This window comes from Tetrao urogallus (assembly GCF_951394365.1).
Source record: "Tetrao urogallus genome assembly, chromosome: 18".
Classification (NCBI taxonomy): domain Eukaryota; kingdom Metazoa; phylum Chordata; class Aves; order Galliformes; family Phasianidae; genus Tetrao; species Tetrao urogallus.
In genome coordinates this window covers 10,569,345-10,713,523 of record NC_136831.1, presented here as the reverse complement: position 1 = coordinate 10,713,523, position 144,179 = coordinate 10,569,345, and the positions used below count along the sequence as shown (strand labels likewise).

The 144,179-nt window shown below is 41.8% G+C and overlaps 3 protein-coding genes across 3 annotated transcripts; 2 read left to right on the top strand and 1 right to left on the bottom strand.

Annotated features, from left to right (window-relative positions):
* Positions 1–70,793: 70,793 nt before the first annotated feature.
* Positions 70,794–79,720, top strand: DHRS7C (dehydrogenase/reductase 7C; the record flags this gene model as incomplete). Its single annotated transcript, XM_079544110.1, has 6 exons — positions 70,794–70,947; positions 73,547–73,659; positions 75,513–75,723; positions 77,688–77,780; positions 78,885–79,040; positions 79,512–79,720. 6 exons carry the CDS (start codon positions 70,794–70,796, stop codon positions 79,718–79,720), a joined length of 936 nt encoding a protein of 311 aa, XP_079400236.1.
* Positions 79,721–85,410: 5,690 nt separating this feature from the next.
* Positions 85,411–102,439, bottom strand: LOC306953465 (germ cell-specific gene 1-like protein; the record flags this gene model as incomplete). The annotated part of the gene is made up of 5 exons (XM_079544373.1): positions 85,411–85,666; positions 90,767–90,878; positions 96,514–96,666; positions 100,195–100,242; positions 102,094–102,439. The coding sequence occupies 5 exons, from the start codon at positions 102,437–102,439 to the stop codon at positions 85,411–85,413; spliced, it is 915 nt and encodes a 304-aa protein (XP_079400499.1).
* Positions 102,440–107,039: 4,600 nt separating this feature from the next.
* GLP2R (glucagon like peptide 2 receptor) lies at positions 107,040–137,537 on the top strand (the record flags this gene model as incomplete). The annotated part of the gene is made up of 13 exons (XM_079544437.1): positions 107,040–107,144; positions 111,551–111,644; positions 115,377–115,481; positions 118,756–118,877; positions 120,699–120,805; positions 121,021–121,177; positions 122,714–122,873; positions 125,670–125,730; positions 128,409–128,478; positions 130,529–130,617; positions 131,672–131,810; positions 134,976–135,017; positions 137,199–137,537. The coding sequence occupies 13 exons, from the start codon at positions 107,040–107,042 to the stop codon at positions 137,535–137,537; spliced, it is 1,590 nt and encodes a 529-aa protein (XP_079400563.1).
* Between the last annotated feature and the right edge of the window lie 6,642 nt (positions 137,538–144,179).

Below are 144,179 nucleotides of genomic sequence, written 5' to 3'. Positions count from 1 at the left end.
TGAAGTGAGCACACACATGCACACACAGCTCCAGAAATCAGATTTCCTGCACCATGAACGGACCCCTTTCAATGGTCATTGTTTTCTCAGAACTTGCAACTTTCCACGCTGCAACAAAACATCATCCTTCAACCCAGCAGAGATCTGGGTTGCTTCCTTTATTTTTTGAAAGTGACAGTTGTTATGAGATAAGCAGAGGCCAAGGGGGGAAATTGGGCATAGTGCAGTCCCAGACGCACATGCAGACTGGGAGAACTCCTTGAGAGCAACCCTACTGAGAAGGACTTAGGGGTCCTGGTAGATGGAAAAGAAAACCTGAGCCAGCAATTCGTACTTAAGGCCTGGAAGGCCAACAGTATCTTGGGCTGCATCAAAAGTGAGATGGCCAGCAGTGCAAGGAAGGTGATTGTTCCCCCCATTTTGTCCTTGTGTGGTCCCATCTGGAGTATTGTCTTCAGGCCTGAGACCCTCCACAAAGAGCAGATGTAGAGCTTCTGAAATGGGTCCAGAGGAGGGCCATGAAGGCAATCAGAGGGATGGAGCACCACTCCTACAAAGAAAGGCTGAGGGAGCTTGGCTTGTTCAACCCGGAGAAGAAAAGGTTGAGGGCAGACTTCGTTGTGGCCTTCCAATACTTACATGGAGCTTATTAGCAGGAGTGGAAGTCAAATTTCACATGGATGAAGAGTGATAGAGCAATGGGGAACCGTTTTAAACTAAAAGAAGGGAGGTTCATATTAGATGTCAGGGAACTATTTCATGGAGAGAGTGGTGAGCTGCTGGAACAGGCTGCCCAGAAAAGTTGTAATTCGTATCACTTTTTTGGTTGTACATTGTATGGGAACTGCTGAATCACGGCCTGAACCTCTGGTTGATCATCTGAGGCGAGTAATGAGCCAGCCACGGGAACACAGGTGAAGGCAATTCAGCTGTGCTGCCGGAAGGGATGGAGCCTGGCTCCACCTCTCCGAGGCCCATTTAAGAGCTGACTGCCAGTGGATCTTTCTCTTCTGGAGATCCATTCCACTGGAGTTTCATAAGCAAGCCCAGTATGTCGGTAAGACTTCTGTCTTTTCTGCTTTGGTGTAATAACTGCGTAGCCAAGCCCTTTGGTACATTTCATAGCTATAGCATCTGTACTTTCATTGATTGTACATATGTACATCAGTGAAAAATTATTGTCAGAGGTGAAGCACCGGAAGAGTAATATTTCATCAAAAATTGCTGATGAACACCTTGAGAACTCACTAGGAGTGGCAACCGCTGCTATTGAACAAACCTGATGTATCAATTTCACAAAAGCAAGGTCTAAGATCCCACTAGTTTTTGTTGCTCCCTGTTTTTCATGTTTTTACAAAAATATGTAAAACATGCATTTTATTATAGATTTATATGCAGCCCATGACAATTCCCGTTACTCTGTGCAGCCCAGCTAAGCCAAAATGTTGGACAACCATGCTCTAGGTTAATAAAGGACAATGAGAAAACCCTTATCTTAGAATGAACAAATAGTGTTGTAAAGTATGGAAACTGTATATGTTTTTTTTTTCTTTCTTTTCTTTTTTTTCTTTTTACATATACTGTAAAAAAGCAGTTTACAGTGTGTATCTAATTACTGGCCAAAGGGAATAGAATCTTGTATGTACCACGTGAGAACTCATCTAAAACGTGAAAAGAACTTCCCAGAGGATAAACTAGTGAAAAAAAATTATAATAATTATCTTTTGCAAAGGGAAAAAAGCATGAAAAGTCTCTGTCCTACATATCGTAAATGTGCTGCCCACCTGTGTCCCAGTTTTTGCACATAAGGTAACCTCTAGCTTTAACTTTGAATCCTGTGTATTCTGAACTACAGTCAAAGTCTCAACCAGTTGTAGAGCAAACGAAAGTAATGACAGAGCCTTTATTTGAGAAATAGGTGCCCTAGGAAAAGATATCCAAGAGGAATTAACTCACCCCTCCTGGTAACAGTTTAGAGAAAAGGATGAGCGGAGGAATGTGACCCTATCTCGTTTGTACCATCGGGCTGCAGCAGAGAATGGCAGGGGGAATGGGGACCTGTGCAGACTCAGATGGGACGTGAAATATCATGGAGACAGAGGGGTGGCTCTCAACCCCCCGTGCTCACTCCAGACACTCATGTACTCGTGAAGCTCACCCACTGGTTCAGGCTGAGACCTTGAAATTCCACTACAACACTTAAATATGAAAACACTGGCAGTGTTCTTGAACAGAAAAATTAGTAAGATTTCTTTATTGAATTTCAGTACAGGATCTGTTCTTCTAGTTCAAAGGCATGATCCTTTGTCATTTGCTTGTGGCAGAACAGAACTCCTGGGAGAACCATCTCAATAGCAAGAAGCAGATCAGATGAGGGAGAATCAATGACAGGCACCACTGGTCCTGCAAATTCCATTTTGTTAAGAGAAAGGAAAATTGGCTGTGGCAAAACAAAAACAACAAATTTTTTAAGGAAAAGAGAATTTGTGAAAATACAGATACCGATCTCTTTGATTGGAACTGGATGTCAGCATACTGTAAACAATTGTGAGACAAGTCATGCTGATTATCTCAAAATGTAAAGGGAGGTTGAATGAATATAGAATTCTCCTCCATTGCTCAGTTCTAACAGGAAGTTAGAAGGGCTTTGAAAATAAGGTGTGATTAAAGCCTACTTCCTGTCTCAGAATCCATACCAGTGCACCAGAAATGTCAGCACCATTTCAATAATTGTAGAATTACTTCCTCTTCACATAATTAGAGCATAACTATCTGTGCATAAATGATTCTGTGACCTGAGCTAGTTTTGAATCTAGCACTTCTCCACGGCTACAACAGTGTGTGCTGTTTTTTATATAGTTTTGAATTAAATTGAAACTCCTAAGTTGCAAGTCCATTTTTCTTGCTACTTTTTGTAGACTGATGTTTCTGAAAGAGTTGGCATATATTCAGCTATCAGAAATGGAAGTAAATGTCAAAGGAAGCTAGTAGTACTGACGACTGCAAGACTGAAATGTTCACCACTGCATGGAAGTTCCCTGACAGCAACAGAAAACCAAGCCTTATGAATATGCAGTTCCTGTGCCACTCTTAAATGATGGTGGTATTTGAAAAGTTCTAGCCTGACTTTAAGATGTTACGGGTTTCATTAGGATAATTTACAATGTAGGTGCCAAAAATTGTCTCCACATTAAGCTACCTCTTAATCTGTTTTCCACAAATTTTTTTTCTTTGCTGTAGGCATCACAGGTGAGACTGAATTGGGAAGTAAAAGGGCTGCTACTTTGGATCCTCAACCAACTCCTGGGGAGAAAAATACAGGACAACATCTGCAGGTTCCTTCTGCATCTGCCTGGGACACTGGCAGCAGTGCTGAAGACACTCAGACAGCAGTTAAAATTCAAAACATGAAAGTACGAATGAAGTCTTTACAAAAGTTTTTGTCACTAAATTCAGAGAATTATTCTCAAACCTCTATGACAAGAATATTTTCACTTTGTGATGAATAAAACATGCAGCAATCACTGACCCCTTTCACTGTGCCTCAGGTCTTTTCTAACACTGTAAGTGAGGCACAGATCTTATATTTCTCAGGAAGAGAAAGGAGTTACAGCTGTATCCAAACCTAGAAAAGGCTTTGGCTAGTAAAATTCCTCCTACCATATATGTGTGGATTAATAGATTTCAGAGAGAGATTTTAAAGAAAAACAGTATATTTTATGGAATGGTACTACTTCAAGAGTATATCAGTCACTTTAGTCAGCTGTAGTGTCACACCATAGGTAAAAACAAAGACCCATCTGCAGAGCAAAATCGAGATTAAGTGAAAAAGTTTATTGGATTGTTTTAATACTGAAATTCCATTTAGCTTTTAGTTGTTTATAAAATACTTCAGTTAATCATGTTTGAAATATGATATTTCTACAGAAGGATGCAGAAGTGAATAAGCTTGAAACGTCACTGAGGGAGATGACAAAATGTCGGGACGACCTCAAAGAAGCAAATGAATCCTTAAGAAAACAGGCAAGAGGAATTATTTCGTACAATCAGTTACTGTGTCAGTCTGAGTTAACACTGCTAATTATCTGAACAGCATGTTTGCAAAAATTGATGATTTGGTTTCTCCAATACAGGGATGGTGTGATTGCGTATAAATACTCTCACCCTCTCTGTTTCTGAATTCTTTAGGCATTTTTGGAGTGTGTTCTTTTTTGTCACTTCTTTATGAAAAGAGTAGCGCAGTTGTTTATTAAATCACTTTGCTGCTCAGCAACTCTGATTTCAGAGTGTTGTTTACAGAAAAAAAAAAAAAAAAAGTGTTTTCCATTCACTGATATTTTAGTATTTTTCAATTCTTTCAGTTAAATGATGAGATTGTAGAGAAGAAGTAATTGAATGAACAAAAAAAGGACAAAAGAAGTTTGTCTCAGCTATCTGGAAGTAAGGTTTTTTTTTCTTATTTTGCATGCTTCCTTTGTAGGCAACAAGTAAAATAGAATTCACAGTTCTTTTTTGTTGTAGTGGAAACATCAGTTTATAATGGCAGAGATGTATAAGGATACCTGTGAAGTGGCACAACAGATGACACCTTTCATGCAGGAAGAAGTGAGGGCAGCATCAAAAGGGGATAAGGTAAGAATTGGGCAAGGTGAAAAAATCACTCACAAAAGCCATTCAGCAGTGGAACCTTCTCCATACAGCTGTTGAAATAAGAAAACGTAGCTGCTACTTTTTTTCATTCTAATAGTTAATTAGTTACTGTGGGCCGCACTCAGTGTGGGTGGAACGTGGGCTAAGGTGTTGTGAGCTGGGCTGGGATTGTGTGGAGGTTTGCAACAGTTACAGAAAGAATAGAGGAGGGCAGATATTAAATGGAAAGAATAAAGCTTGTTGCTAAAATTGTCCTTGGAATTTTATATTGTGTATCTACTTTTTATTTGTTTCCTGTGTTTTCCTCTCACCTTCTCTCTCATCTGTCAAAATTAGTCTCTGCTTATACTCCTCCTTTGTGGTTATCCATGCTGCTGTCTAGTTTGCTTACAAGAGAAGATCTCTACTAACTAAACAAGTTCACAGGAGAGCTCCCTGCTGCCCTTGGCACAAAGACAGGTCCATGCAGGTTGTAGCATGGTCACCCGCACCAGTGGGAGCTGTCTGCAGACTCCTTTTTAACAAGGAGCTGCCTGTATTTCTCCAATAGCCAGTGGGGGCTTCTCAATCCCTGGATACAAGGCCCAGCAGAGCAGGCACGGCCTGTTCCACATTACTGTTTCTGCAGAGATAATGTCTTCTATGGGCTCTCGGTAACTTCTGTCCTGAGCTTTGTCTCACTAACCATTAAATGATGTAGGTTTTGTCAGAACTAATGTGCTCTGGCGTGCATGTCTGTCTGCTACTGTTTTGGTTTAGAAGATCATCAAGGTGAAAGCTGAAATAATTGATGATGTGAATATATTACAGCTACCACCGAACTCTGAAGTTTATGGGCTCCTGACTGTCCTTATGGATTGGATCTTAGATGAGCTCCTTAGCAAACTCAAGAAACGAGAAGAAAGAGAGGACGGCCAGAAACCTCAGTGTAGCGTAAGAACCTACATCCAGGAAAGTGTTTGAAGGTAAAGGGACTTGAGTTTGCTCTGGTTCATGTGTTTTCAGATTCACGTATATACTGACTGATTTTATTGTGAGAGTAGAAAAGGTCAGCCTGTTTTGTATAGACCTGGGATAGAGCAATGAAAGCAGAATGACAGTTACTAAGTCAGTATTAATCCCAGCAGTCAGATGGAATGGCTGCATTGTCGCTTATAAAACAGAGCCGTCGTTTTGAAGGAGAAGTGTCGTGTTCAGTCTCAACTTGCAAGTTTCAGCCTGTCTTTTATTACCTGTGGTTTATGCCAGCTGGTGATTTATCTTGTATGTTGTGTGTAACACTGTATAGAATTCATGTTTTCCTACAGAGATTCTCACACCTAATTAAAAATGTTTTAATGTCTACGTTGGATGTCAAAGTTTCAGATAATGACTCATAACAGATGATGCTATGCACTACTGAAAGCCCTTCCTTCCATCTCTCTGGGGATAACAAGGCTTGGAAACCAATGTGGTATTCAGGAGTTCTTTATTGCTTTCCTTCATTCTGTGCAGAGTTTGTAGGTACTGGCATTGGCCTTGATAGTTGAGTTCACACACCGTACCTCTGCTTTGCATGCAAACCTGAGTAAAACTTAAAATCTAAGTAAGGAGGTAATTCTTTTATCTCTAGAGGACCTGACCAGTGAGTGTTTGCACATGCAATCTGACAAACTTCAGGAGTAATTTGAGATCTTGGTTTGGTTTGTTTGGGTTTGGTTTTTGGAGTCTTGTTTTCACTTGTAGACTGCTCACATGCTAAGCTGATATTCTGCATGTAACTTCGCTTTGGGTGTTTTTACAGCTTCTGCCTGTGGCTGCGGAGCAGCTCCAGTGCATGCCGTTTGTGAATCCTAAACAGCACATGCCCCTGATGAGACTGATACACTGGTTTGTAAGGCAGCTAGACAATGATACTAAGGTAAATTCTCTGCAGATATTCAGGCATTTTGTATTTTAAGTACACATAGAAAGTGGACATTTTCAAGGTGTATGTATAATAGAAACCTGGCTGTCTTTGCTAAACATCAATTTGTAACAGAGAAATGGAAAAGTATGGCAAAAAAAACTTCTCATAAATAGAACTTTCTGAGATCATTTTATTGATTTTTGCGCAGTTGTCATGGTTCTATGTTTTTCTGTTTTTGTTTTTTATTTTTGGGTTTCAGTATTCCACATCAAAACATCATGTAGTGTACGGGGCATTAAAGTGTCACTGCCCCAATTCCAAGTACCTATCCCTGTACATTACAGCAGTCACGGGATCTGGCCCTTCCGGGTGGGGGGGGGGGGGCGCTCTCTTGCTGCCTTGCAGTGGGTGCTGGAGGGTGCTTTCCTAGCTGTTCCAAGCTTTTCAGGTTTGAATCGGTCCCGGGAACTCTCTCTCTCTCATCTTGTCTGATTTATTAATCTCAATTTCAATTAAATTGTATATATTGTGTTATCTTGTATTCCGATATTATAGTAAAATAAGTTTTCCTCCATAGATTGTTGCTGCTGCTCTTTTCCTCCCTTCCTTCCTTCCCATTTTTTGTTGGACTGGGGTGGGGGGGAGGAGGGCAGAGGCCTGTCGCCCCTGTCACGGACATAGATTGATCTGATCAACTCCGTGACAACAGTCTATGAAAACATATTTTTACGTACATATGCAATCGCTGTTGCAGTAGTGTCTAAGCATCTCAGGAAATACATTTTTATAAATGTGCTTAGCAGAGTTGGCAGTTAGGAAAGGAAACACATTTTTGTTCACTTCATGTGTGAGATTAGCTGAAATTGATGGCAAAGTGTGGCAGAGCAGCATGGGAACTTTGGCTTTGTCCTCTGCTTAATGTCCCACTGAATTCATTGTTTTTCTTGACAAGGAGAAGCTATTTTAAATGATCACAGTGTAAAGCTTGACTCTGAAGTAATATTTCTGCACAGTTTGTGATGAAAATTTGAATTACTGTACCTTCCCTGAACGGCGTTCTGAACATTCATGTTTAGATCTGCAAACGCTTTTGCAGCTCGTGACTTCAGACATCTGCACAGGGCAGCATAGGTAGCACTGATTGAAATGGGGTTTCCTCTGCAAGCAGGGGCAGCTCAAATAAAGTCAGCATATCACGGGCCCTCTTTCCCTAGTCTCTTTGTGCAGTTAGTGTTGATAAGGCCCTGTGCTGATGGCATTCAGTTGCTTTTGTAATGCAAGCAGTATCTTCTGTGCAGATTTTGTTGTGACACACAATCGAACAATTTGGTATTTCACACGTAATCCGTAGGGGAACAGAGTAGATGGGAGCTTCATGTACTTTCATGTTTACATTCAACATGCACACTGTTTGATTCAGGACCCAACAGTGGCAGAAATGATTATGAGACTTGCTGAAGATATTTTCACAGGCATAAGGAATAATGGAGATGTGCACAGTTCTTCCAGCCGCTGTGCAAAGAGTGAATCAAAATCAGCACTCTTCTTTACAAGACCCTTGATGCCTATGAGGTTTCTGTCAACTATGGTTGTGCTTACAATAGAGACACCAGGTAAGCTCTGGGTTTTACTGAATCTTTTCATTATGATTCTATGATTCTGTGATTTTTTTGATCCCTTTTAGTTTTTCCTTTTAGTTTCTCTCATCTGTATTTTTTTTCCAGGCGTGTACCTGGACAAAGTCCAGCAGTTCCATGATACCATAGTGTCCGTGATGCTTTCCTAGTGAAGGGAGTTTCACTTGCATGATACTTCCTTGTACAGCCAAATGCACTGAAACAAATACGAACCTTGCTATTATTCATTTCATGTTGTAATTTCTGTGGCCATTGTAATACAATTTATTTTAATCAGAGAGATGGCCAAAGTGATAAAGGAGAACAGAGATGATGGTAATTGTTTCAAGCAGGTGCTACAGCAGTAGCCAAGATCATTAGTGCGTATAATGGTACAGCACTTCCTCTTATGTCAAGTGAAAAAAGTAGCACATTTCAACTGGTTCTAGAATATCACTGTGCTCTTTAAGCTGGTAGATTTTTCACCTTCCCTTGAAAGGCTGGTCAGCTGCAGTGCCAAGCATTTCTTTTCTGGTATAGTTAGCTATAATGTTCTACTTCTGCCGTTATAGATCCATGGACAGATAGATCACATAGATGTGTGGTGTTCATGGGTACGTCTGAGAAAACCAGGGGTGGAATAGCACATTGGGCTTCAACATATATCCTGCTTCCCTCGAGATGTTGGTCTCAGCAGATGACACTGTAATTAAACTTTTGCCACTGGATAAACTTTTTTCCTTTGTACTTTACCAGGTGATCAGTGCTATTCCAAGATACTGAGAAAGATTTCACATCAGGAGATTAAGAAGATTTGATTGTTTCCCTTGACCTAATATCTTTGCATCGTTTAGTGCACTGCAGAACGAATGGACGGCTGCATGAAATACATGCAGCAAAAATTAAACTACAGCTTTGGATGGAAAGGAATGGCAGTAGCTGCTGTCCTGAAAGTCATGGCTCTTATTCAGATGAATGACCCTTTACTCCCTCAACAGAGGCTTCCCAGATGTTGAAGCCGACATGGTCTGAAACTATCCAGTTTCCAACTTCTTTTCACTCTTAAGGAAGATACTGGAAAGGTTTTGTGTTTTCTTTGGTGTGCAAGTTGTAGCTGGCCTTTTTGTCCACTCCCAACTGTTCTTTAAGGAAGAAGATGAGGCAGAGGATGTCTTTAAGGTTAGAAACATTCATCATCATTTCAGCCATTTGACTTTTTTTTGGCGGTATATATTTATTTAAGTAATTCTGAGGATAAATATTCACATATTGCTTATCAGAACTGTGACTGTAGAAATTGTATTGCTTGTTTTCTACTCTCTTTCAGCAAACTACCTGGAGCAGGCATTCTGCTGTGATACTGAGATCGGTTTTATAGCAGACCCCCACTTGTCTCAGATCAGGTCCGTGTCTGTACCAACAGAGGTACCTCAGAACTGGCTGCTGCTCACACATATTTCTAAAAAGCAAAAGCTTTCACGAACGATACAGAAACCTACCACAGCTCAAGGAGACGCTGCAGAACCACCTCTATGAGAGACCTCTGTGGGCTCATCTGCTGAACCCATCAGGAAACATCTCAGCCAGCTGCAAATGGCATTCCCCAGGCCTGCTGCACTGTGCCAAAGGCTGCACAGTCTTTACCAATTCTGATTTCAGATTTACCTTAAACTTGGATTCTGCTTTTTGGGACATGTCTGGTTTTGTGTTCCTTCAGCTCAGAGGGGTTACCCTGACATCTGCAAGACCCATTGTTTTGGGATTTGCTGCCGTTCCCAGGGAGTCATGCAGCATCGCAGCAGCTAAGCTCCAGTCCCTTCCCCAGTCTCAGTGGGATCAGTCCCTGTGCTGACAGAACTAACTCCACTGTGGTGCAGAAAGTGCCACTCCTTTATTCCTCGCAACATGTACCAGGTGACATGACAAGCAAGCGCACCCTCTCAGAGTTCAGGATCTACATTTGAACAGTTCTGACATGCATATGCTGTTCGTTGGCATACAAATCCATTCTTTTTCAAGGACTCAGATACGTGCTAATGTGCCTTTGGATGCCCAGTGCTACCTGGGGTGGTCGACTGCCCACCTATTATTTCCCATTTCCCACTATCAGCTTTACTATGGGACTTCTGACCCACTGCCATCCACTTTCCCCATTTGGAAGATTCCCATTGATGTTTAGGACACAGTGAGCCACTTTTCAACAACAGTGCATGTGGAGCCCGAGGGAAATGTCCTTGCACCGCTTGAGGCAAAAGATATATTATTCTATTATGTCCCCAGCACAAAATTATTGAGGAAAACAAGATATTCGCCCACTCAAGCTGAAATGTAAAGGTTTCAGAACTATCACTCGTGGATTCCTTTTGCTAAACTAGTATACAGGTTCTTAAACTAATGTACTAATCCTATTGGTAAACAAACCAACTTATATCAGCAGAGAGTGGAACAATTCAGATGTTTGCTCTGTGATCTCTTTTGTCTAAAGCTTCTTCTATGGAGGTTGTGGCATTATGAGCAGTAATACATTACCCTCTGGTTAGATCTAACATACCACGTGCACTCTGCTAAGTCTTGAGTAACAGCACATCAAGCAGTAACTGCTGTTGCAATGCCACTTTCAGTACTTGCGGCTCTTGTGAGTTTAACTCTTCAGAAGCATGTCTCGTCTAATTTGACAACATGTGGACTTGCTACGTAGTGTTTTCAAAGACCTTTTGATGTTTTGCCCAGACCATATCTAGAGCAAATATGTTCTCTCATATCATAGAGATTCTCTGTCCAGCGGTCATCTCTGAACTGAACTAACACTCAATTTGGGCAGAGTTTTTACAGATTACTGTACCACACTGCAACTCTGCACGTTGCTCTAAGGTTAAATACGAATAGAATTTTCCACTTGACCATCTCCAAAGCAGTCCAAATTGTTCAGAATAAAAACTGATTCACATATTGATACAGTCTACAGAATTTTCAGAGAGCAGTGTGTATAGGATAGCCCACAATATAAACTACAAGAGGGGCAACCCCAGCACATACACGCCTCTTATCAAAGCTTAGACGCTTTCCATCAACCATGTGTCAAATGGAACTCATGGACTGGTGTAACAATTAATGACTCCATGACACTACATCACGTTGCAAAGGGCTTGATGATGGGTTTCTTCTGTGACCACATTTAATGGATAGTAGATAGGTCCCTAGGTTCATTTCCCAGTCTGTTAGGCAGTTGGATATACCATGGAGGAGTCACACGCAAATCATCATCAGGTTGATAAAGGGAGTGAACGAAGGGGTCAAAAGGAATGGTACCACAGTGCAGGGAGTGCTGGTGAGCCAGGATGACCTGCAAAACCTGTTTGTGTTGACCCAAGTGTGAAGTTTAACAAATCTGAGAACTGATATCACCACCTACAACCACCCAAACAAAATACTATTAAGAAGCACACTCTGGGAAGCAATCAACGACAAAGCCAGCTGCCAAGGGTTAATGCTTGGCATGTGAATTCTGATGAAATAAGATGGGAGTCTGGGTTGGTTGGTTTTTTTGTTTGGTTGTTTAGTTGTTTTTTTCCTTTGTGTGTGATTTCATAAGTTTGTTTTTTAAATAATCCTCACTTTCTTTAAAAAATAATTTAAGAATTACCTCAAGCTTCAACTTTGTCAGGCATGGCACTATTGAACTTCCGACTCCAGATAAGCTTATTTTAGCATTTTTATTTCACAACTCCAAGAACAGCACAATTCTAGTCTAAGAATTATTCCTTTTGCACTACTGTTGGGGAAAAAAAAAAAAAAAAAAAAAAAAAAAAAAAGAAGAAGAAAGAAAATCTTTTTAAGTTTAATAAAAGCTTTAAAACCCAATGAGATGAGAAAAGCAATGCAAACTGTAGCAACACAGTAACACCAGGGTGCAGATTATCTTCAAACATCAAGATTTCATGGGCTCATTTCTTGTTGACAGTACAATGCTCGTACATTTCTTAAAATCTAACCAACCAGCTTTCCCTCAATCCTGCAAAAATGCATGCACAGATTGATCTACAGCCTCATTTCATCTAATGGATATTCTAAGGAAAACCAGGCCTTTATTTTTATCCAGTTGCATGTCAGGGGGATCAGAACACCTGCCTATGGTAAAATACCACACAACATGCAGCGATAATGCCCAGCCTGTCTGCCACAGAGACTCCTGCAACCTTCTTCCCTGGTGGTCAATTTGCAAATACTCTGGACTGTTTGTTGCTGTAAAGAAACTGCAACAAAACCAGTGCATCCTGAAACCATCAGATCTATTGGGAACCTGCTGAGCTGGGACTTCTCCAGGAAAGGTGGTGGCCAGGAAACACCAGCATCTGAGCAGCTATTTCATTTGGCCCGTGCTCCCTGCATCCACACGTGCAAAAGAGGGCTCTCCAGCACGGAGCAGCAGGGAGTAGAAAGGAAGTTGAGTTGGTCAAATTTCTTGAAATGATACCGTAGAATAAATACGTATCAAACTTCTAAATCTTGTTTTACTGACAAACTTTATTATCACTAGGCTGTCACGTGAAGAAAAACACCTTAGATTAGCTTTCAAGTACTCACTGGCATTAAAGTTGTTCCTCTTCATGTAAATCCTTTGAAGGTCCTGAGGCAAACACAGGAGCAAAAACATATAAATAAGAGAACCAAAGCAGCTCATGGAGTGGCACTGCAGACTGCTGCTCAGGCCAGCTCCCGTACACCCTTCCCATGCAGCGCAGTGAGGCTTCTCACAAGGAAATCAGCCTTCCAAAATGCACAGGAAATCAACAGAACAGAAAGGTCAGCCACAAAATTCAGCAGTTGCTGGAAGCAGAGTTGTCTTATTTTTCACAATTGCTTGAAATGACATACATTGCTCTTCACACATGTCCAGTGATGGTGACTTACGAGGAATACAGGAGCATCAGCAATCACACCCAGCCCATGGTGTTGAGTGGAACAGTCAAGGGCAAAGCAGAGGCTGGGGCAGTGTGACAGCTCATCCTTGAGGGGACTGAGGACTTCCCTCACAATTTTCCACAAGTTAACTGCACAAAAAGGAGCAAACAAGTGAAGGAAGCCAAGCAGTATTTTATTGACTCCCACAAGACAGATATGGATTGCATACAACCCTGGAAAACTTCTTACTTTTTAAAATCCTGGAATTATAAACGAGAGAACTCATTCCTCATAAATAACCTGGCACCATTCCTTCATCAAAAGATTGTGACATGGAACAGATTTCCTTTACAGTTTCATTAAAATTATTCATTTGAACAGCTTAAAAAACTATGTCTATAATAATACTTAAATATATTGCTCATATTTGTGACTTAGTAAAAAAAATAGTTTGAGCTAATACTTTCCTAGTGTTCAAAAAAATCCAAAGAGAGATCAACGTCTCATTAATTCAGAAAGATGGGTAAAAGTTATTTGTTTGAAATTATAAACAGATCTCATTTATCAACAGACTGAGTCCCTTAAAAATGTGTGTCTCACTTATTAATGCTAATGATCCCACAAAAATGCACACAGAGCAACCAGCTTTCCCTCAATCCTGCAAAATATACGCACAGATTTATTTACAGCCATAAAGGCATTTCTGCAACATTCACAAGATGGGACTGATCTCAATAGTAAATGCCCAAGCATTTGCAAATTCTGACCAAAAATCATTTGATTACTTTTAGCTTTAGAATAAGTCAGCCTGAACCTCAGTGAGATGACAATGGCAAAGGCCCAGACTGCATTCAGAAACTGTTGCCCTCCTGCTTCGTGGGGCTGGCAGAGGCCATGAGAGCACTCCCGGTTGTAATACAGAAACAGACAGTACAGCTTAAGTTGCCAACAAAGCTGAATCAACACAGCCTGTCTACTACAGCGCACATTTGTTCCACTGGCACCTGGAAAACTTGGTAGCCTCTGGAAGCATCAGTCTTTTCTGAAGGGATCCGTGGATTTGCTTGCCTTCCTGCAGTGCTTGCTATTATCCGTACTACCATCAAAAGCACACCAATTGCATTTCCATGCACCACTGCCAAGACACTAATCCAGAGGCTGAAACTAACACAGTAGTGATTTATCAGGCCTGACCTTTTTTGAAGTTGAAAACGGGTTCCTACTTGGGAAATAACAAAGCAGCATGTCTCCTTGACGTTCATGATAGGCCAGAAGTGCTTTCTACAAAGTCTCCAGTGGTCCAAGTAGTCGGTAACCCCCCAAGAGATGCTTGGTCTGAGGTATGGTAACTTCGGTGACAGCTTCAGAAGGCAAAGGCTTTAGCCACAGGGCTGGCTGAAGAATTCCTCTGCTCCACTTCACTTCCCCCACAAATGTGCCAACACAACCCAAAGCTGCATCTCTGACCCCGTGCAGGTCTCAAAACAACCCCTGACTTCAAAGTATGGACCAGCCCATAGATCTGATGTCCTGGGCAGCGCAGGCAAGAAGTGGGGATGTAGAGCTGAGGGACAGGGCCCCTCAGCTTAGACACACTTGGCTTGGGTTTTGTGTCAGAAACTTCTGTGTCAAGGAACATCTCCTTCACTGTTTGCAAAAGAATGATGATCACCAAGGGGCTTTCTAAAAAGCAAGCATGACACTTGAAAAGGTATGAGCCACAGGATGGGTTTGGACATAGACTTTGGGAGCAGATAACTGGTTTCAGACATTCTCTAATCCACACCTAAATATCATATACTAAAAAGAGTTTTTAATAGTGCCTTTAGTACACCAGCTAATCAAACAAATCTCAAAATATTTTCTTTCTATTTTACATTTTTACATAAAGCTGAAGTGTTTACACCTTTATGAAGAAGACCTAACTAACTGTCAAAGCAAATTAAACCACATTTAAGAGCAACTTACCCAATTAGTTTCATGAAGACCATCACACATGTAAAGCCAAAAGGTAATGAAATCTTGAAAAGGACACAACAACTTGAATGAAAGCAGAAGAGAAGTTTTAACAACCTTTTTGTCCATACAAGAGCTTTTCATTTCTTTAAGAAGAGAACAATTAATGTTCACTGAATGACTTTTTTTTGGCCATTCAAGCTTAGTGACCTCAAAATGAGCAAATTTTCCTAAGTTGTCATGTTGTAATTATTATTGTAACTCTAATGAGTTCAAAGGATATACAAATCACCTACATCTAAACAGAGTTCTGCACATTATAGACTAAACTGCTTAACTTACAAATAATCATTTTGTTGTTTCCAGTTTACAATGGTTTAAAAAAAAAAAGACTTCACAATGTGTGTAAATGGGAGGTAAATGTATTTTTAAAACCAGAATAGAAAGCTGCATGTTAAAAATGGGATCATAGACTAATAAATACATACATCAAAGACATGAATTTCTCAGCAGCTGGTTTTAAAGAGCAAGGAAGTGGGGAAAACTACTTGTCCAGACTTCATTCTGTGGTCTAGCTACATGCTAGCAACATCTAGCATTTATGATGATGTAAACGATGCTAGCAACATCTGCAATTCAAAAACAACTTAAAAGAGGAGAAGAATCATCTTTGTTGCCTATTTTCCTCTTACAAAATTAAGCTACTTCATACAAGTGTGGTGTAAAATCTAAATAAATATTTATTTCTTCGTGCACTTGATGACATCAAATTAAAAAAGCAATTATTTTAACCCAGAAAAAATGAGTCATTGTATACTGTAAGGACAGACAGCCTTACTGCAGATTTTCTACAGTAAAAGTATTTCTAGAAATACACCAGAAATTACTTTCTCATAACAAAATACACAATTATGTGTCAGATTATCATTGAGTTTCAATACTTAGGCAAAACCAAAACAGTTACTACCAAGTTTTGAAAAAGAAAAAACAGTAAAAAGATGTTTTAACAGGTATGGAGATGCCAGAAAGCAATGCTGGACACCAGGATTTCCAAAGCGACTCCCCTTCCAAACTGACGTGCAGACTGTGAATTAGACTGTGAGTGAAAACTGATCCTGTTCTATGGGTTTCTCCACCCATGCTCCAAGTCCTGCCTTCAGGAATGCTTTAAATAAACACTCTTTGGCAGTTTGATACTCAGTGGCTCCTTGCTTGGTTTCATGGTACAGGTTAGGCTTGAAGACCTTCAAGTGCAAGCTGGACGAAAGCTGTGCAGATGAAAGAGACAAGAAAAGAAGAGAGCAAATGATTTATTCAGACTAACATTTGCAAAGCAACTGAGTTATGAAAATAGCAATTAGAAAAGGTAATGAACTACTCAACCAAATGTACAGGCAAAGGCAACAAGCCAAAAGCACAATATAAATTCCAGCCATTCTAGCTCTGTATTCAGTTTCACTGCAACTATCCACACTTCCCCTCTTGCAAGCCATGCCCTCCTGTAGAACCAAACCACATACAGAGACAAGCAATCTTTGGACTTCACTTTTCAGCAGTGCTGTGGTAGCTCCACTACACTTAGCATGCCTTTAGCTTCTTCTGGATTACCTCTGTCCTTTGGCAGAGAAAATCTAGACACTGAAAAGCAGCTCGTGTATACTATTTGGCTCTTTTCTTTCTAAGGACAGAGTGAAATTTCTATGGGCTGGGTTTCAGCGCAACTGGGATTATATTTCCAAAGAAATTAAAATGAGAAGGCAAAAAGAAAGGAGGTAAGAGCTTTTGCTTACTGAGCTATAACCAAAGATTATCAGACCCTCGCATGCATTTTGTACCAGGCGTTATACAACTGAATAACCTAAATGAATGTGTTATTTTCCATTACGGTGCGGACTGGTAGCTAATGTCAGGCTCAGCTTAAGAGAGGTGCAAAAAATAGCTTCTGAATACAGAAAGATACACATGGAAATGCCATAAAGAATAAATTGGAAGTGAAAAATGTTCCATGCTGGAATATATACCTTTGCATGAACATGCATCCAGCGGCTGTACAAAGCATGCTTACAGAGGCGAGATGCATGCCCCATTTCATCTTTGCCAGCTGTAGCATTAATAACTTCAAGACCACTGTCTCCCACTGTCCAATTTACACTGAAATTTGGTGCTTTCCCTGGTTGGCGTGCTTCTGCATTGCTAATACCTGAAAGAAGAGAAAATTAATGACAACAATAAACACTAACTGCTGATCATTCTTCTTACTAGGCTACTGAAATCACGCCACAAGCAATTCTTCCTTATGGGGACATTCTCCTGCAGATTTTTCACCAAATCATGGAAATACTGCCATGTATATTTAATTCTCATCGTGATTAAAAATCCCCTCATGCTCTGTCATTCCTAGCTCAGCAGGTAAGCATCGGGGGGAGAAACAAGAAACCAGCTTTCTCAGTGGAGGATTTACGTAGAAGACTGTAGTAGAGCTCCATGTGGACAGTGATATGTGGACACCTTGCCATGTTAGCCTGGCTTTGGCTGGGATAGAGTTAATTTTCTTCAGAGCATCTGGCACTGTGATATGTTTGGAACACAGGATGAAAATGACATTGATAATACACCAACGTTTTTAGTTGCCGAGCATTGCTGCGCCAAATCAAGGACAGTTCTGCTTCTGACACTGTTCTGCTAGTGAGGAGGCCAGGAGGCACAAGGAACAAAACAGGACAAAACCAGGAGCTGATCTAAGCTGGCCAAAGGGATATTCCATACCAAGGGTGCCATGCTCAGCAATAAAAGCTGCAGAAGCTGGCCACAGGAGCTGCCTTCACTCTGTGTCCAGCAGGGCATTGGTCAGCTGCTGGTGAGCAGCCTTCCTCGCCTTTTTTTTTTTTTTTTTTTTTTTCTTTTTAATTTCAACTTATTATTTCTTTCACATTAAACTGTCCTTTTCTCAGCCCAGGAATTCTCCCACGTTTATCTTTCTCAATTCTCTTTTCCACCCTACTGAGGGGGAGTGAGCGGGCCGCCAGGTGGTACTTAGCAGCTTGCTGGGTTAAATGACAACACGCAAATCAGGAATATCTGGTCTGGTTTACAGGGCAAACCAATTCATGAGTTATTGACCTGCAAATAACTATGAAGAAGAAATGCTGCTGGAGTACTGCACAGGGTAATCGTTGCCCTCAAAGCCCACTCACTAGCAACACTAGCAGAGTTCCGGACAGTGCAGATCCAGCAAAGCTTCCCTAGCTGTAACTGTCCCATCAATTCCCTTTCACTCTGCTGCTCTAAGAGTTCAAGTAGCTAAATGTATGGTTCCCTATGTCTGCACTTTAAAACCAGTGCAGAATGATGAACCCTCATCATGTCTCAGCACAAACAATTAGAGTTCAGCTAACAGGTTGTAACTGCAATCTTATTTAAAGCAGTCAATCCTATTTAGAAGTGTTTTTTCACTTTCCCTCGTAAAAAAATGGAGTTAGATCAGAGCAGTAGTTTGAGATGACAGAATGTCTTGCAAACTAACGCATGAAGGCATCCACATTTCAGTAGCTGTAGAGTATGTTTCATTAGAGTTACCATTATTTCTACATAAATACGACTGCCTTCAAAGGTAGTGCAGTGCTGCTTCCATAAATGTTTTACATGTTCAAATGCAAGCCTTAGTGCCTGAAAGACAAGCTGGGAACCAGTAACACTTCAGTTTTACTCCCTCCTTATAGCTGTGAGAAGAGGAATGACCTTCAGAGGGGGGTCTGACCTCACTCTGGTTCTCATCAGCAGAGGATGTCTCACCTGAGAGCACTTGCTTCCTACCAACTGCACAGGGGCATGGTGCAACTAGCACACACATAGCCAGAGGTGCTTGGGCATCCAAGTTAGACAAAGTAAGCCCCAGGCTCAGTTTCCTATGCAGAAAGTCAAAACCAGCAGACACTTGACTCTTTTCTCACAAACCCAGCTGTGCTTCAGCTGCCTCTCCACTTCACATGCTCATTACTGCTGAAGATGCCCAGAAACAGCAACTGAAGGACTCCAATATCACAGCCCATTTTCTGCATGTCTCAGGAATGCTCTCAACACGTCCCCAGTGCTCTCAGGCAGCAGCCAGGGCCACCAGCACAGCGAGTGGTTTAAGTTTCACTTAAGTTTAAGCACTGTGGAATGGCTGTGCAGCACGGTAGCCTCACACACATTACAGGGGTGGTGAAACTTCATATGTCTCAATTTCTCATGAGGAGGGGAGGAGAAAAGGATGGGAGACAGGGGTGTTTTTTTCTTTTTCTGATAAATAAGAATCCCATTTTTACTTTAATATAACTCTTTGAAAGTTTATTTTGTATCTAGTCTGAGTCTCTGCTAGGACTTACATCTAAAATAATCTAGTAAATTTGTATGAATTCAACATTAGCATTGCGGCAAGATGTGTTTCTTGATGGTATTTGAAATACAACCTAACAAAGTTAAGTCAGCCTAAAGCAGATAAGCACAGGACTCGTTTATTGGCCCTTAAAGCACTTAAAGGTCTTAAAGCACTTCTGGGTCCCGCACCCACTTGTAGGATGCAAAGGTATGTGAGAGCTGTGAGGTCCTAGATGCAAAATTACAAAGCAAAATTCAGATAACCAGTTCCTCACTTACTAAATGAACATTTTGAAATATTGAATTTTCTGATGCTGACGTGTTGTTATGCTTGGCTTATTTCGACCTTGTCGCTGTCAGTCACCGACAGACAGTATGCCAAGGAAATAATAAACAGTCCCACCATTCCACATTTGCTTAAAATAGGAGTTGAAAAAATGGAATTGGAATGACAGTTTCCTTTATTTTTATTTTCCAGTTTCTTTCAGGTGAGATTGTCACAACTTCTGCTGTTCATTATGAATGGTTGCCAAAAAATCCATGCATTGAGTCGCATGAAAACTGGAGTGGATCATGCACAACTGCTTCTGTGCCACTAAAGACCAAACACTGCAGAGCAAACAAACCCTACCACTCCACGAGTCACATAATAGAAGGTCTACACATAAAAGAACTATTAATTGAGAGCAGAAACAAAAAGAATCTAAACTCTGACTCTCCATATGCATGTAAATTCAGGCTTGTTTTATGAAGCTGATGTGAAACAGTCACTTGCTTAAGGCAGCACATACTGGAGAACTTATCAAACCCACTGAGGCAAGAGTAGGCATGGCTACCACATGAGAAATGAGTCCATCACATTTTTAATTTAATTTAAAAATATCTGTGCTGTTACTTTTTCTTGTTTCACGTGCCACTGAACAGTATCAGTCAGTATCGCAAAAAAGGCCTTTTTCTCCTTTTCTTATTACTGTGAAAAAGCAATATTTCCATTTAAAAAACAAAATTCTGCCCTACATTTTCCTTTAGTGAGTGATTCCCTCCCCAGACCAACACGTCCAGAGTGTGAGCAATTCTTTCAGCAAACACTGGAGACAATTTACATTTCTCTACTGCCTTGCTCATGCAGTGGAGGCTGTATAGAAGCGATTTGCAAATAAAGATGGCATTGAATATAACATCCAGAGTGCAGTGTATTTCAGCAGCAGTTACATAACTGCATTTCTTAGGTCATTTTGATGTCATAACAAACAAAAATGACTCTGAATTTCAAGTACACTTAAATGACACCTTGGTAAGCAGCACTTATCTGCATGAACCATGGAAAAATGCCAAAGGAGTCTCTGCAGGCAGATCACAGGCAGCATGAACAGGAAACTAAGGTTGCAAAAGCAAAGCATCTGACAGTCATTTAGGTAGATCATATCTTCTCTCTCAAGAGCTAGACATGAACGCAACACAATTAACTGAGACTAGTAATGGGGGGGAAAGATAGGATAGAAAGTAGAGTGTTTCATTCTCCTTTGAAAAGTGTTACAACTACAATATTTTAGAGAACATCACTCTGAACTTCTTGGATATTCTTATAACCAGGTCTAATAAGCAAAATCAAAGGCCACCACTTCTTTGGGCCAGCGTGTACATACTAGCAAAGCCTGACAGAGCTCGCAGCAAGTTTCATCCAAAGGAGGTAAGGGGCTAAAAATACCAAAGTGGAAGACATGATAAGTGCCAGGAAACTCCAAAAATCACCAAAGAGTCTGCTGAAGGATTTTTTTCTTTTTTTTTGTAAAAAGCAAACGAGCTAATTCAATAAAATTAAAAAGCAAACATAGTAGTCATTCAGAGAGCTGCTGAAGCATGAATATTTAAAATCTTCAGAAATTCCTTCCATGGTTGTCAACATCTTATTGAATACAAAATATGAATTGAGTTTTTGCATCTAGACTGTCTGCAAAAGAGCATAGGTACATTCACAGATTGGAGCTTCTCTTCAAGGCAGATGAAATTAACTAAAGATAAATAACTGGTAATACATATGAGGAATTTCCTGCACTCTCAGCTGGAAAACTGCTGCTCTGATATGTATGCTTCCAATTAACTTGATGGGGAAAGGATGTATAACTAGAAAATCTCCTATGAAGAAAGAAAGAACATTTGATGGAAAGATTATTTTTACCAGTAGAGTAGGTAACTTCATCTTAACGCAACTGTCCCTGCAGACACAAAAGTCATCTTGTAAGAGATTAAAAAACAGCTCTTAGAATGTTTTCTCAGCTAAATATTTCCATTTAAATATTTCGGGAGACAGTGAGGAAAGACAGAATGCCATAACTGAACAGCTATTTCTTTTTTAGTTGACTACATTATTAAAAACAAGTAATGATCCCACAATGGCGCAAATAAGGGAGAGAATGAAATTTGGGAGAGCTACTCCTGCTGTGCTTATTTCCATGTAAGAGTACACTGTGAAATAAGTGAGTCAAACAGTAGATGTGTAGCTACACCTAGGCCCCAGTTGAATCCAACATCACAGATCAGAAAACTAGCTTTCAAGACTAATCCAGCACAAGAAAATCCATCAGACTAATTATTGTGAGTGTCTCCTCTCAAGCAAGGCTCCTGTGCATTTTGAGATATGCATTTTCATGAAACTCAATAGCTGAGAACACTTCTGAATTCTCTCTACTGCCCAGTGAGTTCTGGCTGAGCTGTTTAAACAGATGATGCTGTGTCATGACAGACAGTCATCTAACACTATTTCAGAACAAAAGATTTGTACAAAGCCAAGGTGCCCTGCTCCAAATTTGCTGTCTTGAAGAATTTCTTAAAATTCCCAGACATCAGATATCAGCAACACTCCACACATCAGCTATTAGGTCAATATAACAATAGAATATTTGGAACTGTGCACGTTGTCTCTATTACTTACTTGCTACTATAAGGATATACATGTCACTTAAAATTATAGTACGTTTTGGTCCAGGGAATCCTTACGAAATAAATTAAATACATAACAAGCTCCCTATGTTCATTTTTAAAATGTCATGTTTAAAATGTTCATGTTTAAAATGTCAAACTTCAAACATGCTTTAAAATACTGGTCGTTTTTTTTTTTAACTTTTTTTCCTAGAAAATAAACAGACGTGACAAAAGCCTGGCTCTACAGAACAACGCAATACACACAAGACAGGAAGTATAACAGATCTCAGTTTTAAAGCTTTCACAACATTAGTGTAATTAGCTTTTTTTTTTAGATTTTAAGACACTTTAGAACTTCACTTTTAACTTACTTAAATTATTATTTTATTAAATAAGTTCAAATACTCTCAGCCCCACTAGAGTCTAGAATCTGTGTGATGCTAAAGAATAATGCTTGAAGTTTCAACAGCAGCTGCTGGTTACTTGCCAGGGTTAGCTGTTTGGCTGTTCTGCTGTCTGTCAGCTAATACTTAAAAAGATATAAAAATATTTCTCCAGGACATTCCAGCAGGCTCTAAATGCAGCATTTGTGCATTAACTATGAAGTGAAAATAAAAATATTGTGACAGCTAGGTCATGCAAACAAGTTGGGTGTCGTGCTAACTAAAACTAATTCTGCAACCAACAGAGATGGATAACAAAATAAAATACAATCAGCGACATCTGAGATTGTCTCTTCATCCACTTTCAGTTGGGTATTAGCCTAAAGATTGTGAGCCAAATATTTTCATTGATAAATGACGTAGCTATTCAATAAATACCTGCAATTGTAAGAGAAGTGAAAATGAGAGCTAATGCACTATCCATACATGACAAGAGGTTTCATTAAGCCAGGGCCTTCATCTTGCCTCACCTGTTGCTAGGGTACACTCCAGATGGCAATTAGGTGAAAGTGCCTTCAGTTCATACCCTGGCTTTTTTGGCATCTTTTAACTCACCATGGGTTCTTGCTATGGTATCTCTGTCTGTGTAGCCCTGCTAGGTTTACACTGTATCTTCTGCTTTGTAACCAGAAACCAATTTACTCACAAGACCTATTTCCAACGTTTTGAAAAACTGCAAAATCACAACGGTACTGGAACAGACTTAGTTACCGGTACGGCTCTCTCCATTAGATACTTGCCACTAAGTAAAGGTCTGTTGAGTGTATAAAGAGGTGGTAGATCTTCTATCTCTGTTATCCTCTGGTATACGGCTCTGGATAGATGATTCCCATGATATAAACTCTCCAAGAGGATGCTAGAGAAGTAAATTGGTTCCACAGAGAGGCTAAGGAAGGCTCCTTGAATACCCAATACGTTTCACCTAAGAGGGAGGGAAAAACAAAACAAAACAAAACACTTTCTCTTTAATGGAACAAGTAACATCTGCCAGACATAACATCACAATGGATTTTCAGACTTGCACAGAATCACAGAATGGCTTGGGTTGAAAGGGACCCCAAGGGCCGTCTAGTTCCATTCCTCTGCCACAGGCACAACAGCCACAAATCTGGTGCTAGACCAGATTGCCAGGGCCCCATTCAACCTGGCCTTGAACACCTCCAGGGACGAAGCATCCACAGCCTCTCTGGGCTGTGTTCCAGCAGCTGTTCCAGCACCTCAGCTCTCTCTCTCCACAGAACTTCCCTCCGACATCCAATTTAAACCTTCCCTCCTTGAGCTTAGAACCATTCCCCCTTGTCCCATCACTGTCCACCCTTGTGAAAAGTTGACTCACCTCCTGTTTAAATACTGGAAGACAGCAATCAGGTCTGCCCACAGCCTTCTCTTCTCCAGGCTGAACAAGCCCAGCTCCCCCTGCCTGTCTTCATAGGGGAGGTGCTCCAGCTCTCTAACCATCTTCGTGCCCTCCTCTGGACCCTCTTTAACAGCTCCAATTTCTCCTGTACTGAGGGCCCTAGACCTGGATGCAGTTCTCCACATGTGGCTTCACGAGGGCACAGCAGAGACAATCACCTCCCTGTCCCTGCTGGCCACCCCTCCTCTGATGAAGCCCAGGATACCATCAGCCCTCTGAGCTGCAAGAGCACGCTGCTGGCTCATGTTCAGTTTTTCATTCACCAGGACCCCCAGGTCCTTCCCCATAGGGCTTCCAACCCTTCCTCTCTTGAACAGAACATGGCCACGGTAACATGGCTACGATACCTGACAGAATTGCAGAGATCAGCTCAGACAAATCCTGAGTGAGGCAACCAAGGTCTACTGTCAGCATCCTCTTCAGGAGCAAATTCCATTACCGTGTTTCCCTGCTAACATGCCTGGTGATTCATTTTGCAGCTGCAGCCTAATGCAAGAGATGAATCGGATCATTCAATCAGAGGAAGCCAAACTGTAGCATCAACATTAAGAAAAACTTCTCCAAAAGAGTGACTGGGCACTGGAACAGGCTTTCCAGGGAGCTGGAGTCACCATCCCCAGAGATATTCAAGAAATGTCTAGAGGTGGTACCCAGGGACATGGTTTAGTGGGCTACATTGGTGGTAGGTGGACAGTTGGACTAGATGATCTTAGAGATCTTTTCCAACCTCAGTGATCCTGTGATTCTACCATCCTCAGTCAAGCAGTAGCCGGTGCCTCCAAGATACCTGGCAGTGGACAAACCATTCATCCCGCAGGGCAGGGATTGTGTCTGCAAGACCTCAGAACCTCATCGCTGTAAGGGAAAGTTCAATCTTTAAATCCTAACCAAACTGTCCGTATCCTGCTGCCAAAGAGGATATTTGTACTTGGCTGCAGTGCTCATGGGCAGATGAAAGCAGTCTCCACGCACACGTACTCTTGGCCTACTTCAGCTGTTCCACAGATTCCAAGCAAAAATCCCTATCTGCATAATTGTGATCCACATTGGACCAAGTCTAGCACGCATAGGAGCAAAATATTGAAGAGCTTTTTGTGTCTGTGTTAATTTGATCAGGTTTTAGCTCCCAGTCTATCGTATGAAACACTTTAAAACTTCAGTGTCCTGTAGAGTACTTCCACTGCACTCTCTTCTGAGGTATACTTGCCAACAATTTGGCACTATTAGAATTGTTTAACTGAGCACAACAGCAACACTCAGACAACTGGATACACCAGCAGAAGGCAAGTTTGTTTTGGTGTTTAATAAAAAAAAATAAATACAGCATAACAGAAGTTCATCTGCTCATATAGACTGGTTGTCCTTAACAAAATGTACATCCTAAACTTTCTCACAAGGTGATCCTAAGAAAAGAGGACTGTTAACAGTGTACCTTGTACCTCGTCCTGGGAGGGCAGGGCTACACACCATCATCAGTTCAGCTGGTAACTGCATAATACAACTGTTTCGTTACTTGGAAAAATGGAACTGCACATTTTGGCTTGCAAAATGTTGAAAAAAAGAGTAGAACAAAAATTGTACCCTAGTGAAACAATTTATTTGCATATCTTTACTGAGGATGAAATTGGAAGAAGTGTGCGTTAGCTTATTCACCCGTCATTAAAAAAGTTTGCCCTGATGTATGAATAAAAATACTGTACTAAAAAAAATAAGGTACATGCATTACATTGAATAAAGACCTATTTTTTGTGATGGTGAAAATGCAAAAAACAGGCAAACATAAGATTAAATGCATCAAGAGAAAACTATTGTTTCCTAGAGACCCTTCTGTGGATCTTGCCATGACTAGAATTTCCTAAGCACAGATGTACCACAGAGGTACCACAGAGGTACCACAGAGGTACCACAGAGGTACCAACTGCAGTAGTGTCCTGACATTGGCAGTGTTATCTGCAAGAAGCATAGGGAAGCATATGGACTGCTAGCACAGGCAAATAATATGGAAGAAACATCTGGAAAAGATTCAAGAGTAAGCATTGCAAATTAGGCTCCTACAGTTGCATCTGAAGTTATCGGACATACAGTTTAAGCCCCTTTTGGTTAGGCATATCAGGTTTTATTTTTCTTGAACGTACTTGAGTGATGGATAGACATTTTTTAAAGGCCAGAGTACATCTCTGGCTGCCTCAATCAAACTTTTGCCAGATCCTTTGCCTGGCTTCCATGTTCAGTATTTCTAGAGCACGTGTTCTGTTGCTTCCTCCCACCTCCCACACCCAGCCATCTTGGCTGGCACAGAAAATGACAGCTAAAGCTTGAATCTTTCAAAGTCTTAGGACTAAAACGAGAAGAGGAGTTTGGACACTCAGACAGCTCACGCAAGGCGAACTACACAAACCTGCACTATAGTAACTGCAGTAACTGAGGCCTGTGCCTCTGGTTTTGCTGGAATGAGCTTTATCACTTCTACCACTTCGCTGTGTGCCTACTGCACGCAGAGCAACTGGCTTGCTGCAAGTACAAGGCTTGCAGAAAACATTCCAATGTCCAAAGCCTTAAGCTCTTAAAATATACCGGCTGCGGTTGGATGACGGCTGAGTTCATAACATTCGCTTTAAATTTCAGCTGTTTCAGTGAAATAACATGCAGTTATCTAGAGAAATACATCATTCCTTTAGAAACTGGCAGTGACTCAAATAAACGCAAAACTTAAAACAAGTTCTATACATTGCAACAGTGGCAGAAAGGAAGGAACACACAGAGACTTTCTTGTTCCTATTTAGGCTGTGCCTCTTTCTGGCTAACAAGAATTTCTCACTCCCATTAGTACATACACTAAAACCTCCTCTACAGACAGACACGTCCTGAGAACAAGCCACACCAACACGATGCTTCCATTTTCAAAAAGCCACAGGCCTACTGAAACCTGACATGCTAAAACTGATCCGTGCCAGTTCACAAGCAGGATTTGTCAGAACATCTGTCAACAAAAGCTGTCAATTCAGTACTACATTTTACTGAGAACACAATTTCTTTTGAAGTGAACGGGCTAAATTCTGTATGGGTTCACTCTAAACCATGAGGTGCAGAGCACAGAGTGCAAGATTTATTACAAAAAATGCTAATAAATTCAGGTTTTTTACCTTTGCTACCAAGCAGTGAAACACTTAAAAATACATTTTTTCCTTCACACTAGTATATCAGTAGCATGAGAAAAAGGTTGAGTAACTGAAGCTGCATAAATCAAGTTTGCAAACTCAAATCTTCAGTGCTCATGCTGAATTTCTAACACAGAAAGGAACCTTTCCACTGCAATGCCACACTGCAGCACCACACTGCAGCAGACTGCATGCAGATCCTGGCCATGGAACAGTGCTCAGGTATGGCAGTTTGATGGCTTGAGAAAGGGATAATGGAAGAAAATTCTCCACCACTAATTCAGTAATTTAAATCTCTTCTGCAGCAGTCATAGGCAAAAGTACAAAACTTCCACATAAAATGACTTAATCCTGGGTCCAAATCTAACTGGGCAGACCAGAGTGAACCAGACCCAGGCAATACCTTTTGTCAACATCAAAATAGAAAAACAGCACCACATTTGCAATTAAAAAAAAAAAAAAAGCAACAAAGCACAAGATTAAGCAGCAAATGGCTGCTGCTGCATTATGTCAGTGGAAATACTGACATGTCTACAGGCTCACAGATAAGAGTTTCATGGAAGAGGAGAGCCTCAGCAGGCAAAGAGACATCCCCCCATGTAAAACGTTTTGCAGGAAAAGATTGCCTATCTGAGCATAAAAGATAAGCCCTCTGTGGCATATCCTGACGATATTCACTCCTATGATATTCTGAATGTTCTGATTTTAAGTTACCATAAGAAATCAAGAGATCTTCTTCCACCAGCTTTATAACATTTCAAGCTATATGGACATTCTAAATACCAGCTTTTATGCTGACACAAAGCACAAGCCACAAGACTTAGTTCCAGGCTGTCAACACTTACACAGAGCTGTCTCTATTTGAGTTGACTGTCTCAACCTTGTTACAGTCAGTGGTGATTGATTCAGTATCCAAGTAAGGCCATTTTTATTTGCCTGAGCAGCTCTCCATCAATGAGATGGCTGGCAAGTGCAAGGGAAGCTAGGGCACCTTGTGCAGACAGGGACACCCACAGTCGAGCAGCATAAGATACCCCTGCACCGTTTCTCTGCAGTTCTAGAAATGATGCACAACACAAGGCAAGGAAACCTGACGTGGTGCCAGTAAGCTCAAAGGATTGTTTACGTGTCCTAAACTGACTCTGCACTTCTGAGCAGCCTTTTGTGACACAGAAGTTCCTTCAGACAGTCACCGAGCACTTTGTTGCTCTACCAACAATTCCGAACCCACAGCACCTCACAGCCCCTTCAAGAGCCCCCAGCTACTGTCCTGAGCCCTCCAGGTCTCCCTGCTGCCCCTTAAAAACCTCAGGATGCCAGCAGCACCTCGTGCCTTAGGATGCCCGTTGGATTTCACAATGATGCACTCATCTCCTGCATCGTGATCACTGGCAAAAATATCCAACGGCGCTGACCCGAGCCGGGGGCTCAGTAGTGACAAACCTGCTGCACTGCAGCGTGTGCCCAGTGCCTCCGGTCCCGCTGCCGGGCACCGCCGGGCACAGCCCGGCTCCGACCTCTCCGCGCCTCCCTGCACGGACCGATGGCCGCGCCCCGGATCCCCCCGAGCCTCCTCGTCTGCAGGCTGAGCCGCCCCAGCTCTCCCGGAATCCCACCCCAAGCATTTCCCGCGCGGTGCCGAAGAGGGGAGGGGATGCGGGGGAGGAACGGGGCCGACGGTCGCAGTGCTACGACACGGCCGTTTGCGCCGCCACGTCCTTACCCTGCGGTGGGCACGGGGACGGAGTGGCTTACCGGAGCTGCAGAAACGACCGCGGGCAGAAACGCCGAAAAACGAACGACGAACGGCGACTCTGGAGGACGGCTCGGTGCCGACGAGGGACGGACGGGCCCCCGCGCCGCCTTCCCCTGAGCGCCCGGCGTCCCCAAGGCACGGGGCAGCGGGGACGCGCGGCGGCGGAGCACCACTTTCCCCGCACGAAGCCCCACGGCTCCGCCGGCGCCATCGCCGGGGCCCCGAGGCTGCGGCCGCCATTGGCGGAGATCCCGCGCTCGGCCCCGCCTCCTCCGCGCCGTTATTGGTCGGCCCGCGGAACGGGGCGGGGCGGCGCCCGTGGGGTCCTTTAGTTCCGATGTCGCGCCGTCGTTGCGTCATCACCGCGCGCATCCCCGTTGGCCCCGGCCCGGCTGCCCGCGGCGATCTCTGTCGCCGCGCGCCCGCTCCGCTTCCGGGGTCCGGGGCGGCCGGGCCCCGGCCGGGGCTACGGGAGGAGGAGGACGGGGACGCGAGGGACCGCGGCGAGGCCGAGCCCGTGCCCGTGCCCGTGCCCGTGCCCGTGCCCGTGCCCGTGCCCGTGCCGCCCCGCTCGGTGCGGACCTTCCTGGAGAGCGGCGAGCACGGGCCGCATCCGTGCCGCCAGGAAAGCGCCGAGCGGGGGTGCGCGGCGGTGTTCAGGGCGGGATGAAGCGCGTTTCTTTGTGCCTCCACCGCTGTTTCTGGAGCGACAAATGACTTCGGGTTCGGCTGCTGATGATTTGAGCAAAGCAAGAACCAAAGGCGCACGCCTGACTGCCAGGCTCCAACACGCCTTGATCCATGGGATCAGCGCCCGTCCTTCGAAGCTGCCCGGCTCAGCCAGGAGCTGCTCCTGGTCACCAGGCAGGTCACAGAACCACAGAACCGAAGGGGTTGGAAGGGACCTCCAGAGGTCATAGAGTCCAACCCCCTGCCAAAGCAGTTCCTACTCCAGGTCACGCAAGTTGATGTCCAGGCAGGTCTTGAACATCTCCAGAGAAGGAGACTTCACAACCCCTCTGGGCAGCCTGTTCCAGTGCTCCGTCACCTCACCTAAAGAAGTTCTTGTGCCCATTTGTGCAGAACTTCCTATGCTGCAGTTCCTGGCCGTTTCCCCTTGTCCTGTCTCCACACGCTGCAGAAAAATCTGGCCTCTCCTCTCTGCCCCCCACACCTTAGATATTATAGACCTGGATCAGGTCCCCTCTCAGTGATCTTTTCTCAAGGCTAAACAGATCCAGTGCACTCAGCCTTTCTTCATAGGAGAGATGCTCCAGGCCCCTCACCATCTTTGTGGCCCTCCGCTGGACTCTTTCCAAGAGATCCCTGTCTGTTTTGTACTGGGGAGCCCAGAACTGGACGCAGTACTCCAGATGAGGCCTTACCAGGGCAGAGCAGAGGGGGAGGATCACCTCTCTTGACCTGCTGGCCATGCTCTCTTTAATGCACCCCAGAATGCCTTTGGCCTTTTTGGCCATAAGGGCACACTGCTGGCTCATGGCCGACCCGTCGTCCACCAGGACGCCCAGGTCCCTCTCCGCAGAGCTCCTCTCCAGCAGCTCATCCCCAGCCTGTACCAGTGCATGCAATTATTCCTCCCTAGTAATCACAGTCAGCCACCGCTTCTCACAGCCCGGCAGCTCCCTGCATTCCCTATCATGCGCAGCCTCTGGGAAAATCAAACAGTACAGTGGACTGTGAAAAGCTACACCGAGAGCAATGGGTGCTGAGACATTCAAATGTTGGGACCCACGTGTAGGAAAAGCCGCCTGGGCAGTCAATACTCGGGGATCTGCCCACCGTGCTGGTCCTGCCCAATCAAACCTCCCGCACACTGCAGAAGTAAAATGAAAAAGTGGCACCCAATGACATTCACTGACCGTTGCCGAACATTTCTGGAGACCAAACAGTGGATGTGAGCACAGTGGGGCCATGAGTGTTGCGTTTCATCAGTGGTGACAGAGACAGTGGGTCATCCTCCAGTGCAGATTGTTACGAGCTGGTGAAAATGTAAAGCTGATATCAGTGGCTGTGTCAAGAAACAGCGTTTGGTAGCTGAGAATTTGCTATATCAAACATTGTTATTGGTCTCTCTGTATCTGTTGTAGTTTCCACAGGAATAAGTAGGAGGCCTTACTTCCTCCAAACAGGAACCTTCCTAAACAGAAAAAGTCCTCTGAACATCTGTAAGTCTCTTCGTCACTTCCTTTTCCAACTTGTTTTCCTGTGATTATTGTTCTAGAAAAGCTTCCTGCCAGTTGACATCCTGAACGCCATGACCTGTATCAGCAGGAAAGACAGGATAGGGTCTTGCATCTCACTTGGCGCCTGCTGTGTTGCATGCTCTGGAAAACTTTCCAGTTTGTACACTGGACCTATCAATTCTGTTTGTTAGCATCCCAACGCCAGGAGATACAGAACCTTAGAATCAGAATCATGGAATCATAGAATGGCCAGGGTTGGAAGGGACCTCAAAGATCATCGAGTTCCAGTCCCCCCTGCTGTGGGCGGGGTTGCCAACTGCTAGATCAAGAGCTAGACCAGGCTGCCCAGGGCCCCATCTCACCTGGCCTCGAACACCTCTGGGGATGGGGCATCCACAGCCTCTCTGGGCAGCCTGTTCCAGCACCTCCTCACCCTCTCAGTGAAAAATTTCTCTCTGATATCTAAACTAAATGTCCACTCTTTTTGTTTAAAACTGTTCCCCTTTGCTCTGTTGCTCTCTCCCGATGTTAAAAGCTGACTTCCCTCCTGCTTATAAGTTTCCTTTAATTACTGGAAGGCCACATCAGGTGATCCCAGAGTATTCTCCAGTCTGAACAAGCCCAGCTCTTCAGTCTGTCTTCACAGGAGAGGTGCTCCAGCCTTCTTTGCCATCTTTGCAGCCCTCCTCTGCACTCGCTCCAACAGCTCCACGTTTTTTCGGTGCTGGGGGTCCCAGACCTGGACATAGTACTCCAGATGGGGCCTCACAAGGGCAGAGAAGAGAGGAACAGTCATTTCCCTCTCCCTGATGGACACCCCTCTTTTGATGCAACCCGGAAGGGGCTGCAAGCTCTCACTGCTGGCTCAGGTGAAGTTTTTCATCTGGCAGGATGCCTAAATCCTTCTCAGCAGGGCTGCTCTCAATGAATTCTTCTCCCAGTCTGTACATATATCTGGGATTGCCCCAACCCAGGTGCAACACCCTACACTTGACCTTACTGAATCTCATTAGGTTCACATGCTCCCTCCCAGATGAAGATTTTGAACAGTTTTGTGAAGAAATGCAAGAACCTTGAAAGCAACAAGAGTTCTTTCAGGTTGGAGTTAGGAAAAACTTCTCCAGAAGAGTGGTTGGGCACTGGGACAGACTGCCCAGGGAGGGACTGGAGTCAGATTCCCTGGAGGTGTTCAGGAAACGTTTAAGTGTGGTATTGAGAGACAAGTTATGAGGAACATGTTTCTTTAGAATTGTTTCAGAATGGCATTTCACTTAATTATGAGCTAGGCAAGAGGGTGTAGAATGAACAAAGGCAAAACAGAGGCTACAGGGAGGGATGTTTGGGGGGGTGAGCCGAGAAATGCGGCCTTCTCTCGCACCAGGCACTCATGCTCGCGTATTGGTTCAGACTGTGACTTAGGAATTGCACTACAAACTGCAAGTCACAGTAACTCAGCAACTGGGGTGGGTAATATGATAGTAACTTCTTGGAACTGAAAGGTGAGATGGGCCCCAGAGGTGAAAGTAAGAAGGCAAAAAGGCTTCACAGTGACTGAGAATAAGGGGAGTGAAGGGGAATAGTTAGAGATAGTTTATAGAAGCAGGAATGTAGAGCTTGTTAGAAAATAAGGGATGGCAGACACTGTGTCTGGGACAGTGAGGGGAATGATGGCCATAAAGATAAGGGCTTGAGAACAGCCCAAGGACATTTGGCAGGGAGGTGATCAGATGTCCACAGGGCAAGAAGAAACAGGTTCTGGGGGGATGCCCCCCCGAAAGGCCAGGAGTTTACAGCAAAAAGGGTTAGAAGCCTTCGCGAGGAAAACAACAAATCTTCATCCCATGACCCACTATGCATGCGCAAGAGGGGAGGGTCTGCATGCTAACGAACTCTTGGGGGTGTAATGAATATGTATCCGAATTCCGGGAAAACTATTGATTATGTACTAGTTTTGCCAATATCTGTAGCACGATTTTTCTAGATGGGGTGCAAGTTAGGCGGACCTATCCCCCTTGCAGCAGGTGTCTGCACAGCACTGAATAAACCGTACCGGCTTTGTAGTCTTACTTGGCTTACAGAGTTTGATTCGCCTCCTCTTCTTGCATATGTATAACTTGTCTCTAAAAATATCCTTAAACTGTCACTTTGTGGTGTGCAAACTAGGAGGGGCTACCCCCTTTGCACCCAGCGTGTGTGTGCAGCGCTGTAATAAAAATATATACCTGCTCCATAACTACTTTGTGGTTATAGGTTGAATTCCGCAAGGTTTAGTGCATGGACGGTTGGACTGGGTAATCTTGGAGGTCTTTTCCAACCTTGGTGATTGTATGATTCTGTGAGTTTTGATGCTAAGGATTTTACCTCTCTATTTCTAAGCAAAAGCACAAAACTCTGCTGTGTTCTTTATTGCAAGGTGACAGTTCTTCAGAGGACATTCCACCAGACTGCCCCTCTGCTGCTGTCTGTAGCATGGCAGCACAATGTGGAGCCCCAAAGCCCCTCATACCTTGAGTCTGCTTGCTCTGGTTCCGTCCCTGCCGGTCCAAAGCAGCTGCTCTCAATGAGTGAATGTTCAGTGCTCAGCTGCTCAGCGCAGCTCCTCCACAAGTCACGTTTCCATGCCTCTGGCCTTCTCCTTCTTGCTTCTAAAATGTTCCCAGTAACCCCACCTTGTTCTTGGAACAATGCTCAGGACAGCAGGGCTCAGAAGAGGCACATCTTGCAGCTCTGAACCAGGACCCTTGGCTGTGACGCAGCCTTTCCCACACACAGCTCTCTGGCTGAGCTGGGGATCTTCTGAGGACTGGAGAGGTGACACCCCTGTGAAGCGGGGGCTCCTGGCAGCCCCATCCTACCCCTCCTGGTGCCACGTTGACCGCTGGGTATGACCAGTTTGGGAGGAGCACACCCATGCCCTGTTACAGATGGCCAGATGAGTGCCTGACAAGGGAGAGAAGCAATATTTTAGGGAGTCAGGGAGCAGACTTTGGCTTGTCTTTTGCTTCTTAAATGAGGAATTGCAGTTGTTTCCCTTGGGGCCTCTGTTTCAGGGAGTAAGAGTGTCCCTGTAAGGCTGATGGATCTTGTTCAGTGCACCAATGACTGGAATGGAGCAAAGGACCATTTTCTGCAAGACCTTTCTTGTGTTTTCTTCCATCTCTTTCCATGTGGTCCAACAACCAATGGGTTTCTGTACAAGAAGAGAAACTCTTCTAAAAAAATAGGGCAGTTCTTCTCCCAGATGCATACCCTGGGGATGGTTTAATGTCACAACGCTGAGGGGAGGCAGCCATTTCTCTGCCTCTCTTTATCCCTTCCCTACAAATTGCCCAGCTGTAGTGTTTTGCTCCTAACCTATGCCAGCACCTCTGAAAAAGCCCTTGTCTTCCCACCAGGGATCTAAAGGAGCAGCGAATTGGAAGGAAAAAGTCCCTCTCTGTCCCAGGCCCAGCCTCACAATTAGCTGCACTTTTCACATGCTGCAAAATCGTGGGCTTTGATATGCTCTGTGTGTCACCAGAAGAGAGCGCAACATTGGAAAATGAGGAACTCGAGGTCCCAGGGCTCCAAGGAATGTAGCCACCCCATCTGTCAGAGCCAAGGGGTCTTGGAAGAGCCACCATTGTCCCTCTGCTTCTCTTGAAGGAGATGGCACTGTCTCACTCCTATTATCAGAGTGGGAGGAAGTCCTAATCTATGTATACCTGACAGTGAGATTAATACACAAAGCATAGATGTTAGCCCTTCCAGTTTATTACAAGTGCCGGTCATTTGGAGAAATAGGGAAGGGAAGATGGGCAATAGAAAAGATAGTTCAGATGTTGATCTTCAAATATTGATCTGGGATGGGTCATCAAAAGTTTTTGATTCGGTTGATGGCAACAGCGACTGCACAAACTGATTTATAAGTCCAAAAGAGGTCGAGTCAGCTCTCTTTGGAGTGACAGCTCAAATCCAAAAAAGGTCAAGTCAGCTGTCTTTGGAGTGGCAGCTTCTGGCTTTAGAATCTCAGCAGAAACTCCTTTGTTCCCATCTTCTGGGCCTTTCCAGCAGATAAGATGGAGTAGGGAGGTGCCTACCTGCACGATGGTGTCCTTTTTCATGAGATACAATGGTGTCCTTCCTCACTTCTCCCATGCCAAGCTGGAGTTTCTGGTCACAGGCCAGATATTCTGCCACTCCTGAGCACTCTTCTGGCTTCTTCTCAAATAGCTCTGAAGACATGCTTTCAAATATAAAATTGTTCACAAAGTGATATTGATTGCCACACGGACACACTCACTTCTCATCTCCTGTATAAGTCAGAGTCTTATTGCAAGAAGTGCCTCAGAAAGCAAACAAAGAAAGGTTCAGACAGGCACCCAGGAATGGCACAGACAGGAATTGCACACGTGTTTGTCAGTCTCAGGTGGAGCTCTGCTTCTCTGAGGTACCTCATGCCCTGGTCAGCGTGGGCAGGACTGGACAGGACATCCCCCGCCTGGGGAGCTGCACTTTGATTTTTGGTGGCAGACTCTGCATAGATCCAGTTCGCTTGTGTATCAGCGGCACCGCAGCAGGGGCACTGTAGGTGCGCTCCTCGAGCAGGCTGGTCTCATAGCTCAAAGACCACAGGGCTGCCACAGACGACTGTCGCAGGGCTGGGGCTCCACAGTGGGTTCCAATCTTTGCCTGTGCCTTTTCTGGCACTCCCCCTGTAGTGGGAGCTTTCACCAGGCCGTGTTCTTCTTTGCCACTTGGAGGTCGCATTGCCTGCACTAGACCCATCTCTGATGCTTTGCTTTTGGTAGAGCATTTTCCCTTCTTCTTATGAGGCTCCTTTTTGTCAGAAGATGTCCCCAGGACCACTGGCAGCTGACTGAAAGGACACAGTGGCACTGAGGGCAGGCTGGCCTTCGAGCTCCATGAAGACCATGGGGCTGGTTTTGCTGCCTTTACTCGGCCCAGGTCTGGTGCTTGGCCTTGGGTTCCACGTTAGTTTGGCTGGATGCTTTTCAGGCAGAAGACAGACCAGAACACCAGTGCCCTCTTAGAGATGGCCTGCTGAATGCCTGAAGAGGCTGGGAGAGAGAACCAGCATTTCCAGGGAGCTCGGCAGCAGATGTCTCTTCTCTGTTTTCCTTCTAGAGAACTTTCAGTTTCTCTAAGAACAAGAGACATTTCAAAGGAAATGTGATACCCTGAAAATCAGTTTGGACATGGGACTAGTTTTTAGTCACAGTATGGTTTAGAAGGAAAAAATGCAAACTTGTCTATTAAATGCTAAATTGCAGTTATGTTGCTGAGCTACAGATGGCAGCAGTGGGGTGCTCTGACAAACTGGCACCTGGCATGGAAGTGTGTGTGGAGCAAAGGAGTGGAACTGAGCTCCTTCGTGCAGAAAAAATGGCATTCATTGATCTTCACTGATGTTTACGGAGATGAAACAGTAAATGTCAGCTTTGGCATCACATAGCAGTAGCATGGAGTATACTGTGAAGAGCTGCAACCTTGTAATAAAGAACAGATAGCAAAGATTTTTGTGCTTTTGGTTAGAAATACAGAGGCAAAATTCTTGGCATCGAAACACATAGAATCATAGAATCACCACGGTTGGAAAAGACCTCCAAGATCATCTGATCCAACCATCCATCTATCACCAATATTCACCACTAAACCATGTCCCTCAGAACGACTTCTAAGCTTTTCTTGAAAACCTCCAGAGATGCTGACTCCAGTACCTGCCTGGGCAGCCCATTCAAGCGCTTGACCTCTCTCTCAGAGAAGTTTTTCCTAACATTCCACCTGAAACACCTCTCGTTTCCTACAAGGTTCTTTAATTTCTTCACAAAGGTGTTCAAAATCTTCATCTGTTTCTTCCCTCTCATTTCTTTCTACTGCATAGAAAATCTCTTTTGCTACTTGTCTCAGCAGTGCGTGCTCCCCAGCCATCTTGCCTCGGCTTTAGAATAAGGCCTTTGGTTTTGGACATTCTCCCTCTCATTTATTTGGTTTATTAGCTTCAATCTCAGTTAACTTGCATTTCTGTTATTGCAAATAGTAAATTAACTTTCCTCCTTAGATCGCTGCTGCTGCTTTTTCTTCCTTATTATTCCTTTCCCTCTCTGCTCCCTCCCTGCCCCCCTTTTCAAACTGGTGGGCCTGTGGGTCTGCTGTCCCCTAGCATGGACACAGATGGATCCAGAGATAACTCTGTGACAAAGCTTCATGGAAACCTCGTTGCTGCCTTCCAGTACTTGAAGGGAGCTCACAAGCAAGAGGGGGACTGACTTTTTACATGGGCAGACAGTGATAGGGCTTGAAACTAAAAGAGGGGTAATTAGGTAAGATGGTAGGGAGAAGCAGGCAGCTCAGCACCACACAGCCATTCACCTACTCTCCACAGTGAGATGGGGGACAGAATCCAAATTAAATGTGTAAAACCCATGGGCTGAGATAAAGAGAGTTCAATATGAGAGAAAAGACAGATAATTAATACTAAGAAAAACAGCAGTAATCATGCTAAAAGAATAAGAATGATGGAAGAATATATGGAATAGGAGATGCACAGTGCCATTGCTCACCATCTGCTGACTGTTGCCCAGCCAGTTCATGAGCCCTGTTCTATTGTTCAGCCTGGTGCCATATGGTATGGAATGTCACTTTGGCCAGTCTGGGTCGGCTGACCTAGTTCTGTGCCCTCCCAGCTCCTTGTGCATCCCCAACTCCTCACTTGCAAGGCGGCCTGAAAAGCTGAAAACTCCTTGGCTGAGTGGAAGAACTGCCCAGCAACAGCCAAGGCATCAGCGTGTTATCAACATTATTCTCATACAGAATCCAAGGGACAATACCATGCCTGCTCATAGGAAGAAAATTAGCTCTATCCTCAGCAAAACCAGGACACCCTGATATTTGCCCCAAAGGGATGCAGCACAGCTTCCAGCAGTTAATGCTGTTAATTACTTTTCTTAAGCAGGGAAGTCCTTCCTCTCGGTGAGGAGCTGCAGAGGCACGTGCTGGTCCATCTCTGCTGCAGTTTTGGGGCAGTTCTTTCTTTCATCTCTTCTACCTTCATGCTACCCTGCAAGCGCTTGAGTCCTTACAGGCCACAGTCCCTGATCGCTGCAGTCAGAAAGCTCTCCTCATGCCTGATATCAACATTTCCTTTCTGAAGACACTGGCAAGAAACAGCCAGGGGTAGCTGTTCTGTGCTGTCTCAGCTCCATGATGCATCTGGTGTTAAATGCAATTTCTGTGGCATGCTCTGCTTTTCAAGTTCATGACATCTGCTTTCTTATATGCTGGAGGTGCTTTTCTTCCTGGAAGCAATGAGGAGCCCTGGGTGGGCGGTTCTTGGCCCAACTAATTATTTTAATAAGGACAGACAGAGCCAGCCTCCTCCATGGAATTACCCATGTATAATTTTGGCAACAAAAAAAAAAAAAAAAAAAAAAAAAAAAGAGAGTCACAAGATTTAGTAAGAAATACATAGATGGTAGTTTGCTCAGACTGGGAGGTTTGGGGTTTTGTTCCCTTTTTAAAGTAAGACCGAAGTTTTCCTGTTTTCCCACTCTCCTTGTGCCATCTTTTATTTTAAACTTCTACACGTACCCTTTTCCATCTCCACTATGGAAGCTGACTGACATTAAATACAAGAAAGATATCAGGCAGAGCCTCCTCCCATGGAGCTCATAGTGCTTTAGAGATTTGGGTGAAAGAAAGTGTTGGAAATTCTCCAAGAAACCACAGTTCCTTCAGAAAACTCGTAACACACTTATTTTCACAGCAGGATCAAAACTCTTGCGAAGAGCTAGGAAGTCTATTCTTTATGGGAATAAAAAAGGTTAAAATGTTTGCAAGAACGCATGAAGGCTTCTATACCAGTAAAAATGAAATCAGTAAGGTTGAAGAAAGTATTTAATGTTAAGTCCTGTATTCATAATTACAAATCTTGCAAATAAGTGAACTCTTCAAAGAAGACAGATAGATGTTTTACAAGATGCAGTTTGCCTCACCCCAAGTCAGACTGAACATACCACAGGCATCCCAACACACAGCAGTCACACGTTCTGCACAGAAGCAGGCATTAGAGCAGCAGGGCACAGCTGTCATGTCCAGCCGGGAATCTCAGATCTGGGAGACACATGTTCTTGGTAATTCATAAGGAACCTAAATGCAGCCTAAAATGGAAAGAACATGAAAATACAGATACCCTAACATTCAAACATGCAAATGTAGCTACATTTTTCAGTCGATGCACGTCCACATAGTTTCAGTTTTTAATGCTTTTCCTTCCTTCGCCTTTTGACAAAGGGATTAGTGTACACTTTTCTCTTAGAAACCAGAGAAGACATACTTAATTCTTCTGATGAAGAGGGATCGGAGAGATGTTTGTGTCCGGGATAACCTCACTAAACCATGCCAGAGTGGCAGTTCCTATGTTGCTTCTGATTTTTTTTCAGTTCTCTACATGAAATGTTGCTTCTTTTGGGCCACTTCTTAGAAAGCAAAGATCCACTCAAAACAACTGCTATGTTCTTTGGCACCCTGACACTACTGAGGGATGCCAAAGATTTTAAACCCATAGATAATGAGCAACATTCTTGTACCTGAAGAAGATCCTTCTGGATTGAACAGATAACAGATAACAGATTGAACAGATGTGCTAATTGGCACAACTTTTTGCTTAACTGTGCAATATTTCTCTTGTGAGTACTTAGGATAAATACAGGATTTAAACATTCTGTAAGACCATCATGATGCCGTTAATTATTCAGTGTTTTAGAGAGAAATATTTCAGTTGATATATTTTGGTGAAGCATGATGATTGCTTATAAATTGAGACTAAAACTGCCTAATAAAACTGATGCAACTGAGTAGCAATACAAGGAAGTGGTTATTACAGAAACTTCCCATAAGCAGATGATCACTGTTGATCAGGATGAATCAGTCTAGCTTCTCATTATCACATTTTAGTGCAACTTATGTGACATGGAAAATGTATCCTTTGTTTAATGTATGTTAAAACTTACTGTGTATGAATTTGGATCACTCTGACCTCACAGAGCTAATGGTCTAGTGGTGAAGTGGCACATCTGGCTTCAACATATCTCCAGTTTCCCTGTCAGTCTCCAGCAGATGGCACTGTAATTAAACTGTTGCTGCTAGGCGATTTTTTCCCGTGTACTTCAACTTTCTGCACTCCAGGTGATCAATGCTATTCCAAGATTCGAGAAAGATTTCACATCAGGAAATTAAGAAAATTAGACCGGTTCACTTGATCTAAATTATTTGTATCATTTAGTGCGCTGCAGAACTAAGGGATGACTACATAAAACAGATGCAGTGAAAGTTCTTTGGATGGAAAGGAAGAGGAGTAGCTGCTGGTCAGAAAGTCATTGCTCTTGTTCAGATGAATTAGCCCTGTACTTCTTCATTAGAGTTTACCCAGGTGTTGAATTCAATACAGTCTCTAACTACCCAGCTTGTAACTTACTTTCTTTCTTAAGGAAAGTATTGGAAACATTTTGTATTTTCTTCATCGGTGACCGATAGCTGACCTTTCTGTCCACTTTTTTGAAACACACTTTTTTAACAAAGACAGCAATTTTTTTAAGGAAGAAAATTAGGCATAGAATGTCTTTAAATAAAATATATTTTAAAAATTAGTAATACTTTCAGTCATTTGACTTTTTTTTTTTTTTAGTAGTAATATAGTAAATATATACTATGTAAAAGTAATTCTGAGGGTAAATGTTCACATATTACTTAACAGAACAGTGACTGCAGAAATAGCATTGCTTATTTTTTAATCTCTTACAATGAATTACCTGGAACATGCGTTTAATTCCCTTTACGTGGATATAAAGAATAATATTTTTGGATATGAACAAATAGCTCACTCCTAGCTGTTTTTCACTTTGTAATGATTGAAAATGGTACATTTGTCAGAGATGATTATATTTCACAGAACTGTACTGTCATGTAGCCCTACAGAAAGTTAACAATCCCAATTCTTCACAATGCTTTTCCAAGTGATGCAGCCAGAGTCAGTCCATAACCACAATGAGTGAATAACCACAGTGAATGAGCACAAAAGAAGTGAGACATTCCAGCGCTTATTGAATAAACCTTGTGATTTTTGTTAAAATTAAAATTGTTCATTATCTTTAGGAACAGAAACAGGAAGGGACTGATACTACTTTTTGAAATATATATTGTTATTCCAGGGCATTTTGTTAGCATATATTGTAGTGGTAAGATTAGAAAATTCCAGTTGAGATGGAATAGCATTGAACTATGGGATGTATTGTAGTGAGAAAAGCTGCAGAAACACTCAATTAAAGGTTTTCTTCTTCCTTTCAACCTCTTTTTCTTATCATAACATTAATGTAATTTCATTCTTTCTAGAGTAATAATCACGCTTTTATTGGTAAAGTAATTAAGAAATAGACAATTGTACACAAGTAACCTAAATGAGATTGGTATTAAGCCTCAGCAAGTTGGATGGTACAAACAGCAGCAATTGTTTTGGTACACTAGATGCCTCAGTTTGGAAGGATGATGGAGGAGCTATGTTCTGAGATGTTCACATTTTGCCATGTTACTTCTCACAGAGGATCCTCTTTGGGGAAGGAGGAGTAATGTTTAATTGAATTGACTTATGATTGGGAATTGATTCCTAAGCAACTGGAGATAGGGCTTTCTGCAGTGCTTTTCTCTGTGGTAGAATGAATTGCCGATACACAAATTATAGTCTGGTTCTGTACCATACCACTAATTTACTATAGTATTTGACTATTCTGAAAAAACATAGCTCTAACTGCTATCCTGACAATATCTTTGAGGTCTTACTGACAGGCAGGAAACATATTCAGAATGGCTGTAGATACTGAGTATGTAATAGAAAGTGTTTATTTATCATAGAATCACAGAATGGCCAGGGTTGAAAAGGACCACAGTGATGATCCAGTTCCAACCCCCTGCTGTGTGCAGGTCACCAACCAGCAGCCCAGGCTGCCCAGAGCCACATCCAGCCTGGCCTTGAATGCCTGCAGGGATGGGGCATCCACAGCCTCCTTGGGCAACCTGTGCCAGTGCCTCACCACCCTCTGGCTCAAAAACTTCCTCCTCATATCCAACATAAACCTCCCCTGTCTCACTTTAAAACCATTCCCCTTGTCCTACCACCACCCACCCTCACAAACAGCCGTTCCCCCTCCTGTTTCTACGCTCCCTTCAGGCACTGGAAGGCCACAGTGAGGTCTCCCTGCAGCCTTCTCTTCCCCAAGCTCAACAGGCCCAGTTCCCTCAGCCTTTCCTCACACAGAGCTGCTCCAGCCCTCTGCTCATCTCAGTGCCTCCTCTGGACCTGCTGCCAGAGCTCCACGTCCTTCCTGTGCTGGGGGCCCCAGGCCTGGACGCAGCGCTGCAGATGGGGCCTCGCAGGAGCCGAGCAGAGGGGGACGATCACCTCCCTCTCCTGCTGGCCGCCCCTTTTTCATGCAGCCCACAACACAGCTGGCCTTCCGGGCTGCAGGCGCTCACTGCTGCCTCATGGCCAGCTTCTCATCTACTAGTCACTACAGTAAAAATCATTCTAACCTGAAGATTTTGGAATCTCTAAAACTTCTTCTCCGGGATTCCATGTGACTGACAGACCCAAGACTAATGTTTTCCATGCCAAAGTCACAAGGCTCATTCTCAGCTTTTCTACCTGCAGACTTCATGTTAAAGGAGGAACAATTCTTTGCCATCTGCATCTGAGCTTTTCTACACATCTTCAGAAAACCCCTTCTGTTGTACTTGCTCTTTGTGAACCATTTCCAGCTGAGAGATTTCAGATGCAAGCAGTTTACAACTGATAATCAAGAGTTTTTGAAGGTCTTTCAAGGCTGATGCTAGAGAGAAATGTGGCTCTTCTATAGGTCTTCCCACACACAAATCTCGGAAGACTCGTTTTCAACTGTTAAACTGGACAACTCTGGTTTGTGGGAGTTTCACTGGTGCTTTTAGACTGTAACACATCAGAGGTGGAAACTGGATCACACTGAATTTGCAGACTTTAGTGACTGCACCTCTATAGAAGAGGCATCTTAGTTCGGTCAGATGCCCTTCCATGCTTGGCCTGCCACTTCTGCTTTCTTGCTGAGCTGTACACTTCAGCTATTGAATGCTCAATTATATCCATTTCCATACAGACATAGCTACAGGAGGCTGACATTTGGATATGCCCTTTCACACAGGCAAGATCTGCTTTCTCCAATCTATCTTATCTCACATCTGCAGGAGCATCTTCTGGCTGGCTGGCTGTACAGCCCTCTTCTTCCACAACAATTTTCTTAACCCCACCAACATTGCCAGGAGGTTCAGTGTCACTTGTCAGCTTGTTTATCCAGATGTTTGAACTTCTCTGAGTCTTTGCACACTTGAAGATCCATGGTAAGCTCATTTGTTTGCTTCAGTTTCTTCTGAAGACTTCTGAAGACTGAAGTGCATCTTTTATTTGCCTGAGCTTAGCAGAAGTGTCTGTCAAACCATCTTGTTCTGTCACTTCTGAAGGAGATTGCTCACCACAGCCCTGTTCTATAGCATTACATTCCACTAGACATTCCAACAATAAATGTTTCCTCAGGTGTCTTCTGTGAAAGGCAAGCTGAACTGCAACATTTTGCCTCCCCTGCCTGGAGAGAATGGTCATTATTTGCCAAGGAAGTGTTATTGGAAAGATGCTGTAATATGAGAGGATGATTTTTTCCAGGGGTTATCATGCATTCTGTTGAAGTCTCAAAACACTTGATTGCTTTAGGATCAATGGGCTCTGTGAGGCTTTGGGTGAGCAAGATGAAGCAGGGACAGAGACAGACTGATCAGATAATCGATTTGTGGGATTACATACCTTAGAACTGAAGACTGGCCTGGGTTTTGAAACCCCCCAGGAGCTGGTCTGCTGGTCCTGGGGGCATTTCCAGTTAGGTAGTTTCTTTGTCACTATTCTTGACACATAAGATATGGAAAAGAAAAAAAAAGAAAAAACAACAACATCAACAACAACAACACTGGGAGCAAAATACTTCACAAAGTGCATAATCAGGAATAAATTCCTCTCTGTATTAACAAAACTCTGAGTTGCACGTGTGGATGCAATGCCATTGTTGTATCAAGGCTGCCTGGGTGAGAAGCTGCATATGGGATAAACTGCTTGAATATTCTTTCTCATAAAACAATTGTAGCTTTGCTATCAGTTTTGTTAATCCTCTGTAACCACCTAGTTGTTTCCAGAGGTGGTGGTAGTGGGGGACAAAATGCATACTGGCAGAAAAGAGCTTCCAGGTATAAATGAAGCGTTCGTAGAGAGAGGTGGGTCACAGTAAAACATGTACAAACACCTGGACCTCACTATCACCTCACCTGCCTTTCCATATGTTTGAAACACCAGCAAGTTAGCTGACAAGAAACATGCACAACACAGAAGTAGACTTCAGGAAATTAAATAAAACTCAATTAAATAAACCATTTCCATTTCAAAAGGAGAAATTTGTAAGCCTACTGATGTACAGAGTGATTTCTTTTGAACCACCCAAGCTGCTAGGAAAGATCACAAGCCATGTGGGAAGCTGAGTTTCCTTTGTGCTGCATTATGTTCTATTTCTCTCCCTCTCCTGTTTACAGCCCTTTCTCTTGCTTTCTCTCCTGCTGTCATCTAGCAGCAGTTAATAGTACTGGAAAAGAGTGAGAGGGTCTAGGTTAATATTGTGACATCTCTAAGTACAGCAAACACTATTCCTGCAAACCAGAGGCTTGTAAGAGGTCCAAGGCTTGCATATAGTCAATCTAAGCAATACCTAACTTAATTTTGCACATTAGTGTCCAACAAGTACCAAGTAAAAATACAAAATCAATTTCCTATTCGCATAAATCTTTTATATTCATCTCCCTAGCAATGGAGAACAGTAGACCTGGGCAGCCTGGTCTAGTATTAAATGTGGAGGTTGGTGGCCCTGCATGTAGCAGGGGGATTGGAGATTCATGATCCCTTCCAACCTGGGCCATTCTGTGATTCTGTGATTGCTGATTAGCCTGAGCAAAGCCTCTTAGTTTTTAGAACTGTATTAGTATACAAGCAGCTTTGATTAACTTTAGATACTTTTCACTTTAAAGCAGATGTTTAAAATGCTGTAATTATAAGGACTCACATATTTCAGGCTGAGAGATTTGCTTTTTATTTGACTCTTTCAGCAGGGAGCTAAGTCCAACAACTACGATGTCTGCCATTTTAACTGGAGAAGAGCTGATCTCTGCTTTTTCTCTTCCAGGCTAAGTGAAGAGACACGAGTCCAAGCCAACCGGTCTTATGTTTAAGGATGTCAAAACTCAATAAGGATAGGAAAAATCTGTTTTTCTTCCTTACTTGCTGCAAGTTAAATTATTAACTTATTAAATTATTCAAAGTTTGGTTTAAAAATTTGAACATGTAACCCATTTCTTGCTGATATACTGAAGTCTGACCCTCCTCTGGAGCTTTTACATCTGTGAAAGCTTATGTGTTTAGAATAGAAGAAAGGAGTTCAAGGGGTTATTACATGCAAGAGGTTATTATATGCTTTGCTTACATTGCTAGAAGCTTTGATCAATTCTTTGTACAGGAGACATTTGCCTTCTGATAATTCGGCAGTTTCTGTTTGCAGGTTTGTGAGACTGACTCCACAATACAGAAAGATATTCTGGTAATCCAATAGAATAGAGAAAGCATATTGTTAAAATGGATCTCTAGATGTATTGCAATGGGATTGTGATAAGAACTTGCCATTAGCCATTTGAGGCTGGTCACTTCAAACGCACATTTTCATACCAGTACTTTCCAGGGCTCCTAGTAAAATCTATTGTAAGGGGTGTCTGACAAATTCACCTGTGCTGATTCCACACGAATAATAAATCTAAAGAATCATGTTGAATTGAATTGCAAACAAGGAACTGGGGCCTGGGAGCAGTGTGGGGAGATAAGCTATTTGGCACTCTTCATGTGATCTATACTAATTCTGACAGACTGGAAACAGGACTAAGCTGTAAAAACATTAAGCACATAATGTAATCATGGTAAAGCTATTTAACGGAGCTAGAACATCCATGGCTGTGTGTTTATTGGATCTTGCATTTGAAGTGAAATCATAAGAAGAATTTTTTTGGCATTGAAGTCAGTGCTCCAAAATGAAAGCTTAAAACCTAAGGGTTTCTGAAATAGTTCCCAAGTCCTTCGTTTCACACAGGGCATCACAGCTATCCAATGAGTCTCACATCAGTCTCTGCAAACAGCTGTTATGCACCTTCATTAGTAACTACAGAACATCTGTAATCAGAAAATGCAAAAATGTAGTATTTGCTGTCAAGACTGAACTTCAAATTCAGCTTCATTTTAAGTCTCTACAAGAGAACAAAGCCTCTGGTTAATTTTCTCTGTAGCCACTTCTCCTATGACGCTCAGCCCACGCACAGAGCTCTGCTCTGGCACTCACCAGCTGCAACAAGAACATATTCTAGTTAGTATTTGGTCACCCTTTAGCCACCCATCCTTCCTGGGGAGAAACTCCTGGGAGTAATCAAAAAGCCCCCCCCCAAAAATTTAAAAAAAGGAAGAAAGGAAAACCTAAACTCAGAAGCAGGGCAGTGTCAGCACTGTAGCATAAGCTCCTTTGGAAGCTAACACCCACTCTACAGTAGTATTAAGGAAAGCAGGTGGAGACTCAAAGCTACAAATAGATCAAAGATATGGTTCACTTTAACTGAGTCTCTACAAAACTCTCTTTAATCACAGAATCACAGAATCACAGAATTGTAGGGGTTGGAAGGGACCTCCAGAGATCATAGAGTCCAACCCCCTGCCAAAGCAGTTCCTACTCCAGGTCACGCAAGTTGATGTCCAGGCAGGTCTTGAACATCTCCAGAGAAGGAGACTTCACAACCCCTCTGGGCAGCCTGTTCCAGTGCTCCGTCACCTCACCTAAAGAAGTTCTTGTGCCCATTTGTGCAGAACTTCCTATGCTGCAGTTCCTGGCCGTTTCCCCTTGTCCTGTCTCCACACGCTGCAGAAAAATCTGGCCTCTCCTCTCTGCCCCCCACACCTTAGATATTATAGACCTGGATCAGGTCCCCTCTCAGTGATCTTTTCTCAAGGCTAAACAGATCCAGTGCACTCAGCCTTTCTTCATAGGAGAGATGCTCCAGGCCCCTCACCATCTTTGTGGCCCTCCGCTGGACTCTTTCCAAGAGATCCCTGTCTGTTTTGTACTGGGGAGCCCAGAACTGGACGCAGTACTCCAGATGAGGCCTTACCAGGGCAGAGCAGAGGGGGAGGATCACCTCTCTTGACCTGCTGGCCATGCTCTCTTTAATGCACCCCAGAATGCCTTTGGCCTTTTTGGCCATAAGGGCACACTGCTGGCTCATGGCCGACCCGTCGTCCACCAGGACGCCCAGGTCCCTCTCCGCAGAGCTCCTCTCCAGCAGCTCATCCCCAGCCTGTACCAGTGCATGCAATTATTCCTCCCTAGTAATCACAGTCAGCCACCGCTTCTCACAGCCCGGCAGCTCCCTGCATTCCCTATCATGCGCAGCCTCTGGGAAAATCAAACAGTACAGTGGACTGTGAAAAGCTACACCGAGAGCAATGGGTGCTGAGACATTCAAATGTTGGGACCCACGTGTAGGAAAAGCCGCCTGGGCAGTCAATACTCGGGGATCTGCCCACCGTGCTGGTCCTGCCCAATCAAACCTCCCGCACACTGCAGAAGTAAAATGAAAAAGTGGCACCCAATGACATTCACTGACCGTTGCCGAACATTTCTGGAGACCAAACAGTGGATGTGAGCACAGTGGGGCCATGAGTGTTGCGTTTCATCAGTGGTGACAGAGACAGTGGGTCATCCTCCAGTGCAGATTGTTACGAGCTGGTGAAAATGTAAAGCTGATATCAGTGGCTGTGTCAAGAAACAGCGTTTGGTAGCTGAGAATTTGCTATATCAAACATTGTTATTGGTCTCTCTGTATCTGTTGTAGTTTCCACAGGAATAAGTAGGAGGCCTTACTTCCTCCAAACAGGAACCTTCCTAAACAGAAAAAGTCCTCTGAACATCTGTAAGTCTCTTCGTCACTTCCTTTTCCAACTTGTTTTCCTGTGATTATTGTTCTAGAAAAGCTTCCTGCCAGTTGACATCCTGAACGCCATGACCTGTATCAGCAGGAAAGACAGGATAGGGTCTTGCATCTCACTTGGCGCCTGCTGTGTTGCATGCTCTGGAAAACTTTCCAGTTTGTACACTGGACCTATCAATTCTGTTTGTTAGCATCCCAACGCCAGGAGATACAGAACCTTAGAATCAGAATCATGGAATCATAGAATGGCCAGGGTTGGAAGGGACCTCAAAGATCATCGAGTTCCAGTCCCCCCTGCTGTGGGCGGGGTTGCCAACTGCTAGATCAAGAGCTAGACCAGGCTGCCCAGGGCCCCATCTCACCTGGCCTCGAACACCTCTGGGGATGGGGCATCCACAGCCTCTCTGGGCAGCCTGTTCCAGCACCTCCTCACCCTCTCAGTGAAAAATTTCTCTCTGATATCTAAACTAAATGTCCACTCTTTTTGTTTAAAACTGTTCCCCTTTGCTCTGTTGCTCTCTCCCGATGTTAAAAGCTGACTTCCCTCCTGCTTATAAGTTTCCTTTAATTACTGGAAGGCCACATCAGGTGATCCCAGAGTATTCTCCAGTCTGAACAAGCCCAGCTCTTCAGTCTGTCTTCACAGGAGAGGTGCTCCAGCCTTCTTTGCCATCTTTGCAGCCCTCCTCTGCACTCGCTCCAACAGCTCCACGTTTTTTCGGTGCTGGGGGTCCCAGACCTGGACATAGTACTCCAGATGGGGCCTCACAAGGGCAGAGAAGAGAGGAACAGTCATTTCCCTCTCCCTGATGGACACCCCTCTTTTGATGCAACCCGGAAGGGGCTGCAAGCTCTCACTGCTGGCTCAGGTGAAGTTTTTCATCTGGCAGGATGCCTAAATCCTTCTCAGCAGGGCTGCTCTCAATGAATTCTTCTCCCAGTCTGTACATATATCTGGGATTGCCCCAACCCAGGTGCAACACCCTACACTTGACCTTACTGAATCTCATTAGGTTCACATGCTCCCTCCCAGATGAAGATTTTGAACAGTTTTGTGAAGAAATGCAAGAACCTTGAAAGCAACAAGAGTTCTTTCAGGTTGGAGTTAGGAAAAACTTCTCCAGAAGAGTGGTTGGGCACTGGGACAGACTGCCCAGGGAGGGACTGGAGTCAGATTCCCTGGAGGTGTTCAGGAAACGTTTAAGTGTGGTATTGAGAGACAAGTTATGAGGAACATGTTTCTTTAGAATTGTTTCAGAATGGCATTTCACTTAATTATGAGCTAGGCAAGAGGGTGTAGAATGAACAAAGGCAAAACAGAGGCTACAGGGAGGGATGTTTGGGGGGGTGAGCCGAGAAATGCGGCCTTCTCTCGCACCAGGCACTCATGCTCGCGTATTGGTTCAGACTGTGACTTAGGAATTGCACTACAAACTGCAAGTCACAGTAACTCAGCAACTGGGGTGGGTAATATGATAGTAACTTCTTGGAACTGAAAGGTGAGATGGGCCCCAGAGGTGAAAGTAAGAAGGCAAAAAGGCTTCACAGTGACTGAGAATAAGGGGAGTGAAGGGGAATAGTTAGAGATAGTTTATAGAAGCAGGAATGTAGAGCTTGTTAGAAAATAAGGGATGGCAGACACTGTGTCTGGGACAGTGAGGGGAATGATGGCCATAAAGATAAGGGCTTGAGAACAGCCCAAGGACATTTGGCAGGGAGGTGATCAGATGTCCACAGGGCAAGAAGAAACAGGTTCTGGGGGGATGCCCCCCCGAAAGGCCAGGAGTTTACAGCAAAAAGGGTTAGAAGCCTTCGCGAGGAAAACAACAAATCTTCATCCCATGACCCACTATGCATGCGCAAGAGGGGAGGGTCTGCATGCTAACGAACTCTTGGGGGTGTAATGAATATGTATCCGAATTCCGGGAAAACTATTGATTATGTACTAGTTTTGCCAATATCTGTAGCACGATTTTTCTAGATGGGGTGCAAGTTAGGCGGACCTATCCCCCTTGCAGCAGGTGTCTGCACAGCACTGAATAAACCGTACCGGCTTTGTAGTCTTACTTGGCTTACAGAGTTTGATTCGCCTCCTCTTCTTGCATATGTATAACTTGTCTCTAAAAATATCCTTAAACTGTCACTTTGTGGTGTGCAAACTAGGAGGGGCTACCCCCTTTGCACCCAGCGTGTGTGTGCAGCGCTGTAATAAAAATATATACCTGCTCCATAACTACTTTGTGGTTATAGGTTGAATTCCGCAAGGTTTAGTGCATGGACGGTTGGACTGGGTAATCTTGGAGGTCTTTTCCAACCTTGGTGATTGTATGATTCTGTGAGTTTTGATGCTAAGGATTTTACCTCTCTATTTCTAAGCAAAAGCACAAAACTCTGCTGTGTTCTTTATTGCAAGGTGACAGTTCTTCAGAGGACATTCCACCAGACTGCCCCTCTGCTGCTGTCTGTAGCATGGCAGCACAATGTGGAGCCCCAAAGCCCCTCATACCTTGAGTCTGCTTGCTCTGGTTCCGTCCCTGCCGGTCCAAAGCAGCTGCTCTCAATGAGTGAATGTTCAGTGCTCAGCTGCTCAGCGCAGCTCCTCCACAAGTCACGTTTCCATGCCTCTGGCCTTCTCCTTCTTGCTTCTAAAATGTTCCCAGTAACCCCACCTTGTTCTTGGAACAATGCTCAGGACAGCAGGGCTCAGAAGAGGCACATCTTGCAGCTCTGAACCAGGACCCTTGGCTGTGACGCAGCCTTTCCCACACACAGCTCTCTGGCTGAGCTGGGGATCTTCTGAGGACTGGAGAGGTGACACCCCTGTGAAGCGGGGGCTCCTGGCAGCCCCATCCTACCCCTCCTGGTGCCACGTTGACCGCTGGGTATGACCAGTTTGGGAGGAGCACACCCATGCCCTGTTACAGATGGCCAGATGAGTGCCTGACAAGGGAGAGAAGCAATATTTTAGGGAGTCAGGGAGCAGACTTTGGCTTGTCTTTTGCTTCTTAAATGAGGAATTGCAGTTGTTTCCCTTGGGGCCTCTGTTTCAGGGAGTAAGAGTGTCCCTGTAAGGCTGATGGATCTTGTTCAGTGCACCAATGACTGGAATGGAGCAAAGGACCATTTTCTGCAAGACCTTTCTTGTGTTTTCTTCCATCTCTTTCCATGTGGTCCAACAACCAATGGGTTTCTGTACAAGAAGAGAAACTCTTCTAAAAAAATAGGGCAGTTCTTCTCCCAGATGCATACCCTGGGGATGGTTTAATGTCACAACGCTGAGGGGAGGCAGCCATTTCTCTGCCTCTCTTTATCCCTTCCCTACAAATTGCCCAGCTGTAGTGTTTTGCTCCTAACCTATGCCAGCACCTCTGAAAAAGCCCTTGTCTTCCCACCAGGGATCTAAAGGAGCAGCGAATTGGAAGGAAAAAGTCCCTCTCTGTCCCAGGCCCAGCCTCACAATTAGCTGCACTTTTCACATGCTGCAAAATCGTGGGCTTTGATATGCTCTGTGTGTCACCAGAAGAGAGCGCAACATTGGAAAATGAGGAACTCGAGGTCCCAGGGCTCCAAGGAATGTAGCCACCCCATCTGTCAGAGCCAAGGGGTCTTGGAAGAGCCACCATTGTCCCTCTGCTTCTCTTGAAGGAGATGGCACTGTCTCACTCCTATTATCAGAGTGGGAGGAAGTCCTAATCTATGTATACCTGACAGTGAGATTAATACACAAAGCATAGATGTTAGCCCTTCCAGTTTATTACAAGTGCCGGTCATTTGGAGAAATAGGGAAGGGAAGATGGGCAATAGAAAAGATAGTTCAGATGTTGATCTTCAAATATTGATCTGGGATGGGTCATCAAAAGTTTTTGATTCGGTTGATGGCAACAGCGACTGCACAAACTGATTTATAAGTCCAAAAGAGGTCGAGTCAGCTCTCTTTGGAGTGACAGCTCAAATCCAAAAAAGGTCAAGTCAGCTGTCTTTGGAGTGGCAGCTTCTGGCTTTAGAATCTCAGCAGAAACTCCTTTGTTCCCATCTTCTGGGCCTTTCCAGCAGATAAGATGGAGTAGGGAGGTGCCTACCTGCACGATGGTGTCCTTTTTCATGAGATACAATGGTGTCCTTCCTCACTTCTCCCATGCCAAGCTGGAGTTTCTGGTCACAGGCCAGATATTCTGCCACTCCTGAGCACTCTTCTGGCTTCTTCTCAAATAGCTCTGAAGACATGCTTTCAAATATAAAATTGTTCACAAAGTGATATTGATTGCCACACGGACACACTCACTTCTCATCTCCTGTATAAGTCAGAGTCTTATTGCAAGAAGTGCCTCAGAAAGCAAACAAAGAAAGGTTCAGACAGGCACCCAGGAATGGCACAGACAGGAATTGCACACGTGTTTGTCAGTCTCAGGTGGAGCTCTGCTTCTCTGAGGTACCTCATGCCCTGGTCAGCGTGGGCAGGACTGGACAGGACATCCCCCGCCTGGGGAGCTGCACTTTGATTTTTGGTGGCAGACTCTGCATAGATCCAGTTCGCTTGTGTATCAGCGGCACCGCAGCAGGGGCACTGTAGGTGCGCTCCTCGAGCAGGCTGGTCTCATAGCTCAAAGACCACAGGGCTGCCACAGACGACTGTCGCAGGGCTGGGGCTCCACAGTGGGTTCCAATCTTTGCCTGTGCCTTTTCTGGCACTCCCCCTGTAGTGGGAGCTTTCACCAGGCCGTGTTCTTCTTTGCCACTTGGAGGTCGCATTGCCTGCACTAGACCCATCTCTGATGCTTTGCTTTTGGTAGAGCATTTTCCCTTCTTCTTATGAGGCTCCTTTTTGTCAGAAGATGTCCCCAGGACCACTGGCAGCTGACTGAAAGGACACAGTGGCACTGAGGGCAGGCTGGCCTTCGAGCTCCATGAAGACCATGGGGCTGGTTTTGCTGCCTTTACTCGGCCCAGGTCTGGTGCTTGGCCTTGGGTTCCACGTTAGTTTGGCTGGATGCTTTTCAGGCAGAAGACAGACCAGAACACCAGTGCCCTCTTAGAGATGGCCTGCTGAATGCCTGAAGAGGCTGGGAGAGAGAACCAGCATTTCCAGGGAGCTCGGCAGCAGATGTCTCTTCTCTGTTTTCCTTCTAGAGAACTTTCAGTTTCTCTAAGAACAAGAGACATTTCAAAGGAAATGTGATACCCTGAAAATCAGTTTGGACATGGGACTAGTTTTTAGTCACAGTATGGTTTAGAAGGAAAAAATGCAAACTTGTCTATTAAATGCTAAATTGCAGTTATGTTGCTGAGCTACAGATGGCAGCAGTGGGGTGCTCTGACAAACTGGCACCTGGCATGGAAGTGTGTGTGGAGCAAAGGAGTGGAACTGAGCTCCTTCGTGCAGAAAAAATGGCATTCATTGATCTTCACTGATGTTTACGGAGATGAAACAGTAAATGTCAGCTTTGGCATCACATAGCAGTAGCATGGAGTATACTGTGAAGAGCTGCAACCTTGTAATAAAGAACAGATAGCAAAGATTTTTGTGCTTTTGGTTAGAAATACAGAGGCAAAATTCTTGGCATCGAAACACATAGAATCATAGAATCACCACGGTTGGAAAAGACCTCCAAGATCATCTGATCCAACCATCCATCTATCACCAATATTCACCACTAAACCATGTCCCTCAGAACGACTTCTAAGCTTTTCTTGAAAACCTCCAGAGATGCTGACTCCAGTACCTGCCTGGGCAGCCCATTCAAGCGCTTGACCTCTCTCTCAGAGAAGTTTTTCCTAACATTCCACCTGAAACACCTCTCGTTTCCTACAAGGTTCTTTAATTTCTTCACAAAGGTGTTCAAAATCTTCATCTGTTTCTTCCCTCTCATTTCTTTCTACTGCATAGAAAATCTCTTTTGCTACTTGTCTCAGCAGTGCGTGCTCCCCAGCCATCTTGCCTCGGCTTTAGAATAAGGCCTTTGGTTTTGGACATTCTCCCTCTCATTTATTTGGTTTATTAGCTTCAATCTCAGTTAACTTGCATTTCTGTTATTGCAAATAGTAAATTAACTTTCCTCCTTAGATCGCTGCTGCTGCTTTTTCTTCCTTATTATTCCTTTCCCTCTCTGCTCCCTCCCTGCCCCCCTTTTCAAACTGGTGGGCCTGTGGGTCTGCTGTCCCCTAGCATGGACACAGATGGATCCAGAGATAACTCTGTGACAAAGCTTCATGGAAACCTCGTTGCTGCCTTCCAGTACTTGAAGGGAGCTCACAAGCAAGAGGGGGACTGACTTTTTACATGGGCAGACAGTGATAGGGCTTGAAACTAAAAGAGGGGTAATTAGGTAAGATGGTAGGGAGAAGCAGGCAGCTCAGCACCACACAGCCATTCACCTACTCTCCACAGTGAGATGGGGGACAGAATCCAAATTAAATGTGTAAAACCCATGGGCTGAGATAAAGAGAGTTCAATATGAGAGAAAAGACAGATAATTAATACTAAGAAAAACAGCAGTAATCATGCTAAAAGAATAAGAATGATGGAAGAATATATGGAATAGGAGATGCACAGTGCCATTGCTCACCATCTGCTGACTGTTGCCCAGCCAGTTCATGAGCCCTGTTCTATTGTTCAGCCTGGTGCCATATGGTATGGAATGTCACTTTGGCCAGTCTGGGTCGGCTGACCTAGTTCTGTGCCCTCCCAGCTCCTTGTGCATCCCCAACTCCTCACTTGCAAGGCGGCCTGAAAAGCTGAAAACTCCTTGGCTGAGTGGAAGAACTGCCCAGCAACAGCCAAGGCATCAGCGTGTTATCAACATTATTCTCATACAGAATCCAAGGGACAATACCATGCCTGCTCATAGGAAGAAAATTAGCTCTATCCTCAGCAAAACCAGGACACCCTGATATTTGCCCCAAAGGGATGCAGCACAGCTTCCAGCAGTTAATGCTGTTAATTACTTTTCTTAAGCAGGGAAGTCCTTCCTCTCGGTGAGGAGCTGCAGAGGCACGTGCTGGTCCATCTCTGCTGCAGTTTTGGGGCAGTTCTTTCTTTCATCTCTTCTACCTTCATGCTACCCTGCAAGCGCTTGAGTCCTTACAGGCCACAGTCCCTGATCGCTGCAGTCAGAAAGCTCTCCTCATGCCTGATATCAACATTTCCTTTCTGAAGACACTGGCAAGAAACAGCCAGGGGTAGCTGTTCTGTGCTGTCTCAGCTCCATGATGCATCTGGTGTTAAATGCAATTTCTGTGGCATGCTCTGCTTTTCAAGTTCATGACATCTGCTTTCTTATATGCTGGAGGTGCTTTTCTTCCTGGAAGCAATGAGGAGCCCTGGGTGGGCGGTTCTTGGCCCAACTAATTATTTTAATAAGGACAGACAGAGCCAGCCTCCTCCATGGAATTACCCATGTATAATTTTGGCAACAAAAAAAAAAAAAAAAAAAAAAAAAAAAGAGAGTCACAAGATTTAGTAAGAAATACATAGATGGTAGTTTGCTCAGACTGGGAGGTTTGGGGTTTTGTTCCCTTTTTAAAGTAAGACCGAAGTTTTCCTGTTTTCCCACTCTCCTTGTGCCATCTTTTATTTTAAACTTCTACACGTACCCTTTTCCATCTCCACTATGGAAGCTGACTGACATTAAATACAAGAAAGATATCAGGCAGAGCCTCCTCCCATGGAGCTCATAGTGCTTTAGAGATTTGGGTGAAAGAAAGTGTTGGAAATTCTCCAAGAAACCACAGTTCCTTCAGAAAACTCGTAACACACTTATTTTCACAGCAGGATCAAAACTCTTGCGAAGAGCTAGGAAGTCTATTCTTTATGGGAATAAAAAAGGTTAAAATGTTTGCAAGAACGCATGAAGGCTTCTATACCAGTAAAAATGAAATCAGTAAGGTTGAAGAAAGTATTTAATGTTAAGTCCTGTATTCATAATTACAAATCTTGCAAATAAGTGAACTCTTCAAAGAAGACAGATAGATGTTTTACAAGATGCAGTTTGCCTCACCCCAAGTCAGACTGAACATACCACAGGCATCCCAACACACAGCAGTCACACGTTCTGCACAGAAGCAGGCATTAGAGCAGCAGGGCACAGCTGTCATGTCCAGCCGGGAATCTCAGATCTGGGAGACACATGTTCTTGGTAATTCATAAGGAACCTAAATGCAGCCTAAAATGGAAAGAACATGAAAATACAGATACCCTAACATTCAAACATGCAAATGTAGCTACATTTTTCAGTCGATGCACGTCCACATAGTTTCAGTTTTTAATGCTTTTCCTTCCTTCGCCTTTTGACAAAGGGATTAGTGTACACTTTTCTCTTAGAAACCAGAGAAGACATACTTAATTCTTCTGATGAAGAGGGATCGGAGAGATGTTTGTGTCCGGGATAACCTCACTAAACCATGCCAGAGTGGCAGTTCCTATGTTGCTTCTGATTTTTTTTCAGTTCTCTACATGAAATGTTGCTTCTTTTGGGCCACTTCTTAGAAAGCAAAGATCCACTCAAAACAACTGCTATGTTCTTTGGCACCCTGACACTACTGAGGGATGCCAAAGATTTTAAACCCATAGATAATGAGCAACATTCTTGTACCTGAAGAAGATCCTTCTGGATTGAACAGATAACAGATAACAGATTGAACAGATGTGCTAATTGGCACAACTTTTTGCTTAACTGTGCAATATTTCTCTTGTGAGTACTTAGGATAAATACAGGATTTAAACATTCTGTAAGACCATCATGATGCCGTTAATTATTCAGTGTTTTAGAGAGAAATATTTCAGTTGATATATTTTGGTGAAGCATGATGATTGCTTATAAATTGAGACTAAAACTGCCTAATAAAACTGATGCAACTGAGTAGCAATACAAGGAAGTGGTTATTACAGAAACTTCCCATAAGCAGATGATCACTGTTGATCAGGATGAATCAGTCTAGCTTCTCATTATCACATTTTAGTGCAACTTATGTGACATGGAAAATGTATCCTTTGTTTAATGTATGTTAAAACTTACTGTGTATGAATTTGGATCACTCTGACCTCACAGAGCTAATGGTCTAGTGGTGAAGTGGCACATCTGGCTTCAACATATCTCCAGTTTCCCTGTCAGTCTCCAGCAGATGGCACTGTAATTAAACTGTTGCTGCTAGGCGATTTTTTCCCGTGTACTTCAACTTTCTGCACTCCAGGTGATCAATGCTATTCCAAGATTCGAGAAAGATTTCACATCAGGAAATTAAGAAAATTAGACCGGTTCACTTGATCTAAATTATTTGTATCATTTAGTGCGCTGCAGAACTAAGGGATGACTACATAAAACAGATGCAGTGAAAGTTCTTTGGATGGAAAGGAAGAGGAGTAGCTGCTGGTCAGAAAGTCATTGCTCTTGTTCAGATGAATTAGCCCTGTACTTCTTCATTAGAGTTTACCCAGGTGTTGAATTCAATACAGTCTCTAACTACCCAGCTTGTAACTTACTTTCTTTCTTAAGGAAAGTATTGGAAACATTTTGTATTTTCTTCATCGGTGACCGATAGCTGACCTTTCTGTCCACTTTTTTGAAACACACTTTTTTAACAAAGACAGCAATTTTTTTAAGGAAGAAAATTAGGCATAGAATGTCTTTAAATAAAATATATTTTAAAAATTAGTAATACTTTCAGTCATTTGACTTTTTTTTTTTTTTAGTAGTAATATAGTAAATATATACTATGTAAAAGTAATTCTGAGGGTAAATGTTCACATATTACTTAACAGAACAGTGACTGCAGAAATAGCATTGCTTATTTTTTAATCTCTTACAATGAATTACCTGGAACATGCGTTTAATTCCCTTTACGTGGATATAAAGAATAATATTTTTGGATATGAACAAATAGCTCACTCCTAGCTGTTTTTCACTTTGTAATGATTGAAAATGGTACATTTGTCAGAGATGATTATATTTCACAGAACTGTACTGTCATGTAGCCCTACAGAAAGTTAACAATCCCAATTCTTCACAATGCTTTTCCAAGTGATGCAGCCAGAGTCAGTCCATAACCACAATGAGTGAATAACCACAGTGAATGAGCACAAAAGAAGTGAGACATTCCAGCGCTTATTGAATAAACCTTGTGATTTTTGTTAAAATTAAAATTGTTCATTATCTTTAGGAACAGAAACAGGAAGGGACTGATACTACTTTTTGAAATATATATTGTTATTCCAGGGCATTTTGTTAGCATATATTGTAGTGGTAAGATTAGAAAATTCCAGTTGAGATGGAATAGCATTGAACTATGGGATGTATTGTAGTGAGAAAAGCTGCAGAAACACTCAATTAAAGGTTTTCTTCTTCCTTTCAACCTCTTTTTCTTATCATAACATTAATGTAATTTCATTCTTTCTAGAGTAATAATCACGCTTTTATTGGTAAAGTAATTAAGAAATAGACAATTGTACACAAGTAACCTAAATGAGATTGGTATTAAGCCTCAGCAAGTTGGATGGTACAAACAGCAGCAATTGTTTTGGTACACTAGATGCCTCAGTTTGGAAGGATGATGGAGGAGCTATGTTCTGAGATGTTCACATTTTGCCATGTTACTTCTCACAGAGGATCCTCTTTGGGGAAGGAGGAGTAATGTTTAATTGAATTGACTTATGATTGGGAATTGATTCCTAAGCAACTGGAGATAGGGCTTTCTGCAGTGCTTTTCTCTGTGGTAGAATGAATTGCCGATACACAAATTATAGTCTGGTTCTGTACCATACCACTAATTTACTATAGTATTTGACTATTCTGAAAAAACATAGCTCTAACTGCTATCCTGACAATATCTTTGAGGTCTTACTGACAGGCAGGAAACATATTCAGAATGGCTGTAGATACTGAGTATGTAATAGAAAGTGTTTATTTATCATAGAATCACAGAATGGCCAGGGTTGAAAAGGACCACAGTGATGATCCAGTTCCAACCCCCTGCTGTGTGCAGGTCACCAACCAGCAGCCCAGGCTGCCCAGAGCCACATCCAGCCTGGCCTTGAATGCCTGCAGGGATGGGGCATCCACAGCCTCCTTGGGCAACCTGTGCCAATGCCTCACCACCCTCTGGCTCAAAAACTTCCTCCTCATATCCAACATAAACCTCCCCTGTCTCACTTTAAAACCATTCCCCTTGTCCTACCACCACCCACCCTCACAAACAGCCGTTCCCCCTCCTGTTTCTACGCTCCCTTCAGGCACTGGAAGGCCACAGTGAGGTCTCCCTGCAGCCTTCTCTTCCCCAAGCTCAACAGGCCCAGTTCCCTCAGCCTTTCCTCACACAGAGCTGCTCCAGCCCTCTGCTCATCTCAGTGCCTCCTCTGGACCTGCTGCCAGAGCTCCACGTCCTTCCTGTGCTGGGGGCCCCAGGCCTGGACGCAGCGCTGCAGATGGGGCCTCGCAGGAGCCGAGCAGAGGGGGACGATCACCTCCCTCTCCTGCTGGCCGCCCCTTTTTCATGCAGCCCACAACACAGCTGGCCTTCCGGGCTGCAGGCGCTCACTGCTGCCTCATGGCCAGCTTCTCATCTACTAGTCACTACAGTAAAAATCATTCTAACCTGAAGATTTTGGAATCTCTAAAACTTCTTCTCCGGGATTCCATGTGACTGACAGACCCAAGACTAATGTTTTCCATGCCAAAGTCACAAGGCTCATTCTCAGCTTTTCTACCTGCAGACTTCATGTTAAAGGAGGAACAATTCTTTGCCATCTGCATCTGAGCTTTTCTACACATCTTCAGAAAACCCCTTCTGTTGTACTTGCTCTTTGTGAACCATTTCCAGCTGAGAGATTTCAGATGCAAGCAGTTTACAACTGATAATCAAGAGTTTTTGAAGGTCTTTCAAGGCTGATGCTAGAGAGAAATGTGGCTCTTCTATAGGTCTTCCCACACACAAATCTCGGAAGACTCGTTTTCAACTGTTAAACTGGACAACTCTGGTTTGTGGGAGTTTCACTGGTGCTTTTAGACTGTAACACATCAGAGGTGGAAACTGGATCACACTGAATTTGCAGACTTTAGTGACTGCACCTCTATAGAAGAGGCATCTTAGTTCGGTCAGATGCCCTTCCATGCTTGGCCTGCCACTTCTGCTTTCTTGCTGAGCTGTACACTTCAGCTATTGAATGCTCAATTATATCCATTTCCATACAGACATAGCTACAGGAGGCTGACATTTGGATATGCCCTTTCACACAGGCAAGATCTGCTTTCTCCAATCTATCTTATCTCACATCTGCAGGAGCATCTTCTGGCTGGCTGGCTGTACAGCCCTCTTCTTCCACAACAATTTTCTTAACCCCACCAACATTGCCAGGAGGTTCAGTGTCACTTGTCAGCTTGTTTATCCAGATGTTTGAACTTCTCTGAGTCTTTGCACACTTGAAGATCCATGGTAAGCTCATTTGTTTGCTTCAGTTTCTTCTGAAGACTTCTGAAGACTGAAGTGCATCTTTTATTTGCCTGAGCTTAGCAGAAGTGTCTGTCAAACCATCTTGTTCTGTCACTTCTGAAGGAGATTGCTCACCACAGCCCTGTTCTATAGCATTACATTCCACTAGACATTCCAACAATAAATGTTTCCTCAGGTGTCTTCTGTGAAAGGCAAGCTGAACTGCAACATTTTGCCTCCCCTGCCTGGAGAGAATGGTCATTATTTGCCAAGGAAGTGTTATTGGAAAGATGCTGTAATATGAGAGGATGATTTTTTCCAGGGGTTATCATGCATTCTGTTGAAGTCTCAAAACACTTGATTGCTTTAGGATCAATGGGCTCTGTGAGGCTTTGGGTGAGCAAGATGAAGCAGGGACAGAGACAGACTGATCAGATAATCGATTTGTGGGATTACATACCTTAGAACTGAAGACTGGCCTGGGTTTTGAAACCCCCCAGGAGCTGGTCTGCTGGTCCTGGGGGCATTTCCAGTTAGGTAGTTTCTTTGTCACTATTCTTGACACATAAGATATGGAAAAGAAAAAAAAAGAAAAAACAACAACATCAACAACAACAACACTGGGAGCAAAATACTTCACAAAGTGCATAATCAGGAATAAATTCCTCTCTGTATTAACAAAACTCTGAGTTGCACGTGTGGATGCAATGCCATTGTTGTATCAAGGCTGCCTGGGTGAGAAGCTGCATATGGGATAAACTGCTTGAATATTCTTTCTCATAAAACAATTGTAGCTTTGCTATCAGTTTTGTTAATCCTCTGTAACCACCTAGTTGTTTCCAGAGGTGGTGGTAGTGGGGGACAAAATGCATACTGGCAGAAAAGAGCTTCCAGGTATAAATGAAGCGTTCGTAGAGAGAGGTGGGTCACAGTAAAACATGTACAAACACCTGGACCTCACTATCACCTCACCTGCCTTTCCATATGTTTGAAACACCAGCAAGTTAGCTGACAAGAAACATGCACAACACAGAAGTAGACTTCAGGAAATTAAATAAAACTCAATTAAATAAACCATTTCCATTTCAAAAGGAGAAATTTGTAAGCCTACTGATGTACAGAGTGATTTCTTTTGAACCACCCAAGCTGCTAGGAAAGATCACAAGCCATGTGGGAAGCTGAGTTTCCTTTGTGCTGCATTATGTTCTATTTCTCTCCCTCTCCTGTTTACAGCCCTTTCTCTTGCTTTCTCTCCTGCTGTCATCTAGCAGCAGTTAATAGTACTGGAAAAGAGTGAGAGGGTCTAGGTTAATATTGTGACATCTCTAAGTACAGCAAACACTATTCCTGCAAACCAGAGGCTTGTAAGAGGTCCAAGGCTTGCATATAGTCAATCTAAGCAATACCTAACTTAATTTTGCACATTAGTGTCCAACAAGTACCAAGTAAAAATACAAAATCAATTTCCTATTCGCATAAATCTTTTATATTCATCTCCCTAGCAATGGAGAACAGTAGACCTGGGCAGCCTGGTCTAGTATTAAATGTGGAGGTTGGTGGCCCTGCATGTAGCAGGGGGATTGGAGATTCATGATCCCTTCCAACCTGGGCCATTCTGTGATTCTGTGATTGCTGATTAGCCTGAGCAAAGCCTCTTAGTTTTTAGAACTGTATTAGTATACAAGCAGCTTTGATTAACTTTAGATACTTTTCACTTTAAAGCAGATGTTTAAAATGCTGTAATTATAAGGACTCACATATTTCAGGCTGAGAGATTTGCTTTTTATTTGACTCTTTCAGCAGGGAGCTAAGTCCAACAACTACGATGTCTGCCATTTTAACTGGAGAAGAGCTGATCTCTGCTTTTTCTCTTCCAGGCTAAGTGAAGAGACACGAGTCCAAGCCAACCGGTCTTATGTTTAAGGATGTCAAAACTCAATAAGGATAGGAAAAATCTGTTTTTCTTCCTTACTTGCTGCAAGTTAAATTATTAACTTATTAAATTATTCAAAGTTTGGTTTAAAAATTTGAACATGTAACCCATTTCTTGCTGATATACTGAAGTCTGACCCTCCTCTGGAGCTTTTACATCTGTGAAAGCTTATGTGTTTAGAATAGAAGAAAGGAGTTCAAGGGGTTATTACATGCAAGAGGTTATTATATGCTTTGCTTACATTGCTAGAAGCTTTGATCAATTCTTTGTACAGGAGACATTTGCCTTCTGATAATTCGGCAGTTTCTGTTTGCAGGTTTGTGAGACTGACTCCACAATACAGAAAGATATTCTGGTAATCCAATAGAATAGAGAAAGCATATTGTTAAAATGGATCTCTAGATGTATTGCAATGGGATTGTGATAAGAACTTGCCATTAGCCATTTGAGGCTGGTCACTTCAAACGCACATTTTCATACCAGTACTTTCCAGGGCTCCTAGTAAAATCTATTGTAAGGGGTGTCTGACAAATTCACCTGTGCTGATTCCACACGAATAATAAATCTAAAGAATCATGTTGAATTGAATTGCAAACAAGGAACTGGGGCCTGGGAGCAGTGTGGGGAGATAAGCTATTTGGCACTCTTCATGTGATCTATACTAATTCTGACAGACTGGAAACAGGACTAAGCTGTAAAAACATTAAGCACATAATGTAATCATGGTAAAGCTATTTAACGGAGCTAGAACATCCATGGCTGTGTGTTTATTGGATCTTGCATTTGAAGTGAAATCATAAGAAGAATTTTTTTGGCATTGAAGTCAGTGCTCCAAAATGAAAGCTTAAAACCTAAGGGTTTCTGAAATAGTTCCCAAGTCCTTCGTTTCACACAGGGCATCACAGCTATCCAATGAGTCTCACATCAGTCTCTGCAAACAGCTGTTATGCACCTTCATTAGTAACTACAGAACATCTGTAATCAGAAAATGCAAAAATGTAGTATTTGCTGTCAAGACTGAACTTCAAATTCAGCTTCATTTTAAGTCTCTACAAGAGAACAAAGCCTCTGGTTAATTTTCTCTGTAGCCACTTCTCCTATGACGCTCAGCCCACGCACAGAGCTCTGCTCTGGCACTCACCAGCTGCAACAAGAACATATTCTAGTTAGTATTTGGTCACCCTTTAGCCACCCATCCTTCCTGGGGAGAAACTCCTGGGAGTAATCAAAAAGCCCCCCCCCAAAAATTTAAAAAAAGGAAGAAAGGAAAACCTAAACTCAGAAGCAGGGCAGTGTCAGCACTGTAGCATAAGCTCCTTTGGAAGCTAACACCCACTCTACAGTAGTATTAAGGAAAGCAGGTGGAGACTCAAAGCTACAAATAGATCAAAGATATGGTTCACTTTAACTGAGTCTCTACAAAACTCTCTTTAATCACAGAATCACAGAATCACAGAATTGTAGGGGTTGGAAGGGACCTCCAGAGATCATTGAGTCCAACCCCCCTGCCAAAGCAGGTTCCCTACACCAGGTCGCACAGGTCGGCATCCAGGCAGGTCTTGAACATCTCCAGAGAAGGAGTCTCCACCACCTCCCTGGGCAGCCTGTTCCAGTGCTCCGTCACCTCACCTAAAGAAGTTCTTGCGCACATTCGTGCAGAAGTTCCTCTGCTGCAGCTTATGGCCGTTTCCCCTCGTCCTGTCTCCACTCACCACTGAAAAGAGACTGGCCTCACCACCATGCCCCCCACACTTCAGCTCTTTATAAACCTGGATCAGGTCCCCTCTCAGTTGTCTTTTCGCAACGCTACACAGACCCAGATCACTCAGCCTTTCTTCATGGGGGAGATGCTCCAGGCCCTTCACCATTTTTGCGGCCCTCCGCTGGACTCTTTCCAAGAGATCCCTGTCTTTTTTGTACTGGGGAGCACAGAACTGGATGCAGTGCTCCAGATGAGGCCTTACCAGGGCAGAGCAGAGGGGGAGGATCACCTCCCTCGACCTGCTGGCCACAGTTTTGTGCAAAAAAGACACTATTTACACTTTGAACAATCAAGCAGCAATTAGAAAGTGTTAAAGAAAAAATATCAGTGCATTGGAACTTTTTTTTTAATATTTATATATGTGTATAAATATATATGCACTTATACACATGGTTATCACACTTAAATTTTTAATAAGAACATGATATAGTTAAAAATTAGCAATTAATATTATTCAGGAAATCAACTTTATCAGCTTAAGTGTGGCAAAGTGTTTTGAATGTTTCTAAAAGTTGTTGTGAACTTGTGTTCTCATGGAAAAAAATAGGTGAGCATGAGCTATAAGTTAACATGTTATAACATGCTATGTTATAGAACCCCAGCAGAAGGGCAGCAGTAAAACACCAATGTAGTCTCAGACACTGCACATGTAAAACTCAAATAGTTGCTGTGACAGTTATTCCTCCTGTACAAATATTTGTTCTTACTGCCATGGCGCCTTTGTTTTTGCATGCTGTAGTTGTTAAGAGTAGAATTTCCACCACAATACTGCCCTAATGAAAGGGTGCTAAAATATAATGTAATTGAGTCATGGACCTGACTAGGTACAGCAATTTGAAGCAGATGATTGGGTGCCAGAGACAATCACTTATCGCCACACTTTTGAAGACCAAGGTATCAAAGCTGCCAGAAAGTTGCATGGAGAGCACAAATTGAACAGCAAGCACTCCTTAATGCCTTAATGCGGGCAGATTTTGCTGTACAAGAAGGAAAACACTGATGCAATTAAAGGCCCCAAAAAAGAATGAAATCCCTTTCTCTCCACCTTTTGCTCACTGATGATGCATTTGACTGCATCTAGAAACTGAGAAAAGGGGATAAAGGGCCTTCCAGCAACTGTCAACAGACATTCTAATACACAACAAGAAAACTAAACAGATTTATATTTACTCTGGACTCATTGCAATACCCGCTTTCTCTACAGACTTCTGTATTGTTTCTGCTAGTTTCTGGTCTGCAGTCTCCTCTGGCTGCATGTCTTCCCACCCAGGACATTATTCTTGAGATAAACAGAGCACTGCAAAAGGGCACTGAGATTATCAGGAGCCTGCATAAGAGCACATCAGTGCCCAGAGAAAGAAGGCTGTCGCTTACATACATCTATGATGTTTATCTCATGAGCAGAGCAGTTTGTCCAACCACTATAACAAAAGTAACCTCATATTCAGCTAAACTGCAAAAATATAGCAGGAATGCTAAGGGGACAGAGACAGAATATGTGTGGAAAGTTTCTTAATGGGAAGGTACTGATTAGTTTTAAGTGAGGAGGTGGAAGGTCACTGGGTCACTGGAGACCTGATATTTTCATGACCACTGGGACCAACTGAGCCCCTTGGTCCCTGACTCAGAGGGCAGCTTGTTGGGCAGAAGTTCTTGACTCCCTGGGAAGAAGTGACCCGGTTACAGTTTCAGGGGGAACTTCACCAACTGATCGAGAGAACTCAGGAAGCAGCCTGATTACAGTTAATACATGAAAGAGCCTTAGTGCCAAACCAGAAATCTCCAACAACAATGCTGGCTGGGCCAGAGCAAATGATCCACCTGGTGGAAAGGAGGAGTTGTGTGTATTCCCTCCAACACCATGGTGGCTCTACAGCCAACAGGTATGCCCCAAAATAAGAAGGTACTTCAATATGCCTGGGGCTTATTAGTCTTTTGAAGAAAGCATATCCTGGATTTCTCCATCACTGCTCAACCTTTGTATGATCTAACCTGAAAATGGGCTGCATTGGATTGCTCCCCTGTGCGTGAGGAAGCCTTGAAACAATTGATTTTTGGGGCAAATACTCACCGGGCCTTAGGACCAATACACCTCCATGACCCGTTGTGCCTTGCTTGGGGATTTGCCTCACATGGACTTTTGATACACCTGTGGGCCCAGATGTCCCAGCTAGAAGGATGGGCTTTTTCTGTGCACCTTTAAAGATTCTGAAAGATGATACTCTGCCTGAGAAAAGGGGCTCTTTGTGGTAACTTTAGGATTCAAGGAGGCAGGGCAAACCATTTTGCAGCAGTCAGCATGGGCCCTTCAAGGTCTTAAGGCTGGTGCTAACAGGGATACCTCTGCCCATTGGAGTAGCACAATGGGAAACAGGAAGGAAATCGTATGCTCAACTGGATCATTACTTTCACCTCTTTGAAGGGTCACTTATGACCCTTCCCACGCAGGAGATTTCTAATATGGGATCTTTAACCTAAATTGCTGCTTCTCTGGTAAAGAATGCCTCTCCATTCCAGGAAGGAATGAGGAATGTCTGGTTTGCAGACACCTCTATCAGGCACAAAGGGGAAGTATGGAAATACTGAGTGGTAGCCAGTGCAAATAGAAACCAGAGATGAAGTTTTTAGTGAAGGGGAAGGCAGTGCCCAAGTCAGGGAGTTAGTTACAATTTGGGAGGTGCTTATGAGAGAAAAAGACAACCTCAAACTGGTACATGAATATACTAATTCATGTGCAGTCTTCAAGGGATGCACTGAACAAAATGCTTGGAGGTAAACCAAGTCCTGTGTGGCAGAAAGAGAACTGGGAGGACATCTGGATATCACAAAGGTTAAGGAATGTGAGGGAGGCTGAGTGGCATCCCACCAGACAGGGTTGGATCCAGCACACAAGCAAAACTGTGAAGTGAAAGAATTAACTACACTCCTTTTGATGAATCCACTGATACACCCTACTTTCTTTCCCAAACCCTGAAAATGGGTGATGAATGGGAAAATTTACTGGAGTTGCTATACGTAGAAAGGGGGCATTCAGGATGATTGTATCTATCTAAGGAAGACAGAATCTATCCATGTATCTATCTAAGGGTGACAGAACACTGGAACAGGTTGCTCAGAGAGTTTGTGGAGTCTCCTTCTATGGAGATATTCAAGACTTATCTGTACGCCGACCTGTGTGACCTACAGTAGGGCACCTTCAGGGGGGTTGATCTCGATGATCTCTTGAGGTCCGTTCCAACTCCTATAATATTATGATTCTGTGATTTTCTCCTATTTTCTCATCCTTTCACTTGTTTTTCCCTCTATTCCTAACTTTTCCACTCTTATCCCCTTCTTCCCTGGAGGAAGTGTCCAAAGGAAGGCTACGAAATGGTGAAGGATCTGGAAGGCAGGGTGTTATGAGGAGCAGCTAACTCTCTTGGTTTGTTCAGCCCTGAGAAGAAGAGGCTGAGAGGATGCATCATGGCCTAACGCTTCCTCACAGAGAGATTTGGGAGCAGTCACTGACCTCTGTTGATAGTGACAGGGCCCAAGGGAGTGTCATGAAGCTGTAACAGATGAGGCTCAGGTTGGATATTAGGAAAAGGTTCTTCATCAAAGAATGGTTGGGCACAGGGCAGGCTTCCCAGGGAAGTGGTCATAGCACTGAGTTGTCAGAGTTAAGCATCTGGACAATGCACTCCGACATACGATCTGATTTTTGTGTGATTCTGTGTGGAGCCATAAGTGGGACTTGGTGATCCTTATGGTCATTTGTAACTAAGGATATTCTATGAATCTATGGAAAACCAGTCTCCATTTTGTTTATAATCTCCCTTTATGTACTGAAAGATTGCAATGAGGTCTTGTTAGAGCCTTCTCTCCTCCAGAGTGAAGAAGCCCAGCCCTTCTTCACAGGAGAAGTCTCCAGACCTCTGAGCATCTTCGTGGCCCACCTCTGGACCTGCTCCAACAACTCCACATCTTTTTCGTGCTGAGGGACGTGAACACAATATCCCAGATGGCTACTCTCAAAGGCAGAGCGGGACAATCCCTTCCCTGCCCTGTTGGCACTCTTCTGCAGATGGGTGCAGTTGGCCTTCTGAGCTGCAAGGACACACTGCTTGCTCATGTCCAGCTTTTCGTACACCAGAACTCCCCAAGTCATTCTCTGCAATGCTACTCTCAGTTACACTTTTATCAGTCTGTACAGATAATTTGGATTACCCCAACCCGGGTGTAACACCTCACACTTGGCCTTGTTGAACTTCATTCAGTTCATGTCAAGGTCCCTTTGGGCAGTATTCCTTCCATCTATTATGTCAACCACACCACTCGGCTGGGTGTTCTTTGCAAAGAACACTTGCTGAGAGTGCCCTTGACTAGGATCCTTCTGACTAGGTCACTGATTTTTAAGATTTTTAAGAGTGCCATTCTCAAGAAAGACCCCTGGAGGCCAGTGCTCATTACTGGTCTCCATCTGGACACAGAGCTGTTGACCGCAACCCTCTGTCTGTGGCCATCCACCCAATTCTTTATCCATCTCACAGTCCACCCTTCAAGTCCGTATCTCTCCAGTTTATAGAGAAGGATATCATGTGAGACCATGTCAGTGGCCTCACAGATGTCCATTATATAGTTCTTTGGTTTGGTAATCTTAAATCATGCATTCTTTCTCAGAAGATCCAACTGTCACAGAAAGGAATATGCATCTTTATTTCTGATGTTGTTAGCTTCTAGAGCTAGTTAGAATTAACTGTTGATAAGTCTCCTCCTGATGGCCTCTTGAACAACTTTCTACTCTTCCCTTTCATTGAAAGCTGATACTATTTTGTACCTGCAGACAATAATAACATCTTTGCTCCTTGTAACAACACCCCAATATCAATGATTCAGTAATGTTTCTAACCTTGTCATTCTCTCATGGAGTTGAGAATTGCTCTGTAGAATTTAGTTGACCAGTTACGCAACATAAACAGGAGTATTAAATCCAACTGTTAATATTTACATTCATAAGATTGTGATAAAAGATTCTGAATGATTCATGGTACATTCCCCCGCAATTCCAATTGAATCCCATTACTGAGTCAGTCAGGTCAATAAACATTGCATCTTTGAAGGAAATGCAAGAGGTGATAAGGTAAAATTGATAAGATCCTGAAATTGCTGGAAAAGATATACATCTACCTTACAAATACCAAGACTGGAAAGCAGCATGTGCCCCTGGAAGCACAGTACTTCCAGCATACTGCTGCCCAGCAGGAGCTCTTGGCTTATTACAAAACATTAGCTCCCAAAGCCAGCTTGCTTGGAGACCCTTTCCCAGTGCACGTGCATGATTCATATTGTAGAACAGTGACTATTTCAAATTGAAAGTTCTTTTTATTGTTTTTAAAACATATAATCATCATGCATTTGATAGAGAAGTTTTGGGTTTGTTTTTTTTTATAAAGTTAGTTGAAGACCTCAGATAGGAAACTGAGATAGTCCTATGAACAACTGCAACCAAAGAGAAGACAAAAAGACAAATGCTTCATTGCACAGTGGATTTGATACTGTACATAGAGTCTTTACAGGACTGTCCAGCCTGCTGAACTAAACAGTCAAGCATGTGAATCACACTGTAGGTGCTATATTTACTTCTGAAGTCCCTCTGCTACAGCAGCAGGCTATACATAGCCATTCTCACACAGGGCAAGCAGCCTCAACTAGTGCAATCTTCAATGAAAATCTTGAAGGACTTTAATTAAACTCATAATACAAAAACTTGTTGCAAACAGTATTTATCTATACCAGGATTCTACATAGTCATAGTAAGTGGTTTTGGTTTTTCTTTTTTCCTATATCTTTCAGAACAGAAAACATTTCTATTATATGTTTTACTTGAAATTAGTATAAAAAGCTTTTAATCTGTTTTCCCATAGTAGCCACATAATAAAAAGCTTAATCTTATATTTTATCCTATATTTTGCCATATTTGGCAATACTTGCCACTTTGGCAATATTTGAACTGCAATTTTATTCTGTTTTGTCAACAGTCATTTTTAATCTAGAAATCTAGATTTCATTAGAATGTGAAATAATGAGGAAAATGGAGAAACAAGCAAAAGGACTTATTAACTTATGTTAATATGAAACTGCTGATTGGAAGACAATATTCCCACAGCTTTATGTGTTTGTTATGCTGGGATTACTGACTTTTTATGCATGGAAACATTTCTTTTGTAGATAAGAGAAACTTGAAAATTATGAGTTCATATTATGGTTACTGTTACTTTAATATGGACTCTTGTTTTCCACAGATATGAGTATTCTTGCTGTGTTTGCCCTACCATTGCTTCTTCTAGGGATCAGTGGAATCATTTATATTTACCAGACAGTCATATGGCTAGTGTCCAAATCAGCAGTGCAGAACAAGGTGGTGGTGATCACAGATGCCATTTCTGGACTAGGCAAGGGTGAGTTGTCTCTTTTCTTCTCCACGTCAGAGAACTGAACAGTGCCTATGACTTTCAAGTATACTTTTAAAATCTCAGATACAGGAACCGCAGATGAACTTCCAGGAACTGCAGAGCTTTGAGTTTACGGAACAGAGTAGCAGGTTTTATAACCATGTCAAGTGATATTTTTAGCACTTTGCTACTCTGAGATCTAATACCATAAGTTGTCACTGTAGAGTAGCAGCAAATCAGCATTAACTGGTGTCACCTTTCTCTGTTACTTGTTCCTTTTAAGCCCTTAAAGGCTTCCACTTTTTCTGTTCCCTGTAACAGTACTCACCCTTCTCCCCCTGTAAATTGCTGCCCCTCTATCACCTACATTACTCTTTTTCCCTTGATATCCTCCAGAACCTCCAACAGGGAGGTCTGACCATGTGTGATGGTGTGTTCAGTGGAAGAAAGGAAAGGATATGTGGTAGTCAATTTATTTATCCTAGGCAACTGCAAAATTCTTTTTTCCACATACTAGAATTTCTGGACAAATGGAGACGTGTCGAAGTTTAAAAAGTAACAAAAAAATGATGAAGATATTTTCAGTGGTTTATGACTGCTAATGAAACTTGATTCCCGGGCTTTTTTCAGTGCCGTAACTCAAAAGAGTCTAGAGAAATACATCACTGGTTTCCCTTTTGCTGTTGATCACAAAATAATCTTCTTCATGAATTTTGTTCATAAATCTGCCCTGTTAAGTTAATAAGAAAAATATTGGTGTAGCTATAAATAATCTTTTTAAGTCACAAAATTTTTCTTTTCTAAAAAGGAATGAAAAAAATTCATGAAAATACAACTGTGAAACACAAACATTACATAAATAGAAGTTTCCACTGAAAATGTTTATAGAGGTAGGAACCTGGGTCCAGAAGGCTTATATAAATACTTCCATACAGATATTAAGATTCTAATATTGAAATTAAAAAAAAAAAAAAAGAATATCTGGATTTTCCTGCAGCTACTGAAATATGAAGAAAAATATTTTTGAAGAGTGGATAATGTTGCCTGTTTAAGAAGGGTCATAGGAAGCAAAACAAATCAAAGAGGCGGGAAAAGCAAGAGTAATTGTAAGGTCATCTTCCTGTTCTTCCAGTGAATATGCAAATGACATACAGATTTAATTTAAGGACCAAATATAAGGGTTTCAAGGCTGAAAGGATTTTGAAGATCTAGACAGGAAATAAATCATGAAAGGAAAAGACCTTTTAATTTTCAATCCTGCCAGCACACATAACCCACTGCCAGCTACTTGTCTATCTACACCTAAAGCAGATCTTCTGATTTAAAGCAGTGTGTTCATTGTGTCATGCCTACAGGCTATCTGCAATACAATTTATATTACAAGAGATTAAAAAAAAAGGCAAGCGTGTACTTTTCCTCATTGCAAGGACTATCTTGACACATTTCCAAACTGAGAACCACTTCTTCAATTCATCTGAGATAGATTGCATATCCCTAGGCACCCTACGACCTCTTGGGGAGTACAACAGACAGTTAATCCCTGAAGATGTCCCTAAGGCCCATGGTCCATATTTTAAAAAGCCTTTCTCTGATCAAACGGGAAGCACAGTGAAGAATGTATTCTCCCTTCATCAGCTAGAGAAGAAAACCAGTCAGACACAAACCATCAAAAAGCTTCAACCTGATATTTCAGGCTGATGCTCAGGCATGAGAAACTGTAGTACTGACTGCCAGTTTCATTGAGCCACCAGTTTGAGAAAAGTACAATTCTAGCTCACTTGCATTAGCAAGAGAGAATTTTCTCCAGAGACAGTTTAACTGTTGTGAATCCTTAGTCCAGAATGTCCTTGTCTGTATGTAGAGAAAGCAGTTCCATCTTAGCGTACACAGAAATTTCTCAGTGATCTTCTCAGGAAGGCTTCAGGGATCCTGTCTGAACCAGAGGTAGCTCAGGGTTGTCCCCATTGCCTCCACTGAGTCCTGGGAAGATTGATGAATGATAAGGGTCTGTGTAAGAAAGACCTTCCAGCTGCTATTTCATCTCGTTTGTAGGGCAGTGGCTGCTAAGTTTCTATGTACCGTTCTTTCTCAGAATTGTAGATGAGTTTCATGTGCCTGAAAGTTTCATGAAGACAGTGCCCAAACCTAGTTTTCTGCATTCTGGGATTGGTTGGTGTATTGGTATTGTTGTGAGATTTTGACATGTAACAACATCATAAATGTATTTTTGTGTATGTTTTTCATTACACCGTACTTATAGGTGGAGGCAGTTAAGGAAGAAAGACAAACACTTTTTTTCTTATTCTAACCCATTAACTGTCACACTGTTCTTTTCTTAATTATATACCACAACTAAACAGTATCATCATGCTATACCATTAGTTGTGATGACCTTAATATGGTAAAAATATTCATAAAATTTCATTTATTACTCATTTATATTTGGAAATTCTTTTTTTCTCATATTTTTATCCTTTAAAAAATAATGAATTTTTAATGAATGATTCAACATCATTAGCAAAAACAGCCTCCCGTTTCAACTAAAATGGGTATAATCAAATTGCTACTATTGTTATTATTTCTTTTGAACTTCTTTCTCTCCTAGAATGTTCTCAAGTGTTTCATTCAGGAGGAGCAAGGCTTGTGTTGTGTGGCAGAACATGGGAGAAGTTGGAAGCCTTGTATGATGCTTTAATTAGTGTGGCAGACCCCAGTACAGTAAGTGTTTCCTCACAGTGCTCTGAAAATTTACAAGTTGAGGTAAAAACCTTGTTCAGGTGCAAAAACTGCTTTTAAATCTACTAAAATGAGGTCTACGTGGAGCTTAATTCAGACACCAGCAGTGATTTTGGTCATCCACAAAATGCACCCAGCACAGTTCAGAGAAAGAGAGGAAGTTTTGAAGAGCATGATGTCAAAAATATGTCAAAAATAAGATCAAAAGCTCTTGAGTGGACCTGCATTTTGAATGAATCCCTGCCCAAAGCCAGACAACTAGAAATGCGAGGTAGAATGATTTACATGTTAATTCAGATGTTGTTCTCCATTTCACTGTGTGAACTGCCTTCATTTTTTTGCATAGCTTGAGGGTTCAAGAAAAGGGAGGTGGTTCCAAGGATTTCATTAATCTTAAATATTTCTACTACTTTGTGAGAGTTCTCAGATTGCAGGCTATGGGAGCACATAAATACAAGTTCTCTCATTACCACTGACTAAGCATGCAAATAGAGATGTGAGACCAGTAAAGGCTTCCCATGCTGTCAGAGGTGGTTCTTTGGGAGATGTTTCTTTGGTGCCCATGGAAAATCCTTCCTTCTGTGATCAGACTCATTTCAGAGCATAAGTAGTCCATAAATTACATAGCCATTTGTCACCAGACCAACAAATACTTACATGTCACCCTTTTTCTACAGTGAGCTTCATTCATCTTCACAAAGAAATACTGTGTTTGTGCTAATTTGTGTAATCAACTGGGAAAAATCATTAAGTATGACTAAGGGACCTGTCTGTACTTCAGCATAGTAATAAGTGAAAATTCTCAGAGTTCATTCCTCTGTGCTGCAGCTGATAAAATCTACATCTTTGAAAGAAACAATACGCGTGGTTTGGATTACCTACAGTTAAACAAACTATTCCCACCTCCCAATTTCCCCTGTACATTCGGTTCCTCTTATATACGCAAATCATCTCTCAAAGCACTTTAACTAAGGTTCTGTGGTCAACAAATTTCTACAGAGTTCTGTTTATGAAAAGAAGAAGGATAGGAGTCATCCCATGTGTACTTATCTGCATTTATTGGATGCAGCTATTCCAGCTTACTCTTCCCGAGGTGTTATGCACCTGTATCTGAATTTCAGAGTCCAAGAGTACCTATTACTGAGTTAACCTCTTTCCAGAGTGGGTTAAAGGAACAAATGAAGATTTTCTGTAAGAATAATAATGCATTTTCTTCAGATACAGTGGTAAATTTTATTGTTTTTAAGAGTAAATAGAAATTGTAAGTAGAAAACAATTTATGTATAAGGAATCTGAAATTGAGAAAACCAACGAAGTAACTTTACATGCCAATGTGTTCTGACTAGCAAGTATTCCTTTATTACAGCACTGGGTGCATGGGGATCGCTCCACCAACATGCACATGAAAAGAAGCAGCAACTGCATATTTAAAGGCATAGTGTATACGCAGTCATTACATTCCAAGGACATGGGCAGAAACTCCAAGAAATGATTAACATCTCTGGTGGTTGTGAATTGAAGGCTAGCAATCATTCTCGCTGTACATTTCCAACCTTTTAAGAAGGGTAGCCCAAACTGGTTTCCACTGATGTTACACTGAACTGAGGTATCTGTTTTGCCATCTTATCTTCAACAACAAGACATCTGTTCTGCTTTCTTCACTTGGCAACGAGTCTCGCAGTTTTGCCGCCTCCACATTTTGTTCTTGAGCTTATGTTCACGCAGGCCTCCTGTCCTGCAGCTTCTATCCACTCAAGTTATGCAAAAGGCTGTTCTCACAATATGGAAAAACTGTGCCATGATTCAAATCCTTGAATATTTTTTTCCTTTATTAGACATATACACCAAAGCTCATTCTTCTGGATATCTCAGACATAGACTGCATTCAAGATGTAGCTAAGGAAATCCTGAATTGCTATGGTTGTGTGGATATACTCATCAACAATGCAAGTATGAAGGTAAAAGGAGCAGTACAGAGCATTTCATTGGAACTTGATAAAAAGATAATGGATGCCAACTATTTTGGACCTATAACATTAACCAAAGGTACTTTAATTTTTTTCCTTTTTTTTCCTGTCACAACTTGAAATTTAAGATCCAAATCACCGGCATTATTCTGATGCATTAGCATTTAACTTTGCCTTCTTCACTACAGACAGAATCATGTGAACATGAGTGGGCTGCAATTGAAGTGAATAAGATCAAAATCAGCCTGGAAATAAATCAGGCTTGGAAATATATTAGTAGGTGTTTGAAAAAAATTTTGTCTACTTGTTTTTCCTTTTGGTGACTCCTTCAGTTCTGTGCTTGCTGCCTTTGTTGCTATAAAAATTTTGACTCCATCTCAGAGCTATGATACAATTAATACAAGCTATACCTAGCAGAAAGAGTCCTGAGTCTGGTGTGTCACAGCAGATGGTTACGATCTCCTCAGAGGGGACTGACAGTGCAGGCAAAGTGGGGAGTAGTGTGTGATGGAGAGGCTGAATTGCACAGAGCTTGCAGTTGGCAGTGACACATTTGAAAGCCTCTGGATAAAGATTTAAGTACAAGCAAATAAGTAGATGTCGTTATGGAAGTCTACTATTGGTCAATCAGACAAGATGGTGACTCATCAGTTCCTGGTAAAATTATGGGGAAAATTGTTTTAGAAATTATTGAAAAATACCAGAGAGACAATGCAGTCATTGGTTACAGGGTACTCAGAGAGTTGACTGATGGCACTGTGATACCTGTCATAATTACTTTTCAACAATCTTGGGTATCTGGAATGGTCTCAGTTGACTGGAAGCAAAGATCTTGAAAAAAAAAAGATCTTGACAATGATCTTGGAAATTAGGGGCCTTTCAGTGTCATTTCAGTGCCTGGTAAAATAATGGAGAAAATTATGCTGTGAGATATTAAAAAATGTCTGGAGGATGATGTATTAATTGGTCACAGACAAAACAAATTCATGAGGGGAAGGTCCTGTTTAACTAACCCAATTTCCTTTTATTGACAAGATCATCCATTGAGCTGACCAAGGGAAGCCAGCTGGTGCTATCTTTTTGGATTTCAGCAGATCCTTAGATGCTGTTTCTCACAATATCCTTCTGGACAAAATGTCTAGCGTATAATTAGGCAAAAACATAATGCAGTGCATGAACAATTAGATGACGAGTTGGGCCCAACGGATTATAGTAGATGAGTTACATCAGTCTGGTAGTCAGTCACGAGCAGGGTTCTACAGGGCTCTACTTTAGGGCCAGTTATCTTTAACAATTTCATCGATGAGTTAGTTTGAAGATATGCTAAGTGACAACACTACATTGGGAGGATCCATCAACTCATCTGAAGGTAGAGAGGCTTTACAGAGAAAAGATGGAGAATGAAAAATCACCAATTCAATGCATTTTAACAGTAGTAAGTGCCAGATCCTGCCCCTGGGATGGGATTAACCCTGGGTATGTATGTAAATTGAGAGATGAGAGGCTGTAGAATAGTGCCACAGAAAGTAACCTAGGGGTTATGATTGACAGCAACTTGAGTATGAGTCAGTAGTGTGCACTGACAACCGTATCTTAGAATGCATTAAGCAAAGTATAGCTACACTGGCAAGGAAAGAGATCGTTGCGCTCTGCTCTGGGCTGGAGGGCAAGGCGTATAAGGAGTAGATGAGATACCTTGGTTTGCTGCATCAGGGGAGGATCAGGTGGGGGTTAGGGAAAGATTCTGCACCAGAGATTGGTGTGTGTGGAACAGCTACCCAGGGCAGTGGGTACGGGCCTGAGCTGCTGGATTCACGGAGCATTTGGGTCTCTCTCTCAGCCACATGGTTTGGATGGTGCTGAGTGGAGCCAGGAGCTGGCCTTGATAACTGCTACGGTCCCTTCCAACTTGGAATATTCTATGATTCTATGATCTTACTGTTCATTAAATTTTGCTAACTATACTTTACCTGTCATTTATTTTCTCTGAAGATATTAAGCTCTTTTACTTATTTGGCTTTTTCTTTCCATTTCTTTTTTCAGCCATTCTTCCCAACATGATTTCTAGAAGAACTGGTCAAATAGTTTTAATTAATAGTATTCAAGGAAAAATAGGAGTCCCATTTCGTGCAGCTTGTAAGTTATACATTCATTCATATGGTATGTTTTTATGAATTCATAAATTCAAAAAAAATGTTCACATAATATTCATTTTAATGTATAAATATTTAGTTATTAAAAGTGGTAATTTCCAGCCTTCTTACTTTAATTTAATTTAGTTAATCATATTTAAGTAGATGATTAATAATGTATTTGACTGAAACATTTTCAAAGTCAAACTCAAGAAAAAATAGTTAAAAGTACTGTGAAACATGAGTGCTGCCTATGGTGCTTGAGAATACATAGATATCAAATGTGACAGCAAATTTGTAAAGTTCTTGGGAAGGATTCAGGGAACAATGAGCCTTTAGCTCTAATATCTTGTGGTGGCTTCACACTGATAGAAAGCTAAGCTTCACCACACCTCTCTCACTCCCCCTCCTTAAAAGAACAGAGAAACAAAGTACTGTAAAAAGAGGCTCATAGATAAGGAGTGGTTGAATTAAAGTGAAAAGGGAAAAAAAAAGGTCATGCAGAAGCAAAAGAAGAAATAAATTATTTAATTTTAAAAATATTAACTTAATAAATATAGTTTATAAATATAAACTCTTATTTTAATATAAGTTTATAAATATAAACTTTAATATTGAAAACATACAGAATTGTTGCTGCAGGGCCAAGTCCAAATTTATTTGCAAAATACACAACTTGTCTTCCAGAAACAGCTGTGTATTTTACTGCATTTTACTGATGTGTCACAAACTACAGCATCAGATGGGGTGGACACTCATCTCAGAGACAACTGTGTGTCTACTAAAGATGTTTTCAAACTGTAGAGATATTAGAGAAACTACTCTTAACCCAGGACTTAATATTTATGATTGGGGAATCCAGACATGCTTTCTCACATGCTTAGGGAGGTTCATATTGCACCTTATGCAAAACTTTATTTTGTAAATTCCATTTCTTCTGTTTGTTTTAAATATGTCCTAATTTCACTGAGTGAAGTTATTCACTATTCTTTTGTCTTTAATGGATAATCATTCCCAGATTAATGTTCTAAAAATTATTGTTTCATGGAATTCCTCACACATCCAAATCCATACATCCAAACATCCACGTGCTTTTTCTTTCTTTCAGATGCTGCTTCTAAACACGCTGCTGTAGGCTTTTTTGATTGTCTTAGAGCAGAAATGGAAGAATTTGATATTTCTGTCAGCACTGTCAATCCAACCTTCATCTGTTCATACCATCATCAGCCAGCACCTAGCAATTGGGAGGCATCAATTTGGAAATGTAAGGTTTGGTGAAACAAGACAGACATTGGATGAGTTCCATATAGATGTATGGAAGCTTTTCTTATGAAGAAAAGAGCACAGGGAAAGAAATGGAAAAGACAACAAGATGAACACGTTAGGGGAACAAAAGGAAAGAAAGATTGAAGAGATCAGACGAATATATTAAAAAGAGGAGATATACGGAAAGGAGCAACATCATGTGAGAAAAAAATACAGCATGGCATGGAGAATGAAGGTTAAGAAGAGCATGAAAGATAGAAGGGAGATTTCAGCTGTGCTCAGGTTGCTTCTTCCCTTAGGAAAAATCTTGGTGTGGTTGGTCAGGAAGCACAAAAGTAGGGAAGGGAGAGGGTAAAGAAATGAAAGTTTATATGAACTTAACTGGACTGATGTACTAGTTGTCTATCTTCTCAGTTCCCTCAGTTGTGCTTGCCTGTTTGTACTTCTAATTCCTCTCTCTTTGATTCAGTCTTTTTCAGAAAGGTGACTTATGGTGTGCACCCAGCAGAGGTGGCAGAGGAAGTCTTGCGCACAGTGAGCAGCAAGAAGCAGGAGGTGCTGATGGCCAACCCTATACCCAGAGCAGCTGTTTACATTCGCACCTTCTTTCCTGAAATGTTTTTTGCAGTTGTTGCCTCAGGGATTAGGGAAAAACTGAAGACAGAACAAGAAAATTGATTTTGTTTCCTTCTCCCTGCTTACGACCTGAAAAATGTTTACATTTGAAATATCATTTCTGCTACCAGTATGGGTGGAATAAAGCAGGAGGCTGCTACCCTAAACCTGCCAGCGTCTCAGTGATTCACTACAATTGGCACCCTATCATCTGTGAGATTTCCACTCTTCTGGATTTAGTGAATATGACAAGGGAAAACCTGATAGGAACACCATCACTGTTGTTACAGAGCAATTCTCAATATAAATGGGCAGGTCAAAGCTTTGGGGACTTGTAACAACTTATCAGAATAATCTGTCAGAGCTAGGATTGATGGGGACTTAATGGAATGAAAGGATTGGGATGGAAGGAGATGTGGGAGACAGAGGTATACAAATTAATGGAAAAGGGCATTGGAGCCCCGTCACATTGTTCTCCAGATACAGTTCTTTGTTAGTATTTGTAATGGATATTCAAATATTGACCTCCAAATAGAGCTCATCTAATTCAATGCCTCAGCTGTGACAGGATCCCAGAACATATGCAAAAATATAAGAATGGGGCAAAAATACAGAATAATGCTGTTGATTAGAATCTTCTAGTTTCTCACAACTGCTACACAAGCACAATGTATCCGTCTCTGCATCTTATTAAACTATCCCTTCTATCAATTTTTTGCACAAGTATTTTCAAATTCTTGTTAAAATATTCCATCCCTGAAGGCAGGAACTCATCATACATTTAAAAACATATTCATTTATGCTTTCTTTAAATCCGATGTCAGACAGTATCTTCTGATATCTCCTACTTTTTTTCTGTGGAACAAAAATCACTCTCAATTTGTTCACTCTCTGTCATTCATACCCATCATATTTTCCAAGCAGTTACTTGTTTTCCAAGTTGAAGAGCCCTGTTGTCAATTTGCCCTCTCTTTTGGAGGGCTTCTTATTTTTCTTAATGTCTTTCCTAGCTTATCTGTTTGGGGTTTTACTGTTGTTTTTTTGCTTGTTTTGTTGTTGTTTTAAGACAGAGAGGCCACAGCTGCATGAAGTATTCAAGATAGATAAATACTCTGTATTCATAAACAGGCTTACGTATATTTCCTGCTTTACTATCCTGTGCTTTTCTTCTGCATGTCTTTTACAAAATCCTAGTTTTGAGATACTTTTCTAATGGCCACTGAAAATTGAGTTCGCCCGTTCCTTCTGTTATGTAAGGTTATTATGCAGCAGATCCAGTGTAAGCATGAATGCTATTCATGTCACTTGCGTAAATTCACCAAAGTTCTCTCACTCCTAACTACAAGGTTTCTCTTCCCTATCATACTTTTCCAGTTCAATACTTACTTTTTGTTACCCTGTGAGATGAACCAGAATGTAAATAAAGCCAAAGCAGAAGTGTTCTGATCTTAAGTTTCACATCTGAAAGCTTAAATTTTGTCTCTTAAATCCTCCTCTGAAAGCTTAAATTTTGTCTCTTAAATCCTCCTCTTGCATCTCTTGTGTCATCAACGCAATCATAAGTGGCCACCTGCTCTTTTGCAAATCTTGGCAAAATGCCTTATCTGCTGAACCCCTTTATACTCCTAAAGTATGCAACCAATCTACACTTAAGGCTACAGCAAAGGCCAGTTACTCACACAGTTAATACCAGCTGCACTAATATGCCTCTTCCTGTCAGTAAGAATCACCAAATGTGAAAGGAAATTCTCAGTGCAAAGAAATATATTCCTATCTGGTGGAGCGATTAACCTTTTCTCATATCACAAGTCCAGTTGCTCTGTTCTCAGAAAGCAAAAATTCGTCTACTTCAGTCAGGGACGTTGTCCACAATTAGTCATAAGCAGTGAGTTTCTGCATTACCCACTGGACCTCAATCTGTTTTCTTTTGGAGGTATGAGCTTCTATTGTTGTATGTTCCTTAATAGTGAAGTCAAACATCCATTTTGTGTGTATTTCTTCTCCTCATCAGAATTCTGTTCCCTTAAACAAAAGAACTGTACTGTGGTCTCTGATGTGCTTGACTCTATGCCTCAGCAATAGCAAAACCTCAGCTCCACAAAGACAAAATATGAAATAACTGGGCAGTTTCTCCAGAAAAGGCTCAAGGAATCTGGATATCGCAGCTGAGTATGTATTAATGTACTTTGCTGTAAAGCCAGGTAGATCTGCCATTAAAATAAGCTAAATGATCTTTTTGCTCCCCTTTGCACTTCCTAAATATCAGCAGAAATTCTTGGTTCATTTCAAACACTTCAAAAACATTGAACATTATACAGAACGAAAGTGAAAATTGTGAGAATAACAAAGGCATGAAGAATCAAGAAATTTTGAAATTAGAAAGCAAAAGAAAGTTATATCTGATATTCAAATACATAAATATATTGCCAACAGCATAGAACTAAACTGTTCTCCCTTTCTGTTGCTGCAGGACAAAGTGCAAAAATTACTGCAAAGGAGATTTGCAGGATAAGAATTTTTTGCTAAGAATAGTTAAGCATTAAGGATAAATTGTCACAGAAATTTTAGAATGCCTGTCTTTGGAGGCCTTAAAGAACAGATTAATGAAGCATCTGCAAAAAAGCAATGTAGCTTCAGCTTATCCTGCCTGGGGAAAAAGAAGGATTAGGTGACCTTTCAAATGGGTCACACTTTTCAATAATCTTGTGTGTTTGTTGTTGTTTCTTTTTTTAAACAAGGTTTATCCTCTGACATTTCTGAACTGTTTTTACCCCCCAAAGGAATTGTCTTATTTAATACAAAGTTTTCTGTTTCATTTCTCCCGTAAGTGCTTCCAGTGGCCTTCAACAAAGCCTAAGAGATGGTAGTGATAGAGCAAGGGGCAATGGCGTTAAACTGAAAGAAGGGGCATTTAGTTCAGATGGCAGCTGCACTTGTTACTCTTAATATCAGTGGAAAGAAACAGGTGCTGTAAATTACATAAATTGCATTCTGGAAGTGCTTATTTCTTCCATTAACTTCTGCTGCACTCTGAGTAACCAACACAATCATAGCTTTGTCTGTATGGATCTCTGAGCACATCTTACTAAGATTTCATATCCATCAAACTTAATTGGGTCAAGTGGTCTGCAATATAAACACCAATATATTTGGTGGTATAAATGCCTAACATCTTGCTAAAGCAAGTTCCACAGTGCTCTCTGCAATAAAGTGTAGAATGAAGAGCCGATTCACTGCCTAGTGATGCTGTATTGGGTTTGTTATGTTTAAGGTACTTAGAAGTGGGTAAGGAATTGGCTGGCTGGTTGCAGCCAAGGGGCTGTGATCAATGGCTCTGTGTCAGGGTGCAAGCCGGGCACAAGCAGTGTCCCTCAGGGGTCGGTGTTGGGACAGTTGCTCTTCAACATCTTCGCCAATGGCAGATGATGGCATCCGGTGCAGCCTCAGCAAGTTTGTGATGACACCAAGCTGAGCGGTGCAGTCGATACACTGGAGGGAAGGGAAGCCATCCAGAGGGACCTGGACAGGCTGGAGAAGTGGGCCCATGGGAACCCAATGGGGTTCAGTAAGGCCAGGTGCAGGGTGCTGCCATTGGGTGGGGGCAATGCCAGGTACTGATACAGACTGGGGGAAGATGTGCTTGAGAGCAGCCCTGCGCAGAAGGACTTGGGGTCCTGGTGGGCGAGAAGCTGGCCATGAGGCAGCAGTGAGCGCCTGCAGCCCGGAAGGCCAGCTGTGTTGTGGGCTGCATGAAAAAGGGGCGGCCAGCAGGAGAGGGAGGTGATCGTCCCCCTCTGCTCGGCTCCTGCGAGGCCCCATCTGCAGCGCTGCGTCCAGGCCTGGGGCCCCCAGCACGGGAAGGACGTGGAGCTCTGGCAGCGGGTCCAGAGGAGGCACTGAGATGAGCAGAGGGCTGGAGCAGCTCTGTGTGAGGAAAGGCTGAGGGAACTGGGCCTGTTGAGCTTGGGGAAGAGAAGGCTGCAGGGAGACCTCACTGTGGCCTTCCAGTGCTTGAAGGGAGCGTAGAAACAGGAGGGGAATGGTGATAGCATAAGGGGGAATGGTTTTAAAGTGAGACAGGGGAGGTTTATGTTGGATATGAGGAGGAAGTTTTTGAGCCAGAGGGTGGTGAGGCACTGGCACAGGTTGCCCAAGGAGGCTGTGGATGCCCCATCCCTGCAGGCATTCAAGGCCAGGTTGGATGTGGCTCTGGGCAGCCTGGGCTGCTGGTTGGTGACCTGCACACAGCAGGGGGTTGGAACTGGATGAGCATTGCCTAGAATGTTGGCTTTTCTGCCAAGCACATTTTCAGCTTGATGTCCAGCAAGATCCCCAAGTCACCCTTCATGGAGTTGATTTTCAATCATCATGGTAATCCAGTCACTCAATCCATGCCACCACATTTCTCATTTCAATTACACTGCTGTTCTTTGTCTGCATACAATGTTCTAGTTCCTCTCACTTGTTTCAGAGGCTGCTTGGATTTGTGTATGTACACTTGATATTAGTTTTATTTTATCCTGTTCTGTCATTTCTGAGGTCTCACTTGTCACCTTGTACCTTTTTCTTTCCTTCTTTCCTGCTTAATGACATAATTTGCCTTTTCTATCATTCCTAGTAAACATTCACCTCAACATGTTGACCAGCTTCATCAATGAGATTATTTTGTCCAGCTTTACCAAATAGCCCTTGTCTCCTCAAGCAGTTCCTGATCCTCAGAGAGGGTGCTACAGTTGTCAAAGCCTGTCATCTGGACCAGCTATGCAAAACCAAATGTTGTCTGCAGCATCTAGGCCCTTCACCCAGTCAGTCTTTCTTCCTGTAGGGTCACGGAAAGCACAACCTGGGCCCCCATGTCCTATACCTTCCCCCTCAAATCAGAGTTGTATAGTCACTCTGGACATGCTCAAGGCCTCCCCAGTAGTATCTTTGGTGTCCAAATGGGTAATCAGCAGGGGATAGTTATCTGAGGGCTGGACAGACTTCAGCAGTCTCCCTGAAACACTTTATATGCAATGTTCCAACAGAGAGCAAACATCCCTATATGTTATCACATCACCAGAAAACGGCCTTCAGTCCCTGAAGGAGACAGTCTCCCACTGCTGTCACACACTGATGCTGCTGCATGTTTCAGGATTTGCTGGCTCTGAGCGCAGCCCAGGTAGAGCTTCCACTCTTTGCCTGATGCCAGAGGCCAAACCAATTCTGCAGTTGCAGATCTGCTAATGGAGAAAGAGCCGTCTTCCTCTTACTGGACGTTACAAGCACCCAGCATTCTCAGTCCTGTGACCCTACAGCAAGCAGACTCCAGCTGCACTTTCTTCTGTGCATATAGAAGTTCAGGTGCTTGTCTTTGCAGCATCCTGTGAATAACTTGTTAATCTCTTTTTCATCACCCACTGTGCTATGCAGCCTGCTCACCTCCTCCCACAGCTCCTTAACTCATCCAAACAGCACATCTCCTGCAAACAAGGGTGCATGCCTTCACTTTTCTTAGCTTCAGCAAGAGACACCAGGCACTCTGCTTAAAAATCAGAGCAATGCAGAACCTATGTCACAGATCTTTTTCTGAACTAGGACACCTGAATCTGCTTTTGCAATACTAAGACTTCCTTGAAACATTCATGGAATTATTATTTTTTTTATTAGAGAAGATAACTAATACTACACAAATATACAATTTTATTAAATAATATTGTTTCATTCTGTTCTGATTTTATGGTTCACAGTATGCCTTGAGAAAAGGTTAAAACTTATAGAACTGAAATAGTGCCCATGTGACGTAAATCTTTTACTGGATGTGCACAGTCCTCTGTAGTGTTGTGAAAAGAGTTCACATACACATTGCAAGCTTTCTCTGGAGCTGCGTGATCAGGAAACTTGTATTTAGTCTTTAAACTCCTTTCCAGCATTTTTCTTTTGTGCTTGAATTCCAAAATAGTTTTTGTATATTTGTTAATAGTGGTGACAGCTGCAGCCATACAGCAAGCGAAGGAAGCCCAAGCGAGGCTATAAACAAAAAAGTTTATTAGAAATTAGCAGAACATCGTCATATCCAACTTCTTCAACTTTATTTTTGAAAAAATGCACCTAAGATGTTGCATTGTTTTATACTAGGGAAAGAGGAGCATAGTCAGAGAAGAAGAAATGCATTTGGTTAATTGCCATCCACATACCTGACTAATAAAATGGACCTCTGCATAATGCTTATAACATTCACATTTATTGTCCTTCCTTATAATATCCATTTTAATGCCTCTGATCCTCTGTTAATTCTGAGCTCATTTTCAGAAAGAGGAACTGCATAAGAATGAAGATGCATACAAAATTAGAATGTGCAGCTACTGAGACTAAAAATCTCACAGATGCCACTGACAAATAATTTGTGTCAGTTACTCACAAAGATTAGTAAGAAAAGAGTTAAATAAGAGGGTCAAACACTGAAATACATTCCTGAGAAAATACAGATGATGACTAAAGAGGAAGAAAATGACACCAACTATGAAATGTTTGGAATAATACCATAAAAAGACGGAACTAAAAAATGATATTGAGTTACAGTTTACTGGAGATACAGGAAAACTCTAGACTACTGAGTGGGCAATGCATGCTAGAAATATAAAATTATCATGTAAAAATATGGTCACAGTGGAATGAATTAGAGTTTACAGTGAAGAAATTTAGCAGAGCCTTTCTTAACATGGCAAGGTCAGGATAATCAAATGAAATGTGTGCTTTAGTGGAGAAGTCAGTTTAAGAAACTCCTTTTAATATCTTTTCTCCTTCATAGCTGTTTGTTCCTACATCCTTGCTGTAGTTCAATGAACTCATTTGTGTTTTTAAATAACTCTTTCCTTTTTTTAATTTTTTTTCCCCTTCTAAGTGCTATTTTCAGCAAGGATTAGTTACCAGATAATCAGACAACCAGATGCTTTGACAGAGTTTGAGTGCAATGGAGTATGGCACACAGATGCATAGGACTAATAGGAGCAGGAAGAAGGCAGATCAGTTTAAGTTATGCTTTCTCCTCAAGTCAGCCAAATTACACACTGACTTCCCATCTCAAATATGAGGATAAGTGGAAAAGATCTTGTAGGAAAGAAATAGCAAGAATTGGTGAAAGTCAACAGAAGCAGGTACACGTACATTGCCGTTCAAACTGAACACAAATGGAACAGTAGGTCTGCCTATGCTGGTAAGTAACCTATGGCTTGAGCCAACTGTAGTAGAGAAGAGCTGAAGATGGCAGCAATGAAATCATGTTTTAGCCTATGAGATGATTTAAAGTTAGTGTACCTGATCTGATAAAAAGCATTTTGACTGAATAAATAATGCACTGTGGGATTAGTAGAAAAATCAATATAATTAATACTATGAAGCACAACTCTTGTTGACCACCCTGTTAAAACCCTTTGAAGAAGCTACTAAAATAAAGAAACTGATTACGAGAAAACTTCAAAAAAGGCCTCTTACCAAAGACTGAAAAAAATTGAGCTCTTATAAGCAGATACTTCAGCAGATCAATGTTGTGTTAAAATATACAAAATAAAAAACAGAATTTTTTCTTTGACAGTAGAAAATATTAATGTGATTCTTCAAGGTTTTTCCCAGAACTTTTCCTTTTACATAAACAATTTGGCAAAAAAATAAAAATAAAGAAAGAAAGAAAGAACCCAGTGGCTAAGGAGAACCAAGGAAAGAAGTGAGTGAAGTCTTGTTACTGAAAGAGACAGAGGATAAAGGAGAGCTTGGCTACAGTGGAAATTCAGCTTCAAGAAGCGAATTCAGTTTGAACTCTGCTCAAAGAATAAAGGCAAAAGCATGATCAGAAAGATCAACTGGAAAAGAAAGTGGATTACAGCAACTAGTTCATCTGGTAAAAAGAATTACAGATAAAAGCGCAACTGGAATACATGCTTTTCCATCACTGCTTCATGATGGAAACTTACTACAAAGTAAATCTTCAGAGAGAAAATGGTTTTTCATTTGAGGATGTATTGATGTGAGAAACACAAGGGTAGTGAGAGATTCACTAACAATATAAAGATCTTTCAATCTACCTAAGAAGATAGAAAAGAAATACGGAGAGATTTATTGTCTTAGTTCCAGCTGGGATGGAATTGTTTTCTTCAGAGTCTGACACGATGATGTTTTTGGTTCTGGGAGAAAAACAATGTTGATAAGACATCAATGTGCAAACAACTGTGACGCTGAGCTACCTGCTGGGTTAAACCACAACACTTATTATAAAGATGTTCAGGGCCACCACAGACTGAGCCTACCCATCAGTAGTGATTATTGTTGCAGGTGCCTCCTGGACCAGGTGGAAAAAAAACTCAGGCATTGCAGCCAGATATGAGGAGACATGGGAAAATGTAGCAGGTGGAAGAAGCATGACAGGATCAACAGTTCTTGCTGGCATTGCAGTTCTTCTCCAATGAGTCTGGAGGTTGGGATGAAAAACTGCTGCCACGGGCCTGATTTTCTCTTTTCCTTGCTGTTAGGGAGGTAATGTTAAAGAGGACCCAAAGGTAAAGTAGTAAAATCTTTTCCTGTGTGTCTGCCCGTCCATGTCCCTGACATGGTCTTAGTGACAAGTGGATGTTGGGATAATCAAAAACAGAGTTAAATACAATAATGAATGTCCAACTTTTGTCATTTGTCTTCTTTCCTCATACATGAGCATCTTTCCCTTTTCACTCTCATGAGGTTCTCCCAGTCAGTCAGTATGAGAGAAGTTTTGGAATGCTGAAGTTGAGGATTTACACAAAAATGAGGAAGGTCCAAATGTGGGATATCAAAAAAGAGACAATATTACGTATAGAAAGAGATAAGAGGAAAGAAACCAAGAAAGACAGATGGAGGATGAGGCATCTGTATGTATTTTTTGCTTTATTCTTACATTTGAATGGGGTGACATGACTGCCTTTCAGGTTGAGTAAAGGAAAGAAGACAGTAAACTTTGCCAGAAAAAAAAAAAAAAAAAAAAAAAAAGGAGCATGTGGCTGATTAGAAAAAAGGCACCACAGGCACCACACAGACCATCTTCCTCTACGTCTTTGTACATGCAGGTAACAATGGCTTCCTCGTACGTTGGACAGACATGTTAAGCTACATCATTTCTTATTTTTTGAATAGTCTCTGCCTTTGAAGTTTTGACTGGACCCAAATGTAAGTGCACTGAAGGCACAAGAGAAAATTTATACGTATTGAACAGAAGCTTCCAAACAAGCTGCTTCTGCTCAGGAAATTTAGACCCCTGGAGACAAAGCAATGTAGAGTTATCAATGTGTTCAAATGTGATTTCAGTTATTAGAAAGGTGGAAAGTAACAAACCAGGAGACAGGGAAAAAAAAACCAAATACTATTTCACTGCAAAATCTCTAGAAAATCTGCATTGTAAAGACGTAGCTATAATCTCTCATTCAGTAAAAATACAATAAATCTTAAAAGAACAAAAGTGTGAATGACAATGAGCTGTGATCTAAACTCTCAGAACTGGTATGTAGAGAATTAGTCTGAGTTTTCCCTTAGTGACATTAATTATTGGGCCCCGGCAGACATTGGATTTAACCCATTCCCAATACAGATGTTTCTGTACTGACATAATGACAGCTGTTTCCAGCAAATATCATCTGAAAATTCATAGAATTATCTTAGAATCATCGAATCATAGAATCATAGAATGAAAAGGACCTCAGAGATCAACTAGTTCCAACCCCCTGCTGTGTGCAGGTCGCCAACCAGCAGCCCAGGCTGCCCAGAGCCACATCCAGCCTGGCCTTGAATGCCTGCAGGGATGGGGCATCCACAGCCTCCTTGGGCAACCTGTGCCAGTGCCTCACCACCCTCTGGCTCAAAAACTTCCTCCTCATATCCAACATAAACCTCCCCTGTCTCACTTTAAAACCATTCCCCCTTATGCTATCACCATTCCCCTCCTGTTTCTACGCTCCCTTCAAGCACTGGAAGGCCACAGTGAGGTCTCCCTGCAGCCTTCTCTTCCCCAAGCTCAACAGGCCCAGTTCCCTCAGCCTTTCCTCACACAGAGCTGCTCCAGCCCTCTGCTCATCTCAGTGCCTCCTCTGGACCCGCTGCCAGAGCTCCACGTCCTTCCTGTGCTGGGGGCCCCAGGCCTGGACGCAGCGCTGCAGATGGGGCCTCGCAGGAGCCGAGCAGAGGGGGACGATCACCTCCCTCTCCTGCTGGCCGCCCCTTTTTCATGCAGCCCACAACACAGCTGGCCTTCCGGGCTGCAGGCGCTCACTGCTGCCTCATGGCCAGCTTCTCGCCCACCAGGACCCCAAGTCCTTCTGCGCAGGGCTGCTCTCAAGCACATCTTCCCCCAGTCTGTATCAGTACCTGGCATTGCCCCCACCCAATGGCAGCACCCTGCACCTGGCCTTACTGAACCCCATTGGGTTCCCATGGGCCCACTTCTCCAGCCTGTCCAGGTCCCTCTGGATGGCTTCCCTTCCCTCCAGTGTATCGACTGCACCGCTCAGCTTGGTGTCATCACAAACATGCTGAGGTGCACTTGAATTCAAATGCTGACTACTGAACAAATTTGAATGGATTTTCAGTAGCACAGCAAAGACATGCATATTGCAAAAATCCCTTGCATACCCCTCTTTCTTAATAAATTAACAGTATTTCCTCAGAAGAAATGTTGCAATTGCTTATAGGCTTATATATGCAAACCTTTTCTCAAAAATTTATATTTTGTCTGAAATGTTCCACACGCAATGAATTGAAGTAAGGAAATATGTAGCCTAAGTGTTTCAGGCCAGGAGAGTTTTAAGTAATTTATGCAAGACAGTCTTCCTGGAAAACAAAGGTACCAAATCTAACTCTGAAAAAAATGGGTAATCTGATGCATGTGGAAAAGAACCTCTTCTTCATGCAGAACTGTCTAAAGGATGGTAAATGCAAAACTGACAAGTTTATACATCCTATGCAATAATCTAAGTACTGAATTTGGAGAAAAAACATCTAAATCAGGAGGGAAGTGGGTTAGACCCATCCATTATAAAGTAGGTATAAATTCTTTGAATATAGGGTGAAGTGACTGAAATGTAAGGGAAGAATCAAACATAAGCAAATAGGTACCAATAGGACCAGCCATAATCCCATGTGTGAGGTCTCCAGTCTTCAGGACCAAGATTTACAGTCATTTGAAATACAGTTGTGTACATCATGTGAGCAACCATGCCCAGAAGACCTAAAAAATACAATATCATGAGAATATTAGATATCAATACATACAATATCATGAGAATATTAGAAAATGCAAGCTGCAGCCGTTCCTCACTCTCTATAGCAGTTGTCTCTTGAGCTTCTGAAGAACATTTTTCAACATATCTGAACTCTATAAGACACTGAACATACATATGAGCATACTGGACATTGTTATTTGGCTGTATTTATGTGTTGTGATAAAAGCAGAAAAAGCAACATTAAAAAGCAAAAAAGTTACTGGTCCTCACTCTCTACTTTTAGTATTTCAAAATCTACTTTTAGTAATTTAGCCCTGAGCAGGCATCAGCCACGACAGTGAAGTCTCACTCAGTTGCATTGTGCAGGTCATGTTTCCCGTAGCTCTATCTTTCAGTGGAAAGATTTTCAAAAATACAAGTATTGGTTGTATTGGTGCCTTGAAAGCAGACAGATTTATCAGCATTATTTGAGTAAATGAATTGAGTAAATGAGCAAGTGCCTAATGCCTATTAAAAAGCAGTGAAAGACTCAGTTGTCAAAGTGGATTCTATTTAATAATTTAATTTTCAAAATTCCTACAAAGCTACTACCCAAGCATAATGAGATCACTTTTCCCTCAGCATTTTATTTTCAATCAGTGAACTTCTCCATTAATTTCCGTATTTTTTGTTTCCAGCTATATATATAAACATCCTGGAAGTATGAAGCAACTCACTGTCTAAAACACCAGACAGTCCCCCCACAAGACCCAATTGATGGATATTCCCAAAGTAGCACTGCTTCGTGAATTCTTGGGGAAAAAAAAAAAAAAAAAAGATAAAAGCAATTGCTTGTCCACAGAGGCTCTCAGTCTAGGACATAACAAGTAGAAGTTGGCAGTGACCTGGCTTCAGTAGTCATTACAAAAGCATCTTTCCTGAAATACTGGATGTGAACCTACTGTTTACCAGAACTACCTCCTTGAAGTTCTCATATAAGGATAAAATTTCACAATAATTATTTTTTTAGTGCAACATATTCTACATCAGTTAGAACAATCATTATAAGACTTTATTTGGTCTGAGCTAAAGACTGAAGGAAATTGAACCCTGACTTTTTAAAATGATCAATTACTATAGCTGTTTCCTTAAAATGTGTTTTCAGTATAGCTTTAGTTATGTAGCTATTTTTTGCTGCACATCCCATTAGTTGACTTTCAGTTTGTTTTTGTGTGCTAGAATTAAGAGGATGTTGGTATAAGAAACTGCATTTTCATTACAGATTAAAGTGTAGGAATCTTTAAACCATTTCCTTGACTAGATTAGTCTAGTCAAGGAACTAGATTAGTAACTTAGTAATTAGTAATTAGTCAAGGATCTAGACTAGTAACTAGATTTGGTTCATATTTACAACAGATTATATGTAAATTTAACAGCCAAGACAGATGTTCTTCAATTTTTTAATATCTCATGAAATGTTTAAAATAAGGGTCTAGCTGAAGAAAAGAGTATCCAGTAAAAATGTACAAAGGTACATAGGGAATAACAGTGAATGCTTATGACCACTGACACAAGAAAAATGAGCTAGTAATTGGTGAAACTGTCTAAATAGTTAAATTAAGCTTGTAAGCGTGTATGGAAAGAGAACTTCTGCTCCTTTAAGTGTATCTGTACTACTACCTTTTTCTTGTGCAATGAAGGACAAGAAAGGAAGGAAGCCATAGACAAAAACATATAGGGACACAAACCTGACAGACAAATGATACAGGAAGTAGTGATGCAAACCAAACTGGAAAGCAGGTAGAAGGGAGGAGAAAGGAAGGGAGGACAAGCAGGAAGGAATAACGAACGTGGAGAGGTAGAGGGGTGGGGGTGGGGCTAGTGAAAAAGTATAAATGGGCTGAAGGTGCTGGTCCTGTATGAAATGGGGGCAGTCAGTGCTTTCGCTGGCAAAGCCCATTGCCTGATCATAGCAGTCTGTCCTATCTTCTTCTATTTTCTCACTTTTCTTTTTCTTAAATATCTGTGCACTTGTGCTCTCTGCCTTATGTGTATGTGGACATCAGAGACTGTGCCAGCTGCTAGGGATGTCTGATGTGTGTATGTGTGAAAACTGGTGCTGGCTCTTGGGAGTCAGGCCAGGGGATGAGGCACCCCTAGCTGTGCAGTCAGCTGCTGAACTGAGAGATGTTCCGACTGTCAGGTCCTGCAAACTTTGAGCCCTAAGTGCCAGCCACTGGAGTCAGACTAGTGGTATGGGCCCCTGATTGTGATACCAGATCCTGGTTTTACCTACCACTGAAACACAATTGTGTGTTCCCCAGACCAGCTGCTGGCAAAAACCAGTGTGACTGAGGAAATGTACATGTGTGTGGATGTGACTTTAAATGATCAAGTGCCAACCACTGAGGTCCTCTCAGTATGGGTGGAATTTAATGCCACTTACTGGAGTAGGGCTGGGAATGTGGATGCCCCAACCCATAATGTCAACTACTGGAACCAATAGGGTCTTAGTGCAGCGTCTGGTATGTGGAGGGTCTTCTACTCCTGGCCACTGAGGCAAGCGTGTTGTGCAATCCCAAACCATCTACTGGTGGGATGCTGACTTGAGTGAAGCAAGTGTGGGGCTCCATACTGGTGGCTGAAGCCAGGCCATGCATCACAGCCCATGTGCTTGGCATCAGCCCATGTAGGGGCTGTCCATATCTTCCCCAAAGCTTATGTACGTGTGTATAAGCCAGCAAACACCAAGCTGAACCAGACAGCAAATGATGGTGCTGCAAGTCCAGTCTGGGGCAGCAGGAGGGGTGGGAGTTCATGCTGTTATATCCAGGAGGATTTATAGCATGGGGTGCACATGGGATGAGTGTCTGCGTGTGATAACTGCATTTTCGCAGTATGCATCAGGCTGAACAAATTTATAAGTAGGAGATCTGAGAAGTAGACAAGGGAACCCAGGATCTGGGCAGGCATACTGGACAGACAGAGGGTTTGGGCCAGCATGTAGAGCATCTGTGAATGTCTGTGTGCTTGTAAACCTAGGGAATGCTGTGTATGTGCCTGCACAACTGATTTCCTGCCTCTGCCAGCCCAAGTTGAGAGTCAGTTTTCTGTGTTCACGTTCTTATGTGAATCCTCTGTGTTCAAGTCAGTGTTTTGACTATGGCAAGCTGACTGAGTACGTCATGGTCCTTTGCATGTCTGTATGTGTCATGTCACTGCGACATGTACTCAGCATTGCTACTGGATAAGCTTTCAAAAAGGCAGAGACATCAGGTCCACGGGCACAGAGATGGGCTCCATTGGCCAAGAAAAAGGAGTAGTCTGGTGCCAGAGTGATTGGAGGAGGTGGCCATGGTCTTTACATCACTTAGGCTTACTACTCTTTCCTTAGAAATAGGCCTGACAATGGATGGAAAGATACAGGTAGAAATAAAAAGTAAGCAAAAAAGTAAGCTTATTTATTCAGTCAAAAAAAGTATGCTACTTTACTCTGTCTGTAGATGAGGTTCAAAATACAGAAAATCTCTGATCAGTGATAAGAGAAAAATATTTAAAATATTTTAAAATTGTTTCCAGGACCTCTACTGGTAAATCCCTGCTCAAGAAAGATTATGGAAACAGGGGTCTTTTTTGAGCATTTAGTAGAACTGATGACTATGAACATTTTTACCAGCCTTCAGGAAAGTCATTCTTAAGAAAAAAAAAAAAGAAAAGAAAAGAAAAAAGAAAGAAAGAAAGAAGATATTCTACAATGTTCTCAAAGGTCATAGACAGCAAAGCTTGGGTACCACTCTCTGGCCTATATGGAGCTGAGAGAAATCTGGAAATGTGTAAGAGTTAATTAAAAAGAAGAGGAAACGGCCTGCTGTGTTTCAGGTGAAGATCCCTAAAGATACAAAAATTGTAGCAGCAGTGGCTTTATATTGGGCATGAAGAAAGCATTTTCATCATTAAGGTCTGGATTACATTTCCTAAGAAAGTCACAGAACCTTTATTACAAAGGTGGGAGTTTTGTTTTGTTTTTGTTTTTGCTTTGTTTTGCTTTGTTTTGTTGGTGGTGGTAATTCTGGAAGTTGGAGATTTTTCCTAACACAAGGCTAGAAAAATATCTGTCAGAAAAAGATTAGGAAATTTGGGCCTAACTTGAACGCTGAACTGAAACTACAGTGTTCCACAAGTTACTATCTGGATTGTAAATCACTGTCTTCTAAAGTGTTTGGAAGGTCACCCCATTGTCTGCATTAAGCACTTTCCTCTAGGAGAACTGCAGAAAAGTTGAGCAAGAGAATACCTGGAGAAAGAAGAGTGATCAGAAGCAGTAGAAATATACGTGAAGTCATGTGGCATGTTTTTCTATTATTTCTTTCAGAGAAGATGAATCTGAGACACAATAGATATCTTCAAGTATGCAAAGGCATCTTCAGAAAGGAAGAAAAATATTTTTTTCCCCATTATAATGACTGGGCTTTTAAAAATCTTAGTTTACTTATCCAACAAATGATAATGGCAAATGCATTAAATATGTGATTATATTTAAGAGGAAAAAGTATAATGAAAAATCTTTAATTCGTGAAGAAAAGCACAGCAATCACAAATACAAGAACACTAAATCCACAAATACTAGAATTAGGATCAAACCCAATTTTTTCAGAGAAAAGCATTTTGAGATAAATTCATAAAGACATAGGCTTTGCCATCTGCCCATGTATTTGACTTGCAATCTGTGTTTTTAGAAGATATCCCTCAACTAATATAAATCACTTTGGACTCATGACAGTGTGAAAGATAGTGGTATGTGTTCCACAAGAAGTTACATTGCTTCTAGCTTTAAAATGAGTAACTGTGAAACACTGTGCATGTTACCAGTAATTTTAGCTCAAATTTCCTCAGTGTTTGACATAGAATGGCAGAGTAGCTCAGACTGCAAGACACTTTCAGAAGGCTCTGGTCTGATCTCCTGCTCTCATTGCATGGTCAGTGATAAACTCAGACCACATTGCTCAGGTAGTGATATATTAAGTTCTTCACCATGAGGACAGACAAGCAGTGGAATCAACTTCCAAGGAAGGCTGCAGGTCTTTTAGAACCAGAAGGATATAACTCTGCAGTGCAAGCTGCTCAGATCTTGGAGGTAACCCTGCTGTGAACAGCGGTTGGACTGGGGACCATTTGAAGTTTCTTCTGAATTGAATTTATCTAGGATGCTATTATGAGATAGCATTGGATTAAGAAATAAAATGCAGAAAATTAAACACAATTTTTATGATTGTTTTCTATTAAAAATTATGTATTCCATTTTATTCCCTCTTATAACTGCCATTTTGATTTGACTATTGCTCATTTTATCCTCAGTATATTGGAAATAGAAAATCAAGTTATTTTGAAGGGTTTTTTTTTCTTTGACAATCAGACAGCCAAATTCAAAATAATAAAGTTAAAACACTGACATTAAAAATAGCAAGTACAAATATAAACTAAACTTAAAAAAAACATATTAAGACATGACCATAATAATTAAAAAAAAACCAGCAGTGTGTTATTAATGTCTCAGTAAATACAGTAGTAGTTCACAATCCTACACACTGTTATTAATCTTCAGCTTGAACCCTATCAATGTTAAATTTTCTGGATGTAATAAATTGAGATCCTAAACTGTACCTGCTAGTACGATGACTACTGCAGAAAAGGCGTTGATCTTTAGTCCATCAATGACGGTACTGTAGTAGCACATTTCTACTGACATGAGAACAACTCCAATCAGAAGCAAAATGTTATAGAGTAGCTCTGCTACAATAGACAACCATAAAACTCCTGTAAAATCAAATAAATAGTGAGAGATGATAAAAAAGTCATTTATATTTTCACCAGTTTTCTCTTCATTCATATTGTTTACATAACTTTAAACAAAAAGTCACAGAATCACAGAATCACAGAATGGCCAGGGTGGGAAGGGACCTCAAGGATCATGAATCTCCAACCCCCCTGCCACACGCAGAGCCACCAACCTCCACATTTAATGCTAAACCAGGCTGCCCAGCACCCCATCCAACCTGGCCCTGATCACCTCCAGGGACGAGGCATCCACAACCTCTCTGGGCAGCTGTTCCAGCACCTTACCAATATCTGTAAAGAATTTCCCCCTGACATCCAACCTAAATCTTCTCTCCCTAAAATTAAAACCATTTCCCCTTGTTATGCTGTTATCTACCCTTTCAAAGAGTTGACTCCCTTCCTGTTTATAGGCTCCCTTTAGGTCACACAGAAGCCTTCTTTTCTCCAGGCTGAACAAGTCCAGCTCCGTCAGCCTGTCTTTATAGGGGAGGTGCTGCAGCCTCCTGATCATCTTTGTGGCTCCTCTGGACCCTCTCCAACAGCTCCCTGTCTTTCTTGTACTGAGGGCTCCAGACCTGGATGCAGCACTGCAAATGGGGCCTCAGAAGAGCGGAGTAGAGAGGAACAACCACCTCCCTGTCCCTGCTGGCCACTCCTCTTCTGATGGAGCCCACAATACCATTTTCTTTCCCAGGTGCAAGAGCACACTGCTGGCTCATGTTCAGTTTTTTATCCATCAGGACCACCAGATCCTTCTCTGCAGTGCTGCTCTCAAGGACTGCTCCTTCCAGTCTGTATGAATGCCTGGGATTCCTCCGGCCCAAATGCAAAACCTTGCACTTTGATGTGTTGAATCTCATCAGGTTCACCCGAGCCCACCTTCCAAGTCTGTTTCAGGTCCCTCTGAATGGCATCCCTTCCTTCCCCTGCACCAACTCCTCAACCTCACCACTCAGCTTGGTGTCGTCAGCAAACTTGCTGAGGCTGCACTCAATTCCATCATCAATGTCATTGATGAAGATGTTAAAGAGCACCGGTCTCAAGACAGACCCCTGGGGGACGCCGCTCGTTACTGGCCTCTACCTGGACACAGAGCCATTGATGACCATCCTCTGTCTGCAGCCTTTCAACCAGTTTCTTATCCATCAGGTGGTCCACCCATCAAATCCACATCCCTCCAATTTGGAGATAAGGATGTGGTGGGGGACCATGTCAGAGGCCTTGCTCATGTCCAGCTAAATGACATCAGCCACTTTCCCCTTGTCCACCACTCCATCATGGAAGGTCACCAGATTGCTTAAGCATGACCTTCCCCTGGTGAAGCTGTACTGGCTGTCCAGGACTATCTGTTCCATGATCTTCCCAAGCACAGAGGTGAGACTCACCAGCCTGCAGCTCCTGGGTCCTCCTTGCTCCCTTTCTTATAAATGGGAGTGATGTGACCCTTCCTCCAGTCATCTGGGACCTTACCTGACTTCACCTGAAGTTAGAGGCTATGAGAATGCTATTTCAACATCAAGAAGAAGACTTCAAGTTCAATAGCTGCCCTAACTTATTATTCCTGTACTGGCCATGTAGTGAATGAGCTTTTGCATGTTTCTTCTGTACGTGTCAGAATCTCACAGTTCAAGGTGGGAAAGTACAGTTTTTACACTGAATAGTTACCCCAATCATTAACAAACATATTCCCTTTTAGTTTACAGTCTTTCACCAGACAAGCTCTTTCTATTTGGACAGAGATGCCTTCATGTGCACAGACAATCTCCAGTTTTCACTGAGATTCATCTGCTAGTTCATCTCTCTCTAGTTATCTATTAGTTACATCACTGTTTTTCTGTTCATATGCTAATGTCACACTGGCAGGAGCAGGCAGAGTCTTCTTCTATCCAGACAGTAGCAGGAACTGGCCAACAGCTGGTCATTGAACCATATAAACCTTCTTAAAAACAAGTTATTGTGTCCTTTGACATCTGATTGTGTATCCACAAAGTGATTTCATAGATATATATATATATACCAGGTATATGTGCATACATATATGCTAACAATCATAAATTAAAAATAGAAACATTGCTAGGACATGTAACTGATTACTACATGTAATTGAATACTATGCACTTGTGCTTTATATGAGTGGATCAGACGTTGCATGGGAGTTCCTGGGCGAGGTGTATTTCTCAAGAAAATCTTTATCTTGGCAAAAAAAGTTGATTTTGTTCAGGAAATTTGAATGACACATTTACCAGAAGTATGGTCCAGTAATAGGACCTTGCATCTAAATATTTTTGAATAGTGAGCCATCATTATACATGCACTGAGCACTTATGTGTATCACCCTGCCTTGGGATATTCAGCTCAGGAACAGAGACCTTGATGCATCTCAAGTCTTGTGCACGCAGCAGCCATACGTATGTATGGAACACAAGCTTTGTCTTCCTGTGCAAGGTGAGATGTGACAAGGGCAAAAACCTTTATCTCCACACAGCATTGCACTGCCCTGAGGTATTTTCACATTGCAGTATTCAGGTACAGAAGTGCTTTCTTAGGTGTCTTAATCTGACTTCTGACCAGGGGCCAATGTCCTGTTAATGGAGGTGTTTCAGTACTGCATCCACCAGTGGTTCTAGGTGTGAGGAGCAATCAGTCCCAGGCCCACAACATACTCCCCTGATACAAACATCTTGAATTATTTGTGAACAGAGACATGGCTGCACAGAGGTGAGAAGAGGGGCTAGCCCTCAGATATTCAATCTTTCTGATACACAGGTAGTTGCAAATGCATATCCAGGCTATTTGGACAAGAGTACTTTTCTAGTATGCACTTGAAAACCTTGGAGAAGATTTTATTCTAGATCAGCCACTTCCTAGATTGGTCTAACCATTTACATGATGGGATTAACATTGGAGGAGACTCTCTTCATGGCATTGCAAGCAGGTTTTGTAGAAAAAGGAAGGTTCTTTGAAAGAACTAGGTTTACTCCACATTTTCTGTAGTTGTGTTTGGACTGCAAAACCTGGATGAATGGAAATACCTACTGAGAGCTTACAGAGAGACGATTCATCTCCACATTAGTTTGGTTCACAGCACATCTCCCAAGTCCCTTGGGATTTAATGGGGACAGCAAGTTGCTACCCCATTTGTACTTTGTATGCTACCATCCCTGTGGCCTTTCAAGGTAGCACAGTGTCATCCATAGAGTTCTTGACTGAATTTGAAGATACGAGGAAAGAGATAGAAAAGCTTTAGAAATCCTAATTTCCAGTATCCTTATTCAAAATACGTTTTTTTTTTTTTGTTTTGTTTAAGTTGCTATTCAAAAGGAGTAATTTCAGAGGACACTGACATATACTTTAAGTCATGTGGGCTTCATTTTGAAGTGGAAACACTAAATAAACAATTAAAACTATATGGGATTTTTTTTTTTCAAAACAAAATACATTATATTTATTATATTGGTAAATCTGATCAAGAATGTTTGATTTATGTAAACAAAATTGCATATTTACCTCGATCAGAAGCTGGAGTCAAACTGATAAAACTTCTACATTTCTCACCTAAAAATAATAATAATAATTTTAAAAGAAAATTCTGCATTATTTGGTATTCTGTAATGGCCTAAGGAAACACTTCAACAGAAAAAAAAAAAAAAAAAATTACCATAGAAGCACAAATTAAGATGATCAGGAAAACCTTTATTTAAAGGGAGTTTGTACATAGTCTCTGATAAGTGGATCAACTCCTGGAGATTGTCCCAGCCTGTTCCAGAGCAGAAATAGTATTACTCTTTTATGGGAGACTTAGAGAAAGACTTTGAAGTGTTTTCCAAAAAGTTACAGCTGTGAAAGCCAGAAATTCAAAATTAACAGTTAATTTGAAAGACTATTTCATCCAGTTTATGAATTACAGAATCACTAAAGTTGGTAAAGACATCTGCAGCAACAAGGCTGTTGCTCACACTAATTTCTTCGAAGCTTGACTGCTTTTTTGTCTGTAAGATCTGATTTTCAAACCCATGTGACCTCCTGATTTCCATGTAGATGCTTTGAACAGAGCTCTTAGAATTAATTTTGGTCTGAGAACAGAGGATGGGCTTTTTTAGCTACTAACTGCACCAAGTATGAACAAAAACAGCCACAGCCAACAGATCAATCCTATGAACCCAGTATCTACAGCAATCTCTACCTAAAATGGTCTTTTTTGATGTTTTCTTTTGAGTGAGAGATGCTTTTTGCTCTGATCTTTGCCATTAACCCCTTTGAAATTGCACAATATACAAGATCTTTTGGCAGAACTCACTCCTCAGAACATACAACTTCTAAAATACTTGTATTTTGTTGCAGATGACAGCTGACTTGATTCCAAGTTTTGTTCAATTTGGCACTCCTAAACAATAAGAAAAATTTAACTTCAACCTAAATTCACAATATAAACCCTATTTCTTGAATCAGTTAAACAGTTCCCATATACAAAGATCCAAAATTAATTAGAGGTTCTCTTACACAGCAATTTCTTCCCATTCTACTGATACTTATGTAGTCAGAGTAAAACACAGTTAGATGCCAGCGCTCAGGATTCATGAATTCCAAATTCTTTTTTAGGAGGGTGAAAAATAATACTATTCTGCTTTGGTTTATGTATTGTGAGATCACAGTAAGAAAGTAAGAGTGCCTGTACTTAAGAGGAAATCCATGAAAAAACCTTAGTCTCAGATTTAACTGGTAAAATGAAAATCTGAATATCTTTAAAAATGCATGCTACGGTTTTGATGTTGCTATGGGGCAATCATTCAAGGCAAATATAACCTACAGAACTGTAGGGTTTGTATTGGGCCTCTGCAGACCGTCTAGTTCAATATCCCCTAAAACAGGTTCCCTGCAGCAGCTTGCTCAGGTAGGCACCCAGGTGAGCATCTCCAGAGTAGAGAACTCCACCAGCTCTCTGGGAAGCCAGTTCCAGGGCTCTCCCACCCTCACTGCAAAGAACTTCTTCCTCGTATTTGTTTGGAACTCGCTGTGTTGCAGTTTGTTCCCATTGCCACTTGTTCTGTCATTGTACAACATTGAAAAGATCCTGGCCCATCCGTGATGGGGGTTATTTTTGCCTAAGAGAGTAACAACATCAGAAAATAAAACACTTCCCTGTTATGAGTGAAAAAAAAACAAACAAACCTTGATCTGCACTATCTCTGTCACTTCAAAATTCTTCACAGAATTTATTAGAATTTTTTTAGAAATTGACTGGGGAGTATCCTCTAAGATTCTCTTTCCTGGAGAAGATAAACTTTTAAAGGCTACTTTTTCTTTTAAAATACATACATGATATTGCAGCAAAGAGGAAATTGACATCAAATAAGTAGAAAAAAACTCTGAGTATTTTCTAAAGTAAGTTTATGTGCTTTTACTCACCTTCCCCATTTATAATTTCTTCACACGAATACCAAATCCCAGCATGAAACTTTCGATCAACAAACTTGTCGTCTCCCATCTCCCAGATATATTGCACAGCATTGCTGTTGTTGGCATCAGGGCTATTAAAGCGGATGCAGTTATCCCCTTTGGCCTGTCCTATGCAGAAAGGTTTGGCAACTTTTCTTGTCCCTTTACACCAGTAATTGCTACTGAATGCTGTAACAGAGAAAACTAAAGAGAGAAAACCGAGAAAAAATGCTGCTGAGGCTCTCTGCCGTCTGTCTGTGCCTGGGGCTGAAACTGGCATCCTCTGGGACTGTCGTATCTGTTCTGAAACAACCATTTACAAAGCTACATATATATCTGCCTTGTGAAACACCTGCCTGTATTTACTATCCTGATCTTCACTCCTCTCAGTGAACTGCACCAGCTTAGCAGTTAAGGCAGAAAGCAGAGACAGAGGCGTAATCAGAAATCATGTGGTAGGAGAGATTAAAGATTTAGGGCAGTGATGGTTTGTACTAGCATCTTGTGAAAGAAATACGAGGAGAAGAGATAATGAATTATAATTTGGCCCAACAGTCACAGGACTAAAGGCACAAAGAATACAGAAGTATAAGAAGCATCTCAGAATCAGAGTCACAGAATTAGAAGTAGGGTTTGGAAGGGACCTCTAAAGTTATTGAGTCCAACGCCCCTGCAAAGCAGGCTCCCTACAGCAGGCTGCACAGCTCAGCATCCAGGCGGATGGATGAAGAGAAGAATCCACAGCCTCACTGGGCAGCCTGTAAAGCATACTGGTATGTAATCAGAAAAACAAAATATTTAAAGAAACAAAATACACTCGCTATCTCAATCAGCATGAGGAGTCAAACTGATGAAGTCTCTACATTTATCGCCTAATAAATAAATAAAATTAATCTTGCAGTTCCAAATGCTCCTGTAACAAGGAGCATTGAATTAAATTGAATACAGCTGTCAATCTTACAGAAATACTTAAGGAGATGAGAGAATTTCACAGCACTACAGCATTTCCCACCATTTGTGCTGAAAGGAATGAGGAGCAGTCCCTGAAGAACACTGCACAAGTGCCTAGTCCTCACTCAGTTTGCAGGCAGAGGTGGAAGCGCATCCTCATACACCATTTGTTTAATCCTACTGTCAGAGGATTTCCACTTTAAGTAGTGCTATAGGATTGATGCACATTCAGCAAAGCTCCTTGAGCACATTTACAGTACAATCTAAGGCCTAAGGTTTTCCACTCCTTGGCCTTGCAGACTTTTTAATATTCACTGTTGAATGGCTAAGCTGAAAGATATGAAAAAGGTTGCTTGTCAGGTAGCTTCCTCTCCTGTATATTAGCAGTTATCATTCAATAATTATCTGCATTTCCAAATAGAGTTTGTCTTTTGGTCAGCTGTAAAGTTGAAGCAAAGGCAGGACCTATCTTAAAACACAGTGGTTCCATACAATTGTTCTTTTTTATGAGACTGGTTTACAGATTATTTGACAATCATTGTATTGGACAACTTGAACAGCACAAATATTATTGTGTTCTGTGTACAAACACAGGGGTTCTTATCTCTGCAGCACTACTCCTTGTACTGAAACTCTTCTGAAATATCATTATCTGATCTGGAAAAGGGAAGTGTATAATCAAGATGGAAAATGCTGTTTACTATATATCCCTTGCTTGCACAGGAAGATCACCTAGAAATCATATTATAAGCACTTCTAGAAAGGAAGACACTTGTTTAACACATTTTGGATAATACTTTTGATAGAGCACCTCAAAGAAATTGATACTGATACAGGCATCAAGAAGTACAAAAGCAGCAAGACCATGAATGATGGTGTGAGGAAAACAGAAGCAGACACAGCTGGTCCTTGGTGTAGCAGCAGCAATCAGATATAAAGATACCTTAACATTGGTCTCCTTCACTGACCGAGCCCTTGGGAGTGTTAATTCTAAAAAGAGACTGAAGAGAGACCACAGAGAATCAACATAAGTTTCAGATGACTTTAGAAGATGAGCAGTTGCAAACAACTTCTGGAAGCTGAAAACTGAAAACAGAGCCTCAGCTGCTGGGGCCAGCTATAAATCAGCTCCTGTGAGACACAAGGTTGCATTGCAGAAGATCCTGCAGATCTCCTCATCTAAGGTCTAGGCTGGGCATGTCCGACTTGTGGCCTGCAGCCTCACACAGCCCAGCACAGCCTGTCCTGCAGATGCCGCAGTCCTGCACATTATGGCAGCAGCTTGGCCCCACAGAGTGGCCCTGGGCACACACCTATTGCATGGAACAGCCACACACTGGTGTTATTATGTCAGCTGGAACCAGGACACAGGGAGGATGCAGTGCAGTGCTAACTCAAGTTACGGCAAACAACTTTATGCATTCTGATACATTGACTAAACACAGTCCTGCAGTCGGCAAAAAAATATGCAGCCTTGTTTTCAGTTTTAGTAAGGGGATTTGAGAGTAGGTTTCAAGATTGACAAAAAAATCATCAGTTTATATTTGTGATTCCTTTTTCAGTTGACATAAATACATTATTGACAAATTTTCAAATGAAGCGCATAGAACTGCAATCAGAGGTTCAACTCAAAAATTGATTATGTCTCTTTAGCAGACTGTTATAAGATCTGTCTTACCAGAGAAAGATAACCCTCACATCACAATCATGTCTTATTCATGTCATCACTTCTTGAAAGTGCACACATTTGTGAACAATTATTGTCAATGATGAAGTACAGGAAGAGTAAAATTTCATCAAAAACCTCTGGCAAACACCTTGAGGTCTCACATAGAATTGCAACCACTGCCATTGAATCAGACATGAATTAGTTTCACAGTGATGGGGTCAAATACTCCACTAGCTTTACAGTGTTGTTGCTCTCTTTAATGTTTTAGTAAAAATATTAAAAGTTTAAATAAGTTTTGCTACTTATATACATTAACTATATTATTTACTTTACAAGGGCTCTGAAAGTAACGCCTCCTGTTTTATGATATTGATCGATGACATCAGAGGCAGATGTTGGTGAGATGCCAGTAGAAGTTGAACCTTCCCACCAGTATTTCATTACTTGTTGTCCTGTGACAGATGGCAGCAGAGGAGAACTCCAACAAATTGGACTCTGACATTAAAGTGTGTTTAAAGCAAAGCTGTGCAACTGGATTCCTCCACATGGAAAAAAAATTGCACTCGTTAACATTCATCAGTGCTTTCTTAACTTTTATGGAGACCAAACAGTGGATGTGAGCACAGTGGGTGGTGCTTTTCAGCAGGGCTGACAGTGACATGTGCAGGCTCTTGTTCACTGTTGGTGAAAATGCACAGCCAACGGTAGTGACTGTTGAAAAACAGTGTTTTGTAGCTGAGAGTTTGCTTTTTTAGAGTTACCGTGCTCATTGTTTCAGTTTCCATGAAAATAAGTAGGAAGAATTACTTTCACAGAGACCTACACAGATACTGCCCAAGACAATTCCTCATCACTCCGTGCAGCCCAGGCAAGCCCAGGATATCTTTAGCACTGAGACATTTCTTATGGTGGTCTCAAAAGAGCTCCAACGCCAGAGCACTGCTTGGGTTTGCTGTCTGTAGCCTACCGCAGAGCTGATCTTACACAGCAATGAGAAAATTTGTATTTATCCCTTGTAATAATACGCAGCTGAGCAATTGTGACAGGGGTTTATAGATGCCTCTCCTTCGTCCTCAGAATTGCCTGTAGGTGTGGCTTGGGGAGGATGTGTGCTCAGGAGAACAATCCCTGGCCCCAGACAAGACAATGAAGGCAGTTCATGTCCTTTCTGACAGACCTCTTGAGGGTGGGGTGGGTCCATTTCAACCCTGAAATGCTTGTCTCCAGAGCACTTTTGTATTTTGTTCCCAGAAAATTTCTGTACCACATCCAAGCCTCAAGTAAAGATGAGATACAGTTATACATCATGCCCTTCTATTTTTTCATTCATCTAGGCCAAATTTTGGGCAGGGAGAGAGTCAGACATGCTACTGAACAGATTGAAACAGTGCACTGCAGTTTGCTTTAAGCCTATGCATGGCAATGAAAACCAAGTTGCCACTGGTTCTACAATCTCAGTGGTGCATCTCTGTCCCTTATCTGGCTGAGCTGGAGGGGATACCCATGAATTCAGGGAGAACTTCTATACAAATAGCTGCACGTCTAATTTCTCTTGGAAGTGCAGAAGGACACATCCACCTGAGTCTCCATGCTGTCTAAAGCAGAAGCTAGGCCCTAAAATCTTTGTATTGTAAATATTTCTCATTTCCTACATTTGTGTATCATATACACTGAATATGAAAAGAATTATTGTAAAACTTTAACTGCTGACTACGTCAGTTTTTATACATTTTGACTGGCCTTGATCCTGCACTGACTGTGCGTGTTTGACAAAGTATTGATTAGGGTGGATCAAAATGCCTGTTACTGAGACTGAGCTTCTTCCTGCCAACCTACTTGATTCAGCAAGCTTTTACGGATTTTCTACATTCTAGGTCACCCTTTTATAGTTTCATGAGGTGTGCATAAACATATGTATATATTTAGGAACTGTATTACATTCTCACAAAGTCACTGGCAAAATTCCCATGAAGTTTCAAGGGAATAGGATCAGCTTCTTAATGTTTTAATAGTTTTGTGATTTCTTATTGGCTAAAGAACAAGCTACAGTAAACAGACTTCATGTGAAGTTTAGAGTAAATTCTCTGTGACTTTAATCAGAAAAAAAAATAAAAAAGCAAGACATAGCTGGAGACCATCAAGTCTAGACATTTTAGTAGACTTCCTGGTTTATATCTAAGAAGATTCTTGAAACAGAAGAATAAAAGAAGACGCTTTAAATCTGTTACAGGAACAAGTGATACAACTGGTCTATTGTACAGTGATACAGCAGCATACTGGGAACAAATTTATTAAAATGGGCATGATTACACTTTTTGGTCTCTGCTCCAGCATGCGGATCTGGTCCGGAATATCTCCCGTACCTGCCAGCTCAGTCATGATATTATTTATAGTGAAACAGGTAAGCCAATTCCATAATTAATAATTATCAATATAAAAGTGAATATATATCACACAGCATTTTAACCTTCCCTGCATGTTTGTTTCAAAAACATTTGACATGGCAACTAATGTTTGTTAAAATTAGTTATAAGAAGAAACATTGTCTGAGAAACAATAGAATTACGTGTTATAACTCACTCAGAGTAGGTGATATATTACTATTTTACTCTATAAATGCTGGTTCATACAGTGAATAAACCATGTTCGTATTTATTTGTGCAGTGTATTTTCATAATGACATTGATTATTAAACTAGTTTTATTTTTTGAGTTTTCTGCCAATATATCAATACTGTTGTGAAAATTCTTTATTTTCTACTGTTGTTTCCAGTCATATTCTAATCCCAATGTTGCTTAATTTACATTATTTTTATTTTTTATTTAATTTACATTTTACATAAATGTGCTATCATTTAGCCTATTAGAAATATATAAAGGGAAGGCATTGCTTCTCATATTTGTGAAAGCTGATGTTACTGGTTTTGTTCTGCAACTCAACTTCTAACATCAGGCTAGCAAAACTATTTAGTATTGTTACTTCTAATTTTTGGAGTGCTCTAGCAAAATAGTCATTTCTTTCTTATTCTAAATCTATGAAAAATTAAAAGCTTTCTTCCTCATCTGTACTGTCTTGAAATTTGTGAGAGTTCTCAGAATTTAAGGACAGAATACCTCAGTGTTAATCTCCTCAGGGAAATTTTCTTCTTTTTTTTTTTTTCTTCCCATTTTATTTATTTATTTTTGAATATATACCTTTATTTCAGTAAATTAAACTGATACATATATTAATGTGTTGAAGTTAATTCCAATTCATCCAAATAAAAATCATATGCAAATTTAGGGAAATAATCTGTGAAAGAAGTATACAAGGCAATGAGCACAGCTGAACAGGTTTGCTTTACACTGAAATTGTTACTTCTAACCGCTTGTGCTACAATTATGTGTGAATGTGCTGTAAATATTGAAATTTTGCTCTTTTTTTTCTGTTTTTCTTAAAAAAAAAAAAAAATTACCAAGAGACACATATTCTGAATCTAGAGCTTCTCTCATGTAAATGGATAGAGAACTGATGCACTGATGCAGATCTCTGTTTTCTGAGAGTCTTTGAATCCAAAGGATGCCTCAAACAAAGCGCCAGTCAGTGTTAACTGAAAATCTCCCTGTGACTTCTGTGTCATTACAGTTTAAAGAAATTAAAGAGATGCAAACCTTATTACACAGTAGTCATTTATGAAAATAATAGGTAGATCACAATTATTCTGTTAGCAAACTTGGAGGTCTATTATAATAACCTACTTCTTAGAGGGGAACTTTTAGCAGTGCCATCTACTGCATCCAACGTATTTTTAAACAGTGGGGTCATCTTTGTGCAGCTTTGTGCACCTGAGCGAACCAAACGAATGTTTGGAATGGAAAGACCTCTCCAGGAAGGTTTGGTAACATTTCAGTGTCAATGAACTGAAGTGAAATGAACTGAAGTGTTCACAGGCTCTACTCTGCAGAGACTGACAATTCCAGAAAGAAGTGAAATTGTCATTTGTACCTGGAGTGCTCCTCATTCTTGTTAACTAAAATTCTTCATGGATGATTCTCAGCAATTTCTCCAGAAAATGAACCAAACAAGCAGCCAAGTAGTCAACATGAGGCTTTCTCTGTGTTTCTTTAGCTGTTTAATGCATTTGTTTATTAGAAACAGAAGTGCTATCCTTAAATCAAGCAGTCCTTTCTACAAGTGCGTCATCATATCTTTTGCTTCTTTAAATGAGGTTCACTGACCAAGGAGTATCTGAAGAATCTCCCCTGGCTCTCAGCATTTTGAGGCCCAGATGAGGGAAATGTCAAGAAGATTTGTATTTTGGAAACATGCATTCTTTTCTCATGGCTGCTGTAAATATTCTCTCCTTATCTTGCAAGCCCATCAGATGATGAAAAATTATAGACTTTCTGCTGCCTGGAATTTAAAGTAGGGTGTCTGGAAATTAGTTGAGAGTCTCAAAGCAGAGCAGTGAGCAAACAACATCTTGCACAGCCAAACCATGCAAGAATGGGTGGTTTCAAAAACAACTAGATAACATTCACTGTTGTTCTGTTTTGAACATGCATAAATACTACTTTTCTTTGCTTTTTGGTAAACTTGTGTTCAAAAAATAGCTTACAGGTGAAGTTCACACCATAGGGCACCCTGGTTTATTTCAGCTCTTAGCACATTATCTGGCTCAGACAAGTACCACTGTACACATGTGAAAGGTGCTTTCTGAAAAGGGTCTAATCCAGGTGAAAGAAAATGGATTTTCCCTGGGGAGCTGAAAATTATTTGGTGCAAGAATTATTTATTTTTTTTTTAACTTTTGTTTGGATTGTCTTCCCAATTTTGTCATTAGAGTATGTAACATTTTCATCCAGTAATGAATTGTTCTGTTTTGGTGACACACACTGACATTGTTCTTGGACTACTTGCCTGCCTCTGGCTTCTGAAAGCCCCGGTGTTCAGAAGACCAAATGGCATATTATACAGAGACTGCTTTGACTAATGTTTCTTACACTGGATAAATAATGATCAAAGTATCATGCTGATACAGAGCTGCAAGCAATATTCTTTCTCTACTGCTATTGTACTAGTTGGGCATTACTTAAACAGCCCAAATCTGATAGGGTGCAAAGCAATTTTGCATTTAGCTCTTCTGTTTTACCCATTCCTTTCCCAAACAGCATTTATCAAGTAGCTCTCTGAAGGCCTCTGCAGTAGGAGAGCATTGTATGAATAAGATGAATCAGAAAGACAGACATTTAAAGAGAAAAAGTTAAAATTACAAGTCCTCTCAGGATAACAGTAATTCTTACATTAACAAGATTTTTGCCACAGATGCCCACCTCATCCTCGGCGCAGCAGTCACTTCATGTGAAATCATTATTAACATATGTTCGTCACTGGGAATTACTACTTTTTTTTAATGTAGCTTTTAATTTATAGCAGATTTTATCTTAGCTTTTTTTTTTCTTCTTCTCTTTACTAGCAACTATATATCTACACTCAAATTTCACCCTTTGAAGATAACAGCTAGGTCTCTTTTCTCCGTATCAGTTTTCTGGTGCATCTCAGGTTCCAGGGTTATTGATCAACAGCCAGCTGAATGTGAGCCAGCAGTGTGCCCAGATGGCCAAGAAAGCCAATGTCATAGAATCATTGAATCACAGAATGGCCTGGGTTGAAAAGGACCATAATGATCATCTAGTTTCAGCTATGTGTTCTCAGCTATGATCAGCTATGTGCAGGATTGCCAACCAGTTTCTTCACAGAAAGGGTGAATAGCCATTTGAAAAGCTTGATCTTGAAGATCTTTTCCGATATATGTGTTTCTGCAGTTGCAGTGCTGTGCATATCTTATAAATGCAACTCTGCAGGGAGCAGCTGAGAGAAGAATTGATTTTTCAGGCACTCCAAAGAATCTGCTGTCATCAAACTGCATAAATCTGAAGTCAAGCCTGTACTGCACTGCATTAATAAAAGAGAGATTGTTTTTTGTAGTGCTTTTAGTTGTATTCTCTTTGAGCAGATAAGATCAAAGCAGTTATTCTAGATTGTATTCTTCAGAAATCTAGTTTTTCAGAATTTAAAGGCCTTTTTGATCTCTCCCTAATGATAACTGCAACAGGAAGATCCAAGCTTCCAGGTTTGAAAATATCTAATATGAAAAAAAGAAATATTCATTTGTATGAGATGTTTTAAATGGAGAAAACTCTTTTATGGATAAAAATAAGCATTCATACTCCATTTCATTTTGTAAAACTGTCCACTGCCCAGGCAAAAACAGCACAGTGTTAGTGGAGACAGGCAAGAAAAAGTAGAATGAATGATTGTAAGTTCTCCAGAAAGCTGAGGAATAGAAATGCATTTATGGCATGTTTGCTGTATTAGAGGAAGAAGTGGCCTTTCAGTTTCTGAAATGGAGTGCAGAATGAAGTGGGGAAGAGACAACAATAGCTAAATATTACTGTTTATTCATTTCACTTCTATTCAAATTATTACTGAAGTATTCAATCAAGTAAGCTTGATTATCTTCAAAAATACTATAAAAATAAACAGCCCACAAAGTTGTTATCAATCAAATTCCTAAGTTAATCCAGCAGAAGGAGAAATGTAAATACATGAGAACAATTAGCTGACCTTGGAATGAAATGACTATAGAAGCTTCCTCCCAGGGAAGAGAGGTCTTTTTCTCCCTGCTTACCTAACTTGCCTCCATTCTGCTCCTTGCTTCCTCGCTCCTCTCCTCACCTCTTAAATTTGTTAGTTGATGGAAACTTGTCCTCTAAAAGACCACTAGACTAGCTGGTTTTCTCCATGTAAGACTTTTTTTACTCACAGGCCAAAGGATCTCTGCTGGAAAAAACAACTACTGGATGGAACAAATACAAACAGGAATGCCTAAAAATGCTACAGGAAACAACTGTAGGTACTGGTAAGTGTACAAACAGCAAATAAAGATATGTTAAGCAGCATAGCTAAAAATGCAAATATTCATATAATGTTATTTGATTCACAGAAGTGTGTGACTCTTAAGTTTTAAATGTAAACACCAGTTTTGTAACTAGACCTACAAATACGCAGTCATGAAGTAAATGGCTGCCTTTGTCCTCAGCTACTTTATATTGAAACAAGCCATAGAACAGCTGGTCCTGAGCTACTGCTGTGATACATCACAGACTACAGACTACTAGCTGAGAGGTCCTTTGGATGAAGGAGACCTGTGTTCACTCCCTTTTTCAGCCTGAAGGAAGACAAGCAATTATTTCTGGAAATTTCTCTAAGCATAAGATAATGTGTCATTAAAGGAAAAGAAGATGACTCCCATTCCTCCTTTAGAAACTGAGCCATGGTGGACAAAAACACAAAACAAAGGAGGCAAAGCAACTGGGGTTTATCTCTTTTCACAGAACTGCTTGTGTATTTTTAATGCAGCCCAGAACACAGCTGGCCTTCCGGGCTGCAGGCGCTCACTGCTGCCTCATGGCCAGCTTCTCGCCCACCAGGACCCCAAGTCCTTCTGCGCAGGGCTGCTCTCAAGCACATCTTCCCCCAGTCTGTATCAGTACCTGGCATTGCCCCCACCCAATGGCAGCACCCTGCACCTGGCCTTACTGAACCCCATTGGGTTCCCATGGGCCCACTTCTCCAGCCTGTCCAGGTCCCTCTGGATGGCTTCCCTTCCCTCCAGTGTATCGACTGCACCGCTCAGCTTGGTGTCATCACAAACTTGCTGAGGTGCACTGGATGCCATCGTCTGTCATTGGCGAAGATGCTGAAGAGCAACTGTCCCAACACCGACCCCTGAGGGACACTGCTTGTGCCTGGCTTGCACCCTGACACAGAGCCATTGATCACAGCCCTTTGGCTGCAACCAGCTGGCCAATTCCTTACCCATCCAACAGCCCATCCTTCAAATCCGCAACTCTCCAAGTTAGAGAGCAGGATGTGGCGAGGGACCATGTCCAAGGCCTTGCAGAAGTCCAGGTAATGACATCCACTGCCCTTCCCCCATCCACCAACGCCGTCACTGCATCATAGAAGGCCGCCACATCGGTCAGGCACGATCTGTCCTTGGTACAGCCATGCTGGCTGTCTCGAATCATTTGTCTCATGTGCCTTAACACAGCTTCCAGGAGGATCTGCTCCATGATCTTCCCAGGCACAGAGGTGAGGCTCACCGGCCTGTAGTTCCCAGGTCTTCCTTTCTACCTCTTTTAGAAATTGGAGTAATATTTCCTTTTTCCAGTCACCAGGGACTTTACCAGACAGCCATGATTTTTCAAATATGACGGAGAGCAGCTCGGCAACCACATCAGGCTTCTACCTCTTTCAGAACCCTAGGATGGATATCATCTGGCCCCATAAACTTGAATGTGTTCAGTTTCATGAGGAGGACTTGCTCCACCATTACAGTGGGACAGAAACCACTCCCCACACTCTCACCTAGAGACTCACGGTCCTGGCAGACATGGGAAGCCTGATCACCCATGAAGACTGAGGCAAAGCACTCATTGAGTACCTCAGCTTTTTCTACGTCTGAGGAAGTCAGCTCCCTGTTACCTTTCACCAGAGGGAGAAGGAACACTCTCCTTGGCCTGTCTCCTCCTGCCTGTGTACCTGTAGAACCCCTTCTTGTTATCTTTCACATCTCTTGCCAAGTTCAGCTCCATCTGCGCCTTGGCTTTCCTAATCCTATCTCTACACACATGGAGAACAGCCCTGTATTCCTCCAAGGATACACAGCCTTGCTTCCACCTTCTGTACATTTCCCTCTTTTCTCTCAGGTTAAGCTGCAGGTCCTTGCACAGCCATGACAGTCACCCGCCTTCCCTGCTCAACTTCTGCTGGAGGATGGAGAGCCATTGTGCTCTCAGAAGGGTGCCCTTAAAGAGCTGCCATCTCTGCTCTGTGCCCATCCCTTAAGGACAGTTTCCCAGGGGATCCCACTCAGCAGTTCCTTGAGCAGCCGGAATTTTGCTCTCCTGAATCACAGGAGACTAACTCTGCTTTTTGCCAGGCCCGCATTCTTCAAGATCAGAAACTCCATAGAGGCATGGTCACTACAGCCCAGGCTGCCTCCAGTCTTAACCTCTCTAATGCTCTCCTTTGCATTAGTGAGCACCAGGTCCAGTAAGGCTTCACCTTGGGTTGGCCCATCTATTACCCGGACCAGGAGGTTATCCTTAACAGACTCCAGGAATCTCTTGGATTGTCTGCCACCCACTATGCCGCTCTCTCAGCAGATATCTGGGATGATTGAAATCCCCCAATAGGACAAGAGCCCACGAGTGTCACACCTCCTGCAGCTGAAGCAAGAAGGCCTTGTCAGCAGGCTCCTCCTTATCAGGTGGCCTGTAGCAGACCCCAACCACTAGATGCCCTTTACTGGACCGATCCTTGATTTTTACCCACAAGCTCTCAACCTGATTGTGGCTGTTTGTCAGATACAGCTCTTAGCAAAATGCAAAAGCAGAGTGTGTTGTGGTGGGAAGTGGCAATTGCAAACAATCCAAATGACCCAGGAAGCCAAAAAGCAGTGACACATAGCAAGATGTCAGAAGACAGTGGTTTGTAAAAGAACTATACATACTCAGAAGTCCAGTTTTCAAGGAATAATGTAAAAACTATTTTTCTCCTGTCAGCCTACATAATTCATACTTGTCATAACTTCCTGAATTCTGTACCTCTGATGAGATATGAGGGAAAGGAATAATAAGAATGCGTCTATAAATGTTAACAACTGTGTGGGTCATAAGGCAGATGGAGCTCAAAGGTATAGCAAAATCATTAACAACTGTCCATGTGTTTTAGCAAAAGCACCCTGAAAAGATTCCAGTGAGAAAGTACACAAGTATCCTTGTTTCTTCTTCCCACCAAGATCATCAAAGAATTGCTGATCATTATGGAAAACAAAGCAGGATATATTCTTCTGCCTCCGATGGACAGAAAGATGTGAAGCTCAGAGATGAGAACTTTAACTTCTCCTAAAAAATGACAGAAAGACTGAAAACTAGAAAACCCAGAAACTAGTACAACCAGCAGTGTTGAAGTGCAGTTTGAAGTGTTTTGTCTGCTCCTTATGTCCTGTGAGTGATGTGGTATCTGTGAAGATTAAAACTGATGGAGTTGATCTGATAGGCTGCCAGCTCCCAATCCATTATTACTGAGAGAGCAATAGAAGTCACTACCAGAGAAGATGATGATTATCTAAGCTGAGAACTGGTGTCACAGGGGTCATGAAAAGTGGAATATTTTCTATTTGTCAGCAGTCTTTGATGTACAGCAACTGAGAGCACGGCTGGAAGCTGTTACATTTAGAAAACAGAGGTCTTGGGATGATTTTCTACAACACTACTAGCTCATGGTAAAGCGCGTGAAACATGTTGCTTATGTGTACTCAAGGCAAAAAGAACAGTAGCTATTTCTGCCCTGTTCAACAAACATGGTGCAATGAATGCATGAAGTCTGTTACATTTTCTAAATACTCTTCTCATGCCAGTGCACAAGTGATCGTATGTTGTTTCCATATGATAGGATTGATATTTACTCCACACTGAATGAATCCACATGCTTGCAGGTTACTTAAAATGGTACACGATGTTTTTCATGATCATCCATTGTTTGAAACATTTTTTGTAAAACATCTATTCGCTTCTCTCCCCAGGGATACATTGTAATGGGACTTTTGATCAGTTTGTTTGCTGGCCATACTCAACCCCAGGAAAAGTATCCGTTCCTTGTCCTTTGTATTTGCCATGGTTGGAAAATGGTAATGTAAAAGTTGTAATTTTTCTTAGAGTTTACGCTGGCAATCCAGACACATGACAAATATTTCTGGTCTATTTTGTGACTCGTGTCTTCTTTTCATCTCTTTTCTAACTTGACACACAGAATTACAAGCAATATTTAGTTATTTACATTTTTTTACCCTTATTTACCACTGATGGAGTTTTGTGCTTCATCTCTGCGCTGTCAAAGCAAAATTTCCAGCAAAAGCAAGAAGAATGTATAACTGTACAGTCAGGCCTTGATTGGCAGTAACAGATTTGGGGTTCAGCTTCTGGGATGCCGACTGATCCAAGAGATTAAGCACTGGAATGGAAGAGACAGTCTAATGGGTCTGAGCAGTCTGCCCTCCAGTGCAAGGTGCTGCACCAACAGCAAGTGGTGCACTGAACAAAAGGGTTTTCCAAGCTGTGCTGTGCTGGACAGAGTGGAGCAGGAAGGCCCTCCTGGAAGGGAAAAATAGTAACATTTGCAGGAGCAAAGCCATCTGAAAGCCTTCCTTTTCTACAAAAGAAATCCAAAAGCATTCTTACCAGCACAGTCTAGTGATTCTGAATCCTGCTTAGTTTTTCTTAGCTACATACAGTTTTTGTAGTCATATTTGTAATACCTCTTAGAAGAACCAATTGTGCTTGTGTTTTTTGGTTGGGAATTTACCATGGGCTGCTTATCTTAGCTTTCTCCAGTCCACCCCACAAAAGATTTAATCAAAAATGTCATCATCTGTCTTTTCTGGGGCTGTTGAGCTCCAAAGCAGAGAAACCAACCTTTATCTATTCTCTCAAATACCTGCTTCTTCCAACCACTTGTAACAAATTCAGCTGTTCGAAATAAACATGGCAGCATCTTACTTCCCTCCCTGTAACTGAGACTCCTTTTTTTTTTTTTTTTCCTTTTTTTTCTTTTTCTGTCTGAATTTCTACAAAAACAACCTGTAAGACATTGCATCATATCATGAAGCAATGTAATCGCAATGGGAAATACTAATACTGATTAGAATTAGGTTGGAATGCCCCAGTGTCTTAGGAGGAGTGTCACTGAGACAGCCCTGCTGTCTGTCCTGGTAGTTCTGTGGATCTGGGGTTACCTGTGGTCCTCTCTTCTCCTCTTCACGTTTTCAAGGTACAGCTGTGGTTATCCTGGAACACAACTTGGACTTGAACCAAAAATGCTTGTGGGCTTGAGATAGATTTTTTTATGATTTGGTATCATTTCACTAGAAAACTAGAGTACTATAGAACTAAGATTTTGGACCACATTTCATAGGAACTCCTTATTTTTATTCAGTGATTAAGTATCTGCTCCAGTTAAGGTCCACATAAATTTTAGCCCCTTTTCCTGGCTCTAGAATCCCAAGGCCCATCCTCACAGTCAGGCTCCTGCATGGCCTTTCTGAAGATTAGAGTATACAAAGCGTTGCCAAAATTCTCCCTAATGCTAATACAGAAGAGCTCACAAAGCATTATTTCGTCTCTCCCACTTTGTATCTGGCATTGGTCAGTTTACTGTCTCTAGAGCTAGCCTAGCAATGAAGTGGGACCACAGTGCAACATGGCAATTTCTGAATGAAAGCTTAGGAAGGTGATTCTCTAAATAACATAAACCCTAAGATCCCTCCTGACCTGATCTGACATGAACTTCTGGGATCCCTTAGCTTTTTGTCCTAGACAGGAACTTTTTCTTCTCTGATATGCTTTTACTTTTTAAAGAGATATTTGTCATACTACATAAATCATGTCCATAAAGAGTCTCCATCTCTGTACAGTATGCCAGAGTACTCGTAAACATGGAGGTCATTTCCTGCTTGGGGAATCTGTTAGAATTCCACTACATGTTGGACAATAAAATGTGCACTGAACATGAACAGGCAATCATCACACAAAGCTCCTGCGCCTTCACAGCAAACTGTGCTCCAAAAACAGTTCTCTCAGTTCCAGTAATTCAAAGTAAAATTAGATATTCTGGTGGTTGCTGCTGTATGGCAACTGTTATGATATCCCCTCTTAGCCGTCTCTTCTCCAGACTGAACAGCCCCAGGTCTCTCAGCCTTTCCTCATAAGGGAGATGCTCCAGGCCCTGGCCATCTTTCCCTGCCTAACCTTGAGCTGAGGAACCCACAACTGGACACGATACTCCAGATGTGATCTCACCAGAGCAAAGCAGAGGGGAGAACCTCCCTCACCCTACTGGCCACACTCTTTGTAATGCACTATACATCACTGGCCTTCTTGGCCTCAAGGGCACATTGTTGGCTCATGGTCACTCTGATGGTCACCAGAATCTCTAGGTCCTTCTCTGCAGAGCACCTTTCCAGCAGGTCAGCACCTGTCCTGTACTGATGCATGTGGTTATTCCTCCTCAGGTGTAGGACACTTCATGTGCCCTCTTCACTTTTTGAACCTCATAAGGTTCCTCTCTGCCCAACACTCTAGTCTGTCCAGGTCCCACTGAATGGCAGGACAGCCTTCCAGTGTATCAGCCACTCCTCCCAGCTACTCCCATCAGAACATGCTGACGGTGGACACCGTCTTTTCTCCTGGGTCGTTGATGAAGATATTGAGGGAAGACTTGACCCAGCACTGTCCCCTAGGGAACACTAGATAAAGGCCTCCAACTAGACTCTGAGTCACTGACCATTACTCTCTGAGCTCTGCCATTCAGCCAGATCTCAGTCCACCTCACCATCCACTCACCTATCCTACACCTTGATTCACAACAAGGATGTTGCGGGAGATGGTGTCAAACACCTCGCTCAAGTCAAGATACACAAAATGCACTGCTCCCTCCCCATTGGTCAAGCATGATTACCCCTTGGTGAATCCACATTAACTACTCCTGATAACTTTCTTCTCTTCTAATTTCTTGGAGATGGCACCAAGAACAAGTATCCATCACCTCCATCACCTCTCCAGGGACAGAATTGAAGCTAACTGGCATGTAATTTCCCAGATCCTTCTTCTTGCCCTTTTTGAAGACTGAGGTGACACTGACTATCTTCCCTACTTTCTTCTACACAAATGTGAAAAATATATTGTCAAAGACAAAATAAAAGATGTGGGTTTTTGTTTTTTTTTTGTTTTGATTGTTGTTGGTTTTTTTTTTGTTTTTGTTTATTGTTTTTTGTTGTTGTTGTTTGCTTGTTTTGTCTGCATTTGAGCAAAGGTTTATTGCTATAGTGTAAAGAGAAATCCTTAGAATGTTCATGAAAAATGAAATCTTTATTTTTACCTGTAAGACTAAACTCTATTTACTTTCAGGAAGTGCAGGAAATGTATACAGAGTCTGCTTAGATGAAGGAACTTGGCAAACGAAGGAAAACTCCACAGACATTTGGCGTGACAGTTCAGAATGTTCTGAGAAAAATAATCTCCAAAAAAATGTAAGCATGATGTTTTATACCATGGTTTAATCCTTTAATCTTCGTAATCCCTTCTTGAATAACTGATAAAATATTTCGGTTGAATACCTGCAAAAGATGTTCAGATTTCATTTGGATTACCAAACTGAAAACTGCTAAGAAGAAGCAGAGGAAGAAAGATTAAGGAAGGAGATTCTAGCTTTAGATTAGAGAAATTGTTTTCTGTTTAGAGTCCAGCATTCACATGTACTGAGTCCCTCCTAATAAAATTGAAATGAAAAGCCTGCGACTTGTCTAGCAAATAGCTCAGAGGACTGGAAGTCGGCCAAAGCCAGACTCCCAACCCCTGTGACCTCCTGAGCCTTTTAGCATAGCAGTTCAAGCTGGAAACCAGGGATCCTGATGGCTTGCCACATTGCCCAGCTACCAATGCCTGGCAATGAATGCAACAGTTTCAGATAACAGTAAAGCACGTGACTGAACAGGTTTCAGCTTCTTGTAACTTCTTTTGCCGCACTGTTTGGCTTGCTGATCTCAAAATGAAGTCTGTTTGGAGAGCAGTATTATTACTGAACACTTTATTAATTTAGCTTTTGTTACTTTGGTAAATGATACTAATGTTTATTACTTTATTGATTTTATTTTTATTAGTAATTCATTGATCGTGTATTATTTATTAAGCAAGATTATTTCAGGATTACCAAGACCTTAATAAATTCTTTATACAGTGAATATATGGTTTTCCAACCTCACAGTTTATTCAAGTGTGATAAACTTGGAGTACTTTGTTTTTCTGCAGCCCGTTGACTATCCTGGATTGTAAAGTTGTGGGTGGAGGACTGCCACTTTAATTCATCAGGTGTGACAGCAAGAGAACAAGAGGTTTCTCTGAAAGTTTTAGCCAGCTTTCCAAACAAGCCTAAATGTGTGTTTATACCATGTAATTATATTTAGTCAAAAGCCACAAGCTGTTAGGAATAACCCAGAACTTGCATCCACCCACATCTGATGAATCAACTTCATTTCATTTGCTTCAGATTTGAAAAAATGTCACAGCCAATACAATTCATCCTGTTGGAATGTTTTCATGGAGCTGAGTGACTAATGAACATCCCTTGGGAATCTCCTGCTGTGCCTCTGGGCATCCTCTCCAAGGCTTCCACCAGCAGGCACAGCTCACTCTGCTATCCAGACAGTGCTTATTAGCATAGGCTGATTTAGAGACAATTAGCTGGCAGGAGGAGAGTGTGATAATCTGTGGCTGTATGATTAAATCACACAGTTAACAGCAAAGGTAACACAGTTAACAGCAAAGGTAGCCAGACAAACCCCAGCCCAAATAAAACTCCTTAACATCTGTGTAGTATTAAGAAGCAGGCAGTCTATTTCAATCACTCTGTAGATACAGTTGCCTCTGAAAATTGTGCTCGGAAGAGCAGTGTGCGTCTTGGCTCCCCAGATAACACAGCTATTGCATTTCAGTGCAGGGGTGGAGCTCACTCTGCACTTATTAAACGTTAGGATCCGTTTCATTTATGTGATTGTTTTAATGATTAATAGTCATTAAGACTCAAAATTGGATTTGTGCAAGAGAAATCTGCAAATGGGTCCTTGACTGCCTTCAAATCTGAGAAGAAAATTAGTCTGTTCTCCAGGGTCCAATTGTCTTGTCTCCCACAAGGTTTTCATGAGAAAATGTAGGGAACAGATATCAGAAATTTGCCCTGGCTATGCTGCAACACAAATAAATTGGACTCGAAAGCTTTTGATTTATATTCATACCCTACTTACCTGCCTGCATATACATATGCAAAGCTCCTCTTTCTTTTTTTCTTTTCCTAGGAAAAAGAACATAAATTACTTACCACACTACAGTTGCTGTACACCGTAGGATATTATCTTTCTCTCATCTCACTTGTCTTAGCTCTCCTTATACTTTCTTTACTCAGGTTAGTATGAAATTGCATGCATTTTTAAATATAAAACACAATATGCATATTGTTGTTTTTGCATAGTTGGATTTCTTATTTCTGATGTAAGTTATGGAGGAAATTCCTGTATAAAATCAATCAGTGGCAACAATATGACTGTAATGGTATTTTTTATTGTTGCTTTCTTTGGATTAAATATACTCCACAGGATTTATACATTTTCTTCCCCACAGAAAACTTCACTGCACAAGAAACTACATCCATATGAATTTATTTGCATCTTTCATCTTGCGTGCCACGGCCATTCTTATTAAAGACACTGTACTCCACAGGATTTACTCCAAAAGACCCAATGATGAAACTGGATGGATATTATACCTCAGTCCTGAGGTAACTTCTTAGTTGCTAATAGTAAATGTGTACTCCCAGTGGCCATAACAATTACAAATATAGAAGTTTGCCACATAGCACCAAGTTTTAAGGTGTTTGTTAGTTGAGATTCAAATCTCAGGCAGTCTGGAAAAACGTTTATAAATCATAATGCACTCATTAAAAAAACAACAAACATACTAAAAAAAATCTATAGATATGTTTACACACTTTTACTTAAGCAAAACAGTTTTTTCACGCTTGTAGCCTTAGGAAGAATTCAATACATTTTTTCAGCACTTACATAAGAACTCTTACATTTATTCATTCTAGGTATGCATAGCAAAATGCAACGTACACAAATACTGCATGTAACACTGTGCTTCCAAACAACGCATTTACTGTGAAAGTACATGAAGGGGAAAACAGTTCAAAGGTTTTTCAGCACTAGGAAAATGTGCAGATTTTCAGAGTCACTACTGACCACAACAGCCATTGCAGAGTTACTTTCACAGAATCCCATATGGTTGAATTGGAAGGGACTTCACAGCCTCCCCAGCCCCATCCCTGCCATGGATTGGCTCTCCGCCCAGCTCAGGCCCATCCATGGCCTTTGGGCATCTGCAAGGATGGGGAACCCACAGCTCTCAGGGCAGCAGTGCCAGGACCTCATCACTTCTGGGTGAAGAATTTCCTCTTAGTAGCTAACCTAAATCTCCCCATTTAAAGTTTAAGACCATTGCCCTTGCTCTGTAGCTATCAGATCATGAAAAAAATTGGTCTCTCTCCTGTTTATAATCTCCCTTTAATCACTGGAGAGCCTCAGTGAGATCTCTTTGAAGCCTTCCCTTCTCCAGGCTGAACAAGATGAACTCCCTCAGCCTTTCTCCATAGGAGGGGTGCTCCAGCCCCTCTCCATGGCCATTCCATGGCCATTTCCATGGCCATTCTCTGGACCAACTCCAACAGATCTGCATCCTTCTGCTGGGGGCCCCACACCTGGGCATGTGCTCCAGGTGGGGCCTCAGAAAGACAGAATAATTCTGCTGATCTGCTTGTATACCAGGAGCACTTATCTTCTAGTAAACAATAAAAGTAATACTCCTCAGTGCTTCCCCTTGTTCCCAAGTATAAACTCTTGGCATGAAATCTAAGTTGTTTTCAGAATCATAGTCCATCCTGTATTGGCAGGGATCCACAAGGATCATAGAATCATAGAACTATAGAGTGGCTTGGGTTGGAGGAAGCTCCTGATTCCACACTATCCTAATATCAATTCATATTCCAACATTTCACCAAATGCTTTTTGAACTCTGGTTCTGCCCTTTTTTTCTCCAAAGGCAGAGACAAATCCAACCTAACTGCATCACATGTTTACCTCTATTCCCAGAAAGTCCAGATCTCCCAAAATAACAGCAGCTCAGAATCTTGAAGTACATATGACTGAAATACATGTGTATCACAGCCACTTACTGGTTTTAAAATGATTGCTGGGAAAATTAGGATTTGTCAGAACTTCTATGTATTACAGTGGTTCCTGGTCTTTCATTCCTACAGATTTTAATCATTTGCAGAACCGCTCAGTTTTTCATGCACTATTTTGTTGGAGCAAATTATTTTTGGCTATTAGTAGAAGGAATTTATCTGCATACGTTATTGATTACTGCTGTGTTCTCAGAAAGAAGACTGCTGCAGACATATATAGTGATAGGATGGGGTGAGTACCTAACAATTTCAAAGTTCTTGATTCTGTGGTATTTTTTCAAGTCATTAGTGAATATTTTGTAATGAAAAGAGGAAAAAAATGTTTCATTTTTGTTCTGAAACCGGCATTTCTCAATAGAAGTATACTAGAAGTGACATGTTAGTTGCAGCTCTGTTTGATTTGAAGTAATATCTTGGTTTACCTGAAAACAATAGCCTAATAGAATGAGAAGAAAATTTACTACATTTGGTAATATTCTCTACCAGTGTAGAATATTAAAGCATTATCAGCACCTTCAATTTCTTCATTTGAATTAGAGCATTTATGTGGTCAAGATATCTACACATTAAGAGCTTTGCTTTTATGTATTCACCTTCTGAGCTCAGCAAAATTTGCTGAAGCTCTAAAGTGTGCTTTAAATTAGAGGACAGTTCAAAACACTACATGATTCAGATCCTGCATTTCAGACATTTTTCATGGAAGAAAGACAACACAAAGGCAGTTACAAGCATTTTAACAATGTTGTGTAAATTATTTTCTCTTTTCCTTTTTTCATGTGAGTAGCGCATAATTGGACAATCGTGTTTGTTGCTCACTTATCATAATTCTGTATACAGGCTGAACAAAAGGAAAAGTCAAGGTTTCCTAATTCCCAATAATGATCTAAAATCTACCCATACAACTTGCAAGTCTTAGAAAGTTTTTTATGAAGATTTAAAAATGTAATTCTAGACAGTGTTTAGGCAGGTTTAGTGCAAGACTGATTCATAGCTGATGGACTGAACTGAGGAGGATGATAGGGTGGATGGAATAGAATATCTGCCGATCATAAAGCTTTTATCTGTGTACAGATTTACTAGCTCACTCACACCATTCAATTTACTTTCTCAAATGTATAATTGCATATCCAGTACTGTAGGATACATATATATCTGTATATGCATATATGAATGTATATATATATGCTTATATATATATATATATATATATATTTAAAACAAGAAAAAGAAAAAAAAATGTACTAAGGAAAATTATTTTTAAAGGATTAATCTGTAGTGGATGACTATGTAATTATAAGTAAATTATTCCACGTTTTCTCTGCTTTATTGCGTACTAAAATCTTTACCCAAGATAAAGAGGTAAATCTTAAAGAACTGTTTAGATTCAAACAAAGAAAAACAAATAAAATGTCAGCTAAGATTGAAATTATAATAATTGCAGTTGGAATGGAAAAAAAACATTTAAAAATGCTAAAATTTAATTTTTGTTTACTGTTATAAAGACTGTTGTTATAAATTCCTTGTCAATTTGACAGTGATTCACATCATTCAGTTCCAGGTGTCTAAAATTGTACAACACTGTAATAATCACAGGGAATTGAGACAAGTTCCTTTTACTTCTTTTTGGTACCTGTGCTATCTCTTGATATTTTAAATAGGAATTGGGTAGAATCTAAGAATGAAATATCCTTCTGGAATAATTTCTAGAATTAAGTGAATTTCAGTTAAGGCCACGTTTTCTGTGTTTATGAATATATTTGTTAAATAAATGTACAAATATTTATGAAATGGGAACCATTCCTGTAGAGAAATATCAATTCCTTAATCAAGATTCAAAACAGGGTTTCTGCATAAACTAGGAAATTTTACTGAACTAACACACATCAGTTCCTTTTGCTAAACAAATATACTGGTCTTTAAAGTATGTATTGATCTCTAATGCTGAACTAGACTATGTCTTAAGGTTAGTCTATCTGGTAGAGAGAGGGACTCATTTTATCTAACGAAGTTAAATTTCTGTGGGTAATATCTACATTCTTCCCAGAACTAAAGGAAGAAGACAAGAAGGAACAGAACTGTAGAGATCATCTGGTTTCATCACATTGCTAGACATAGTGAGCATTGTCCAGACAAATATATTTTTGTGTGGAAATCTGTTTAGTTTTAATAAAACTAAGGTTTTATTAAAGGTTTTCCAGAAAGAACCTCTGCTTCTTAAAAAACAAGCAAACAAACAAACCCAAAATCAATAAAACAAACAAACAAAAAACCCACACCAAAACTTCACTGAAAATGACCACCATAAGACTGAAATATTTTCACTTTTGGTGTTTCATTGGAAAGATTGAATTTTCCCATGTCCTAAGCCCCTTCCTCAAAACGGCACCTGCTTCAAAGTTACATGAGTTTGCTCCAAACCAGTAGAGTTCTGATTATTTGGAGGAATGGAAATGCCACTTCTCGTTTGTGTGCACATTTCAATGCCTGGTTGCTCTAATTGTGAAGAATATTTTCTTTATATCTAATATGAACGTTGCCTGCTACTGCTCTTTCTACCACTCTTTTGCTGTGCACCTCCTGCTCCATGTGCTTCTGCTATTGTTAGTATTGAAGACAGCAGTTAGGCTTCCTCTTAAACTTTTCTTCTTAAGGCTGAAGACATTTAGTTCTCTCAGTCTCTTCTACATGATGCACTACAGGTCCCAGTAGTCTTGGAGGCCTCTGCTGGAGTATTCATATTTTTTCTAGTTTATCTACATCAGAGACTTAGAAAATTTAGGCTGATCAGTAATGTTTATGTATTCATGTATGTGCATACGATTTGCACACTGAAAATGTGATATTCAATTATACAGTGAAGTTCTTATTTTCTTTGAGGTGCAAATGGAGAAAAACAGGAAGAGGTTGATTTTTGTACAACATCTAAGTAGAATGCTGAAAATCATATTGCACCAGGTCCATAGTAGTGTGTCTTTATTTTGTATGAATCATTCTGCAAGTTTGGCTGTAATAACTTTTTTTCTTACAGTTGTTCCTATTCTATTTGTTGCTCCCTGGGGAATAAGCAGATCGAAACTGGAGAACACAGGGTAGGTTACTAGGCTAAACAATCTTAGAATACTGGTTTTCAGTTTGCTTATTTTTTTCCAGAAGCTTTTGACAGTAACTGGCAAAACTATTGACTATTGGATTACATTAAGATTATACAGCACATAATAAGACTTGCTAGATCTTAAAGGTTCATTTCATTCTTTTCACATTTAACTACTGGAAATTCATTGATTCAATTATACATAAATCAAGAAGGAAAATGAACATTCACTGTTTCTCAAATGAAAACTGTTGTATCTATTTTTCATTCATGTGAGGCAATTTTCCTGCACAAACATCTTCCCCATAAGAGAGCGTCTTATCAAGAAAAGGAGACCAGTGCTTTCCCTGGAGACCATCTTTGGTTTGAGTTTTATTAACATTCAGGAAAAAAATATTAGTTATAGTAGATAATAATGACAAAATCTGATATTCACAAAAAGTTGAACTTAAATGAATGCATTCTGTGTGAATTAATTGCTGAGGGTAACTTGCATTGGTAGCTATCAGTTTTCCACTTTTCTGGTCTTCAATTTTCTACTGGTGTCACATAGACTTGGTTTTTCATAAATAGTTCTTTCATAAGTTTCATAAAATAAGATTTATTTTCTTTTATTCTCTTTTTTAATTTGTGGTTCCTAAAGAGTTTTGTTTGGAATAACCATATGCTTATTAGGCAATAACATCAGGAACCAAGTCACAATTACAGTCTCATAGAATTAGAAGTTATACAGGCCTTAAATGGCAAGCCCTCGTCCCACAGGTTTACAGCAAGCTAATTGGCAAAAAAAAGAATCATGGAATGATAAAATGGCTATGGGTTGGGAGGGATGTCACTGACCATCCATTTCTACCCCCCTGCTCTAGGCAGGGTTTTGTCAGCCACTAGATCAAGCAGCAGATAATGAATATGTGCACTGGATAAATCAGAAGTGTAGAGGAGAAAAGGAGACATTTTCCTGCTGACAGGAAGACAGCCAATGTTACACTCATCTACAAAAAGTGCGTGTGAAACCCAGGAAACTATGGACACATTATTCGATTCCTGGAAAAGCTATGGAGATCAGCCTGGGAGATGTGAAAGGCAGCTTAAGGACAAAGCTATTGTCAGGCATAGTCCACATGGATTCATAAGTGAAACTATTACCTTAGTAGCTTCATCTCCTTCTGTGATAAAGTATTCTGCTTGGTGGATGAAGGGAAGGCAGTGAACATCATCTTTCTGGATTTTAGTAAGGCTGTTGATACTGTTCCTTATGGCTTCCTTCTAGAATAATTGTCCAACTGTGAGATTATCAGGTTGACAACACACTAGGTGATAAATTGGCACAATGCTAGAGCTCACAGTGTTGTACTGAATGGGGCTCTATCTGTTTGGTGGATAGTCACTAGCAGGGCTCTCCAGACCTCAATTTTTATCAATGATCTGAATGCAAGAGTGCAATGCATCATCAGCGAGTGTGCTAATGAGTCTAAAGTGGGAGGATCTCTTGGCCCTCCGGAGGGACAAGTAGCCTTGCAGAGGGATTTACATAAGTTGATCATCAATGTCATGAAGTTCAAGAAAAGCAAGTGCCAGGCTCTGTGTCTGAGACAGAATAATGCCAGACACAATTATGGACTGGGAGATGAATGTCCGGAGAACACCCTGCAGAAAGAGACCTAGAGGCGCTGGTCGATAGCAGGCTCAATGTGCATGGTGCCAACAGTATGCCTTGGCAGCCAAAAGGACAAACTGCATTTTGGAGTGCATTAAATGCATTTTAGCCAGCCAGAGATAATTCTCCTATTATATTCAGTGTCGGTGTAGTCTCACCTTGCATATTGTGTACAGTTCTGTTCTTCACAGTATAAAAGGATATAAAGGTTCTTGAAAGCATCAAGAGGAGGGCAACAACACTGGTAAAAGGAAGGCATGTCCTGTGAAAAGTTAGCTGAGGACACTTAGGTTGTCTGTTTTGGAGAGGAGGCCAAGAGGTGACCTCATTGTTCTCCACAACTCCATGAAGAGGAGAAACAGAGGGAGGTGCTGGGCTCTGCTCCCTGGTGACTGTGTTAGTGGGGATTTCAGACTGGATATTTGGCAAAATTTCTTTAACTGTGACGGTGGTCGAGCAGTAGAACAGGTTCCTGAGAGGTGTGGTTTGTGCCCCATGCCTATCAATGCATTTGGATAATGCACTCAGTAAGATAATTTAACTTTTGCTTAGCCCAGAAGCGATCAAGCAGTTGGATTTGATCTCTGAAAGCCCTTTCCAACTGAACTATTCTGTTCCATTCACAGTCTGTATGCATACTTCTTAGTTAGTTCAGAAGTTACAATTCAGATTTACCCTTTTCCAGTTCATGATTTTAGATGACTAAATTTGGGTAAGATGTGTCCCGCTGTGAAGTTTCAGTGCCACTTGCAGTTGTAGTGTAGATCCAAAGGCAGAATTCACCAGATTGTTTTGAGGTTTACACCCTACGGAAACGTCTCTCAAAATTCTAGCAGGAAGATCTTCACAAAATGTACAGTTGTTTGTTATACTATTCACAGTTTAATTCAATTTCTCTTGAATACCACTTAGATGTTTAAATTTAGTCAAGTTTCCTTTGAAATACGCACATACGTTATTTAAGCTTTCTTATTTATTTCCATGAAAATAATATATATATATTTTTAATTATGCTGCAGGTGCTGGGGAACAAATGAACACATGGGAATCTGGTGGATCATTCGAGGACCGATGTTGTTTTCCATTACAGTAAGAACTATTTTATCTGTTCCTCGCATGATGGCAGCATCAAAAATAACATCTCTTATTTTATCATGTTGGCCCATGATGCATGAAAAAGTGTTCCATAGCTGCAAATTTGCACAATCAAATGGCATTACAGTGCTCTTTATATCTGTTGTAATTTCCATGGAAATAAATAGGAAGCATTACTTTCAGAGAATCCTACATAGCATACACAACTATGTCTATCATAATCCTTCCTATAAACGTAATCTAATTGTTGTATTAGAGGAGATGAGGCAGAAATGATTGTAAATGAGTTTTCTTACTCACTGTCAGTGCACACAGCTTCACATTATAAATCTGTAAGCAAGAAAATTTTCAGTGTCAGCTCTCAACTATGTATCTGTGCAGTGACTTCTGCAGTGCTCTGCACAAACTAACACAATGCTTTCTAGTACCTGCTTCTTGTATTTTTACAATGCTTTATTCAGTGAACAGATTACTTAGGACAGTACTACCACGTGGTGAGCAACTACAGAGTATGTTGTACAATAGCAAGGATACAAAGAAATAGCAACAAAAAATATTGGTGGTCATAGGAAGAAAGCATTAGTCTAAACTAGCACCAGAATAATGTAAAAAAATGTAGTAAGGCATAACAAGACTAAAATATGTTTTCAAAAAGAAGTTTAAACCTGAAATCGGGTGGTAATGAAGATAGCATGATCAGAACAGTTCCTGAGGATATGGTTACAAACACAGAATTCCGATGGGTGAGGGTTAGGTAAGTCCCCAGAACAACTTACATTTTCACAGAGTCGACAAGGCGTAAAAAAGATTAGAGAAATAGATGATTTCATCAGCATCCTGCTAATTTGTCTAGCAAATATTGTAGAGAAGAAATCCACTTACGCTAGGACTGCTCAGACTGTGATACTGAGGAACTGATGTGTGTGGAAAGAAGGGTATAATTTTCTGTCATGCTGTAGTAGAGATGTAGCAATTATGACCTTAGAGAAGAAGCAGTGGACTGTTTTGCTTCTACTGAGCTGGAGAGAAGCATGAGAGAGAAAGGGGACATAGCTGGGACTGTGAAGCAGAGTGCTTAATAAGCAGTCATCAAGAAGTAAAACATTTGATGGGCAACAGAGCTTTCTCTGTCTCTCAAAAGGCAGTGGAGAGAAGAGCCAGAAAAGAATCATATCATAGAATCATCAAAGAATCATAGAATCATAGAATGGCCTGGGTTGAAAAGGACCACAATGATGATCCAGTTCCAACCCCCTGCTGTGTGCAGGTCACCAACCAGCAGCCCAGGCTGCCCAGAGCCACATCCAGCCTGGCCTCGAATGCCTGCAGGGATGGGGCATCCACAGCCTCCTTGGGCAACCTGTGCCAGTGCCTCACCACCCTCTGGCTCAAAAACTTCCTCCTCATATCCAACATAAACCTCCCCTGTCTCACTTTAAAACCATTCCCCCTTATGCTATCACCATTCCCCTCCTGTTTCTACGCTCCCTTCAAGCACTGGAAGGCCACAGTGAGGTCTCCCTGCAGCCTTCTCTTCCCCAAGCTCAACAGGCCCAGTTCCCTCAGCCTTTCCTCACACAGAGCTGCTCCAGCCCTCTGCTCATCTCAGTGCCTCCTCTGGACCCGCTGCCAGAGCTCCACGTCCTTCCCGTGCTGGGGGCCCCAGGCCTGGACGCAGCGCTGCAGATGGGGCCTCGCAGGAGCCGAGCAGAGGGGGACGATCACCTCCCTCTCCTGCTGGCCGCCCCTTTTTCATGCAGCCCACAACACAGCTGGCCTTCCGGGCTGCAGGCGCTCACTGCTGCCTCATGGCCAGCTTCTCGCCCACCAGGACCCCAAGTCCTTCTGCGCAGGGCTGCTCTCAAGCACATCTTCCCCCAGTCTGTATAAATAAAGAGAAGAGACTTGAAAGGTGTAAGGAAAAAGCTGAAAGAGAGGAGAACTGCCCCAAAACTAAGGGAGGGATCACGATTGACGAAGTCCCGAACTTCAGATCCAGAAGGAATCTGAACTAATAAATAATCAATATGTATTTTCTTTCAAGGTTAATTTTGGCATCTTCTTAAAAATTTTGAGGATGTTGATTTCCAAACTAAAAGCCCAGCAAATGAGCTTTCATGACTACAAATACAGGTATGTAATACATAACAAGAAATCCTAGTCCTTTTTATTTTCACAGCATCGGAATGTTCCCATCAGAACATCAGTTCCCTTGCAGATTACACACTTACCTACCCACTACTGCCAATGTAAAATATATTCAGAATAAGATATACAGAAGCCAGCTGGGAAAACAGACTCCGCAAATAATTTCTTACCTGAGTGATAAAGATAGGTCATTATCAGTGTGTTAACCTCCTCAAAGAGTTTAAAATGCAGGATGGATTCTTCTCTCGGGTGTCCAGAATGCATATAAAACAGCCTTGACTGCTGTAACTTCTGTTTTCTGTGATTGTGACAAAGGGCCCTCAAAAGAAGAAATGTTCAGAAGATCTGTGAAATGTTCCTAGTTTCCCTGGTCACCAGCACCTACCCGTTTTTCACTGACACAGGCACTGTGCAAAATTACTGAGCTTGCACCCCCTCCATCAATATAATTGATTAAAATGTTCAGTAAAATTGGCCACAGTACTGAGCCCTGATGAACACCACTTGTGACTGATTGCCAACCACATTTAACTCTATTCACAGTGACCCTTTGTGCCCAGCCTTCTAGCTGGGCTAGGTATCCATTCAAACTATGAGCAGTCAGTTCTTCCAGGAGAAAGGTGTGGGATACAACATCAAATGCCTCACAAAAGTCCAAGTAAACAATATCTACAGCTTTTCCCTCATGCACTACACAGGTCATCTTTTTATAGAAAATCAGGCTAGTCAAGAAGGACCTGCCTTTCATAAACACATGCTGACTGTGTCTGATCACTTGTTGTCCTGCACATGCTTTATGATTTCACCCAAGATGCTCTGCTGCATGACTTTCCCTGCACGGATGTCAGACTGGCAGGTGTGTTAATCCCCCAGATCTCCTTCCTCCCTTCTTACAGATCAACATCACATTTGTCAATATCTAGCTAACTGAGAGCCCCCTAGTTAGCTGGGCAATCATTTCTGGAATCATTTCTATGTAGATCCACTTTTTGCACTAAGGATGTTGAGAAATACCATAATTAAATATTTTCTTTTTAAGACTGGCAAGATCTACACTTGTGCTGATTCCATTGCTGGGGATCCATGAGTTTATATTTTCCTTCATCACTGATGAACAGGTGGAAGGATTTCCAAGACATGTAAGACTTTTCATTCAGCTGACAATGAGTTCATTTCATGTAAGTACTGTTCTGCAAGTATTTTTTAGGCATCACATACCCACTACCTACGTATGTTGTTTATGTGTAGATTCCACAGGTGTATAGAATCCTTTTAAAATAGTTTACTGTGGCCTGTAATGTCTGTAAATATACAGTAGAGATGATAAAAAATACACAGAGTGTTCAAAACACGGTGACCCCAAAGTCCAAAAAAAGGAGTCTGATGTTATCAGACAGAGCATATCCTGTGTTCTCTGATAGTAAGTGACAGATCTCTGACCTGAAAACAGAATAAAACCAGCCTATTTTAAGTAGTGTTTCATGTAAATTAATTCTTTAAAAACACTGGGCAGAATTTTTGTTACAATTTTAAAGTGACCTCTTGATTTTGTAGTCAGGAGAAGCAGGTTGGGCCTGGGTTCATGTTCTTCAGCAAATTTTGTATATTCAGCATATGTCAAATACACCACAATGATTATGTCATATCACACAACAAGAAAAGAAAAAAAAAAAAAGAAAAATAAGAGTAAATGGGCACAATACCTGCAGATACAAGGAACAGTTTCACTCCATTTTGGGTAATCGTACATGTGTAGAGGAAATTGTATGTGTAAAGGAAGCATGCTCCATTATAGCGGTTAATGCTAAATAGTCCAAATTCCACAGCTAGCCATTACTGAAAATGAATAGTGAATCTCACCACTCTCACCATGCATAACTACACTCGTGTTTCATGGTAACTTTATCCTGCAGTTTAGAAAGGCTAAGGAATGGACATACCAGTCACTGCACTGCTGTATGCATCAATCCATGTTATACAAAGTTGCTGAGTATTGATTTTTTACATGTAGCACTCCCATTTAACTACCTTTCCAGGTAGTTTGAGGAACTGGGGGTATTCAGCATGGAGAAGGCTCCACGAAGACTTCACTGTGGCATTCCAGAACTTCAGGCGAGCTGATAGGAAGGAGAAAGACTTTTTACATGGTCTGATAGTGATGGGACAAGGAGGAATGGTTTTAAACTAAAAGAAGGGAAATGTAGGTTAGATATGAGGATGAAATTCTTTACCTAGAGGCAGAGAGGCCACAGCACTGCTGCTAGCCTGAGCTGGGGGGGCAGCCAGCCCATGGCAGGAGAGCCTGGGGGGCTAAGAGAACCTTTACAACCATTCCATGATTCATTCAACACTCTTGCCCTGCCTTGCCTTTCAGCCTTAATAATCTCAGTGATACAACACATCAGCATCCAGGTCTTCTGTCTTTAATGAGGTGCCCGAGAATTCTTTGGGCTAGAAGTCCTTCTTGCTCACTAACTCAGCCCTTTTGCCGTCTTTGGTAGCCTGAAATATGAAGACATCAAAGCACTAGAATTTATTGTAATCTGAGTTTTCAATCTGTATGCATGCTCCAGTGCCTTGGTGTATGCATCAGTGCTTTGACTGCAATTTGAGCCTCTAATGAAAAATTTCCAATTGAGCAGAAAAATGTCCAGGCGGGCAGAAGGCAATTCATGTGGAACCATCACCCTAAGAGGACTGTTTGATATGGTGTTGAAGTGTATGTTAGACATATCCTTACTTGGAGAGGCTGCAGGGTCTAGATGTTATTTTAAGCAACATAATCATTTTAAATGAATTTTTTATTTAGTGGCTTGGACAAGGAAGCATGATACAGAGGACAGCTTACTCAACCCTGCCAAAAAGCACAAACTTTGTTCTATTTACAGGAAGGTGCACGTGCTCTGCTGTATGACAAGCTTTAGAAGCAAAACTTCTTTTCAGAATACCCAGAAATCTTGGGTGATGTTTATTGTAGATTCTCTTTTTTAGCCACAACATTATTTGTTAAGGGATTAGTGAAAAAAAGCACATAAACTGTACCCAATTACATTTGTTTAGTCTGTAAATCTCCTCAGTATTTTTAAAGCTCAGTTAAACTGTTTCATTAAAGGAAAAGAGCCACCTCTGGGATCTTCCCTGGAGTCTTTCACTCAAACATTTTCAAAAAGCACAACAAAAGCATTACAGAAATCAGGATATAAAACAAACAGCAAATACAAATAACCATGCCACCTTCTGATGTCATTTACAGTGTTTCTGTGCATCATTCGGTGCTTTAATTCACATGGGGGTTGATAAACCTCCATTCAACACAGAGATGCCACCAGCACTCACAAAGCCTTCTCCTGTTCTGGTGATGTCTGGCCATCTCTTAGCAGCACCAAGTGGTACGGCCCCTATTTCTGCTTGTCAGTTTCCATGGTGTAAGAGATTAGAGACACGTGGCATTTCTATCCAATGAGAGAACAATCTTCAGATGAAGAAGTTCTGCAAAAAAAGCTCTTTTTCCATGTGTAGTTCTGCATAAAAACTGCTTTTTTAAGCCAACTTGTATTTAATCAACATAAAGTCTCTCAATATTCAGATTTATTTTTTCATAATGCTGTGAGATAGTTCAGATGCAGAGAATCATTTGAAAGTTACACTGACGAAGGATATGTCAGAAGCACACAGATCTTGCAACCACTATCCAGAAGGAGCATGAAAGATGGTAGAATTAAAATATTCACAGAAAGCAATTGCAATTGGTTTTTCTCCTGTCCTTGCACCCACTGGCATGACAGAGAGGGTTAGAAGATTGTTAGAACCCTGTAGGTTCAAACTGCTATTAGTCAATGGGAGGCATAATAAAAATATTAAAGCTGCTGTGAATTTCATTGTAAATCTGAGAAAAACAGAAATATTTCTGGGGGGAAAAAAAGTTTCAATGTGAAAAAGAATGATATCAACTGTATTACATATTAAATATTGAGTTCTGACATGCATTTCAGTTTGTTTTACCATGTCTAGGAACAGGAATTAGACTATAACAGTAATAGTCTGAAAAAAAGAACTCTATGGTAGTAAAATACAGATTAAACATAAGATCAGTTGGGGTTGCAGAGCCTCCATTCTTCAGCATCTGCATCAAAACATCTACAAATGTGCTCTACATTTGCTAAGGCATCACACAAAAATAAATTGATGAGTACTTGATAGCAGTGATAAATTACGACGGATAACTAGTTTGCATTCTGAAAATTAGATAGCACTGTGTGTTTGTATGGCTTTAATACTAGTGCCAACTCTACACTAAACCTTCAGATAATTAACTTTTCCTTCTTACTGTTTGTCTCCTACAGGGTTTTTTTGTAGCAGTTTTATATTGCTTTGCAAATGGAGAGGTAAGAGATGGTGATACAAGTTTTTGGTTAATTAATTAAACATATTGACACCAAGAAGGATGAAAACACTGACTAGCTCTGGTTATTGGAGAGCATACTTACATCTTTTAAAGCTTATGTAATTGTTTTGTATAAAGAAAGCAAGACTTCTCATATTCAAATGGATTCAAATGCAAAGTACTTTCAGTTAAGCTTGTGTTAATATATGGCACTGTGGACGTATAGATACTCTATGACGTGAAACATCACTGAATGCTTATGGCCAGCCCTCTGAACTCCACTCCTTTACACAGATGAAATCCCAGTTTATATCCTTGGCCAGGCTGAACTCTTGCTTTACTTTCCCCTACAGTCTAGGTAAAGCTGCAAAATCTGGCATGCTTACATGGTAAAAAGCAACAAGCTGAAAAATCAGTTTCATGTGTGCACTGCAAAGAACATCTCTAAATTTGAGATGAAGGCAATTCTTGACTGGAGGTTGTTTTCCACTAAGCCTCAAGGGTCAGTTTGAGGGTTTTGTTTGCTCCATGCCAGAACTGAGACAGATCATTAATGGTTGTGCAAGGAGGTGCCAGCAGAGAAATCACAGAAAACTCACAAGGGACCTTGGGAGAACCCCAGTCCAATCTCTTGTTCAGTGCATTGTGGAGATGGAATTCAGAGAAGGCAGGTCATGGCTTTGTCCAGCAGGGCTTTGAAAACCATCAAGTGCGGTGGTTCTGCCAGCTCTCCTGTCCTCTGCTCTAGTGCTTCCCGGCTATCAGAAGGAACCATCTTTTCCAGAGCTCCAGGAAGAACTTCTCCTGTTTCAATTTAGGACAACCATATCCCATGTCAAAAAACACCTCAGTAGAGTACCTACCTCCAAATCCCCCACAGTCTCCTCATAGGCTACATTCAGAACTCCACTGAAGCCTTTCTCCTCTGCAGAATGAACAAGCGCTACTCATGTAGCCTCTCCTCAAAGTGCAAATGCTCCAACACTGTTCCCTACTGAAAAGTCCAAGCTTATCGCCATATTTGTTACATCAAGGGCCCCAATATCAGATACAGTGTTGACACTGAGTAAAGGAGTATAACCACTTAATCTCCGCGTTCTGCTCTGCAGCCCGGTACTGGAGGCCTTCATTGCTGCCACAGCTGCACGCAGTCTTGGCATGGCCACACCAGATCATTACAGGCTGCCTCTGGAAATGAGGCTTGTGTAGGCTTAGGAATTCATGTCACAATTTTAAATATTTTCTAAATTGAAGCTTTCTGTTTATACCTCCCTTATAGTCAGCCTGGGAGCAGCTGATGTGGTATACACTGCACTTGTATTGTGTATACTGTGGTGTACTGACACTTGTACACGATTCTGAACACCTTTTTAAAGGCAAAAAAAAAAAAAAAAAAAAAAAAAAAAAAAAAGATATGAGCTGTATAGAAAATATAGGGCATGCAATCCTAATATTTAACCACGAAACCTAGAACAACTTCCAAATTACTGTCAAAGACCTGGTGCTCATCTGCAGCACAGGAGAACTTGTCCAACATTTATGAGGGGCACAGAACTACTAGCAACACTCATCAGCAGTTAAAAGTTGCTTCTGGGGGCTTTTAGATCCCAGCTGAGCTGAGCTCTCAGGCCAAACGTTTTGACAGTTGAAGCGGGGGCTGCTCTTCTGCGTGGGCTCTGAGGCCTGATTTCCATCTGCAGAGCAGAGCTGGGGTCGGGGCAGGGAAAAACAGGACATTGAGTGTTGGGGACTTAAGGCAGGCTGCCAAATTAAAAAAAAAATCAGCAAAACAAACCTGATCTCTGAGCACAACACTGTGGAAAAGCCACACAGTCCTCATTTCCACAGCCCTTGGGGTTTTCCTTCACTTCATCAGGCTGTAAACATGGAAGGGGCTTGAGCTCTCCCCTCATATGGATCAGGGTCATAATACATCAAATTACAGAGAGGGATTCAGGCACTGGAAAAACTTTCCTGAGTTTGAGTGAAGAGGGTGGGAGCCCGAAGGCTCCCTTAGCAAACAAGTCCATTTCTGCACTACAAGGACCATCACAGCTGCAAGGTGACTCCAAAGGCACAAGACACTCAGCACTTCTGCAGTCCCTCTTCTTTAATTGCCAGTGTTTGGATGAGTGCACTGCTGGGCTGGCGTAAGACATCACCTGTTTTCTCCTCCCCTCAGGTAAAAGCAGAACTCCACAAGCAGTGGTCCCGCTTCCTGCTGGCAGAACCCTTTGGTCGTAAACTCTGCTTTCTTGGGCAAAACATCAAATACCTCAGGAGATGTTCACAGAAAGAGAAAAAAGAGCACCTCAGCAGCAACCACTTGTGCCTGGAGGTGAGTGAGCCCTGGGGCATGAAGCTCCAGCAGTTGCTGGCGAAGCAGAGGGCAGTTCCGTGCACAGAGCAAGGCTGTGCACTTCCACCTCGTCTGCGGGCAAGTGTGTCAGACAGCAGCGAAGGAGAAGTGACCACTGGAGAGACAACTGAGGAGGTGGTCTTTGAAGAAAGTGAGATCTAGAAAGAAGTCCACCAGGACAGCACCTTCCAACAGCCACAGTACTTCAAAAGATGATCTTCTTCTTTCATCTCCAGGCTGCACAGATCTCTGTGATGTGCAATACAGAGAGAAAGCAGTCCTACTTCCTACCAGCCTCAGCTGTCCCACCTCAACTACCTGTGAAAAATTTGACTGTTCCTAACCCATGTGGCTGGGGAGGAACAGGTGTATCAAAAAATCCTTTGGGTTGCCCAACAGAGATAATAACATGCTGAAAGGGATGTACACGGGGGAGCAGGATGTATGCTGGAAATTAACAGACTGGTCAATTTCTCCCCCATCAGCTTCATCCATACATGTCCTATTCACACAACAAAGTTGTTTGTTGTTTGGTTTTCTCTTTTATGGCTGCATGATTTGGAAATTTTTCTCTGCAGATTGAAATAATCCTTCAACTCAAAAAACAAACAAAAAAAACCAAAACAAAACAAAACAAAAAAACATCTAGCTTCAGGTTAACCCAAATGCATTTTATTTAAGCAACACAATATACAAAAAGGCTTGGGATGAAGCAAATTTTGGCTTGGATGCTTAAGCTTCTTCCCTGGTGGTTTAGTGCTGGAAATGCCTATATGAAGTGACAGATCAAAAAGTACTTGTTCTTTTTTAAATGACCAAATGAAAAATTTTGACAGAAGTGTTCATTTTAGTTTTCACCATTTTTTGGCACAAACCACAAACATTCTGATACATCTGCACGTTACATTACCCTACCTGTTCTGAAGACATGCATTATGACTGACCTAAATAACAAAACAGATCAGTGGGAAGTGCTGCTTCCACCTTCCCTGAGGTACCCAGCATGGATAGTGTATATGTGATTGTGTCTGCATGGAAAGATAATTGTGAAATTTATCCACTAGCATTTAAAAAGAGTCATGTTGAAATTTTCACAGTCATACACAGCTCACCTGGGAATTCAAGTTTGTTAATATCTATCTGATGAGCCAGCCTGCAAACTTGCCAACACAAGCCATCTGGCATACTGAAAGGAGAAAGAAAAAGGCAAAATAAAGATTAGCAAATAATATTTATCTATAATATAAATCTATGCTCCAGGCACATACACTGAGCCAGCGGCAAGTTACATAGCATTTGTTATGATTATCTGCTGTACTTTGCTGGCAAACAGTCTGAATGTTTGCAGATGTAATAAAACACAGCAGATGTCCCCTAAGCAAAGTTCAGATCTGCCCCTGGGCTCTGCTCTTCCATCTTTCCTTCTCCCTACCGGGTGCCAACACTGCAGCTGGTCTTCCCTGCCCTTGCTTCTCCCCACAGTGCTGCTCTGTCCCCAGACCTCTGCTGACACCTAAAGGTGATGGCACTTTTTGGAGAGAAGTTGCCTGTATCTTCGATCTGTTGTTTGAGCAGATTCATTTTGTGTAGGTTATAAAACTTACCAATGTCACCTGCTGTGACATACTGCTTTTGTGCAGAGGTCAGATAAGTTCATTGACGAGTGCCAGATCAAGAACACATTTGAACCATCAAATTTCTGGTAGTTTTCAAAAAAGTATTTCTTTTATAGTTTTATCAAAGTAAAAATTTAGTTTCTTTAGTATATGTAGATAACATATTATTAAAAAGTAAATATTTGATCAATATGAAAATATATTCTCATTTTTTAAAGGCTTTTTTTCTAGAATGTCTGTTTTGCTTATATCATTTTAATGCAATGGTTTACAGGCACCCAGCACTACATATCTGCTGATGTCTTCTCAAATTTAAAGATTGACTTCTTCCAGAGATTTTGTTTATGCTATTAAAAAGCCTTCAGCAGTTTAGAATGCATCTTATGGAGGTGATAAAAAATGTAAACTGCTTAAGAAATTTATTGTATCTCAGTAAAATACCTTTTTACTATAGAGTGTTTTTGTTTCCATTTCAAGTCTTCACAAATCCTATGCTGTGCTGAGCAAGTTGGTTTGGAGTACATTCATAGTCAGTCCCGAAGTCGCACAGAACAACTGCGAGATGCAACTGCTGTAAGCCATGTCATTGCAATTATCTTCAGGAAATTAAGTGGGAGCTGCCACACCATCAGGCCATGTCTGTCAACTCAGCTTCTTCTTGTATCATGTGCATCACATTCAATGGTTATTTTCTCCCATCACAAATAAATTCCTTTCAGCATTTAAAAGGGGATTATAACAGGAGGGGAATCAACTTTTTACAAGGGTAGGCAGTGATAGGACAAGGGGAAATGGCATTAAGCTCAAGAAGGGAAGGTTTAGGTTGGATGTCAATGGGAAGTTCTTCACAGGTAGAGTGTTGAGATGCTGGAACAGGCTGCCCAGAGAGACTGTGAATGCTCTGTCCCTGAAAGTGTTCAAGGCCAGGTTGGATGGGGCCCTGGTCTGGTACCACATCTGGAGGTTGGTGGCCTCCCCTGCGGCAGGGGGGATGGAACTTGATATCCTTGTGGTCCCCTCAACCCAAGGCATTCTGCGATTCTAAAATTCTCTGTTTTACCCCATTCAGTTTTCTTTACCTTCTCTGGAGGCAGCACTGATTTTATGCTCAGCAGAATCTGCAGACAACAGCAACGGTCTTGGGCTTCTCACCATCCCTCCAGGAGTGCCCTCTTCCTCTTGCATAGCTGAGTCTCTCTGAGGTTTCTGTCTACACAACAACACTTTTAAACTCATGTTTGATTTTACAATGTTCTGTTCCTCACAGCAAGATTATTTCCCTGCCTGGAGAACCTTATTAATGCTGAAGATGAGAGATGACTTGCAGGGATTCTGCAGTCCAACTTCATCAGGCCCTAACCACAGGCACCATGGACCGTATCAGTGGCAGAGATGAAATAGGATGCAAGAGCGATTCTAGCTTCTTTCTTCCCTTTCACTTCTCACATCCAGTTGCTCCTCCCTCTCCTCTGTGCTTCAGGGCTGGTTCTTAGGTCTGCCTGTATAGCGCTTTGGGATTGCATTCTCACTTGCAGCCTAAAAAGTTTTCCCTCATTTTCACACATTTGAGTGTCATTCAAAGCTTCACTATAGATGAGGTCACAAAGAGTAACTGCCTTGATTTTCTTCTTGATCAACACAATAAATTGCACTGTAATTGCTTTGAGATTTGCACAGCAGAAGATGTTGCTTTCTACCTCCCACTCTTCTACAACCCAAGAAGTCACGTGCCAGATATCAGCCTCCATGTATGAAGTTTATAGAACGCTATCTTCCACTCCTACCCAACCTCCCATCACCTGCACCAGCAGAGTCACAGAGCTGCTGTGCTTCCTAGGGCTCAGCACCTACAGAACTACCCCGGAGGGTTCCCAACAACTGACCTATCCTGAATTGTCACATCGGCAGGCAGCTGCTCTGCGTCGCACACCACTCCAGCAAAACCTGCATGGATCTTGCCAGGGGGAAGGTTTAGAGGGCTCCCACCCCCAGCAGCTTTTGTTGCTGCCTTGCAGCACCACTCATCTGCCCGAAGCAGCTGAGAGGTTCTCCCTGCAGCCCTGAAGTGCTCTTGGCTTTTTAATCCCTTGTTACTCTTCTGGAATGCGCTAAGGGGGACTTTGGGATATATTAAATGTGGAAATCCCTGCAGTCAGGGCATCCAGGAGTGCATACTGAGGCTGTTCCTGCAGCTTTGCATGAGGCGCGGGTGGGGATACAGACCTCGCAGGGCTACAGTGAGAGCAAGAAAAGCAGCAGATAAGATTGAAGTGCTGGAAATGAAGAGAGTGAATTTGTGGAGGCAATTAATGTGATTGAATTCTTCAAGAACAGCAGATGTGTGACAACAAAGCAGTGTTCAGAGGGTAAGGGTGAAGGACTGGAGAGGGAGAGGTGGCAGCTGAAGTAATTTGGGGAATAATTGGAATTCAAGGAAGAGAAGGCTGGATGGGAAGATGCCACTGGATGAAAAATGCTTTGAAAAGCAAATGACTGGGGCAGGCAGGGAGAAATACGGCAGTGAGCTGCCAGATCGTGGGACCACAAAAGGCACATAGCAGTCTTCTCCATACCAGCATTATGACAACAAACTAACTTGGAGAGTTGCAGGCAACATCACTGTGCTCTGCAGCTGTTTTCTTCAAAATGCCATGGGAAATATATATGAATTCAGAAATGAACTCACGGGAGAAAACATCTGGAAGAATCAAAATGCATTTCAGTATAAAAATTTCATCCTTCCCTGAGAAACCAGTACTTTCTGGTCACTGTCCAAGCCAAGATACTGGGCTGTATAGTTTTGGCCTGGTACAAATTTTTATTTTATTTACTTTCACCTTAAATACTTTACAATCCAGCAATATTTCCCCCTTTATGTATGTTTGCTTGCCAGGAAGTGAAGGGGCAGTAAAAAGAGTTCCTGAAGCCTGAACTTGTGAGCAGAGGATGACTGCAGCCACAATGCAGAGGTTAGCTTAAATATATTTAAGCAGCTGATTCAGAAATAGCATTCTTCTCTCTTCCAGCGAGCAGAAGCAAATGACGCAGTCTTAAAGCATTTGCTAAGTCTACAAAAAATCGTAGGTCTGTAAATATGATGACTATAATTTATGCTGTAGCTGCAAGAGACTGAGTGTCTGCTTGTCAGCTTTATAAAACAGGAAGTCAAATTAAATTGGAACTAGAAGTTCTCACCTACTTTCAGGGACCCGAAGGGAAAAAAAGAACATAAACAGAGCATGCAGTGTAACCAGCGAATCTGAACTGTTTGTCTCTATAATAAATACTTCACAAGTGCATGCTTGTAATTTTTCTTTTATTTGTATAAGGGCTGAGACAGTAATTTAGACAAGAAAGATTCTTTGAGTAAGAAATGTGACATTACTATGTTTATGGTTTGACTCCAGATAGAAGAACCTGACTCCCAAAATTTCATTCGTGTGTGGTCAGATTCAGTGTAAGGTCTACAAACAGCCCTCTCTGGGCCATTGAGTCTTGACCTTTACTTCAGAACTTGCAATAGTATTTAAGGAAACCATGCAAGAGCAATGGTAGTTGGCACCTGTATAGCAAAACTGTAAAGAATACTAGAGCTGTGTTAAAACATTTACATTAATTTTGCACGTTTTGCTTTTAAGGGCCTTATGAAGGGCATGTGTCAGTAAAGCCTCACGAACACCTTCAGCCTGTTTTGCCTACAGAGGAAGTTTTCTGTACTTCATTTGATTTCCAGCATTAGTTATGACTGCTCCTGCTCTGTGATCTTCTATGAATTCCTCCACGAGCATTGCAAATCACAGTGGGCATCTCTGCCTGTCTGCAACCTGATTTGTTTCTGTCCATTGTAAGCCCTGCAGAACAGAGTTGTCTTGTGCTTATCCAGTGACCAACAGGTGGATGAAAACAGGTGAATCCTGGGAGACTGATTTTTTTATACAGTCTGACAGTGATACGACAAGTTTTAAACTAGAAGAGGGGAGATTCAGGTTGGATATGTAGAGGAAAATCTTTACTCAGAGGGCAGTGAGGCCCTGGCACTGCTGCCCAGAGAGCTGTGGGTACCCCATCCCTGGAGGTGCCTAAGGCCATGGATGGGCCCTGGGCAGATTGAGCTGGAGGGGCAACCAGTCCGTGGCAGGGGCAGTCTGGGGGCTTTGAGACCCCTTCTAACCCAACCATGTTGAATGGCTTTTGTCCTCCACCCAGCAGGCAAAGGTGTTGGGTGTGCTGGCATTTCCAAGACTGTAGCTCTCTGTGGTACAAAAATTGATTATCCCTTCTCCCGAGCTGCAAGCTATGGCCTACCCTTTCAGAGAATACTCGTGTTGATCCACCATTGCTCTACCCTGGGAGACTTTAACTGATGTACCTCTGCATGAAAAAAAAAAGGATTTGGAGATTAAGGCTGAGCCGCAGTACTGGAAATACAATATGCAGTGCTGACAGTGTGGTGCTGCCCTCTGCTGACCATACCACACATCAAGGTCGTACAGAAAAGGATGCTGTTAGAAACATCTCCTCTTTCCTTTTTCCATTCCAAGTCAGGATACACAGCAAGACTATAAATTCTGGCGGAGAGCGAGGTGAGTCAATAAGAGAACAACGCCAAATATTAACGAACAGGCAGCTGACACATGCGGCTTGTTGTGCTTCCAGCCCTGTGTCTGCACATGCCCGATCACCAGTCCTGACAACAGAGCTGGTGATCTCAGCACAGCTGCAGCTTCCTCAGTCTGAAACACCGTAAGGCAAAGAGACACACTGACATCAAGTGTAAGGGACAGAAAGACATTTCAAAAAACAAAACGTGCAATTTCAGAGGCAGAAATGGTCCTGAATTGTGAGGGAGAGCCGAAGGGCCCCCCAGGTAATCCCAAGGCTCCCTTTGGGTAGCAAGCTGCTTGCAGGGAACTACCTGTAGGAAATCTATGCTGGGCACACCACCTCCAATAATTTAAAAATGAACACCCAGCAACAGTTTCCTCTGTGTTCACAACAATTCTCAGAACTGTGTTGGGCCTCTTTTCTTCAATGGGGCCAGTAGTTCTAAGATGCCCCTGAAGGGGCTGGGCACATCCCACCTGGGCACATGCCCAGACACAGCAGCACAGAAAGCGCGCTGTTCTCAAGTTTACTCACAATTAAACTGCTCTGAAATTCTGCCTTCAGTAAGACCGAGACCAAAGGG